Below are 144,179 nucleotides of genomic sequence, written 5' to 3'. Positions count from 1 at the left end.
TAGACACTGCTGATGGCTGCATCTGAATGGAATGGAGCTGAGCGATGACACCATGTGAATTCTTCTTAAGATGTTTTTCCATACGGTGTGAACTGATGATGCTGAGAGACCCTGGTTGTAAGCCTTTCAAAGTGTGTTGGTGCCCCTCGGCTAAAAACTGCATCCAAAGTTCAGCAAAATCCCAGAGAATGGGGCCAAGAGTGCGTAACTATTGGGCACCCAAAACCACATCACAGCCACCTAAGGGTAAGGCAAACATGTCAGAGCGCATGTTATAATCTCCAATAGAGGGACGCACATTGCGACATTTCCCTTTACAAGGTAAAGTGCCCCCATTGGCAATCATGACTTCAAAACTAGAGCAGGGATGGATAAAGCAATCAGCCTGTTTGGCTATTCGTGGATCAAGGAAGTTATGAGTGCTACCAGAATCAATGAGTATAGTAAGAGGGATCTTCTTGAAGAAACCCTGGACCCGCATGGTTTGTGGAGTAGTGACTCCTGCCAAAGCATGGACAGATATCTCTGGTGGAGCTTCTGGTGAAGGAGGTTCAGGCTGGTGAGGCTCATGGCTGACTGCTGAAAGTTAAGACCCAGAATTTTGTCATCCAGATCTTGAAGTTTGGTTTTGAGGGATGCAATTTCCTCTTCCATGATTTTTGCTCCTGTACGCGTAACAACCATAAAACAAGGTTCTTTTTTTTTTTTTTTTTTTTTTTGGAATGGGTAGAAGATGAGAAACAAAAACTTTTTTAGTTACGGCAAACTTGGATTTGGGTAAAACTCATATAGGAAATGGGTGTTCGACGGGTGGTGGGAGACTATCTGGGGACAAGGGAAAAAGAAAAATGAGGGTTTCAAGGGTAGGGAGGCGAAATGAGGCGAACAGTCCAAGAGGGATAAGGGAGCAAAATGAGGAATTGAATCTTGTGGCTCAGTTTGGTGGCGATTGGATGAGAGGTGAAAAAGATAGGGCAAACCCTAAAATTAGATAAATGAGGGATTGAGGGCTTTGATATGTAAAATTTGGGGTTGGGTCGCCAAGGAAGGAAGTATGCGAAATGATATTGCAGACGTTCTGCGGAAGTATGAGCAGAAACAGAAAGCAAACAAGAGATATTAGAAGTGAGAGGAACCTGAAGGCCACGACAAAAAAAAAAATTTGATGTAATTTCCACCCAGCGAGCCCAAGAGAGTGCTCTGATACCAGATGTGAAGAACCTCCTTATAGCAATATCGTGAGAATGCTCAAAATAACAGAATACAAAGTGATAGCAGAACTCAGAATGAATCTACTGATCGCAGGCCACTTCGAGGGGGTAACCTCCTTTGAGCAAGCTCAATACAATAAATTCGTCCGTGCCCATCAAGGGCCTCAACCTATTCTTATATACTGGGTACGATCTAGAAAAGTAATACTACCTATGCATGTGGGATAATAAAATATACTCACGGGACGACTTACAAAGCATATGCGTCCAACAACACTACTCTAACAAAATAAACAGAAGGAACACACAGGTTCCTAACATATCAGCAACCCTCCTCACAATGATACTCCCTATTAGTCCTAAATCATCAGGCTGTAATGGAGTAGTCATGGATCCTCTTCTTAGTGACCACATAACAAGGGCAGCTTGATCATTACTGAATGTTGTTCCCAAGAATTCCTTTTTATCTGGATCCTATAATCCTAAATTATTTGACACAGAATTAAAAATTAAGGCATTAGCAATATCCCAATTGGGCAATAATAAAATATTTTCATTTTTCACCATCTGTCTACCCTCGTCAGGGGTTATATTCTGGAATTCTTGTATCATTTGTTCCTTTATTTGATTCTGAATGGAGGCTTCATCCATTTTTGGATGCTCTGCTTTCATATTCCTACACCTTTGTTCAAAAATATGCATGTTTTCCCTCCATGCAAACTGATGGAAAGCCCTAGATTTTACAAAACTGTTATCAGACAAAAATTGCTAACTAGCTTGTTCCAAAATAGGGTCTAATTCCCTTCCTTTGAAATCTGCTACAGTTAATTCAAAACTTGGCACAGGAGGCTCCTGGGGGTTCCCTTCATCAATTTCTGCTTGAGTAACAAAAACTCCTCCTTGCGACCCCATTTGTTCAATTTGCTCATTGGTGAGCTGCTCTTCCTCAATTCTCATTGGAGTTTGGGAAGGTGAGTAACCTTCATCATGGGATTCCTCTTCCCTTATTATTTTTCTTCTTTTGGGAGAAGGTTCAGGGGGTCTTTCTTCAAGGACAGTATTAGTAGATTCAATTACCTATTTTTCTTTGTTTACAATGGGTATCTAATCCCGAATAATAATATATCTTGTCCTCTTTCGCACAACCAGTGGACCTACTCCTATGTTAGGGGTGAAACCCAATTTCCTCATAACTTCTCTGGCTTTATCTAGAAAAGAATCAATAAAATGTTGTTTCTTTTCATTCATTACCTCCATTATTTCTGAGAATGTACTCATGAGTTTATTTATCCTATCTGCATTAGTTGCAACATTACTAAGAGGACTGTAATCTTTGTCAAAACAATTAATAAACTCCAAAACTTTTGAATAGACTCTCCATTTTTCTTTCTTTGTTTCTTGTTCCTGGAGAGAATATTCATTCCTTATTATATCTTCAGGGAAATAGAATTCATGCTAATTAGGACGAAGCTTGATCCTATGTCTAAGAGCTGGATTAAAGAAATCTTCTGTGTCAAGAAAACGAGCATGAGATACTACCATCTTATACCGATCCAAAAATTTGTAGAGGAAGATCCACCCTTGTTTAGTTATTAAAAACTGGTGAGCTACAGTGCAAGTAGGAAAAATTGATCCTGTTCCCCTTTTGTGCAAAAAGGTGTCCTCCACTCCTCCCAACTGCCATAAAAATTCAGCTACCCCTACCTTTAAAGGTACCTGATAGGGTAGTACATGGGGTGTCCCTTTGAACCCATAGACCCTAATGACAGTTGAGACTGGATAGGGGATGATATCTCCCCAATTATGTGAAACTTTTAAACTATGGGGTCTGTCCATAGGCCTAACAAGATGCATTAGTGCCTTAGGAATTCTGGGATTGTCACTCAACATGAGGCATCTTAGTTTAGAAGCAAAATGCCTATCAAATCTAACAAAACTAGCATTTTCTGCTTCCCCAGTCATGTCTGCACTCCATAATTGAACCGGTAGTGCCTCCCCCTCTTGTTCCCTATTTAAAACCATTTCTTTACCAAAATATGTAACCCCTTTAAAAAGAAACATATGCATCAATAGGGAGTACTGACCCCAAACCTTTTCCACCTTTCCCTTTGCAATCCCCACCAATCCATTGTGAATCTCATTAGCTAGGTAAGATGCAAAATCAAAAATTATTTCTACACCAAAAGAAGAGATTTGGGTGATCATATACATGAAGCTCACTAGAATAAAGTCTTCTTCACCCTCTCCGAAGACTCTACACAGGGTCCTGTATATCTCTACTGCCCTGGCATTAAAGCATGATTTCTTGAAAGGTTCTTTAGAAGATGATGTTATTGCTGGTAGGTTTCCAATTCTACCTATGTGGGCTTTCAGTGCACCTTGTCTAACTACATCCCTTTTGGACATATATTCTTTTTCTAACTCTATCAAATTAATGGGCACATGATACATAGTGAGAGGTCCTAGACTGAAAACCTTCCTAATTTCTTCTGGACTAATGGTAATTAAAACCTCACCATCCATTCTTCTCACTACCTTAGTGGTTGGATCATAGCTTTTCGCTACAGTTTCAAGCAGGTCATAATCCATAAACACACTGGGAACAACAAGCTTTCCAAGATCAAAATTCCATATATTGGCATGAGGGGCATATAATTTCCTTTCTGCAAACCATTTTTTGAACAAACTCAAACCAGTTTGAGAACTCTGAGCATCCTGAACCCAATTACCCTTATCATACAATCCATCAGCTATCCTTAGCCTAGGGTTCAATGAGGTTAACCTTTTAACTTGTATTGTCTCTACAGTAGACTCAGGAAGCAACTCAAGCAAATCATCATGCACATTCCTATCCAAATAATTTACTGCACTTGACAATCCCTTCTTCGGAGGCATCTTGAACTTATTTTTTACAGAATTGAAAAACCTTACGAGGATTATGGTAGTACTACTTACTTGAATTATGTCTTAGTTTTCCTCTGTATTTCCGCAAACTTTCTGCAAACAGATAACTTTACAATTTCTACCAGGCTTCGGCACAATTTCCTTCAGTAATTGCTTCTGCACAAGAATGGCTCCAAATCTTTGCTCGCATAAGATGAAACTGATGAAATCTCTCTGTATTATACTCTATTTTTTCTCACGGATGATGCTTTCATGTCTAATTAATACAGAGAGTGGCACTAAATTTTGCGTTTAAAACTGCACCGTTGATTTTCAAAGATCCTACAATCATGTGATACGGAGAGAACAACTAGGAGTTGCATTTGACATGTCAGTCAATTTACCCAATGAGAACTTACCACATATATAATTCTTTCCTTGATGGCGCTTGTATCTAGACCCATTGACAACTGAGGACACGTGTCAGCATGTCGCTACTTCGTTATGCATAAAGAACAAGCATCTTGCCATAGCGAAGCAACGACAATCGTCGATCTGATCCGAAATCAATCAAATGATATGTTACTGGGTTTGCTCAGAAAGAAAACGGTGGGCCCTATTCGCTATGTCGCTATAATTATCTCCCTCGCAACTCTTCATAGCGAGAAGACGACAGCCATTGATCATATACTCAATCAAGGGTGAGGAAACTGCATGGGGTCTTCTAATTCATATTCGCTATGTCGCATGGCTTAAAAGGCATGCAATTTTTCAAAGCGAGGTAGCGAGGACTATTGATTCCGTTCCAATTTGACATTCAGGATCGCTTTGTACATTCGATTAGAAAGGCAATAATGAAATATAGATTTCTGCATAGTTGGCGCCTGTCAAGATTTTATTCTAGTCCTAGTTATCATTCCACGTCACCAAAGGTCCTGCCGACATTCAGATTTCACGGGGCATCGCTACTTTGCTAACGGCGAAGTATCTAATTTTTTTGATAGCGAAGTAATGAGCTCCGAAACTTTAATGAATTTTGTACCAAAAAATGCAAGGGGCAGCAGATAATTATTTCTGTTATTTAAACTGCTTCTGACAACGGCATTTATGACTTGTCACGCCACTTGGTGTAGTCACGGTACCGGCAAAATGCAATGTCACCACCCCTTCAAATTTTACGGGCCTCGCTACTTCACTAACGGCGAAGTGTCTAATTTTTCCGATAGCGAAGTGGCAAAGCATCAGAATAATCCTCATTCTGGCTCTGATTTCAGATATTCTACTATGTCCTCTTTCCTGTTTTGATGGTAGTTGCAACGTGTACCTACACAATAAACCATTCAGAAAACAAAGCTCTGACCGCCGTATCTTCACTTTGCGGTCCTGCCTCGTAAAATACTCAGCATTTGCTACCTCGCCATACTTAAAAAGCATGCAATTTTGCATAGAGAGGTAACAACAGCGGTAGATCTACTTGGATCTGACGGCTGGGAAAAATGAGAAAAAGGTGTCTCGAGGGAACAGAAGATAAAAAGTGACAGAATATTCGTCTCATTTGAAAATTTAAAATTTCGTGCTCGAAAATTTATGAATAGATAGAACATAGGGTTTTCATGAGTTTTTTAATGGATGGATTATCCAGAAACCCTATGTTTCACTTAGGAATAGAAAATCCAACTTTTCTACAATTGAACAAAAAACTTCTGTTACACAAAAAGTCAGACCAACATACAGCTTCTATTCTCAAAGATATAAAATAAGGAAATATTAAATCCAAATGCGAAGGCATTCCTTGGGAATGCCATAATGTTGTTTTCGATGGAGTAGTTTGTGAAGTGTTAGACAAGAGTCCAAGCCCTCAAGGCATAAATTTCATTTTGTGGCTTCTCCAAGGAATGAGCTAAAATACAAAGAAAAGCTTTGTGCGAAAAAAAAAGAGTGATAGGATATCCGAAGGAGTATTGCTCATGTTGTGATCCTGAATCAAAAGAAAAGGAAAGCTTACAGAAAGTTAGGTTTATGCTTCCTTCCTTGCACATAAAGAATTATAGCATAAACCTTGTTCTGGATCCTGAAATAAAGAGGGTAGTTTCCATTAAGCCAAAATCAATTGATTCAACGAGTGACTAATCTCACTACTATAGGAGATTTAAGTGAATGATATTTTCATCAAATTTATGAATCATAAGGTAGGTGGAAACAAAATGTTTAAAGAGCCACTAACCTATCTAATTTATTACAAATCCAATTGTTGTGGTCAGTAGTTGTAAGTTATTTCATTCATGTGGTACCAACATTCAAATTTCTAAGTCCATATGATTAGATTTTCCCCAAACGGAGTTCTTCATATTGTAAAGGTTATTTTATCAAAGTGATTTGTCTCCTCTATGAAAGTATAAGCTAATGGCAATTAGAGAAGCCAGGGATGATTGTCTGATCATATTGGAGAGTGAGTTAAAAAACTATTCTAACACTTCCGTCAAATTTTATGACCTTGGTAACCTACATAGAAGATCAATACCCAGCCTCTCCATCCAATTACCCATAAATTGAAAGAGAGCGGATTGGTTGAGGCTATTAGGTTCCCCATGGTCGTGCAAGTACCATAATTGGTAAAGGAATGTATTAAAAGATACAACTTGAAGACAAAGCAGATATTGCTACCCGATCAGTCCATTTTGCTTTCTATAAACAAAGAAGTGATGCAATCTACATTTGGCATCCCAATAAAATAAGAGTATTGCAACATCATCTTTTCTTCCTCTGTATTGATGTTCAATGAGAAAAAGACACTGAGGAGAGAGGACATGCAAAGAACTTGGTTTCAAACACCTTGCTCCAAAAGTAGTAAGATGCCAAGGACTTTTTTTGGAACCAATTTAAAGAGAGAAATCATCGACATCTTCGCATTATTGCTAAGATTAAAAGGAAGGGAGGAGATCTTAGATTTTATAGAGCATCACTTCTACATAGTCCATGTCATTTATGTTGAGGGACTACAAATTCACTGGGTGTATATTATATGTGAAGAGCTTGCCTCTTGGCTAAATTTGGCTAAGGCATTCAGGCAGTTCTATATGTTGTCATATTTGATATATGCCTTAGCTACACATCATCTCTGGACTGGTATTCCCAGTATTCAAGACTATGATGAGAACACTAAGGTGTATGAATTCTACCTTCACCTACAACTATAGAGGACCTTTGAGGAATATGTAAAGGTTAATGGTGCCTTTACAATGAGGCTATGTCGAGAATTGCAGGAGTGCCCTAAGTGAAGATTTTCACCAGAGGCTATATTAGCAGTAGGCCAGTTCAAATGTTGCTTCATCCAATTCCCATCTTTGTCCTACTTGAGGATTGGTGCATTTGATGGTTTCCCAAAGAGGCTCCCCAGGTATCGTGAAGACAGGGTTTTTCTTGTTGAGTTATGTAGGAAAATACTAGAGGTGAACACCTTGTGTTCCAATGTGAAGAAGATAGTTGGGTTTTCTTTTCCAATAGTAGTAGGACCTTACTCTTGTGCCTCTAAATTTGATGCTTGAAATCTAGTCAAGGCCTTTGAGAGCATAATTAAATTTATTGATTACGAGGTAATAAGACCCAAATATGACCCATTGAACTTTGTAAAAGATCACCTAAAGCTAGGGTACACTCATAGGCATGTTCTTGACATTAAAGACTATTGGTTTGGGTGTTATGATGAATTCAAAACTAGAGAGAGGTGCTAGTCTAGGTTAATAATAGATAAAATTAAATTTTATAGTGACAATTGATGTTACTAATCTTGTAGATTATGGCTCCTACATACATCCCTCAACCTATGAATCAACTCTGCCTAAAAGTCCTATTGTCGACATAATGGAAGTCTTGATGTGTGGAATCATTAAAAGGAGGGACAAGCGGGTGGAATGGAATAGAGCAAGAAAGAAAAGAACTGGAACTACAAGTTCTACTAGTGGATTAGCTTCTAGGGTAGCCCAATCAACTCTTGCTACGTCCACAACTACTCGTACATCAATATCAACTAGACCAACACAATCTATTAGTGGAGGAGGAGACCAACCTGTGGAGGTGGATCTTTGTCAAACACAAGAAAGGTAGGGGACAAAGAGAAAGACACGGAAAAATGAAAGGAGAAGGAAAAATTAATAGCTAAGCCCTCTTCCACTGTGCTAGTGATCAATCTCGATGGTGACAATAATCCTCTAGATGGTCAATAGTAGGAGGCATCTCAATAAGGTGATACTCTAGCCCTCTTTGTTACTAAGGCTACTTCTTTCCCTATTGCCAACCAAAGCAAGATAAACCCTCCAGTTGTGAGGATTCTATTTGATCCTATAACTCTGTAATCGACACTCAATATCCTTTCAACAGAGTCTTGGTTAGAAGTGACTATTGATTGCAAAAAGAGAAGATGTAAGGAGGCTTCTCCATCTAAGGACCTCATCGTGCAAGCAACTTCAACTCAACCAATATCAAAGAAGGAAAAGAAGCAAAAGACTATAGCAACATTGGCCACATATTCCTCTATTGGTCTCATGCTAGTGGAAATTGTAGAACCTCAGAAGGAGGGGAAGTTTGATGAGCTAACTACTAATAGTTTTCATATCAAAATGGTTAAAATAGGCATTCCAGTGCCCGATTCTATGGTCAACATTTGGAAATCAACTAATGAGAAGATTGAGGACAAACTCAAGGAATTGAGATTAGAAAAAGAGGTACTCAAAACCTTAAATAAGGAATTGATGAACTATGTTAGAGTTGCACTTGGAAGCACTTCTACAAGCACATTCGACCCAAGTACATAGGAGAATAAGAATTTTCTACTTAAGCTACAAAAGGAGAGGCAGTTTGGTCAAATTAACCACGTCTAGATTGATGACTTGAAAGCCCAAGGTCCCCCTTCATTGAGAACCTTGGAAATATGTTGCTAGACACTAAAAAATTGAGAGTAGTAGTGACAAGAAATCAAACTTTGATGCACAAAGCATCAAAGAGCCTAACCAAGCAACTGGCCTTATTGCAAGAGGTGATTGATATGAAAACTAATGTTGTTATCACCCATGGGATACTTAAAACAGGCCAAGAACCATTGCTTTATTGGAAGCAAACATTGGAGTTCAAAGTTGAGAGCTTAGGAAAGTTTGAGAATGAGCTAAAGGATATATATGATTCAGTGAAGAAGGTAATGGAGAAGACATTTGAAAAATTAATGATTTTGCACACTGAATCATATGTCACTAGTAATGGTCAACTGGTAGACATCGAATGGATGAAGACTAAATTTCTAGTATTTGTTGACGAGGCTACTGGTCCATGAAACTTCTAGTTGGCAAAGATTCAACAACTATCAACAATAGTTTCCATTTTGAAGCGTGTAGTGGAGAAGCTCAAATCAAATATCTCCAGAGTTGAAGAATTGACTGAAATGCATGATTACTAAATGATTAGAGTTGACAACATTCTCATCTTAAGTGTCCATGAGCTAAAGAGTGTAATTGATGTAATGAAAACATACATAGCCAAGCTTGTAACCCCAAAGAAAAACTAATGCTCTGAGAAAATATTACATTCTTCCTACAAAAATATGACAAGTGTCACCTCTTCTCTCTTTATCACTTTCTAATGTTGTAGCCATATTTGGCATTCTCCTCATGGATAAAGTTTTTTAATGGATGACTAATGATTCAATCCTATTATTAGGATCATTCAATGATGATTTGTTAAGTAATCATGAGATGTAACTGGCCAATTCTAAAGGGGCCTATAAATGTATCTTTTTGAGAAGTAAATAAAATTGGAAAAATTGGGATTTGGGAAAATTCTTGTAGCTAGGAAAAATTGGGATTTGGGCAAATTTTTGTAGCTAGAATTAGTGTAAATTCTCCACAGGTTTGGCAGCCTCTGAAGAACAACAAAGCAATGAGCAAAAATCAAGTTCTGGAATGAGCCCAAAATGTCTCCAAATCCCTTAAAAGAGGGCATAACCCTAACTCACGTCCAAGAGGGGTTAATAAAACATATTTTAATAATAATTTTCATTTATTAGTCCATTGGTTTCCAAAGATTAGCCCCTTTTTTTGAAACTTCACCTTTTTGGGTCTGCCTGCCTTAGCAGAGATTATTATTTTTAATTATTTGAAAAGGGGACATGATATAATTTGTCTCTAAAGGGCTTTAAAACCCTTAAGTGTAACACATGTGACTCTTCCACCACACTCTTTTCATTGAGGTATTTTTATACTCCTGTGGAAACCCTAGTGTAAACTACCTCACAATTGGCGATATGTCTACACACTTAGCCTAAACGATGGTCCTAGTGCAATTGCCTCATAGTCAGCAATCTGTTTACCCACTTAGGAACTCTGATACCACTTGATCAAGGGTGCTCCTTTTAATACCACAAAGACATAACTAAGACAAAGAAATAACAACAATTTATGAGAACAAAATATGGGGTTCTAATTATCTCCACAAAAGAAAAATTACAAAAAATAGAAATATAATATGCAAACCCACATGAGTGCCTTACAATAATTTGCAACGCAGAGATGCAAAATATCACCCAGAGCTATCCTAGATAATGTATGAGCATTCATTAAATAGACATTTTTACACCACCTGCGAAGTTTCTAGGCATCAAACCCTAACCCTTGAGACCAACTAACTCAAAGTTTCCATATAGAGTCGGCCTGATACACCTTTGACACTTATTTTGCAAAGTTTGGTTGGCCCATCTTTGGAAGGGCACAACTTTCAAACTATTTCTTTGGTTGGCTATTATAACCACTTTTTAGAACCCTCTGCTTTAATCTACAAGTCTTGATTAGCGAAGGTGACCCCATTTCAAAGCATATTCGGGGCCTCTAAGGTCTTTAACGGTGAGCCTGAAGTTTTTATACTAAATTGTACACCAAAGTTTATGCTATAAATCCATGAATACTCATGATATGGAACTCGGCCTCAACTGGTAGGCTAATATATCCAAGATAAACATCCACCTCTAAAATTAGGACATTTTGAGCTCGTATGACTTACTTACTAAGTAGCAAGCCTCAAGAAACAATAACTCTACACTAAGAAAACCATTATTCAAGAAACAAAAAGGACAATTTTTGGGTGATGCAAGATTACTCTTACACCTAGGATGCTCATGCATTAGACACGTGCGGTAATTTGAGAAGTGACCCCTTCACGTCTTAGGTGTTCAGAGAAAAACCAAGATGATTAACCTCCTCCCTTGCTAGTCATGACGAATCTTCTACTAGCATACCTTTCCACTTGGCCATGTACTCTTCATAAGTTTTGTTCCTTGTACTCTTGCCAATACAATTGTCTAATATCTCTTTGATCTCCTTTCTAGTTGAACTAGTTGCTGGAATACTCCACTGCGCTTCTGCAACTTCATCTCCATCACCTCCTTCACAATACTCTATCAAATCTAAAATGTTAAATACTAGTGGAATATTCAATTCAACAGGAAACTCTACTTCATAGTCATTTCTAGAATCATGTCACTTTACTATCTTGCATAGTCCAAACTTCTTCATTTTCAGTTTATTATATGTACCTACTAAAAATGCTTCTTTCTCAAATGAACAATGACTTCATCTCCAATATGAAATTCCTTATACCTCCTTTTCATATCTACCTTAGATTTACACTGTGTACTCATCTTGATAATGTGCTTCCTCACCTGCTCATGGATATTCTTCAAATGTTCAACAAATTCTTTTGCTTTAGCACTGCTTATTTAGCCTTTATTCAATTGTTGCAATTCATAAGCATTTCTAGGACTATTCCCGTATACAATTTGGAATGTTGATTTACAAGTACTCATGTTGATAAAATTAATGCATGCAAATTCTACCTCTGATAAAATTAGATCCCAACCCTTTGGTTTATCTCCAACGAAGCATCTCAACAAACTACCCAAACTCCAGTTCACAACTTTTGTTTGTGCATCATCCTGTGGATGATGTGATGAATTGAACTTCAAATCTATCTTCAATTTCTTTTACAATTTTTGCTAGAAATACCTAACAAACTTGGTATCTCAATCTAAAACTTTACTCTTTGGAAAACCATGTAGTATTACCACTTCTTTGAAAAATAACTCTGCTACACGAACAACATCACTAGTCTTCTTGTAGGGAATGAAATGTGTCATCTTTGAAAATCTTTCAACCACCACAAATATTGCATCATGCCCTCGCTGGGTCCTTGGTAAACTAAGAACAAAATCCATGCTGACATCCTCTCGGGACTTCTTTGGTACAGGTAACGGCTGATACAACTCAGTATTTTCTTCATACCTTTTGCCATCTAACATAATCTGCAATTCTTTACAAACTTCATCACATCTTGCTGTAAGTATGGCTAGTAATAATTCTTTGCAACCAAAGCAATGGTCTTATCTCTCCCAAAATGTCCATTTAATCCTCCACTATGCTTCTCCTTGGTGAGATTCTCTCTTATAGAACTTCTAGAAATTAACGATTGACATCCTTTGAACAACATACCATCTTGGATAATGAAATCCAACTACTTGGTCCTTTCAAGTGTAAGAAAGTTTTGTACAAGCCTCCCAAGCTTCGCAAAAATCAAGATATGTTGGATATAAAGTCTTGAGTTCTTTGAACCCAACCACCTCAATCTGCTTCTCTATCAGCAAACATTGTCTTCTACTTTGAGCATCTTTAAATTTGTTAGACTTCCCACTATAGTAATTCAAAACAAATGTATAACTCTACAAAAACTCAACCCACTTCGAATGCCTTTGGTTCAATTTTCCTCGACTATTCAAATATTGCAAAGATTGATAATTAGGATACAAAAAAAACTCCTTAGGAAGAAGATGGTGTCTCCAGTTCTTCAATGCCTGAACTATAACATTAAATTCCTGATCATAAACATAATATTTTCTTTTGACGCTATTCAACTTCTCATTGAGATAAGAAACATGTCTACCTTATTAGCTCAAAACAACTCATATTGCAGTACCATTAGCATCACAATCTACTTGAAACACCTTGTTAAAATCTAGAAGTGCTAAAATAGGATGCTTTATAACTTTCTATTTCAACATATTACAAATTTTATATGCTCCTACAATCCACTTAAAGTCTTTCCTATTTTGTCTCATTATTTCAGAAAAAGGCCCACAAATATTGCTAAAACCTCTAATAATTTTTTTTGTAAAAACTAGCCAGTCCATGAAAAGATCCTACCTCACTTGCACTCCTCGAAGTAGGTCATTCAAGGATTGCTTTGACTTTCTCATGGTCCATTTTCAAACCTTTTGTTGATATGACAAATCCCAAGTACACCAACTCCTCCTTCACAAAACTACACTTCTGTAGAGTTATTAGCATATTTTCTTCCCTCAACTTATCAAACGCCTCATGAATATGTGTCAAATGCTCTTCTAATCTCTTGCTAAAGATCAAAATATCATCTAGGCAAATAATGACAAACTCCTTCAATACCTCTTTCATGAGCCTCATGAAAGTACTCAATGCATTGGTTAGCCCAAAAGGCATGACTAACGACTCATACAATCCTTCCCTTGTCTTGAAGGCAATCTTCCACTCATCTCCTTCTCTGATGCTACCCACTCTTTAGATCCATTTTTGTGAAATACATAGCTCCACTCAAACAGTCCATAATATCATCCATTCTTGGAAATGAAAATCTATACTTTATTGTGATCTTGTTAATAGCATGTGAATCTGTGCACATCCTCCATTATCCATTCTTCTTTGGTGCTAATATTACCAGTACAACAAATGGACTTAGACTCTCTTAGACTCAATCCCTTCTTCTACAACTCATGAACTTGTCTATTTAATTTTTCACTTTTTGTTGTTGTCATTTTGTGCGATGCCTTGTTTGACAACCTAGCTCCTAGAATCAAATCCATTCGGTGACTGATTTTCCTCACTAGGGTTAATCCACTAGGTACATTATCTGACTCAATATTAGGAAACTCTCCCAATAAATTTTCAACTTCTGCAGGTATCTCCTCTACTTCTTCTTTACCATCTTTCGAGATTACAAAAAAATACATCTGCTTATGCGTTATGCCTTTGAGAAAATCCATTCTATCAACAAAACATGTTCTAGTAGCACTACCTACCTTTTCTTCTTTCTCCTTCAACAACTTTGACCTATGGTTCACTCCATCCTTTGTTAGAGTGTAGGTATTTGCTTGCCCATCATGTACAACATGTCTGTCAAACTGCCATGACATGTCCAACAACATATGATATATGTCCATATGTATGATATCACACAACAACTTATCCTGGTAGCTTCCAATCTTGAACTTCACTAAGCACTGCTCATTGACGATGACCTTGTGGTCATCCTGCACCTAGGCAATATGATATGAACACAAATTTTTATGCCTCTTGAGATTTAACTTCATGATCATCATCTTGTCTAATACTAGATTTTCAATAATTTTACCATCAATGGTCACATCACAACACTTATCTTCACATTTGCACCTTGTGCGAAACAAATTTCTCCTTTGATTTAGGTTAATTCTCATGACTCAATAAGACTCGTTGATTAACTAGGACTTCTCCTCTTTCAACATCTTCATAATGCAATGATTTGGCATCTTCATCAACATGCGCAACTTTGGCCTAGCCTTTAGTTGTTCTATCTATTCTTCCTTGGCACTGGGAACATTCAAATGTTCTATGCCCTTCTTCTCCATGTGAAAACATTTGCCGCGAAAACCTCCTCTTCTAGCTCCTTGCCCTCTTCCTCTTCCTCTCTGATCTTTGTTGTTCTAGTCATGGAAGTGATTGTAATTATTTCCCCTCTAGTTCTGACTACTACTACTCGCCTCGTCCTTGTTCTTTTGATCATCATTTCGGCCTCCATAAGACCATCTACCAAATCTTCCATTGCAACCTCTTCTACTATTCTTGTTATCAAAATTTTTGTTTATCTTTTCCTCAACTCTTAGGGAAAAGTAGTATGCCTCTTGAATATTATTTATTCAAACTAGACTCAACTCCTCCTGAATGCTTGGCCTTAACCCATTAAGATAACAAAAAAATTCTCCTTGTCAATTTTTGGATGGTTGGTTCTAATGAGAACTCAATAGAACTCTTTAGTATAGTCTTGAACAAATCTTTCCGCTTGCTTCAACCCTTGCATTTTCTTTAGCAGATCAAGCTCATAAGCCATGGGAGTGAATTGTCACTTCAATTTAACTACCATTTGGTGATTTTTTCCTCTCCTTTTCCATTTCTCTCCAACTAAATATCTTGCCACCAGATCTTTGCATGTCCCTTCAATTTCACCTTCAAAAACTTGACCCTATTAGGATCCTCAATATCTTCATACTCAAATTATTCCTCCAATTCATTGATCTAATTGATCAACTCATCTGGGTTAAGGTTTCTCAAAAATGCGAGAACCTCAAACTTGGGTCTTTTACTAATATTGGAGATGGCTTTAGAAAATCTTTCTTCCTGAGGGTTCATAACTGGTTCTTCTTCAACATTTTCTTCTTCTTCGCCTTCATCATTGATTTTATCTCTTACAATAAGATTTATGCCTCTATGCATATGTTTTGTCAATGCTTGCATTTGTATCTAAAGGATTCTAAAACCCTTAGGTGTAACACATGTGACTCTTCCACCACGCTCTCTTCATGGAGGCATTTTTGCACTTTCACAGAAATCCTAGTGCAAATTGCCTCACAATTGGCGATCTATCTACATGCTCAGCTCAAACCATGGTCTTGGTGCAATCGCCTCACAGTCGGTGATCTATTTACACACTTAGGAACTCCTGCTATGATACCACTTGATGAAGGGTGCTCCTCTTAATACCATAAACATATAATAGAAACAAAAAAAAACAAAAATTCGTGAGAACAAAACATGGGCTTTGTTGTCATTGAGGTTTGCACTCAAAAGGGGCGTGGGTCCAGGTAACTGCTGACATCAACGAACTGCCCAACTGGCGATGAATCAAAGCCTTGTTCCAAGCACAGTCATCCTTCCACGTTGCCTGAGGTCCCACCGTGTGCACTAAATTTCATCACTAATATCCAACAGGGCATGCTTGGGACCCACCTTGCTTCTGATATCGCTGTAGTATCATTTTTCGTTCGGGCGCTATGTCGCTAACGGCGAGGAACACAAATTTTTTGATAGTGCCATAGCGCCCACCGTGGATCTATCAAAACTCAGAGCTGGAGAAACAACAAGGAAAGGGAGGACCCACCCGACACACAGCCAAAAAGCGCTATGTTACTATGGAAAAACAACGTGCAACTTCCCATAGCGAGATAGCGCCAACCGTTGATCTTCCTTAGATCTAACGATGGGGACTTGCGGGCCCGCAAAAATATTAAAATGCGCAAGGAAGAAATATCATAAGGTTAGCCTAAAGTATATTGCGCCCTTTTGAATATTTGAATATTTAAAACTTGTGAACGTTACTACGTTGAATTCAAATGTGGTGATTCTGGCGGGAAGGCAAAAATGACCAACATGCTTCTTATTGTCACCGCAAATGCATAGTTACAAAATTTTGAAATACAATATGCAAACCCACATGGGCACTTTCCTTTCAGTAATTTGCAACATAGAGCTATGAACTATCACCCGGAGTTGTCCTAGACAATGTACGAACATTCTTTAAATAGACATATTTACACCAACCGAGAAGTTTCTAGACCAATCTTATTAGATTTCCACAATCCATTAAACATATAATTTTTGCTTCCGGATTTGGTTGTGTTTGCTTTTTTTAGCATCAACATTTCATATCACACTCTGTGATCCATCATCAGTATGAGAGGATGCAAGAATGGAATAGTTCTGGATTTGATTGTGTTTGTTTTGTTTAGCATCAATGTTTTGGATCACACTCTGTGACCCATCATCAGGATGAGAGAATGCAAGAATGGAATAGTAATCATACTATTCCATTCTTGCATTCTCTCATCCTGATGATGGGTCACAGAGTGTGATCCGAAACGTTTTACTATTTCATTCTTACATTCTCTCATCTTGATGATGGGTCACAGAGTGTGATCCGAAACGTTGGTGCTAAACAAAACAAACACAATCAAATCCATAAGCAAACATTATAAGTTTCTAGACATCAAACCCTAACCCTTGAGACTAACTAACTTTAAAATTCCATATAGAGTAGGCCTGATACACTTTTGACACTTATTTTTGAAATTTTGGTCAACCCTTCTTCAGAAGGCCATAATTTCGAACCGTTTCTCTACTTGGCTATTATAACCACTTTTCATAATCCTTGGCTTAAGATTTGCAAGGCTTTACACACAGAAGGTCCAATTGACCCCATTTCGAAGCTCATCTACAGTCTCCAAGGGCTTCAACGGTGAGCTTGAAGTTTTTATACCAAAATTACACACCAAAAATACCTAATAAATCCACAAATACTTATCATATGGGACTAAGCCTTAATTGATAGGCTGATATATCCAAGATGAACATCCACCTCTGAAATTAGGACATTTCGAGCTTGTATGACTAATTTACTAAGTAGAAAATCTCTAGAAACAACAACTCTACAGTAAGACAACCCTTATTCAATAAACAGAAAGAAAATATTTTTGGGTGATGCAAGATTGGTCTTACACCCACGATGGTCCTCTGTCACAACCTTGTGTAATGGACCCAAGAAGTTTAAAATAATAGGATCTAGTGCCATTCACTTCTAACCTTTTGAATTTATCTTTATCAACATAGAATCTATCCAATTTGCAAAAGGTTGTTTTATCCCCTAGTTAAAGATTGGACTCAGTATACAATATAGCTTTTTTTTTAGTCTTATTGCTATCCAAATTGCCAAAGAGCTTGTGTTTATTGATCTTTTTATACCAAAAGTATCTGTTTGCACCATTCTAGTCAAAATGACACCCTTTAACCTCATTTTAAGGGGGTTCAATCATATTAATGTCATTTCCAAAAATCCATGAATTGTTTCTTAGTTGGAACATCCATTTCCACAACTCAGTTCTTTCTATGTGGTCATTTTCTGCATATACATTATAGGTACCAATCTTTTCATGACTATATCTAAAAATGATCCAAATTATTTAGATTAATCTGTGACAAGGAGGACATTCCCAATTGGTAATATGTTTGCTCCACTTAGGGCCAACTAAAATGACAACCCCACTTTTCCTTTATGGCGAGATGTGATGAAGTATTTGAGATCTTTTGAGATGCATTTTAGGGATACATCTTGATAAAAATCAACAACTTGAATTTCTTGGAGAAGGATAACATCTTTTCCTCTATTCATCATAAGAAATATTTTAATAATATATTTCCTATTAGGGGAATCAAGGCCGATGACATTCCATGAAGTACATTTCAAGTCCATAGGCAACCTTAAAAATCAATATCCATGAGTGTTATAAAAGCTCTTATAGAAGCTTGGGAGTTGTTTCCTTGGTATTTATTCCCTTTATTGTTATTAAAGGAGTCCTTCAATCCCCCTCTCTTCTTCTTAATCACAACCTCTTAGGGGTCCAAGTATTGAGTAGGGGTTTCCAAAGTGTTTCTTAACCTTTTGATCCTTTCCCTCCCCTTCTTTTTTAGAGCATTAAAAATAAAAATGCTAGGTTCATATTGAGTGGCATTGACGAGAACAATAATGATCTCATTAATATCTTCTTTACCTAATTTTAGTGCATGAAACATCTCTTAAGGAGCATCACTTGGCTCTACCTCTTAAATCTTAATGGTACCAGGGTTGGAAGAGACATAAAGGGGAAATGCAAAAATGAAATGCTTGCAAAGGGGAGGTGGGGGAGGAAGATTCAAGATGATCACAAGGGAGAAATTAGAGAGCTTCTTCTCTTTAGCATACATATTTTGAAGGGCTTCCAAGCCATCACAAGAAACTACAATATTAGTATCACTGTTTAAATTCTTAACCCTACCCAAATTCCTAGATTCGTTCTTAGTCACCTTGTGGACACTTCCAACCTTGCTACCATTCTTATCTAGGACTAAGGGTGAAATGACATGTTTTTCCAAAGATGCCTAATCCACGGAGGTAGGATTGTGGGGTGAGGAACCTTCACCTTTGGAGGATCTGTTACTAATAAACATAGGATCAAGGACCCTTGTGATTTTTTCAATAGAAAGTTTTTGAGCATTCTTAGTCCCGTGTTTAGGGTGAGGATCATAGGGCTTCAAACCAAATGTTCGACCACCAACGATTTTTGGAGACATTGAACACTTTGATTATGGTTGGCCATTGGGAAATAAAGACCCTATAGAAAAAAAGGTTGGATAAGGAAATAAATGATATTAATATAAAATGACCTTCTACACACAAGGAAGGCCTACTTGAAGATCATACTCAACTTGTAGTACAATCAATAGATTTCTTATTTATATGTGAAACTATTTTTAAAACTAGTTATCAAAAATTAAATGAAAACAACTTCAAATTAATATGAAAACTATTGTAATATGTCTACCAATATTTATATAGTTATGTAAATTTGTAAAATTTATATAGTTATGTAGATTTGTAAAAGTATATGTTAAATAATTTTTTTTAAAAAAAAATTCCTTTCATCCAATTTAATTCTTTTCGGTCGCATAGGCAAGATTCAGTCCTCCAAAACCTAAAATTTATTTTCAGAGGTTTAAGCCGATGAAAAAATGCAGTGGCAGCCAGAGAGTTTCTGAAGGAAGGCGTCGCCATTGTTAAAGCTGAAAGGATCAAGATTTTTGAAAATGTTTAATATGAAGAAAAACCAGCAGCGCCATAAGAGCAATGTATCCAAAGGAGGAGGAAGAGGAGGACAAGGAGGAGGAAGTAACAGTAAAAGAAAAACTCCTGCAATTGGCAATGACCCATTTTTCAACGATAAAACCTTTAAACGACAAAGAGGGAAGGGGGAGGAGATTCACAGCAACGAAGAAGACGACGACGATTTTGTTGACAGAAATGGGGAGGAAGAAGATGAAGACGTCGCCTTGGAAGATACAGAGACTGCTGATGATAAGCGACTTAAGTTGGCCAAAGCTTATATGGACGAAATTAGGGAAATAAAAAAAGATCAGGATGAGGAAAATGAAGAAGATGAAGATGAAGAAGGGCGGAGGGGTAAACGGGATTCGCTTGTTGCCGAGATTCTTCAGCAGGAGCAGCTCGAAGAGAGCGGCCGTGTGCAGCGTCTTCTTGCTTCGAGGTATTTCCCTTCTTCATTTAAATTTATTTATTGGATTGATAAAATTATCTTTTTGGCTAAGGTAATAATTGGGAGGATGAATTTGAAGGTATCACGTGCGAGAAAACTTTTTCTTGACAAGAACGTTGAGCAATGGAGTTCATGAAATCATTAAACTGGACATCTCGTCTGTTAGCATTAAACCATGAACATAAATAACAATTTCATGCAAATATAACTAATAACAGAAAAATAATAGATTACACAGAAAAAAGAACACAAGACACCAAGATTTAATGTGGTTCACCCAATCCATGGGCTATGTCCACCAAACAACAAGTCTTATATTTTTATGATCCAGTGATTACTACCTGATTACAATCCGTAATCCCTTACAGCTCAATACCACCACAAGAACCAATTTCACATCACAACTATAAAAAAACCCTAACCCTAAGCCCTTTCATACAAGTATTAAATTGCTTTAGGGTTACTACATGTCAACCATAAATTGGCAAATATTAGCAATTACTTTAGTGGTGAATCTACGAATAGTACCAAATAATTTATGAAGTATGTACAATACTTTCTTGATTAGTCACCACAAACTAACACTATTGAAATAGGACCTCTCTAGAATCAGGATCAAACAACCTGTAGACCTTAACATCCTCATAGTAGCCAACAAAAATGAGGTGTCAGCTCTTCTGCTCCATTGCTCTCCTCTGAGCATCTGGTATAAATGCCCATGCTTCACTACCAAAAACTCAAAATGAAGATACATCATTCTCGACATGAGACCAAGCCTCCTCAGGAGTCATTAGTTGAACTGCCTTGTGAGGCATCCAATTCTGAATATAGTTGGCACAATTGACTACCTCTACCTAAAAACATGAACCTATGGACCTAGACTGAATCATACAATTAGCCATCTCCCGTAGGGTTCTGTTCTTTCTCTCGGCCACACCATTCTGTTGAGGGGTGTAGGGCATTGAAAACTAATGTTGAAGACCATGTTCAGAGCAAACATCCTTGAAAGCTTGGTTCACATACTCCCCCCATTATTTGTGCATATCTGCCAAATAGAAAGACTAGACTACTTCTTAATAAATGTCTTAAATACTTGAAATGAATCAAAGACATCAGAGTTGTACTTCAAAAAGTACACCCATGTACATCTGGAGAAGTCATCAATGAAAATAAGCACATATCTAGCACCTGAAAAGGAGTTGGAAATGACATGAGGTCATTATAAATCAACTCCAATGGTGCCAAAGCACGAGTGGCTTGTCCATGAGGAAAAGGATCCCTATGTTGTTTTCCAAGAGCACAACCCTAACAAACACCATTTGTGTAGGAAATCTAGGGAAGCCCAAGAACAAGTGCATGTGTGCTCATCTGCTGAAGATATCTGTAATTGACATGGCCAAAATGCTCATGCCAAAGTCTACTTACTGGATCTGCATGTGCTATAAGAAAAGAACTTGTGTCATGAGAAGACTCAAATCCATCAAATCTGTAGAGGTGAGATGCATAGTCAACACTCCCAGTGGCCACAATCAACTCAGAATTAAGTAAGTCCCGAATAACCACATCATGTGGTGAGAACTCAACTGTCTTACCAAAGCCAGAGTGGCAAATCTAATAAATAGACAATACGTTTGTCAATATGTCAAGGACAAAAAGAACATCCTAAAGAGAACCCCCAGCTAATGCAACATAACTAGAACCTACGACTGAAAGATGTGATGAGTTTCCAACAACAATCTATGAAGTAGCACAAGGAGCACATGAGGTAACCAACTGTTGAATGTTTCCCCTGAGAATTCTAAGCAACCAATGCTTGGATGGAAGAGCCAGAGGCATCCATCTATTGGATCTTTGCCTGTTCCCATGTCAATCGATGACAAAATGTCTCAAAAGAAGGCATCTGATGTCTGTTACCCAAGGCATCCATAGTGGAGTAGAAAGTGGAAGAAAAGAACTGACACTGTCCTCGCAACTTTGAGAGTATAAAAAAAATACACTCATCATCTATTTTGTTTTTCCCACATCCCTGCAAAACTGTATGTAGAGTTTTAAACTTCATCAAGAAGTCCTCAATGGTGGGCAAGCTAGTAGGTGTCAAAGAAGTCAACTCTGCATCAAGTTGTAGTACCCGAAACTCATTCACTATGCCAAGCAAGTTGTGAAACTTGGTCTAAATAGCCTAAGGAGTGGTTAAACCATCCAGGTGAAACAATAGACTATTAGAGATGTTCACTGCAATCAATCCCATGGCCTCATCCATTTTGTTCCTATGCTGAAGAACCTCAAAAGGGTGCTACAGGATAGGTTCATTTTCATCCAGACATGACCATAAGCCACGTGACATAAGAAGTTGAGTCATGTGTGCTTTCCAATTGTGATAGTTGTGTGGCGTTAGCCAGGCCACAGAGGGGTTCGACATTGAGAGAAAAAGACGAAAGTAGAAGGGTCGATTTTGAAGTAAATTATAGAAAAGAAAATGGTTACCCCCACAATGGATAAATATATCCCTCAAAAACCAAAGCAACAACTATTGAAAGCACAAAAATTGAGAAAAGAACCTGGATTCCGGATGCAGAGTGAGAGGAAATTGAAGCCTCTTCTTCAACACAAAAAGTGGGAGCTCAAATAGACTCAAAATGGAATGAAACTAGCATCATTATCTTTGTCTTGGAACTAGCATTTTGATGCTTCTTTCGAATTGAAAAAAGACCTCCATTTTCTCAAATTATGGCCAAAAAAGCAACTGTTGCTACAATAGACAAGCTCATTGGAAAATTACAGACATGACCATCGTTGAAAAAAATTTCAGCCATTAGAATGATGACATCAACTGTCAGATTGATGATGTTAGCAAGGTAAAAAAATTGGTGCCAAAAAATGATGTGGCTCATCGAAAAGATGACATAATCAGTCGTGATGTTGATGTATTCTAGTCTGAAAATGATTTCATGCCTACACCATGCCTGCGCAGGGGTTATCAACGGTGTCACTGGCAGAGGTTGTAGTGGCGGTGGCGGATCTTGGTGGTGCCACTAGTGTTGATAGCGATGGGGTTGAGTGGATGTGGCTGGAGGGCGATCGTCGGAGGTGGCCTGGAGTGGCTAGCACTGCGGCTACGCATTCGGTGTCGACTGAGCATGAGCTGAGCGCAGGCTGTGCTCCAATAGTGGCGGGGTGGCCAATGGGTGGAGTAGCCTGTACGACCATTTTTTAAACCATTTAAAAAATTTTTTGCAATAAATGCATTTGTACGACCTTCGAGGAGGCAAAAAAAATTTGCCTAATGCTATAGCAGTCAAAAAACAAAAATTTTATATGGATTCTGACTGTAATGGCAACATCTATTTGGGCCCAAAGTGAGCCAAAAAAATGTCCTCTTGATTGAAGGAAAAAACCTCGAAAAAGCTAGGATTTTTTACTCCTAATCATGGCTTCAAACTCTGTAAACCAGGAAGCAGTAAGGACGCTCTGATACCATGTAAAAGTTGTCAAAACCAACTTCATAAATCGCCAAGAACACATGCATGCAAATAACCTGTACTGAAGAGAAATCAAAAAAGGAAAAAGCAGAGCTTGGAAAATCTCAATGGTGTGAGAGAAAAATTGTATTCCATGTTATGAAAATAAAAGGTACAAAAGTTCAACCTTAAAGGTGAACAAAACCCTAAAGGCAAAGAAAATTAGGTTTGTGCATTATAATTAATATAAAATATTAATTATATGCATCTAAGAGAAAGCTTAAGTAACTAGAGTAATAAAGAACTTGATTAATTAAATCAATACGATCTAATTAATAAGAAAAATAAATAATTACTCTAACAACACATTTAAGTAATAGGATAAAGAGTGTGAATGAAATTGTTGAATGGTGCAAAGATCATTTTGCTACTCGAGATATTGAACACAATAAGTGCTATTTTTGGGAAGTGAAAGGAAAATATTATATATACATTATTTATTTGATATAATATTTACATATGTATATTTTTATAATTCAAGTTTTAAATTAAATTATCTGTATTTGTATGTTTAGATATAGATCAATCTAATCATTACAATTGCCAAATGATTTCTAGTATTAGAAGTTTACATCAAGTGGTGACTATAGGACACCACAAGCCTCCAGTGATTAAAGTATGAGAGAAATCATGTTTTTGTGATGACTACATGAAGGACAATCCAATGAGTTTATTTGAAAATATTACGAATGGATATGTTTCACATTGGGATTTGAAGCACATAGTCAGAAAGCCTCCTTTTGAAGATGCTGACATTGACATTGACATTCATGATCCTGTATATTTAGTTGATTATGAGTGTGTTTCTAATTCAGTTATGGCAGGTTTGTGGCATGTATTACACACACACACACACACACACACACACACATGTATGCTCATTAAAAAAAACTTATATATATATATATATATATATATATATATATATATATATATATATATATATATATATATATATATATATATATATATATATATATATATTAAAGTTTTCACTTTATAAACATGTCTATTTTTATGTAAATGTAGGAGATATTTTTGCTGTCCAAGCCTTAGCAGATAATGTAGAAAATGTAGACTATTATCTTCTAAGATGCACAAAAGCAAAACACAAGTTACTAGAAGGAACTATAGATGTTGATGGACAGTCATATCCAATTGGATCAATTGTTGTTGAAGGAACATATTATCAACAAAATAGGATAACCAATAGTGGTATTGAATTTATTGAATACATGCTTGGACAATTTTTTTTACAATACAGTAACCAAGTTATAGCGACAAAGTTGCAATTTGACACAATACCAAGAAGAGGACATCATGGAAATCAAAAGTGGAAACTGTCTATTGAAGAACATGATAATATTCTAGAGATAATTAAAAATAGAGAGGATCCTAACAATAAAATGTTTGTGGAGCTCTAGTTTAGCTATTTGTACTTATTTTCTATATACAACTCTCATACTTACATATTTACTACATACACATCATTTTGGATATATGTTTTATAAATTTATATACATTTGATCATGGATCTTGGATATATGGTACAAATTATAAGTTACATGTATTGTTATTTATATCTTGTGTATGGTTTGATGTATATATATGTATACATCCCATTAGGACTTCCTCTTTGGACCTCCCCTTAAGACTTCCCCTTAAGACAACCCCTTATGACATCTCATTAGGACTTCCCCTTAGGACCTCCTCTTAAGACTTCCCCTTAAGACAACCCCTTAAGATATTCCATTAGGACTTCCCCTTAGGACCTCTCCTTAAGACATTCCATTACGACTTCCCCTTAGGATCTCCCCTTAAGACTTCCCCTTAAGACAACCCCTTAAGACATCCCATTAGGACTTCCCCTTATGACCTCCCCATAAGACTTCCCCTTAAGACCCTCCCATAAGACTTCCCCTTAAGACAACGACTTAAGACATCCCATTCTAAGAACTTTCCCCTTAAGACATCCAATTAGGAAAACCCCTTTACTAATTAAACACACTCTTATTAGATTCTATAGCTCATGTATTACATTCTTTATGTTTGTATGTATTATTTGTGTTCTTATATGTATACAATTTAGTGATTAAATGTTGTAACACATGTTTTCTTTACTAGTACTCTTTATGTTCTTAAATATATATTAAATTTATTGATTAAATGTTGTAACACATGTATTCTTTACTAGTGAGCTTTATGTTCTTAAATATGTATATAATTTATTGATTAAATGTTGTAACACATGTAATCTTTACTAGTACTCTTTATGTTCTTAAATATGTGTACAATTTATTGATTAAATGTTGTAACACATGTATTCTTTACTAATACTCTTTATGTTCTTAAATATGTATTAAATTTATTGGTTAAATCTTGTAACACATGTATTCTTTACTAGTGAGCTTTATGTTCTTAAATATGTATACAATTTATTGATTAAATGTTGTAACACATGTACAAAATAACACATGATCTATGAAATAAAAATATCAATATTGAAAACATAAATACATTCAACATGAACATAACATGTACATCTACAAAATAGCACATCTATGAAATAATGGACCCATGTAAAATGTATCCAAAATACCACATCAATTGTCTCTAAAATGGCACATCAAATGTATCCAAATAACATATAAACAACATCAAGGTCTCCAAATCAAAGTATCTGAAATAACATGTATATATATAATGTCCCAACAAATCAATGAAATAGACATCTAGAATGAGATTAACCACATTCCCCTCTGATCCATGATCCTAAGACGCACTATGATTTAGGTCTGAACCCTGTGTCGAATGAACAAAATTTTTTATATTATATAAAATTATGTACGTGCATATATATATATATATATATGAATCAAATATATATTAAAAAATGCAACATACCTGTGACTCATGTTGTGCAGGATCTATTGGGGTCTGAAGATCTCAAAAATCCAACGCACTATCACTAAGACCCTATAGAACAAATGTATGTACACAAGTCAGATTGAATCACTTGAATATATGTATGTCTTTAAGTACATGTATAAAAGCTCAAGTACACGTTAAACTTATAAGTGTAAATTATAGTAACAAGTAAATTTAAACATATATAAATTTATATTTACCATAGCATCATGTAATGCTTTGCCAATCTGATTGATATCTGAATCATAAAGTGATAAAGTAGCTTGGTCCAGGTTGACTACCTCATCTGAAAGCATAGTGGTAAATAAACTTCGTTGTACTGTGGGGGCCTGATTATGGGGGGGTGCTTTAGGAGGTGGTACAAGATCCTGAGCAGTAGGTGGGGGGTGGGTGCTGTAGGGCCCCGTATAGGAGTAGGTGTTGTAGAAGGTGCAAGGATATCCTCCTGTCTCTGTGAACCCAGTGATCTTGCTATGCGTGAGAGAATATGGCTGATGTGTCCACCAATGTCACTAAGAGTGATATAAACCAAGAAGATCAGATGCTAAATAGGATGCCATACAACACAATTCATCCACATCTAATATAGCAGAAACCTTCAGTGGAGATGTTATATCTGCTATCACATACACATCATCAACTCCTGTGCTAGAGGGTGTAGCTCTCAGAATGGTACCACGAGATCATAACATATATCTACCACATCGATCTGAAGACATCTCCTGTAACTGTGTAGTAACTGTGGCAATGCTAGAATAGATTTGAGTTGGATTGTATCATCTAGAATAGTCATACCTACAACAACCATCTGTGGAGCTCTTAGCATGACCAAAAGGTTTGGACCCATCATTGCTCGTTTACTAACGGGTGTAGGGGTGTCTGCAAGTCTAAATCTCTCTGATAATCTATTGAGGCCCTGTCCAACATGACTTGAAAAATTTGTATAATCTACATCATGATGTAAATAAAATTTTGCAAACAATTGTTTGCATAAATAAAGAGGAAACTCATCCATCTATAGCCACCTGTGATGAGTAACTAACCAACGAGGATATATAAATGGTGCAACAAGCTAATCCATACACTTCAAAGCCAAATAACCTCCAAGCCTAGACCTATTTGTATAAAAGGGAAACATACTCTTCACCATAGCGATGGAGACCTCTCTAACAATCTGTGTATACTTCATAGTGCCAGTGACACTATGAGAAAGAGAAGAGTAAAAAGTCTCAATACTGATTTCATCATATGGGTTGTATGCCTCTATCGTCTAAATCATATGGCATAACTCATCTCTCATAGAAACAATTTTCTCCCTGTTAGGGAGAGTGGTAGAAGCCAAAAGTGTAGAATCAAGAAACTCTACAGCATGAGATAATCTAGCAACTGTGTCTCTAAATAAATGTTGTCTCTCCTTAGAGGATGATGTAGGTCTACATGTTGTACCTGACTCAACACTATGACCCCCTCCCTGAACACTAGCCTCCTCTGAGGATGTAGGTGCACCACTAGTACCAGATGTCATAATGATATGCAAAGAAGATCTATGCCGATAAATGCAGAGTTAAGATATATGTAAGTAAATATAAAATTGAAAATTTAATTTAATTCAAAACATGTATAAAGTTGAATGTAACTAAAAAATATAGATCATCGTTTTATTTAACACACTTTTATAAATATATATCAACTTGATGTGTCTAGCTCATATATGTGAACAAAAAATATGCACATGTGCATGTGTGATAAAAAACTAATTTGAAATTAAGTCAACTTTCTTCTACCTAATTTTTGACTACATGTTAAAGTACATAGGTTTACTATGTTAATGCTTTCTAAAATGTAACTAATTTTTAGCTATCTTGAGGTCTGAACAAGTTTTTTAAGTTTCATGTACATGTATGTTGAATTATAGTTTCCAAGTTTTCTAAATTTGAAATTGGTTAAATTTTAAGTTTTCAAGTTTGAACAACTATCTAAGTTATTATAGTTTAGTTCTACCTAATGTTTCACTGCATGTTAACTTTATCTATATAGGTTTCTACTATGTTAATTTTTTCTCAAATGTAATTAATTTAGTTATCTAGGTCTCAACTTGAGTTTTCTATGTTTGATGTAAAATCTACATTTATGAAATTAAGTAAATACTTAATTAAAAAATACTATATAGCTCTTTATCTAACATATGATCTAACTATATTAAAAAAATTAACTAATCTAAATAATCAACTACTAAAACACTTAAAATAATATTAATTTGATTACTAAAACACTTTAAAATAATTAATTTGATTACTAAAACACTTAAAAAATAATTAATTTAATTACTAAAATACTTAAAATACAATTAATTTAAGTAATACTCATGGTTGTGCAAAGATTTGGGATGGAAGATTGTCACAAAGTGTTAAGTGAATGCCGCCTTTGTCAAGGCTCTTTAAGCAATGATGTTGGGGTGATATTAGAGTGGATGCAAAACTCCATTAATGGGTCTTAAATATATCTTTATATATGTATTACTGATACTCTAAGATGTATGTGGGCATGTTTTGGAAGAGGGCAGCCAACTCATCTCACATGTTAATTTTGTAGTAGAATTTATAGGTAGTCTAAGGCCATCACTCTATTATCAAATTTATATTATGTTCTGCTTTTTTTCTTAATGTTGGGTATATTTTGTTGTTACAATACTTGGAGGATTCCACTCCAGTATTGTGTTTGGTCTATCATTTTGTACATTTTTTAGATATATCATATCTGTTTATCATTGAATATTTTGCCTAAATATAAACTGTAAGATCGTAATTCCAATGCAGCATTCACCTAAGTTTTTGGTTCTGCAGCTTTTTGTCTCCATTCCTCTCAATTTGCCTGCACCAAACCCTGCATGGAATTATCCGAACTCTGTACAATTGAAGCTTTGGCATTATCGGTGGTCACAAGCATAACTATGACTGATTTTTATGATTTATCTATGCTCATCATACCTACTTAAATGCTTACCTTGTTATAAAAGACGGCATGCTAGGTTAGCTTCCTCCTGAGCTTTACTTAAGGTAGGGTGTTAGAGTAATTATTTGTTTTTCTTATTAATTTATAGATCATGTTGATTTAATTAATCAAGTTCTTTATTACTCTAGTTACTTAAGCTTTCTCTTAGGTGCATATAATTAATATTTTATATTAATTATAATGTGCAAACCTAGTTTTCTTTCCCTTTAGGGTTTCGTTCACCATTAAGGTTGAACTTTTGTACTTTTTGTTTTCATAACTTGGAATACAATTTTGCTCTCACACCATTGAGATTTTCCAAACTCTATTTTTTCCTTTTCTGGCTTCTCTTCAGTACAGGTTATTTGCATGGAGGTTTTTTTCGTGATCTATGAAGTTGGTTTTCATAACTTCTACATGTGTAACATGCATGTATATATAATTTAAAAAAAATTAAATCTGTGTGTGTGGGTGTGTGTGTGTGCGCGCGCACGTGTGTCTCTCTAGACATAATTTATACATGTATATATTCTATAAGTAGATCAAGAACACACTAAATGTATGTACATATGTACCTACAAATTCATGTTGTTTAAGTGCACACTTTATACATGCTCTTGCTCCATCGTGCTCCCCTTTTCCATGTCCACTTTCAAAGCAGTTCCACAAAAAACTAACATTTCTTCTAGCAAGTTGCATGGCTAACCAATTAAATCCTTTTGCAGATTTAAGTTGTCTTGTGAGTTCATGAAATGAGATTATTAAAAATAAAAATATATAGAAATCAAATTGAAATATGTGTACAAATCAATTTAAGTTTCGAATTTAAAGTTAAATAAAAATGTACACATACATACACTAACCTACACAACCACCAGACCAGATCCATTGCTCTGAAAAATTTATTCGACAATTTTTAAGATCTTGAGAGATCATTGCAAAAAATGAGCAACATAGCTCCTATCATGAACTCTATCATCACTAATATAGAAATGAACCTCCTTGATGATAATGTGTTCATTTTTCTCCGAACTTTCTATCTCATCCACCTCAAATTTTGCATGTCTATAAACCACTTGCACAAATATTGCAACTTGTTCAAAATGAAAATATTTTCCTTGAAGCTCTGTTTGAGGTGAAAATGTATAGTTCTCAGAGAAATCTACAACTAGAATACAACCAAGTGGAAAACAATTTTTTGAATCACAAAATTGTCTAGCTTGCCATCGTGCACCATGACAATGTTGGATATGTAGATATATCAATGGACGAAAGTTGTTCGCAAACTCATCATACCGCATTCCACTCTCCTTCAATACATTTTTTTTGGATTCAACTCCTGTCTTATTTTGGTATGTCTCATATTCATATCTCATGCATGAAACTGTTGTTGATTCATCAATATTCTCAATTTGCGATGGAAATTTAGATAAATCTCCATAATCTGGACATTGATTTATGATGCACTGTACTTTTAACTCATCTAAATCTTCTAGTATATCACGAAACATAGACTTCACAAATTGTGATGTACTGCTAAGGATGACCAAATTTGGATCAAGTACTGCCATAACCTTTTTTTATGATTACAAGTGTAGACCAAATTCAATATGGTTTTGACAACACCAAGTTTTACGTTTCTTATTTATGCATACAAAGGAAGGATGTAGGCTCTCAAACATTCTCTAACATATTTTCACATTTGAAAATTTTTGCTTGAATATTTGAAATAATTCACTTTGTGTTATATCTATAAAATGTTTTGGATGTTCAATTTTTACCCCTGTCTCTTGATCTTTAATTTGTAGAGTATCATGTCTATTGGAAGAAACACGAGACGATGTGGTCCCAAATTCAATAATCTATATTTTTTTATATCTTCAAAAATTCTGTCTTTTCGAGGAGCTCTGCAAATATTCACCCAAATATTCTCAATGTTTTCATCTAACATATTTCTCCTCCTAATGTATCTTTGAATAGTTCTAGATATATGTAGTAAATCAAAAATTGCACATACTTGTTTTCTATGTGTTAACTTTCTACTAGATATAATAGTCATCAACGCTCTATATGTAGCACTCAAATCACCTCCTTGAGTTGTGTTGTCAATTTTGTTATAAGCAGTTTGCAAATTTTTAACTATTATTTTATTAACATTATGTGCATGGTTTTTCCTGTTATCAACACCCAACAACTCCAAAACAGGCCTTATATATTTTCTCCTAAATAACTTGACAAATAATTGTGTCTTTCCAAATATACTTTTGTTTTTGAAATATTCATCCCACATGTTTTGACAATGCTTTTTAATAGTGTTCTCTTTTGCCATTTTTGTAGATGGAATTCGACTATAAAATAGGTCCTCATCCATATCCATCAAATTTCCTACACCTAATAATATGTTTCTATCATTAAAACTATCAATTTGTTCATCTTCATGAATCTTGTCCTCTTCATGAATCTCATCTTCTTCATTAACTTCGATAGGTTGGTTTTGATTACGTTTTGTATGACCCTTCATTTTGTCATCTCTTATTCTGTCGTATTTCCTTGATCTAGCCTTTTTATTACCTATTCAATACTTTGACGATCCTTTAATTTAGATTCCACTAGAAATATATTTCAATACTTCAATATAGAGTACATAAAAATAACTAGGTGAAAAAAAATACCTTATTGACGATCCTTTGTAATTGTCATTAAACTCCACGAAACAATTGATAAACACGGCTTCAAAAAAATATTTATTTTTGAAAATGCTCCTTTAAATTTTGCAATTTATTGTGCAGTTATTATAAATTGAAATTAAAAGAAAATTATTTTATATGAAACCACCAATGTAACCAGTAGCGATTTTTTGGGGCCGATAAGGGTTACGGCCGAAACTGTTACAGCCAAAAGAGTTGCGGTCGAAAGGGGTTTGGTCATAACTGTCTATGTGTCATCCTAAGTGGCAGCCACACAAACAAAAGATGCAATTTCTCGAAACTTTTCACTTTCAATACTAATTTCTCCATACAAAATGAAGTTTTTCTAAAAACTAAAAATACCCTTTTGACGAGCTTGGGGTCAAGATTATGTTCATATAAATTTTGTGGTATTTTGATTATTTTAAGTATGTTATATTTATAAAATATTACGAGTAGGTCTTTTAAAATTCAACAAAATGTTTGTTCAAAAAAAGAAAAAAAATAGTAAATCATGTTCAAAAAATAAAAACTTTATGTGTACCTCTCCAGGAGAGAGTCATCTTCAAGAATATGTAATTTTTTTTTTAAAAATGTGTATATTTGATAGAAAAAGTTTGGTGGGAAAAAAAACTGTCAATTTCTGACAAGTTCGACTTTGAACACTTATAACTTGAAACATATAAGTTTAAAATCTTTTTTTGTCCTCTAGGTATACAAGTCCACTATAACATAGTTTAAATTAGACCAACATATGATCATTTGCATATATTTGTTTGGTGCGAACGAAACTGTATATTTTCAACATTTTAAAATAATTTAAAAATAGACTTAAAAAATTTTTAAAATGATAAAAATTTCACTCAATTAAAAAATAAAAAATTATAGGCATAAACTTCATCCAATTTTACACATTTCATTAGTTTACATCATCTTCAAATTTTAAACACAAATGTCCCTTTTCTGTCATTAAATTTGAACAGTTTAAATTTTGATATCATTTTCCTTTATAAAAGGGTGACACATGTTTGTGCTTTTACCCTTAAGTATAAGTAAACCCACAAAGGATCAAGAACAAGAAGGAACCAAGACTGGTAGGAAGTAATGATGATGTTATGAAGATGTTTTCATTGATGTCAAGGCATAAGAAGGAACCAAGATTGGTAGGAAGTAATGATGATGTTATGAAGATGTTTTCATTGATGTCAAGGCACAAGAAGGAACCAAGACTAGTAGGAAGTAATGGCCAAAAAGGCACATTAATCTTATAGGTGTGACTCTAGTTCACAGGGGTGATCAGAGAAAGATGAAGTACAAGCCTAGTAGAGGCAATGACAAAAGAGATCCACTTAGATGGAATTATGCTAAGTGAAGAGAGAATCTGTTGAAGGATGTCAAGCAGAAAGAATGTCAAATCAACTAGTGACTATGAAAGATGGCTTGGCCAAGTTAGCAAGAAAAACATGAAGCAAGATACTAATGACTGCGATGTCACCAAGTGGGTAGAACTGCACTCATCATTGCACTTAATGGTGATGGGGTTGACATATCAAGGAACGGTCGAAAGAATTCAAATTTGAATTCTTTCCAACAAAAGAAAGTCATCGAAGACACAAGACACCCATGACTCCTATACAAACATACTACATCTAACAAGAGTGACGCACTACTGCAACGAGATTGTTGATTGATTAGCCAAAGAGTCAAGATAAGTGTAATCTAAAAGTGTGAAGAAAGTGACAAAGTGAGGGAAGATCTTACACCTAAGAATGTGTTGAGGATAATGTAGTGAGCCAAAACAACACAAGTGTGATCATGTGCGAGAGTGAGCAGAGCCAAGTCCACAAGTGATCGTGTATGAAGTTGTTTAGCCAAGAGAAGATGGAGCATAGTTCCAAATGTGTCAGAATGGCTGAAGAGGGATCTATTTCCAAGCTAAGTGTAGTAGCTATTTTATTAGATCAATCCCTATTGTTTACTAATCTCTATAACAGAAAATCTCATTGAGAGTGGACCCTAACAGGGTTCTTGCGTCAAATTCCCTAACAGGGTGACACATTAACTTGTGTTCCAAAGTCCTTTGACAGGGTTGCTCCTAATAGGGCAAGATTTTTATAGGCCTCATCAAAATCCCTTAACAATGTCTTTGTAATCTTTTAACACAGATAAGATTGACCAGGCGCACTTTAGGAGAGTGCAAGCTTTGTGAGGATCGACTTACACACTGTAGTTTTTACCCTAGCCGGATTTCCATGAGATAAATATTGTGTTATGTGTTGCTACATTCATGTTAATTGTTTTTACTTAATTCTAACTAGTTAAGTTGTACCAAGCACAAACCTGTAGACTGGTGTGAAGTGTGATATAAGCAAAAAAGTTGAAACTAGTATAGTATATTAATTCACCCCCCTCCCCCTCTCAGTATACTAATTTGTGTTTGGGCCAATTGTATTATCAATTGATAAACTGATGTGGGCAAGAATAAAAATACAATTTTTAAAATACTTGGTAAAGTAGTTAAGTATGGTATCTTAGTTCCTATTAAAGTGTAATCAATTGTCTAATAAAGAGGATAAAAGAAAGTTAGATAAATGAGTTATTGATCAATTGATAAATTTTAGTAGAACCTTGGTTGAAATTGAAGATCAATTACTCGAGCATTGATATGGTATATTGGAGGAGAGATCGATTGCTTTAGACAAAAATTGGAAGATTAGTGAAGCATCACTACCTATAATACTCCATTTAATCACTATCGATGAGATATGTAACATGTTGGAGCAAGCTAAAAGAAGAATAAGTATTTTCACAATCGAGAAGCAAAGGAAGTTACCGCAAAATTGATGATGTTATACATAGAATGATTGGGGAAGTTAGACCAGATGTTCCAAGGAAGAAAGAGCCAAGAACTAAGAGGAACAAAGACAAGAAATTTGTTGATGATCAATTCTTTCACAGTTAGAGAATCAAATTTGTTTATAGCTAGAATCCTTGTTACAATTCATTCACATGAGGATATCAATTTTGAGATGAATGAGCTCAAAGATGTAGAAATTAATAAAGGCCAATCTTTAATTGACCCTATAAATATTGATTCTAGACCATAAAGTAATGTGCCTAATGTATTAGACAATTTGAGATCCATTTTAGTCATTTTAAATTGTCATTTTCAACTCAATGAAGTAGTATCTAATTCACCTTCTGCTAAAACCTTTTCAATCAAATATGAGCTTGAACCAAGTGGGTCCACTTTCCTTGGTGTAATCAAAGGATATAGCTCTATTTCCTAGTTCGCATAAATAAAGTTAGGAACACATTATCCAACATTATAACTACTATCAACAATCATAATTAATCTTACATATAAACAAGATTTATTGGAAGAATAACACAACACATGAGCATAACACATTGCCTGAGAAATTGTATGTCATCTCTAAGTCCTATAAGTTTGAGCATACAATAAGAATCACCAACCAACAAATGACAAAATCACAATGAAGATAAGTGCAAGCATCCATGTTAGATCTCTTAAGATCATTACTCACTTTCAACTGAGAAATGTTGTCCTTGCTCAAACTTAGATGCAATGTGTGTAACCTCAATTGGATAGTCAACTGTGTAGTGGTTTGGGGCAACCTCTTAACACCGAGTTGCAACAAACTTTTCATTGGATTTGGGATTAGGGAAATCAATGACCACATGCCTAATGGTGTAACATCACCAACAACAAACGTGTAGTTCTTTGCTAGTACATGAGAAACCTAATTTGGTCATCCACGCTGGGCTTTAATTTTGTGGTAGATCCTTTTATATGTTTAAATCTACCAAAATATGTGTAAATGTTGTGGATGAAATATGGAGTAATTGTCAATATCCAAATGTAACCTAATGCATCACCAATCACCTCAAAACAAGAATCACTACAATAATGTAGTGGGAGATGTTGAACCCAAACCAAATTGAATATAGAATGATTCTACAGAAAGATCAAAAAAATGGTCACAGTTTGACCAAAAGATATTGTTCCCATGCCTTTAGATTGTGGAGAATTGCATTACATTCCTCAATATGATCACAATACACAATTGAGAAGCCACTAACACAAGGATAAATTTCTAAGATTTCCTTCAAAATAAGCTTCTGGATATTAGTGATCCATTGATATATAGCAAAAAGAGAATGTCAAAAAATTAAGTGAACAAGAAACTCATACAAGCCTTGGTCGATTAGCATCACCATTGTTGAGTCCCTTGCGTTATCTTTAAATATCAAGTATTCCCCAAGCTTTTCAAAAGAAATGATCACATAAGACTTTAGATACTATATCAACACAAATCCAGATCATATAGTAAATTTAAGATATTGTTAGATTACTTGAATAATTATATTGATGTGCTCTATAAAAACTTTAAAATAAAAACATCCTAAGAAAACAATCTTTTTACATATTGTTTTTAATACTTACATTATAGAAATTATTCAAATTTGATACTAATTATACTTGATAAAACAAATAAGAATTTATATCTATAAATGCAAGATAACTTTCCATTCTCCAACCATAGTAAAGAGATCCACTAAAGGACTAAAGGCGGTGGGATGTCAACATCGGTCTTAATATGTACCTTTCTAAGATTAGGCAATCCAATCTTCCTTCGAATGGAAGAATTATTCAAAACTAAATATCTCGAGAAGGATAGATAAGTTCAAATAATGGAAGACATTATGACGTAGATAGAGATGAGGAAAATAATAATCCAATGAATACAAATTATTTAGGTGGATGACTTTATTAATTGAAAGGCGTATAAAAGAGAAATATTAGTTTGCCCATATTCAACGTGATTTTAGAGAAATTACTAAGAGTACAAATCTTAAATAAAAGAGTAAGGCACAAAACATAAAGCAGGTATATATGTACATCAATATATTTAAAAATATTGATGGTTATGTTACAATCCTTATTTTACTTTATTGATTTATGTGCGTCTGGTGTTTTATTATTAAATGATAATAATAAATTATTTAATTTAGGTTTGATTCTATTTGTACTTTTTTAAAATTTATATGTAAAATATCAATTATGTTAATATATATATATATATATATTAATTAACTTATTTGGTAGTCACAAATTGATTGGCTTGTGAGAATATTTAAATTGTGTGCTATATTTATGGAGGAAAAAATTTATTTTATTTTAAACATTGAAATGAGAGAGCATAGGTCATTTATAATCCATTGCACAAGCCTACCTCATACTTCAATATGTAGGAGACATCTGATTGCACTTCCAATATTAGTTGTACAAACCCTATCTCTCATACATTTGAATTCGTGACTTCTCTTACAAGAACACAAGTTTCTCACCATCTAGAGTTGGGGTATTTAAATTGTATGCTATGTTTATGAAGGATGAACTTTATTTTATTTTGAACATTGAAATGGCATAGCACATAGGTCATTTATAATCCATTATACAAGACTACCTCATACTTAAATATCTAGGAGACGTGTTATTGCACCTCTAATATAAGATGTGCAAACCCTATCTCCTATACATTTTAACTCGTGACCTCTCTTACAAGAACACAAGTTTCCCACCATCTAAAGTTGAGTATTGAATCATTGTTTTAGCTTTTTTTAACATTCAAAGAATATGATATTAACATTATTTCATCACTTATTCTTCTTCCAATGTGTATAGCACCACTTATGCTCGGATCCTAGTTGAGGTCAACATCTCCAAAGGTCTCAGCGCGAAGATTTGTTTGGCCTCTCTAATTGGATCTTGGATCCAGTGTCTTGATTACGAAGGTATCCCTTTTCGATGCAGGAAGTGCCACAAGACCGGTCACCTTGCTGCTCCTCTGAAAAACCTAGACAGAAGAAGTCTCCTTGGTGGAAGAATGTGTCGAATGATCATTACACTATCCTCAAAGCCCCCTCTGTTGGGGATGGTGACTCTCCTTAGGACTCTTTGGTGGTTGCCACGACTGTTGTCTCAAATGGCTCTCTTGTGGCCCCTTCTTTGGAGACCTCCTCTGTTCTACCCTTGTCTACGAATGTCTCCCTTGCAGATGATTCTTCGGTGGAGGAGTTTGTTGTTCCTCGTGGTCCTATTGGGGGCCAAGACCCTGTTCCCTCTCTTGGCCTCGCCCTTGTTCCGGACTTTTCTCCTGTTTCAGTGGGGGGCCAATTGGCTTTGGGTTCTTCTAGGGAGATTGTTGTTTTCTCGAATTCTCTTGGGTTCCATTGTTCTGTTTCTTCTGGAGATCGGATTGCTGAAGCAACTAAGGTGGAGGATAGTTGGAATGCAGTAAAAAGAAAGAAAACTAGGCCATCTGCTCCTTAAAAATGAATCTTCGATCATGCAAGGGAGGCTCTAAATCAAAGGGCAAATCGTGATGTATCTGGCCCTGCCTCCTAGCTGGATCTTTTCTTTTGGCTGGTGACTGGCTTTTTGTCACCATGGTTACCCTTAGATTGGGGGGTGACTAGTTCTGCATTTATTTATTGTACCTTTTGTTTATGCACTCATTGAAAACTTTAGGCTTGTACAAGGTTTCAAGTACCCTTCAAACCCTATTTTAGTTAATCAAAAACATTATTTCATCACCCTAGGATAGTACTCTTTGGTCGATTGCTATTCTTATTGTGCTTATATTAATGCTTTTAATATAAGGTGTACAACCCCTCCCCACTACAGATTTGAACTTTTGACCTCTTACAAGAGCACAAGTTCTCTACCATCCACAATTGGCAAAGTATCAATTCATTTTTCACTTTCTGTATCATTCAAAGAATATGATATTAACATTATTTCATCATCCTAGGGCAAAAAATTTGGATTATTGTCATCCTTCATCTTTGCTCCAAGCCTTTAAATCTATTCATCTCAAGGTTTGATGAATGGAGAAACTAACCTTGCCTAGTTTTTGTGTGTGCGTGTCATCATTTACAATTTGATGAAGCAAATTATGTCATGCCCTTACAAATCAACAACAATGATTTTAAGTGATTGTCACTGTTTTTGCACCAATAGACTCAACAAGACTTTGCATAAAAGCATGCAAATCAAAAGCCAACTAATGTTGTCAATCTTCAAATGTATAGCTATGGAAATAGCATGCAAATAAGCTCAAAATGTAAAATCATAAAGTTCACCCCACATGCAATATTCTGATATGTGCAGTTCTCTACCACTGAGTGGAACTTCGCTTCTTTGTGTAATGTGGAATACTATTGGTTATTGTCGTGACCGGCACTCATTGTATTCTCTAATAGCCACGGTGAATTGTAACTCCTTGCATGTGTGCCATACAGTGCCCATTGCTTATTTTACTGCACTTGAACTCCAAATTTAACATTAATCTAAATTGCAAAAAGTATAAAACATATAGTTACAATGAAAATTGACACCAATTGATTTAAACTTGAAAAGGATGCCATCCGTGCAGTCCAATGTGGTCTTCAGCTGACAAAGAACTACATATTTAACTTTGATCTACATTACACATTATATAACACCATAACGTTAAAATGCCAAAAATAATACAACGATTGATTTCAGCATAAAAGGTGCCACACATGCAGTAACATACAACCATTCAATTTATCACCAGCTCCTGATTATGGTTTCGTGAGTTATATGTTACAGCACATTGCATTTTTATGTTGTGAAATCCATTCTTTAATTTTTTGCGACTTTAATGTAATTTTGTACTACCAACCTCATGTGTCAGTCACCTTGTTTGACAATTTGATGACATAATTCTTTATGATACAAGTAAAGATCGAGCACATTTTCTGTATTACAGAAAAGTTAAATATGAGAAATGCCAAAATACATAATGTTCAGTAGAATCCAACTCCACTAAATAATGAGACATGCACTGATAGGCCATACAATTCACCTTCTATGTAAAATTATTTTGTGAGGCCCATTTAGATATAGCCTAAAATTTGATAAAATCTGGCGAATTTGCATGGCACCTGATGTAGATTCAGGTTTCTCAAAATTGACCTCAAGAAGGCAACTTCTAGAGGTGTATTAAAAAGATTAAATCATTAAGCAATTTTTTTCATATCTACTACAAAATTACATTGGCTTTACAACAAATAAAAGAATGCATAGATTGAGAGGACAAAATTAGAAAATTCTCTCTGCACTACGTCTCATGCCAAGCCAACTTCCTAAAAATACATTTGATATATTCCTGAATAAAATATTCTGGTCGGCCACAGTTAGGGGTCAGAACGATGTTGGTGCTTGAAACTTAAAATGCGGCAGACGACCTTAGACATAAAGCAAACATTGACAAATCAGGAGAATGTGTTGCTATAAAGGATTTCCCAAAACATGCACCAAGTTCTCCTATACACTAATGTACATACCAGGCATATCACTGAGAGAAGCAACAAAGATATGATACGATAATTCCAATTTTCTCCTCATGCTCATCATGAAATATCTATAGGGTACAAAGCAACACCGTTGCGAGCAGCTTGAATGCGACCCCATCTACCTAACCGAGGCTCCTGTTTAAGAAATTTCCAATTAGATAATTAGTGCTTGCTCTAACTGTTGATTTTAATGATTGATAAAACAACTTGAATTGTAATATATGAAGGAATCCGTACAGAATTCAAAATTAAAAGATATGCAGATGAATGTGAAAAATTGTGCATTTAGCATTGGTTTGTAGCTATAAATCAACAAGCATGGAAGCAAAAGTATAGGAGAAAATAGGATTTATTGAAACCAGAGCCCTCCCTTTCCCAAAGACATGTAACACCATATCCAGTACATTTAGTTTGGATATGTATTAACTTGTTAAATGTATTGGATATAGTATCACCAAAAAAATCAAGCCATGAACTAATTAACAATAGTGCAATGCAGTCTTTTATAACAAGGTAAGCATTTAAGTAGGTACGATGAGCATAGATAAATCAAAAAAATCAGTCATAATTATGCTTGTGACCACCGATAATGCCAAAGCTTGAAATGTACAGAGTTCGGATAATTCCATGCAGGGTCTGGTGCAGGCAATTTTAGAGGAATGGAGACAAAAAGCTGCAGAACCAAAAACTCAGGTGAATGCTGCATTGGAATTACGATCTTACAGTTTCTATTTAAGCAAAATATTCAATGATAAACAGATATGATATATCTAAAAAATGTACAAAATGATAGACCAAACGCAATACTGGAGTGGAATCCTCCAAGTATTGTAACAACAAAATATACTCAACATTAAGAAAAAAAGGAGAACAAAATATAAATTTGATAATAGAGTGATGGCCTTAGACTACCTATAAATTCTACTACAAAATTAACATGTGAGATGAGCTGGCTACCCTCTTCCAAAACATGCCCACATACATCTTAGAGTATCAGTAATACATATATAAAGATATATTTAAGACCCATTAATGGAGTTTTGCATCCACTCTAATATCACCCCAACATCATTGCTTAAAGAGCCTTGACAAAGGCGGCATTCACTTAACACTTTGTGACAATCTTCCATCCCAAAACTTTGCACAGCCATGAGTACTACTCCCTTGCACTAATTACAAAAAACAAGTTGCAATGAAAGATGTCCCAATAGAAATGCGGTTAAATTAGCATATAAAGGTAGAATCATATAAAGCGATTGGGAAGCATTAAACTATTGGAAGTAACCTAGAACCCTAATAAAAACACTTATATATTGTATGCAGAACTTCGCAGAGAATTATGTATCCTCTTTGTCATAAGTCACAACATGAATGAATGCATGTCTCAAGGTTCGCCTTTTTGAGCTTATTATTTGAGTCTGTAAGACATGATTAAACTCTCCTTTCGAAACAGTGCAACAACTTAAGGACAATGAATTAGTGAACAGTAACCAGCCAGGAAGAATGGCACACATTAAAGCAATTTAAGCATAAGAAGAAGTTTCGTGCAGTAAAACTGAAACACAAAATAGTAATGCGTAACAGAGGAGTATATGTCCGTCAATGGAAGGGTGGTTTTTAGGCCTTATTTCTAGATCTGAAATCCTTTGACCTCTTTGCCGTTTCAAATTTCTTGTAGTGTTACTTTTAATATTTTATTGATCTGTGTTAGTATTTCTTTATTTAGTTATTAAATTTTATTTTTATTTCTATTGAATTGACCCACAAATCAGTCAGCAACCTTGGTTAAAAGCCAGCAACAATTCTTTCCAGCATATAATCTGATAGAAACTTATCTTCAAAATCAGACACGGTAGCTGAATGCAGAACATTAATTGAACCTTTGTGCAGATGCACAAGGCAATTGCAAGCATTTCTATCATTGGTTAAAATGAAGCTTCTGTACAGTAATACTTACAAATGTTTAACAGGATAAACTCAACCTTAATGTGTATTGATTTCAGCATCTGTGTAATTAGTAGACACGTATTAAAAAGCTTAGGAAATATTGAACTCAACCGCAGTGTTTTCAGAATTACAAATTTTATGGTAAAATTGTCAGTGTAGCATAAAACTTCCAAAAGATTCTACAAAAAAAAATGGTTTGACGGTGAAATGTTTGCAAATTAATGATAGACTACTTAATTTGGTACAAGCAGTTCTATGTCTTGTCTTAGATGCATGAGTTGATTTCTAGCACCACAATGCACAACATGGAAAAAAATTATCCTGTTTTTTGAGATAATTTGGTATGTATTGCCATCTCACATCAGAGTTAGGCAGTGAAAATGTCTTAAGGTTGTTCGATCCCAGTGATCTCTGCCCTTTTTTTTTTCTGGCATTGGTACTAACCAGTAATTGCTATTGGTGTGTGATGGGTACGCCAAAGAGGAGTGGAAGGTGAAATGGGGAAAATTTTGGTCTATTTTTGACATACATTTTTGATGTCCATGAGAGAGAGAGAGAGATACAGAGGTTGAGGAAGAGGAAGCTAGAGAGGGAGAGAAAGAGATGAGAGGAGAGATGAATGGGCAAAGAGACTAAGACATGTCTAGAAGTAGATGCAGATAGAGCGAGAGAGGAAAAGAGAGACAAATAGATAGATGTAGAGAGAGAGATAGAAAGAGAGAAGGGGAAAAGGGAGATAGAGAGGGAGAGGGAGAGCATAATGTTCCCTATTAGAACTTCACTTAATTTTCACTAGGACCCCTAAACGAGGTCTGGATTAATACCTTGGTTTAAAGCCCGCACCAAGTTAGTTATCAATAGCTAAACAAACACATACTTCAACAATGTTCCAAAGAAAATTCTAATCATTATTATATAATCCTAATGTACACGAGATTTCCTCAAGGCTTTTTCAAAGAACCCATCCTCATTATGAAGCACCATGGGAGATCGTACAGGGCACATGGAACCTATCCATCAAGCCCAAGAGCGAGAAAGTGACAGCCACCATTCAACCTCCCTGCCCCACTCAGGGTTACCACTCTCAAATGGATCTTATACTACTTACAATCCCTATATGTACACTCCCCTCCATGATGGAATGGTAGATTAAGCTTATTGGAATCTTCATTATTAATTATACATTAGAAGCAATAGAATATCGGCACACATTCCCACTTCCCATCAAATGAACGTCCAATAACAAAAATTAGCCAATTGATATTGTAATCCATTCTTGCTTACTTTGAGTGGATACTCATACATTCCCATAGATGATCAGAAATCGTGACCTCTTGTATGGTTATAACTGTTATACAGGCGTGATTGGGCTATTTACATTGTTTTGAATATTGGATTCATAATACATCTTTGATCCATTGTTGGCAGAATTCATGATCAAGTTACCGATTCACAAAATGGGCAGCGTGATGGGCATTATATTTACCCCATGCTTGATTTGTTTCAAGGTCACTATTTTAGCAAAATTATTCTAGAATCACAACTAAAAATGAGATCCATAAATATGATGCAACGGACAAATTTTATGGCATTTAATTGACAAATGTTGGAGTCCATTATGAATAGCCCTATGATCAACTATGCAAAGAACATTGGGAAGTAGGAGAAACACTTCTTTCTTATAATCCTTGGTTAATTTATGATGTAGATATTATTGGGTGGCTAGAGAGTTTCAAAGAAAAGCCCGACAAGAACGCCCAAAGTTATATTTTCTCCTGGTAGTTTATAAAGGCTTTGGAATAGCTGAGATAAGCAGAGGATCGGGCTCTTTCTTAAGTTCAAAAAAAATGCATGCAACTCCAATGCCGAGCTCCAGCTCTTACGGTCAATCTCCGAAGTTGCAAAAACAGAGGATTATGAGGCAAAATAGTGGTTGAATTGTCTATGCATGTGACTGTATCATGGTTACTCTAGAGAGAGCTCAAGAAATGGTGGTTGCTGCAATTGGAATGTCTGAAGCACATCATCAAACCATTCTGTTGTGACTTCTCTATTGGAACATTTCCCAGTTGGCTATACTGTACCGGTGGATTGGACTTCGTGACACAGTGACAGATATTCACTGTGTCTTCAGTACCTTTGAAGAGAATGTCACATGTCATAAAAGAATGCTTATTGATTTTGAAGCCCAGGGAGATGCTATTTTTCAGAGACTGTGGTCTTTATGACATGGCAATGCTATGATTTCCTTCTGCTCAAAACATTGCAGATCGTCATTATGTACAAGGTGACAGTGTAAGGCCTATGGATACTCTACATGTTTTATTTGCTGACATTTATCAAGCAATTCATGAAATTGTGACGCTGAATGGAAAGACTGGGGCAGATCATACAAATTGCCAATGTCTGGTTGAACGATTGAAGCTTTTGAAGCCTCTGCTGGATGATGTTAAGGACTCAAAGACAGCTTTGACGGGATCAGTTGTCAGGGTATTTGAAGAACTATATTCTTCTTTGAAGAAGGCTCAGGAACTTATAGAAAGATGTAGTACAAAAGGGAGTCAAGTTTATAGGGTACTTTGCAGCCAGCAGAATATCACTAAATTTCAAGAAAAATCTTTGGATATCTATCATGTCCTGAATTCCTTGCCTCTTCTCTACATACTCCAGACCAGTTACAACTTCAAGTTGAAATTTGTGCTGAGGAATTGCGCAGGTTAAGATACACTATCTCAAACATAATGCCATTATAGGAATCGACACAGTTGGTAAAGGAGAAGCTCCATGAATGGTTATTCAAGGTTAGGGTGCAACTTCTGCGGGAGATGCAGGATACAAGTTTTGAGTTTGTTCTTCAAGATATAAATAAGGCAAAGAAGGCAATGGATAAGGCTCCTTCTGGGAGTATTATCAAAGTTATTGAAAACATGCTAAATACTGGAAATCTCAATACTCAATCTGGTCTTGATCTTCAATAGAGTTCTGTAATGACTGTCATTGCAGAGAAGCTCAACTTTTTCCATTTTCTTTCACATTTCCGATCTTTTCATAGGGGAGCATAGTTTGCACAAATGCAACCAGTACAGTGTGCAAGCTGCTTCCAGAGTCATGGGGCTTTATGTGTCTTGTGCACACACACCAGATGATCACACTCCAAACCAAAGTGTTAATAATGTTAACCTGATCACCTACAGGTCTGATAGTACATACCATAAATGTTCTTCTCAATATAATATATCTCTAAATTAGCATTTTATATAGGACTCTAAGGGCCAGAGACTTCTTAGGAAACAAGATTATAATGTTTAACCAAACTAACAATTAGTTTGTTAAGTGCTATTAATTATATCTTCATGAATCGCCGACTAGGAAGGAGTTTGATTAGTGCTCATTTAGGAAAGGTTATGTCCCTCTAAGGGACATATCCTTTAGAAAGGATATATAGTAGGTTGTAAATGCAGTTTATATGACACACAGTTACAGCAGTCTGCTCCTCCAAGCATTTTACATCCAGCGTATTCTAAATCAGAGATATTCTAATTCAATCAAGATCGATTGTAGAGTACTGGATCTGCATTTAGGATAAGTGTTAAATTCCTCAACAATCTGAATATTCATAATATTTAGAAGACCATTCTCAGCAATTCAAGACTAAACTAATAGTCTGATCCAAAGAACAAAGAATTAGCAGAAACTTTACATGGTATCAGAGCCAAGTTATCGGTTCTAGGGCTCTGCAAAACTCAGTTATCAAACTTCATATATATTTAGTAGCTTTCTCCTATCTTCAGTGGCATACACAATCAGACTTGAGGACAAGTTTGATGGAAAAGAACACTTTGAAGCCTGGAAATTCAGAATCTTGATGATTCTTGAAGAGAACAATGTTAAACAATTCGTTGACGGAGCATCCAAACAACCCCCAGTTGAACCTCACAAATCTATATGGTGAAAAGAAAATAGAAAAGCTATTCAAATCATCTTGGATGGAGTTAAAAATGATATTGTACCTATGCTTACAAAACATCAAACTGCCTTTGATATGATGAACGTATTACAAAATGCATATGAAATAAAAAATGCAACCAGGGTTCTTGCACTAAAAAGGCAACTAAATCACATTCAAATAAAGAAAGGAGAATCGATAAATTCTTATTTCCTAAGAGTTTCCGGCATTAGAGATGAACTATCAAGCATAGGAACCATCATTAGTGACACAAAATTAATACTTATGGCTATACATGGATTGCCAGATTCATGGGAGACATTCGCACAAAGAATAAGTGGGAGAGATCAGCTTCTGGACTTTAACAAACTCAAGAATAGTTGTCTTCAAGAGGAATCTAGAAAACTAAAGAAAAGAGGGAAACCAAAAGTAGAAGATGAAGAACTTTACGTTCTTAATACAAACTCTTATAAGGGCAAGAAAAAGCATTTCAAGAAGAAAAAGGGAAATCAAAAAAATGTGAAGCCCAAGAAAAATCTATCTAAAATAAAGAGTTTCAAATGCGAAAAATTTGGACACTATAGATCTAATTGTCTTAAAAATTCCAAACAACAGGCAAATTGTACATATGTCACTAAAGAAGAAGATACTAATGATCCTGAGAACCATGTTTTGTATTCCTCTCTATCAAATGAAATTTCAAATAAAGCATGGGTAATTGATAGTGGATCTTCTAGACATATAACGAGATACAAAGAAACTCTAGATTTTTTATCAGAGAAGGTTAATAGTGAAGCTAACATTGGTGATAACTCAGCACACCCCGTTGAAGGAATTGGAAATTGTACTTTGAAACTAAAATCAAGAAATACTCTTCTTCTTAAAGGTGTACTCTATGTACCAGGGATTAAAAGAAACCTAATCTCAATTATAGCACTTGAAGATGATGGACATAATGTTGCATTCATAGATGGCAAAGTATTAACTTGGGCTAATAACTCTTCTATCAAAAAAGAAAAGTTAATTGGTCAAAGAAAAGAATATTTGTATGAATTAAATATAGAATCTAGTCAATCCACTCAAGCCCTAGTCCATGAAGCTATAGATACAAATGAAATATGGCACAGAAGATTAGGGCATCTAAATTTTAAAACCTTATCAACTATGGAGAAGATGGTTACTCGATTACCCAAATTAAATAAAGACCATCCTAGTATTTGCAAAGGGCGTGCTCTGGATAAAAGCACCAGAAGTCCCTTTCATGATAGTACTAGAAAAACAAATAATGTACTAGAATTAATTCATTCCAATTTATATGGACCTATGTCTATTCCTTCTCTTGGAGAATTTTGGTATTATATCTTGTTCATATATGACTTCTCTAGGAAAACATGGATTTACTTTTTAAAATGCAAGGAATTAGAAAAAATCCTACAAAGATTTAAAGAATTCAAAGCATTAACTAAAAAAATTTCAGGACATAAAATTAAAACCCTTAGAACTGATAACGGAGGATAATATACCTCGGACTTGTTTAAAAGTTTTGTAACGAATCAGGAATTAAGAGGGAGTACATTGTTCCTTATAACCCAGAGCAAAACAAGGTAGCAGAAAGAAAGAATAGGACAATTATAGAAGCTGCTAGGGCTATGATTTTTGACCAAAATCTAGAATACTATCTTTGGGCAGAAGCCTCTTGTACTGCAAAACAGAAGCCCTCACTCCTATCTTTAAGATAAAATCCTTGAAAAAGTATTTACTAAAGTAAAACCCAATATAAGTCCTCTTAGAATTTTTGGACGTCCTGTATATATCCATATTCCAAAAGAAAATAGAACCAAGTTAGAACCCTCTGGGAGGAAAGGTATTTTTGTAGGGTATAGTGAAACTTCTAAAGCATATAGGATTTTCATACCTGGACAAAAAACTATTGAACTTAGCAGAGATGTAATCTTTGACGAAGATCTTGCATTCAAAAGAGTCATCAGTTCTGATGAACCTTCTTCTTTATCTATTTTTGAAAGAAATAGTGAATTTGGGTCCCAGAGGGAGAACTTAGAAGAAATCAAAGATGAAATTCAAAATATGAACCTTAAAGAAAATTCAAAGAAAAGACCACTTTGGGCCATTAAAACAATTGAAGCAGCCCAAGACTTTGTTGCACCTTCCGAAACAGTCAGAGAAAGCAAAAGACCTAAAAGATTCTCTGGTTATACAACTAACATGAGTGACTTATCCAAAACAAAGCCAACCAATCCCTCTGATGCTATTAAACAGATAACTTGGAAAGAAGCTATGACAGAAGAATACCAATCTATCATAAAAAATGATGTTTGTGAAATTGTTCCAAGACCTAAAGGAAAACCTGTTGTTTCTTCTAAGTGGATATTTAGAATAAAGCATGTTGTTAACAGTAGTATTGAGAAGTATAAAGTCATATTTGTAGCCAGAGGATTTTCTCAGAAAGAAGGGATTGATTATGAAGAAACCTTTGCTCCTATTGCCAAATATACCTCCGTAAGAGCAGTCTTAGCAATTGCCGCATCAAAGGGATGGAAGGTACATCAGATGGATGTAAAAACAACATTCCTAAATGGAAAGATTTAAGAAGAAGTCTATCTAGAGAAACCAGAAGGATTTGAAACTCATGATCCTAACACTTTTGTTTGCAAGCTCAAGAAAGCTCTTTATGGGCTTAAACAAGCTCCTAGGGCCTGGTATGAAATAATTGATAAATATCTCACCGGCTTAGGATTCTCCAAGAATGAAGCTGATTCAAACTTGTATTATAAAAGAGATAAAAATGATATGGTAATTCTGATATTGTATGTTGATGATTTATTAATCAAGGTGATGATCATCTTATAGATCAATGCAAGAAAGATCTAACTAGAGAATTCGAGATGAAAGACTTGGGGCTTCTCCATTACTTCCTAGGATTAGAAGTACGACAGTATTCTGACAGTATCATACTTAATCAAGGGAAGTACACATCAGACATTTTGAACAGATTTAGAATGTGGAATTGCAAGTCTATGTCTTCTGCAATGGAGACTAATTTACATAAACTTAAAGAAGCAGCAACAGAATCACCTTCCATAGATTCTACTCTCTACATACAGATGATTGGATCACTTATGTACTTCGTAAATACAAGACCAGATATTTGCTATGCAGTTAATGCCTTAAATCAGTTTATGTGTGAACCAAAGGAGATTCACCTAGTTGCGATTAAACACACTATGAGATACTTACAAGGCACCCTTAATTTTGGACTCAAATATGAGAAAGTTGCTTTAGATTTGCATGGATTCACCGATTCAGATTGGGGTGGAAGTGTTAAAGACGGGAAAAGCACTTCAAGATGCTGTTTCAATTTAGGATCAACTCTAATATCTTGGATATGCAAAAAGTAGTCTTTAGTTGCTCAGAGCTCCATAGAAGCAGAATACATTGCAACAGCAATGGCCTCTCATGAAGCAGTCTGGCTGAGGAAGTTACTTGTAGGATTATTAATTTACTTGGGCAAGCCATGAATCCTACGATTATTCATTGTGATAATCAGAGTTCCATCAAACTCTTAGTGAATCCAGTTTTCCATGACAGGTTTAACATATTGAAATTTCTTACCATTATGTAAGAGATATGATAGACAGGAATTCTGTAAAATTGGAATACATTTGTACTGCAAATCAGACAGCAAACATACTCACCAAACCTCTATCTAGAGTAAAGATAGAACATTTCGAGAGGAGACTTGGTATGGTTGAGTTGTAATCCATTTGTACTCTTTTGATTATTAATAAAATAATTTTATTTTTGTCAAGCTATCGACTGTTATGGCTCCACCATTTGTATTCATTATTTTAAGAGGTGATGATCTCTGAAAAATAATGGACACTTGTACAAAACATTATGAGAGATGACTATCTCTTAGATAATGTGTTAAACATAAGAGTTCTACTGTAAGATCTAGATGAGTTCAAGATCATATTGTGATGTAGACATTGCTATGTTTATGAGTCACAAATTGGATAAAGGGAGAATTTTATTCTTCTCTGAGGTTATCCTGTTTTTTGATAGATCTTAAACTCTGGATATTGTTGTGATACTAGTTTCTATGAAATCACAATTTGGATAAACGAAGAGATTACTCTTCAAATTTATCCTGTATAATATCACTAGTAGTAGTGATTTGTCATACCACAAGTTTAGTAATATGACTTTGTATCATGTGTTCTATGATACCATATACTAAGAAGAATCAAATAGATAGAGAGTATTAATTCTTCTGTATTGGTATTGCTAGATATAATATCTCTCTATAGGATTATCAGTTTAAGAGGGAGTGTTAATAATGTTAACCTGATCACCTACAGGTTTGATAGTACAGACCATAAATGTTCTTCTCAGTATAATATATCTCTAAATTAGCATTTTATATATGACTCTAAGGGCCAGCGACTTCTTAGGAAACAAGATTATAATGTTTAACCAAACTAACAATTAGTTTGTTAAGTGCTATTAATTATATCTTCATGAATCGCAGACTAGGAAGGAGTTTGATTAGTGCTCATTTAGGAAGGGTTATGTCCCTCTAAGGGACATACCCTTTAGAAAGGATATATAGTAGGTTGTAAATGCAATTTATAGGACACACAATTACAGCAGTCTACTCCTCTAAGCATTTTACATCCAACGAATTCTAAATCAGAGATATTCTAATTCAATCAAGATCGATTGTAGAGTATTGGATCTACATTTAAGATAAGTGTTAAATTCCTCAACAATTTGAATATTCATAATATTTAGAAGACCATTCTCAGCAATTCAAGACTAAACTAATAGTTTGATTGAAAGAACAAAGAATTAGCAGAAACTTTACACAAAGTGGGTTCAACTTTCCTAAATTTACCCTTGAATGGCAAAGGTACATCAAAAAATTAAAAATTATATCCATTTCCAGAAGTAAAGGGGATTAAAGGCAACATTTTGCATGAAGTATGGTATTGAGAATTAAAAAATTATAGTTCTCTCTAGGCCCAACAATATGCCAAGTGAGTATTGCTACTCAATTGAAAATATTTACACAAAGTTCTGAAAGGTGAAATTCACTGGACAGGAAACCTGGATATATATTTGCGATCTCAAGTGAAACCATATTCACCCAGATTAGCAATTTTTAATATCTATTAAGAGATTAAATCTTTTCATTAAAGGTGAAAATTATGTTCACGGGAGAGTTAACGTAAGTGTTAGCCATTTTTGCCTCCCATTCAACCCACCATCAATAACCGATCAGGGATATCTTCAATGGACTATTTTCTTTTTGTGGGTTAACACATAATTAGGTTGGGGTTAACATTTTGTGTTAACTCGGTCTCTTCATGAACCAAATTGACTCGGTTCCTTCATCAATCGAGCTAGTTCAGTGTGTTCTTTGACCTAGTGAACTAGGTCGTCTCATTTGTCAAGTTGCGGGTTAACACACGTTTTCTGTCAGGGTTAACCATTTTCGCCATTTTAGAGAATGACTTTGCTCCTCTTTCCAAAATAACGAAATTTGCTATTTCGGAAGGCTTACCCTTTTGCTTTCATGAAATCGCATGCTGCCTCCTCCACCGTGCAATTGGGAATGTGTTGACCAACTGATTCATGCCACATGGCAAATTCTTCTTATGTTGGGTTGCTTTTGATCCAATGGTTTTTGTATTTTTGCATAGCTGCCTTAGATCTGGACGCATCTTTTAAAATTTATGTATGCATCTCAGCCATCCATTTGTTATGAAGATCTTGATCTACAGTTGGGTTTTATTCACTTGTTGAGGAGATTTCTTGCAGCATTTGGGCCGTCTATTTCAGAATGAAGATCTACATCGAGGATTCATCTTTTTTGGGGCAAATCATATTTATTCCACGCGGGTTAACTCTACAATTTTGTTGCAGGTTAACAGTGCATGTTATCCCATCACGCATTTTCTAACAGTGGTGTGAATTCATTTGTTGCGGCCATGACACATTACAAGGATTGTTCTTTAATGCTGAACTACATTCTTAGGCCTTGTTTGCACAACACCTTTGCATCTCCATGCCTCTTTATTGAATGTAATGATCAAATCTCATGGGATTTGATTTCTTACAGCTGGGTGCATTTGTTTTGCCCTTCTTGTCACTTCACTACAGCAAGCTGATTTTAAGATCAGATTTTACTCTGATATTCATTTATTGCTCTATGCAATTCAACTCCACTTAGGTTGGGGTTTGAACTCCATAGTTTAGATCCGAGTTATGCCTGCTCTATAAAGACAAGTTGTAAATACTTTTTCTGAGTTCTTCTCTGTTCTTCTCTGGTTCATGACAGGAGCCTTGTGCACTGTTATTGTAACTGCAACTTTGCCTTCCATTAATAAAACTTGTCATTTTCTTACCTATTCTTACCATTCTGCTCTCTAGTGCATGTATTTGCCTTGTAGTGAATAGTTCCTTTCTGTTTTCTTGATTCATATGTTGTGTTAAGTCTATTAGTAATTGTTGCATAGTGAAATATCTTTCCTTTCAGCACTTCAATCAGTTCCAAACCTGCATGTGGTTCCTTTGACATAGAATAGAGTCAAGACTAGAGTATTCCGGATTTTCATTGTTGTGTAGTGCAGTCATAGGCAGAGCTGTGACCACACTTCTATCTCGGAGCATCACCCCCTTTCCCTTTCTACATTCTCTTTCAGTTCTCCCTTTTCCTTCCCAGTTTTAGTTTAGGTGCATAATAGTAAGGAAGCCAGCCTTCTCCGAAGATTCAGCCTCAGAGCGCAAGTCGCACATTTGAAGGTTGTTTCCATGTTACACAAGGTCGCTTGAGGGTCATACCTCAAGCAAGGGTGCAGACTTTTTTGTCAATAGTAAAGAAATTGGTAAAAATAAAATGATATTTCCTTACAGCAAAGGTAAACATAAGGGTCAGATATTTTAAAATAGGGAAAAGTGAGAAACCAATGAAGAGGGACCTTTTCAAGATTCAGTTGCAAAACTGAATAATGTTTTCCAGGGGAATCTGTTTATTGAAAAAGATGGGCCAGAAAAGGCTGCTTCTTTCTCGAAAGTCTGTAGGCTACAGGGAAGAGAAGATGGTTTTCGAAGTTCTGATTGTAACAGAGAGAAAGGGGAATTATATTTGTGTTTTCTGCAGCTAGATTTTAATGGCAGGGTTAAAAGTGATCCAAGGATCATTTTTGTTGTGTATTGAAAATTAAAGAGAAGTTTGTATCCTAGATGTTTTGGTCCAGATATTTACTTCTCTGATTGAAATAAATCAGTTGGTTGTTTCTTTCATGTTTTTTAATATTATCCTGTATCATCTTGTCAAGTAGATGTTTGCAATGTGAATCTGTTGGTTTATGTATACATGTTTTGCAGATAGAGATATTAAATTCCCTTTTGATTTCTCTGTAATAGGGAAGATTGAATATGTGATCTGTTGATCATTTGTTTATTTTTCTCTGAATCTTTCATGTAATCACATTCATTTCGTATTGATGAATGAATGTCAGTTGCCTTCGTGTCTTCTAGTTAAAGAAATAATCAGTAACTAATTCATTGAATATCTTTTAGGAGGGAGCTGTAGCTCTCGATTCAGAGGAAAGCTAGCAATTCCATGATAGTCTTTCCAACTGTTGGTTGAGTTTGTTCTTCTGTTAGGGCATTCTGAGTCTTTCTGTATCATTCATTTTGAAGGATAAATCTGTCAACCAACATATGGTATACCTTCTCCCGAATGTACTGTGACTGTTTCCAACTAATTGTTGGCCTTGATCGCTTGTCTTAATTAGGTGGTTGCTCTTAACTATGACTATCTCTAACATCTATTCACAACACAACTAGTAATATTCTTAATACATAATCGATTGCGTACTGCTGCTTGACAAAAATGTATCATCAATATCCATGGTCTGCTGTAGACGATGAACTACCATCACCACCTTCACTGGAGGAGAGTAACAGTTTTTTGGGTGGAATACATATATCTTCATTATCAATTTAAATATTTGTTTTTACTTTAGGTTATTGCGGGGCCATGACAGTCTGCCCTTCCCAATATTGCTTATCCTCAAGCAATCTCAAATTCAGACAATTGATGCTCTTCTCTTTCCCATGTAGCATCTTCTATAGGCAGGCCTTTCTCCACTGAACCAATAATTTGGGAGTCTTATTCTTTTATCTTTTCTTCCCCATAGCTCGGAAGTCTTATTCTATAATCTTTTCTCCCGCATAGCAAGGAAGATTTCAAGTTTCAAAAATAAATTTGCCTTCGATGGAAACATGAAATATATTGTGGATTCTAATATTTCCAGACAATTCCAATTCCAAAGCTATCACATCTCTCTAATAATCTTGTATTATCCGAAAAATCGAGCTTCCACTCCACTAGCCTTGATTGAAAATTATTTGTGGTTGTAACCTAGGATACCAATGTAGGCATTGTAGGCTTCCGTCCACATTTGGATGCCTGTGGGTGGCATCCGGGAAATTCCAGTCACATCCACGTGCGTCAGCCCAGAAAAACAAAAAAACAATGACTTTTCACTTTTACAAGAAAATTAAAACATGTACGTTTTAGCACTTTAATAACATTTTATTTGCCAAACCCTAAAACGGCCCTAATAGAGGCCTTTCAACCATTCAACTATCATTTTTTTGCAGCTGGGTTTGCTCTTCTCATTTGGCTTCCATTTTGGCCTTTTGAAGGCAACTTAATTATATTTTCAAAGAGGAATCATCGTAGGGCGAGAGTTGACTTCCACAAGTTCATTAAAACACAAAGAGGTAAGCATTTTATCCTATTCTTGAGTGTCTCAATGAAATTTTTTGAGATTTTGATGAATCTTTGGAAGTTTGTGAAGAAATCTTCCATGTTTGTTTCAATTTATTTTTTCTAAAGAAATTTAGAAACAAGTTTAGGTATCTATTCGAATGGTTTTGTATCATTGTTTTTTACTTGTATGCTTGATAATTGATATTCATAGTTTTTTTATTTATTTAAATTTATTTAATTTCTTATTATAGAAAGAAACTACATTGTATTGTGCAAGAATGGTTGCCACCAGAAGTTAGGACCACTAGTAGTCAAAGTTCAGTGGGAGGGAGGGCAAGGTCAGAGTTCAATGGCAGGGGAAGGAGGGGATAATTTCAAAATTAATTTAGGGTCTCCTCTATGAAGACATGCAACAAGAATATCACAGGTTTCAAGTGGTGGCTCCTATAGTTGGAGTTGTAGTTATTATCAAAGTAACAAAAGAAAGCCTTTTAATAGCTCTTATTCCCGAGTAAAACTTCATTTTATGGGCCCAGTTCGTAGAGCCTTTGGAATATGCAAAGGTGCAGAGGGGAAGGGGTTGTTTGATGCACAGATAGCTTCGTTCATAAAAGAACAAGAAGTTGTCGATCGTTTGGTTAAAAGATCAAAAAAAAGTTATTATCAACCTCCTTCCTCAAAAATGAACAAAATGCAATCACCCATTGAACCGGAACCAATTGTATCCTCCAAACGTTCATTCATGCAAGTACTTGTACTGGGAGAGGAGGAAGAAGTAGAAAATAGTGCATCGGCCCAAAAAAGAGGCCCATTGCACTCTACATTTAAAATGAAGGCAAGAGACCACGCTAATGAAGCCATTGCACGTTGCCTCTATGCTAATGGCCTTGCGTTCAACCTGGTAAGATCACCACATTGGAAGGAAATGGAAAGAGTCATCAAAGAAGCACCAAATGATTACACAAGTCCTGGGTATGAAAAGGTGTGTACCATACTCTTGCAAAAGGAGAGTTTCTATAGAGAAAGAACTTCAACCCATTAGAAGTGCTTGGAAAATTTTGGGTGTGACAATTATGTTTGATGGTTGGGAAGATACAAGAAACAGGTCATTAATTAATGTGATTGCAGTGTCCCCAAAACGGGAAATGTTTCTAAAGGAAATTGATTGTTAGATGGAGGTGAAGGATTCAAAATTCATCTCTAATATTTTCATTAAGGCCATAGATATGGTGGGTAGTGAGAATATGGTCCAAGTTGTTACAAACAGTGCCAAAAATTGTAGGGGAGTTGGTGCTTTGGTTGAGGGTCGGTATAACCATATTTTTTGGACACCATGCACTATACACTCCCTCAACTTGATCATGCAAGAGATTGGCACTCAAATAGATTAGGTGAATCAAATATACAAAAAGGGAGAGGACACACAAATGTTTGGAAAAAAATCACAATCCATTTTTAGAACGTACTCAAAATTGGAGTTGCTGAAGGTAAATTAATTTTTTGTAATTATTAAATTTCATGGATTTGCAATTTAGTTAATATTTACACTTTTATTGTCAATTGACATATTGTTCACTTGCTTAGGTTGTTAAGACCCGTTTTGCATCTCCTACTATTGTTATGAGACGACTTCTTAAGGTGCAAGACGCTTTGAGCCAAATAGTAATTTGTCCTCAATGGGGTATGTGGAAGGCTTCAAATACAGAAAGAGCCCTAAAGATTAGGGGTATGATCTTGGATGATTGTTGGTGGACTCGTGTGCAATACGTACTAGATATCACCGAGCCCATCATGACTATGCTTCACTTTGCCGATACAGATACACCTTGCTTGGAAGATGTGTACAATGGCATGGACACCATGATTGAGATGGTAAAACATTCTATACAAGCACATGAGAGTGACCCTACAGAATGTCAAGCCTTATGCATTAAAGCAGAAGCAGTAATTCTTCATCATTGGGAGAAGATGACTACCCCATTGCACCCCCTTGCATATGCTTTATCTCTCAGGTATTATAGTGAGGCAATACTTTCAATGCCAGATAGAATTGCACCATATGGTGATGAAGAGTTTGCTAATGGGTGCTCCAAAGCTTTTGCAAGAATCTTCGAAGATGATGAGATGCATGAAAAGGTGAGGCTAGAGTTTAACTATTTGCTTTCGGAGCAACACTTACTCCATTTCCAATTAAGGACCAAAATGAAATGGGAGCAATCACATGGTGGTACATGTATGATCAGCCATACCAACATCTACAACATCTTGCAATCAAAATCATCTCACAAGTAAGTTTTGATTTTTGTTTTTAGAATACAACTTGTATTCTACAATCTAGTGTTTAACATCTATCATATTGTCATTTGCTTTTCGTTTGTATGTTTAAAAATTAATTTTGTGAACACAATGTGAGTTGTGAATTCTTATGCTGCTGAAAGGAATTGGGCTACATACTCTTATATCCATTCAGTGAAGCGCAACCAATTGGGGTCAAAGAAAGCTGAGGACTTGGTCTACATTCATACCAGCTTGCATCTTTTGTCACATAAGGATGATGAATACTTGGATGGGGCAGCCAAAATTTGGGATGTACTCCCTCAGTGTGCAAACTTGGATGCAACACTTCATGATCTTACTAAGATGGTGGATGATTGTGATGATAGGTCTATGACACAGGGTGCATCTAGTGCAAGTGGAACCATTCTTGGTTCAAATGATATGGAGCTTGCAAATGTTGGAGATGAGGAGGATACAGAATTTTTTGAGAATCCTTATGATTCTGATTAGTGAACATTGAATCGTGAACTATGTTTTTGATTTTGTAGTTTGGACATGGAGTCTAGAACATGAATAATTGTGGCTATGAAGTTAAATTTGAAGTTTGAACTATTTAATTGACATATAAATAATCTTGAATCTTGATCAATGGTAAAGCATCATACGATACTATCAAATGATGTATGTTTGTCTATTTCTATGTTTCTAACTCTAAGTTCTTGTATTTATAAATTTCTTAAATTCTTTGCATATTTATTAATATGCAAAGAATTTAAACACATCCGTACCCAAAAAAATCCTACATCCTATATCCGCATCTGAATCGATAACTTAGGTTGTAACCATAAGAAAGCCAAACCTCCAACTTCAAGCGTTCTCTCAATGCAATTCCAATTGGTATAGATCTTTTGTTAGTTCCAGGTACGATGCTAGATGCCCTTGAGAGTCTTCGCGATATCCATATTTTGTTGTGCAAAGTCCTTGGCCCTTGGTACTCAACTTTCTTGGATGAACAATGACATGTGGTTGGAGGTATTATAACAATGATCACCAAGGTGCAACCATCTTGTCCATTCATTTTCTTGTCTAGAGACATAGTTCCTCAAGTATCCTTGTATCACTTGTTTACAATCTTTGTTTGTACATCTATTTGGGGATGGTAGCTTGTATTGGGTGTAAGTTTAGTACCTATTAAATGGAAGAGAACTTACCAAGATAGGCTCAGGAACTATCTTTACCACTGATAACTTGCAAGGTCATGCGGTTAGAAGTTTCAACTATTTGCAGAGCTTGACAATCCACCACTACATACATACAATCCTTTCCTTCAACCTTGAGTAACCAGATTATGAATTCCATAAAGATAATTCCCATTTTTCATTTGGATTGGATGAAGGTTGTAGGAACATGACTGGATGACTTTCTTCAGTTTTGTTTCTTTGATAGTCATACATTTTTGTACACATCAAAGGACATCTTTTTTTAAGTCCCTTCCAAAAGTATTTTCCCCTTTTTTGTAAGTTTTGTCAAATCCATGGTGACCGGCTAACGAGTTGCCACAATATTCCTTAATAATCGTGTCCTTCATTTTAGAATTGGGTACCAAGAAAGCCTATTCTTGTACAAGAAAAGTTTTCCTACTACTTTGTATTCTTCATTGAGCATATTTCCTTCTAGAATATTATCATCTTGTGTGTCTTTAACATATTTCGCAATGATGTCATTCCTCTAATTGGCTCCAATGTTTTTCATGGAGTTAAGGTGGGATCCTTATGATAGGGCATCTGGGGACAAACATAATCAAGATCAAAACTTATAGGCTTGTATATTGTTTTTCATTTAGGTGCTTTGATTAATAAAGAATCTCAAGCTATTATGATCTATTTTGACATGGAACTTCCCACAAACCAAATAGTCTTGACTAGGTTATAGGGTATGCATGATGGCTAACTTCTTCTTGTCATAGATGGAGTACCAATTTGAAAGAACGTAAAATCAAGGATGGCTATGAAAGAACGTAAAATTAAGCATGGCTAAGATAGGGCATAAGCTCCTATACCTCTTTTAATTTCTTAGAAGCCTATTGAGTCGCTTATTCCATACAAAAGCGCCCTTTTTAGTTAAGCCTGTGAGTGGAGTGGCCAGTTCAAAAAATCCATTTACAAACCATCAATAATAATTGCATATTCCCACAAATCCCCATAAATGTGTTAGGGTTCTTAGTTGACCATTTATTGATGGCTTTAATTTTATCCTCATCGACACTCACTCCACGTGCATTGATTTGATGACTACGGTACAAAATCTCCTCTAGCCCATATTCAAATCTGCAAGTCTTGGTGTATAGTGGTTCTTGTCACAAAATGCTTAGAACTCGCTTAATATAATTCCTATGTTCCCCGAGGATGCATACCCGGCCTAAAACCCGACATTTTGAGGACAGGAACGTCCTAGGGACGAGGGGGACAAGTAGGGGACGTCCCCTAGCCGTCCCCAAAAAGTGAAAAAATGCAGGGGACATCTCGAAAACTTGGGGACGCTAGAGGGAAAAAATGGGGGACGGCTAGCTGTACCCAGTACGAAAAGGGAACGTCCAAACGTTCCCTTTCCGAACATTCCCTTTCCGTACTAGGTATGGCTGGCCGTCCCCCTTTTTTGTTTACATAAAATTAAAAAAGTTTTAACATAAAAAAATATTTTAAAGCCTCCAACTTGGTCGGCTAGGTTGGCCCCACCCGTCCAAATGCCCTAAAAGGCAATAGAGGCAAAATAGGAGCACCAAGCTGCTTCATTTTTCTATGTTTTGTTTTTTAAGTTAAAAAAAAACATGATTATGATACATTGATACTTATTACTTTATGGCAGCCCTCTATCCTTTGGGCCTATAGCTTTGGGCATATTTTGATTTTGATTTTCAGATTTATCATGTTTATCATTATGACATTTTGATATTGACAATTGTTAATGTTTATTGTTCAGCGTTCACTGATATTGTTATGCATTTTGACAATTGGGTACTAAAATCGGATATTATTTCCTAGATGGCATTCAAATGTTGTATGTTATGGTTCTATAATGTTTAAATGACATGCTCATATGAATGATGTGTATATTTGCAAATTTGAACATATATTTTTAATTTTTCTATATATATATATATATAGCCGTCCCCGTTTGCCATCCCCCCCATCCCCAAAATCACCATAAAAATTTGCCATCCTAAAAACCCATCCTGCCATCGAACACCATCCCTGTACAGGAAACTTGGGGGAACATAGTATAAATCATATGTTCTTTGCATGTCCTATTGTAATGAAGGATATTATCGGAGATCAATAGAAACCTCCTTAGTTGTTTCCTCAATATATTATTCGTGCACAATTCAAATGTTGCAGGGGCATTGGTCAAGCCAAAGGGTAGGACCAAAAATTCAAGTGTCCAACCTAAAAGTCGTCTTGGGAATATCTTCTTTTCTCATTTTTATTTGATGGTACCTAGACCTTAAATCGATCTTGGAAAAATATTTTGATTTGTGTAATTCATTAATTAATCTGTTAATTCTTGGGATAAAGTAGGGGAGTTTTTCTTGTCTTTTTGTTTTAACACCCTTTTATTTATGCACATCTTCATAGTGCCATTGACTTTCTCAACTAGCACCAGGATGGATGCAAAAGGTTCAAATCCTCTCTTTGGGGGTAGTCCTAGAGGAATATCACCAAATACCTTCCTATGTTCTTTTTACATGGGTTGGATATCAATGTGAACTATCTTCCCTTGGGAAAAAGTCTTGTTAATAGTCATACATTGCACAAACCATGTTAATAGTCCCTCACTGGATTTGCGACATGGTTTAACAACCTCATGTGTCTTCAATAAGTCTAGTAGTTTGTATCAGGCATTGAAAAGTCGATCACTTGGTGCAACGGCACCCCTAGCAGTTAACAAGTGATATCAGAACTTGGTCACAAGTTTGAATCCTTGCAGGTCGCAATGAGCAATGTTGGGAGGGGGATTACTAGCAATTGCATACATGTGCTTGCAACGATAATTTGATAGGTGCTCAATAATAAAATTATTTTTTAAAACACAATCTTACGTGAACAAATTAGATTATTAATAATTTTTAATTTAAATAACATAGCATTTTACTAAAATCTTTTAAATAGATAAATAATTATTATTTATTTAAATTCAATTTATCAAATATGAAGGCAAGAGCCTACAACATAATGGTAAATTGTGAGCCTCTTAATTGGGAGGTTTTGGGTTCAAATCTACTCAAGCTTAACTAATAATAAAAAATCTTTAACCACAAATAATAATAATTAACCGATAAATTTTTTGTAATCAAATATGAAAAAAAATTAAAATTAAAAAAAATCAAAAAATCTATTATGAAAAATTAATAAGAGAAATAAAAAAATAATAATATGAAAAACTAACATCTCTAACAAATATTCTATTGACTAAATAAAATATAGAAACTAAAAAAACTACACTAATATAAATATAATTTAAAAACTAAAATCAAAATCAATTTTAAAAATCAAAAGCTAAATAAATAGAGATCACAACATGAGCTAATGTGGAGATCACAAGTAATTATTTTTAAAATAAATAGGAAAAGAAAAACAATAGTTAAAAATGGAGATTTAAAATATAATCTTCTGTGAACAAATTAGATTATTAATAATTTTCAATTTAAATAACATAATATTTATTAAAAATCTTTTAAATAGATTAATAAATATTATTTATTTAAATTCAATTTATCAAATATGAAAAAAAATCATTTAAAAAAACCCCTTCAAAAAATCTATTATGAAAAATTAATAAAAGGAATACAAAAAAATAATATGAAAAAATAGCAACATCTCTAACAAATATTTTATTGACTAAATAAATTATAGAAACTTAAAAATAATATTTAAAGAAAAAAATAAACTAATATAAAAAACAAAATAAAATAATTTAAAAGCTAAAACCGAAATCAATTTTGAAAATCAAAAGTTAAATACATAGAGATCACAACATGAGCTAATGTGAGATCACAAGTAATTTTTTTTTTTAAATATATAGAAAAAGAAAAATGATATTTAAAAGTGGATACAACAACTAATAGATATCTAAACAAGAGTAAAAAGTGGAGTGAGATAAAAACTGGTCGGTAAATAATTAACGGGAAATATCTACAATTTTTCGGCTAAACTGACAACTTTTTAGTCAAAAATTTAATTTCTGGGAACAAAGTTCCCACAAATAGCCTATCAGCTAAATTAGCAATAGGCCAACATCCCTCACTGGATTCGCGACATGGTTTGACTGACTTATGTGTCTTTTATAAGTCTAGTGGTTGTATCAGGTATACATAGGTCGATCTTTTGGTACAACCCTAGTGGTTAACAAACCACTCTTCTTCCTTTGAGATGAGACTACTTTTGGTAACTACTACTCCATTATGTTGGAAACAAATCTCCAAATTTGGAAGGTCAAAAATGAAACATCCCAAGGAGTGTATCCGAGTACCTAATCTGTCATTGGCATCTAATGTTACACGGAAATCCTCTTTGATGGGGTGTTTTCCTGGGGTAATTTCTAGTCAGGGAATTATCTTGGTAAGTTGACCCATTGTAAAATCATTGAAGTCCTTATCTCCAATTTCAATTTTGCAACTAAATCTTTATTGATCAGGTTGTAGAATGCCCCACTATCCAAGATCTGGAGGCTTGTGAGATGGTGGCTAAGTTCCCATGATCTTCCCTTCTTCACCCCATCTTCATTTGCTAGGGTCTTCTTTCCCTCCTTTCTATGTTACTTTGCCAAATAATGCTTCCATATAGTATGCTTGACTTTCCTTTCCACACAATTGCCTAGTATCGATTCTTATTGGTAGCTAAACACAAATTTTGATCTTCTCATTGTCTTTTACAAATGTATCCTACTTCCCTTTCTTCCTTGCACTTAAAACACAATTTGTTTTTCATAGACTCTTTCCTTTCTTTGTAAGGCATCAATGTTTTTTCCATTTGTCTTTATAAAAACTAAAAGGTTTAGGAGATTTTGAGTCTTTGTATGGTTCTTGTCCTTTGTAAGCATGATGACTACATTAAGTTCTTTTTGAATAGCATAGTTAACAGGTGTAGGCTTAAGTGCACTTACCAAGCTCCGAATACAATCTTTTAACTTTGGACAAATAGCTAGGTCAGTCTTCTATGAGATACTTTTGGTACTATTATCAAAAGGCACAAAGAAGGGTTGTGACCCAATTCTTATGAAAGGAGGTGACTCTTTCACCAATGAAGTATAAATGAGAAATTGTTTCAAGCATTCAATGTTCGATCATTAGAACAAAATAAAATAATTTAAAAGCTAAAACCAAAATCAATTTTGAGAATCAAAAATTAAATAAATAGAGATCACAACATGAACTAATATGAGATCACAAGTAATAGTTTTTTTTTTTAAATATATAGAAAAAGAAAAACAATATTTAAAAGTGGATATAACAACTAATAAATATCAAAACAAGAGTTAAAAGTGGAGTGAGATAAAAACTGGTCGATAATAATTAATGGGAAAGATTTACAATTTTTCGGCCAAACTGACAACTTTTTCGTCAAAAATTTAATTTCTGGGAACAAAGTTCCTACAAATAGCCTATCGGCTAAATTAGCAATAGGCCAACATCCCTCATTGGATTCGCAACATGGTTTAACTGACTCATGTGTCTTCTATAAGTCTAGTGGTTGTATCGAGTATTCGTAGGTCGACCTTTTGGTACAACCCTAGTGGTTAAAAAACCACTCTTCTTCATTTGAGATGAGACTACTTTTGGTGATCTATCAAGTAACCCTCTCAAAGTGACTACTACTCCATTATGTTGGAAAAATATCTCCAAATTTGGAAGGTCAAAAATGAAGCATCCCAAGGAGCGTATCCGAGTACCCAATCTCTCACTGGCATCTAATGTTACACGGAAATCCTCTTCGCTAGGGTGTTTCCCTGGAGTAATTTCTACTCAGGGAATTATCTTGGTAAATTGACCCATTGTAAAACCATTGAAGTCCTTAATCTCCAATTTCAATTTTGCAACTAAGTCTTTGTTGATCAAGTTGTAGAATGCCCCACTACCCAAGATCTGGAGGCTTGTGAGATGGTGGCTAAGTTCCCATGATCTTCCCTTCTTCACCCCATCTTCATTTGCTAGGGTTTTCTTTCCCTCCTTTCTATACTACTTTGCCAAATAATGCTTCCATACAGCATGCTCGACTTTCCTTTCCACACGTGCCTAGTATCAATTGTTATTGGTAGCTAAAATACAAATTTTGGTCTTCGCATTGTCTTTTACAAATATATCCTATTCCCTTTCTTCCTTGCACTTAAAACACAATTTTTTTTTCATAGACTCTTTCCTTTCTTTGTAAGGCATCAATGGTTTTTTCATTTGTCTTTATAAAAACTAAAAGGCTTAGGAGATTTTGAGTCTTTGTACAGTTCTTGTCCTTCGTAAGCATGATGACTACATTAAGTTCTTTTTGAATTGCATCGTTAACAGGTGTAGGGTTGAGTGAACTTACCAAGCCCCAAATACAATCTTCTAACCTTGGATAAATAGCTAGGTCAGTTTTCTATTAGATACTTTTGGTACTATTATCAAAAGGCACAAAGAAGGGTTGTGACCCAATTCTTATGAAAGGAGGTGACTCTTTCACCAATGAAGTATAAATGAGAAATCGTTTCAAGCATTCAATGTTCAATCATCACTCCAAAATCCAACAAAACAAATCCTCCATTCATCCATCAATCAACAATCCATAAAGAAATCAAGCAAACAAACAATCAGTTAGGTCAATCAAATCATCATCAATCATCACTTCATCTTGTGAATAAGATAAAAACAATCCAGCAATCAACCATCACTTTACTAAATCAACAATCTTAGATCATCATCCACCAATACCTCAAATCAACAAATCAAAGGAATTCATTCAATCAATCATCATAGACATCAATTTGGAAATACAAATAGAGAGCAGCAACTTGTGTGTGTGCGTGCGTGCATAGGGGTGTGTGAGTGTGTGTGTGTGTACTTGTTACATCTGTTTGAGAATAAATCTATTAATTCATCAAGAGATATTTTGCTGGCAATGATAAAGAAATTTCCTTTAGGAACATATTTTGAAGTTCATGAGACCCAAGCATGCCCACCAAGATGACTGTTATGCTTGTAGGCCAGAGGCATTAAGTGCCCCTAAGTTTGAGGCCCCATCAAGTATGCCACTCTAAGATGGTTGGAGCCATTCTCATGGGTTGAGGCGAGTTGCATGCCCCCAAGTCAGAACAAGGACAGCAACCTCCAGGGTGGACTGAGGGATGGAGGAGACCTTACGCTTGTCATACATATGGACCAAGGGCATTGAGTGCCCTTGGGCTTGAGAGTCTTATCAAGTAGGCCACCTGGGATGGATGGATGTGAGCTCCGCGCATGCTCTCAGAATACAAAAACAATTATCCTTGGGATTGCAGTATGCAAGCTATTCCTAATACATTCCTAATATGATTAAATATTGGAATATAATTGCTCAAAATGAAATTGATGTGGAATTAGATATTAATATGGATTTATGTAATTAAAAAGCTATTATGGATTATTAATATTTATTGTAGTAATATAAGTTTCTAGTGACTATTGACAAGTGTAGATCCTAAACCAAAAATAATTCCAATTAGGATCTTTAGAGTGGGCAACTTTATTACAAGTTTATGTCACTGAGCATTATGCATTCTCATCTTGAAGTTGATTTTTTATTTTTGGGCTTAATCCAAGTAAATCCCAAAAGGGACAGACATCACATGTTCACCTAAACGTGTAGGTCGACTTGCATTTACCTTGGATATCTGCATGTCCATAAGATATCTAGTGTTGCTGTTGCTCAAGAAAGGTATAAAAATGGTCCAACATTGCATTCAAAATTTTAATCAATTGAGAAAGGTTCATAAAAATACCAAATAACAAGTTGTGCAAACAATTATGAATTTGTGTTCACAAAAAAGGTTATTTATCATTCACGGTCGTCCAATACTTGAGCTTAATGAAATGGTAAATCAAGATACAAGGTATATGGGTACGTGAATCTTTATCAGAAAAGAAACCTTGAGCTAGGGAGATAGAGGCATGATGCACATTTAATCTAGCAATTAAACAAATAGACTACCCCTTATAAATCAATGTTTCAGCAGTAGGAGAATAGGAAGTATTAGGTGCAACCACATAAATGCAAGACCACGTTTATCATTAAAGAAGAATGCTCCTACCAAAAAAATGCAATGTCAATGCATGTATGTTAGAAATTTTGGCATTCTTCTAGATTGTTGAATATTAGAAGTTAGAACAAAAACAGACAAGAATTCAACCTTGAGCTGTTGTTGCCCACCATAGAAACAACAAATAAAAACCTTCAATATAAGCTGAAAATAAAAAATACAATGGTTTTGAATCATACTGAACTCAGATTGCGTATAAAAATAAAAAGCGTACCTGCCCAACTCCAGCAATAAGAAATCGTCCAGACTGTGCAAACGTAAGTGAATTAACAAATCCGGTCTGTTTTCCACATAGCACAACAAGGCATCTATTTAGATAACTGACATAACATGAACATAGGCTTAATATTTGAAACAAAATAAAGTATAGCCTCAGAGCATATGAAATGCACAAAACAAGAAATATAGCATAAAACATAATACTAATGGAATCGTGATTGTGTACCAGCCTGAAGACCCAAAAATTTAAAATAAGAATATAATTAAATATCAATCTGAGAGAGAGAGAGAGAGAGAGAGAGAGAGAGAGAGAGAGAGAGAGAGAGCGGAAAAATGCAGAGAAATGACAAAAAGATTGGGAGCACAAAAAAATGGAGCAATAAAGCAGAATAATATATCAATTGAAGGAAAGTCTCAGGAGGCAAGAAGAGGAAGGGCAAGAGGTGAAAGTCCAAAATCTGCAAAAGGCTTCTTCCAAGTTGAGTGTGAATCAAAGATTCAAAAAAAATCAATAAGGGACACCTTGGCTAATGGATCGAGCTGGATTCTACATCAAGGATTAGGAGCCAAACTTTGACCCTTCTAACCACAATGTTTTGAATACACAATTGTGGATTAGAATGTATAACCGAACTCTAAAACTGGAGCTCTTTGCTCCTGGTAGGACTAGACAATTACCTATACACTTTCATAATGGCTGATAAAATAAAATCATAAAATGATTTTGGTTATATGTGCACATTTGTGCCTTCCTAAACCTACCACACAATGCCATATTCAATTGGAATCCGGACCTAAGAAAGGAGCTGAATACAAAAGGATGAAGTCAAGGGTTGTCAGAGTTCTACCCTAACTGCTCAAAATGTGGTCAAATCAAAGAGAATTGCTAAAGAATTCAAAACAACTGCTAGCCTTGGAAGAACCGAGTCTCTCGAGAAATAAGAAACAAAATCAAACCCCAAAACCTGGCAATAATTAGGTAGAAATGGAGATTTGCAAATAATATTGCATACAAATCATACTTTGTTAGGGGGATATTTGGATATATAAGGACAATCTACCTTTGATATCACCTTGAATCTTTTTGGAGGTGCAAAAAAAGTAGGGGAATATTCACCCCTAGGGAGAAATGAGAAAAGGACAAGGAATCGATCAGCAAACAGCCAACCCAATTCCAAATGAAAGATAAGCGGATGCAATACAAGGAGAAGAATAGGAACAAGTGCAACAAGAGATCCTCAATTATCAAACATGAAATCACTTGAAAAGAACGACACTAGTGATGAGTAAAATTAGTAGTATTACCTATATCTTTGCTCAAATTGAATATTTTTCTTGATCAAATGTATATGGCCCAACTATATGCACTAATAAAAAGAGTTCGGGAACAAATTATCATCTTTATTGATACCATTCATGTAATGTCCCCTTTCAGAACTAATATTATATCAAATCGAATATTTTTCCACAATTAAAAAAGGATTCAAGAAAATAATTATCATATTTATTGATACTATTCACGTGATGTCCTTTTTCAGAACAACTTATAGTTTGCTCTGAATTCACAAATCCAAAATGAAGCAAGAGCAAAAATGCAGTTAGAGTTGTAATTCTTAGCAGTTAGAGTCGCAATTCTTACTTAAATAAGATGAAATAAGTTGTATGAATACCGAAAGTCCAATTTTTCATATCAGCTTGATCTCTTAAATCAATCTCCTTTATCAAATGTTATTCTTCTACTCAGTCTACTCTCAAAATCTGCATAACACTCTTTTACTGTTATTCCTCCATTTTGGCTTGGAATGATAACTCTTGTATACTTTATTGGTAAAAGGGTCACCACATTTCATTAGAATTGAGTCAACACTTATCAATGCTGCCTTTGAGAATAATATAATATTCCCCAAATTGCTCTCCCTAAATGTCCTCAAATGAAACACTTGCCCCTTCATATCTTGCAATGTGAGCTTGAACCACACCTCTTCATCGTGGCTCCCTTTGCAAAGGTTTACCCCTCTTTGGATGAGACAACCCTTAATAATTATGCCTTTGGAAAGAGTCACAACCCTTGAAAATTGGCCCTCTTTCAAAGAGTAACAAACCTCCAAAATCACCACGTTTTCAAAGAGTCACAACCCTTCAAGACTTTTGACCTTTGAAGGAATCACTTCCTTATTTTCTTCTTATTTCTATTTATCCTCTTCAATTAATCTTCCTTGCTTCACACCTTCCATTTTATACTCTCTCCCCCTTTCAAATGAAGTTCTCCTCCCACTATATATCACATGTTTGATCGAGTTGCACCTTTTCATTTCATGCCTTTTGACCCTTCACCAACTTAACTAAAATTAATTATATTATATATTAATATTTATTTTATTACTTTATATTTTATTTTTATCCTTTTATATTTTGATTTAATTATGTTAAATCCTATTTCAAAAAGGGGACGTTACATGCCCTTCCCAAATTTGCTCATCCTCAAGCAATGATTAAATGATCATGGAATCTCATCCATATCCACCTTCCACTGCACAATTATTATCATATGTGTTCTCTCCCTTATTTTGAAAGTGAATTATGATCAATAGTAGAAACTTGACAAAGCTTGAGAGAATTTTTTCTCTCTTCTTCTAGAAAAAAGATCAAGCCCATCTCATAATGGTGTCAATTGAATTTGCAAATACCAATGTTCGCATGATAGCATACCACAAATTCATATCTTTTTGTTCACTCTTAGTTATTCTCTTCTTCTAGATCAACTAAAAACATAAAGCAAAGCATGGATCGTACACTTGAAAACATGATGCATACACATGAATGCGTGAAAACATGGAGCATTCACAAAGAAAACAAGTGAATATATCGAAACACAAAGCATAACATTAAAACACAAAACATACACATAAAAAAAATGGAGGGAACACATGAATATAATGTAGCCAAAGTTAACTTGGTCCACAAAATAGGTAGGAAAGTCCAACCAAGACCAGAACCATCTCTTAGGGTAATCAATTCACCACTTAGGCCACATGAGGCAATAACATAAAATCGGGACCAAAACCATCCCTTGGGGTAATCAATTCATCATTTGGCCCACAGGAGGCAAGGACGCCCAACCAGAACCAAATCCATCCCTTAGGGTAATTAATTTATCATTTAAGTTTTTAACCCACAAGAGGCAAGAATATTCAATCAAGACTAGACGCATCTTGTAATGTCCCTATCATAGATCACCACAAGTTGCAGAGAACATTAGCCTATCAATTAATATAACAACCCTTCATCATTTATGCCCTTTAAAAGAGTCACAACCCTTCATAATTGGCCTCTTTGAAAGAGTCACAAGCCTTCGTAATTAGTACCTTTTCAAAGAGTCCCAACCCTTCAAAACTTTTGCCCTTTGAAGGAGTCACATCCTTATCTTTTAATTTCCTTTTTTTTCTTCTATTAATTCTTCCTTTCTTCATACCTTTCCCTTTTTACTCCTTTCTCTCCCCTTTCTAATGAAGTTCTCTTCTCTATTTATATATGTCATGTTTGAAGGAGTCACAACTTTTCATTTAATGCCTTTTGAACCTTTATTGACTTAATTTTGTATTGTTATATTTTAATATTATTAAATTTTTATATATAAATTATTTTTTGTTCTCTTATAATTTTATTTTATTATTACTTATTATTAGGTCCTATTTCAAAAAGGGGACATTAGAATTCAACAAAAATATATTATTAATGAGATAATTTAGCGGTTGTTAAGAAGGTGAAGCAATCATAACTGGACTTTATATTATTTGTAAATGGAGCAAGTTTACCAAACACTAAACTAAAAGACGCACCCTTAACTTGGATAAATCGTCATTTGAGTTTTTTTAATATAACTAAAGATACTAGATCAGTAGCAACTGGAAATCTTTCCCACTTGTGCATAAAGTATGCTTGTTATTCTTGGATCTGACCACTTCTCAATTTAGCTACTACACAAAGAAGATCAAAACCTAGATCAATGCCCGTTTGAATTAGAAAATATGTGGCTCAAAGATCCAAATTTCAATTCCAGTATGGAATAACAACGAGCTGACGCTAAGTCACAAGGTTCTAATTTGGGTTTGTAATAATAAAATTAAGATTATGCAAGGGTACAAATTTGAAAAAACAAAATCAACATTACAATCGCCTTATATAAATTTAATTATTTTGAAGTAATATATCCACAAAATTATCGAAATAATTTAACATTACCTATAAGAGTTTCTGGATTAAATTGTGTCGAATAATTTTGCATCAATGTTCCAAATCACACTCAATTATCCATCATCAAGATGAAAATAAGAAAGCATAAGAAAAATAGGATAAAGTTACAAACCTAAACAAGTGAAATAGAGTGGGAGAGGTGGAAAAATACAATTGTAGAGAACTTGTGATGCAGGAGCATCCTGGGTTTCTTTATAATCCTGCACATTAGTTCATTCTGCCTAGTTCCAATTGGGCCGACTTCGCTCACATTTAATTTTGGTATAGTCAAATTATATTTGATGAGGGCCGACTTGTGGTTTCTCCATGTTCTAGAATTATCCGTAAGCCATTTTGGCAAGTATAAGTAGGGTGTTTAGGTTTAGGGTTAAGGTAGACTTTTGGGGAGAGTTCAATAGAAAAGAGATATGTGGATTTAAAAAGCTGATTTGAAGATCTGGAAGTTGTACATTTGTAATTGGTCGTAACCCAAAAGGCCTTACAGCTGGGCATGTATGCTGAATATTTGATGAATCAATAAATATATCCTTGTTCTCCCTCTCCTTGGTGTTGTTCCTCGTGTTTGCTTCCGTTGTGTTAACTCTTGTAGGGTGGTTTTGATAGCTGGGTGTGCCTTTGGCCCTAGTTATTCATCCCTTGCCTGCATCAGTTGGTATCAGAGCCCGAAGTTCATCCTTGTGGAGATTGGATCGTGTAGAACCCTGATTTGGATCTGGTTGTAGGGTGGCAGATCTGTGGATTTGACCTATAACTTGCAGAGGGTTACGATCTTGCAGGAACCTAATTTGTAAAGATGGTTCGTGGTAGAGGAAATAATGTTGATAACGCTATATTGAATCAGTTAAGACAAATTGCACCCAGATTAGATGATGTGGAGACAGCCCAGAGGAGAGGAGCGCATCTTGAAGATGTAAGTGATGATGAAGCAGCAACACTAGACCATAATCCAGAATCTGAAGAAGATCGAGATGAGGAAAGATTGTTGCAATTATTGTCTAGGGCAAATTCAAAGCCTACTATAGAAGTTGTCCCTTATGATGGGAAATTGGATACAAATACTGTGCTAGATTGGATCTCTGATATGGAGAAGTTCTTTTGGTATGAAAACACTCCTGATAACAGAAAGGTGAAGATTGCAGTCACTAGGCTGAAAGGTCATGCATCATTATGGTGGGAGCACTTGCAAACTAATAGACAAAGGAGAGGAAAGGAGAAGATAAGAACTTGGCCAAAGATGGTGAACAAGGTAAAGAACAAATCCCTTTCTGCTGATTACCAAGTTAGCTTATTGAGAAAGATGCAAAATTTGAAACAAAGGGACATGACTGTGAAAGAATATACCGAGGAATTCTATAGATTGGACATCAGATCTGGACATGTGGATGATGATGTTGAGAAAATTGCAAGGTACATTAATGGATTGAGACTCTGTATCACATGAAAAGTTCTAGTAACACTATGAGGTGTTCAAGTCATTTCAGATTGACAGGTCTAGAAAATGTGTAACTGCTATTGAAAACATCCCCAAATCCATCATAAGCCTCCATGCATGATACAAGTATTATGGTGAATGGTCATATCCCCCCCATAATATTGATGTAGCCCCTCTATCATATGGTGCGATAGTGAACATTGTTCCAAATATGCAGATTTTTCCAAATTTGACTTTATGTTAGATATATTCTAGAAGTGTTTAATGATATTTGTCTCTTCTGAAGATGAACATGATTGTTACCATCCCTATTAACAAAACATTGTTCAACTGGATCACGTATTTCCTATCTCAGCTACCGCTGTGATGACCCCTTCCTTTTGGTAAGTTTTCTCTCAATTTGTTTAGGGTGATAATATAATTATCTTATTTTGACAATAGACGTTACACTCTTACACTCTTACTCATTGAATCAACATTCCCATTTCATACTTCCTTATCACTAAAATTATGCTATCAATTTCTTATACAACTGGAGACCATATTTTTGTTATGATGACATTTCCAAACCATTTTCTTCACAATAATCAATGTCCTCAAATATGATTGCTGTCTAGTTCGATCTTGGTTATTGACTTATCATAGATTGGGATGATACAATTGCAGTCTTTAATAGTGCCTTGTGTTAATTTGGATCAGTTTGGATTTTTCATTAAACTCCTCAACTAAGTAAGAAATGGACCGACTTCCTATGAGACCCCCATCATTGTTTGTTTATATGTGGCAAAAATACTGACCGTATGTTCTAAGTGATGAATCGATTCCCTTTTCTCCAATTCGGTGATTATATCAATAATAAGCATCACAAAATTCTTCTGTGTCTTCACCTTTCAGCAAATACCCAAAATAGTTGATTTAATATTATTCCTTGGGTCGATACTTATGCTTTGTTAGCATGTTATTTGTATATAATGATCATCAGTAGTTTCTGACATATGCTGAATAGACACAAAGTCTGAATCTTCATTCGTACCATTGACTATGTATTCTTCCATGTGTATTCCATGGTTGGATATTCATTGTCTGATTATATTCCAATCATATGGGATATTATTCGATTTATAAATTGTAATCCCTCTTTTTCCATCATAGTCATCTGCGACTAATGAATTTACCCTAGAGTTGAATTTCTGTCTGATAGCTGAAAGAGAAACTGAGATTTTTTATGATATATAATTGTGAGGTTCTATACTGGTCCCTGATTCTGACTGGACCTGACTTATGTGATTCCTTCCTTCTTGATTATTTCTATCAATCATTTTTATTAATTGATTGAGGTGTCATCCTAAGCTATAGAAAACTGGATAATATATATTGATGTCTGAATTGAGTCTAATCATTGATGCTTATAGTACCAACGCTGCCAATAGAGAATATTGCTGGAGCATTCGAATGAATCTCTGAGATAACTTCTATTAATATTCATCTTCCTTTACAATTCAGCAATGGTAGGTTTTTGTGTGAAGAGAATTTTGTTCAATTCTAGTTTCTGCACTGTGTATTTAAAATATGGTCTGTAGAACAAGTCTTCAAATGATAGTAGACCTGATTCTCTTCCATAGTGTGGATGCTCAATAATAGGTATCAATGTAAGTCTTGTTTGATGAGTCAATCCTTATATTCCATTGACTCGAGTATACGTGGTAGTAGGTTAATTGTGATACCTTATCTTCTTTCACTCCCATAGCTGAGATGAAGTTTGTTTTGCCGGCAGATACCTTCCATTTTTGTTGTTTGATAATCCTCTATGCACTATACATATATAATCTTTATTATATCAACATTGTATCTTATGATTAAATCAATCCGACTGTAGCTATAATCTTAACAATATGCACTCAAATGCAAGGAAAGTTTTACATCAGAAGTTAAAAAGGCAGAAAAGCAAGCCCTTAATGTAACATATATTTGCAATATGCAATAGTGCAAGACAATCATCTTTTAATGAGTCGAATTAGATAACCTTAGCATTTAACTTCAGCAATATGAACTTCCCACTAAAAATATGCTCACTGGTGCTATTTAAATTTTAATTAGGCCTTTTCTCATCTGACATTGACTTCAGAACAGAAAAAGGTGATCTCATTTCTTACCAAAGGTATATCATGCACAACTTTAAGGCTTTTACTGCTGTTCTCAATAGCCCACAATCACACAATTCCATCACCAACCCCTGATGCAGCAAGATCACTCCCTCTACACACTGCAAGAGCCCCAACCCAGGACTCTACAGAAGAGCTACTTCCCATTTTATGTGTTACGTTACCATTTCCTGCATCCAAGCAAAAAATTCAACACATTGTTTTAAACACATAAACTAGAGAAGAAAAGAAAGAGAAACAAATGAACCAAAACAAAAGCGTGTTAAAAACATAGACATCCAAAAAGCAGTAACAAGGTCCAAACTTGTAGGTCGTGTAATGTCTCCATTTTGGATTTTTTTTACAATGCAATTGGTGTTGGCTTTGCAGGTTAGTGTCAGCCTGATCAGAGGAATAATTTACCAATGAGCTTAGATGGTTTAAAGGAGTCATTAGTACTTTCACATGTTATTTACGACTTCTGGTTGTTAATGTTTTCGAACCAGAATACAGGAATGTGATAACAAATGACACAATAACTTATCCTGAGAAAACCCTCCTACTCAGGGGTGGAAAATCCAGCCCCACAAAATATAGACCCTTTTATAGAAAGCTAAAACAAATACACAGGGCTCTTAAACTTCTGATTATCAATACCAAACAATCGATCAGTCAGTAGTATACGAAGTTCAATCACTTCAACTATGCAGATACAGAATATAAAAGTTCTTCAAATGAGATTAACTAACTCACTCAAATCTGGTTTATCACAGATCACATACATACAAATACAATATCATAAGATGCGCTTGATACAGAAGATTTACTCATATTTCAGACCAGTAAATATCTATGCAGCAAAATGATCAAACACCCAATACTCTCTCTCAACCCAATTTCTCTCCAACTGAACAGTATAATAAAGGCACCAATGATTTATCAATTAATTATATCTCTTTGAATAAATGACATTATTTCTCTTGCAACAAATTTGGCTAGTTACAGGGGTTGTCTTTACAGTCCACTCATCCTTGATTTTTAAAAAAATATCTACCATAGAGATTCCGGAATAGTATAGAGAGAGAGAGAGAGACTTCAAGTTTGAAGAGCTGCAGTTGTGACACTTATTTTGCCTAGCATAATTGCTAATTGCACCTTCCTATGCAAATTAATTCATTTTGTTCAATGTTGTCTTTTTTAACCTTTCTCAATAGATCAATTATTTTTGTTCAATGTTGGCATTTTAATCAAACAGTGGCATGACATTAAACCCAAATTTCCAATTATCATTTACAAATTGCTTACCAATATCATTGCCATCATTAACTTGTGATGATGTCATTTCTTCTGGCTTTTCCTCAGCGCCATGATTCTCTAAGAGATGTTGAATACCCGCATGCCCATGTGCACCTTTTGCAATAAAAACCGGTTTTTTCCGCATCATGCTCCAAAGTTCTATGCTTCCATCATCAGAACCTGATATAAACTCTTCATTGTTGACAAAACAACAACATTCTAAAGATGCTGCAGGTCCTCTAAACACTAACTGTGTCTCCTCAGGAATCTGCACACCAAAGTTAGTCATTGGGGAGAATCTATTAAATAATCAGTAAACCATAACCATCACACAAGCACTCTAAAGAAAAAAGGCCATAAATAGATTTCATCATAAAAGTTGAAGCCACTGAATGGATGGTGATGGGAATTTCTAGTTTATCTGCCTTGAACATCATTAGTAATAAATGATCCATCATTTTATATAATGTCAACAAATAAAATACTAAAACTATACAGGGAAGCTAGAAAAAAGGGGTAAAATATTGTGAAAGATAAAACGAACTTTTCACAACCACGGGAATGCTCCATAATATAGATACTAGATTGGGAGAATGATATGATGAGCTAAGCACCTACACCATAAGATCATTCAGATTTTCTAGACAAGAAGTTTCAAAGCAAATTACAGCAGATCTTGGTATTTGTTTCATGACACACAACACATACTGATAGCAAAAATTTCAGAATACTATCATCAAACACCTCAAAAGAAGTGACATTATTTTTTAATGTAAAATTGAGCTGCTATATAAAAAATTATATATGAAACAGGATATCTCTAAGTGCCTAAATCCTTCCACCAATACATTAAAAGATACCTTCCATAAACACAATGTGTGATCACGTCCAACAGAAAGAACTCGTTCTTTTCGCAAGCAATCTACCATTAGGATTTCACTTTGATGACCGTAGAGAGTATCCATGTACAATCTGTCTTCTGCACTCCACAATTTGATTGTGCGATCAAATGATCCAGATATGAGTTGCTGTGTACCTTGCCGAAAAGCTAAACAAGACACAGCTCCCCTGTGACCTGGAAAGGCCTGCAGTAAATAGAGAAGATTAAAAATTGAATGATTGCTCTGCCCAGATTAATAATGGATAAGCACTAGAGGTTATGAAATTTGTACTTGAATATGTTCCCGTGTGCGGGTATCCCATAGATGAACAAAACGATCTAATCCTCCAGTAGCCATGTACCGGCCATCAGAACTGATAGCCATTGATAGAATATGTTTGCTGCGCTGCTTCCTATTTAAACTTTTTGTAGAGGCTTCCTTGCTAGGCCAGTCATATTTCTCACTTGCACCTGTTTCAACATCCCAATGAAAAATAGTACCATCTTTTGACGCTGAGAAACCCTTTGAATCATCTTCTCTTAGAGCTACAGCTGTTACAGACTGCTTGTGTCTTTTAACAACTCGCCACTCTACCTGATTGGAAGGCTTCACAACCCTGTTGAGAATTGACCTTTAGCATTCATTTATTATACGGAACCAAACTAACATACCACAACATATTGTCTTGAATTTCCATTTACTAAATGAATTCTTTTCAAAATTTTGAAGGGCTAATCAATAATTTCCCGTGGCACTTATTAGAGAAATTTGGAATTTGGAATAATTGTCCACTCAATTACTTACTACTTCAAACCATCATACGAGGCTATGCATTGAACTCTTTTACAAAACTCAGCACCAACCACACTATCAACATTTCTTTAGCAAAAAAAAAATATTACCAATAGGCTGGATAGCTATTCAAAATTCATGATATAAACATCAAAAAAAGAAACTAAAACAGCTATAAACATTCATGCGCATAGACTTGTTCCTTGAATGAAGTATGCACACATGTAACAGAATCAAACGACTAGGCAGTTCAGTTGAATACAATGCCTTTTCTGGAAGTAGAGAAAAGATAAATGCACCAGCAAGCTATCATAACATCTACGAAAAAATTATCTTTAAATTGTATTTTGTTAATATTTCATTGACAATCAAGTAAACAAGCAAGTATTTTTAGATTAACAATCTTCTGTTAATATTTCAGATTATCATAACTACTAATTTTAAGTGTTTGAACCATTCTCTGGTGAATGAAACTCAAAAACTTTAAAATAAAAGCCCTGGTCTAAATAAACACAAAGAATCACCTCAAGAAAAAAAGTTCTTATAATAAAAAATTTAAACACAAGAGGTTTGAATCTCCAGGCCATCAAGTTGCTCTTATTTGTCGCATCAACAATAATACACAACTAAACCAATATACAGTTGAGAACTCCAGACACCAATAAAAATAACTAAAAGATCATTGTAATTTGACGGCATACAGTCAACTGTACTTATTTCTGGTGCAAAAGCTTAAGCTGTATATCCATGGCATCATTTAGAGTTGGATCCACACCCAAAAGAAAAACGTGCAGAACTTGTCCCAAAAAGATAATTTCTGCAATGTCCCTAAATTTAAGTTCCACTAAGGCCATAGCTAAAATAAAAAATGTATAGTACTGCAAAAATGCGAAGTACTATAACAAAAATTTAGGTACTATAAAATCATAACTTCAACTTGCAATGTATAAACTTACTGATAACCAAAGCAGAGTATCTCATGGTTTAGAGCCCCATAAAAGCATAAATCATTTGGGGAGTAAATCCACAAACCAGAGGAGTGGGATTTTTAAATCCGCAAACCAGAGGAGTGGAATTTTGGAAAAAATCGACAAAAATCAGATATAGACAAAAAAATGTGAAAAACTCAAGAAAAGCAGTCAAGAACTGCGCTTCTTTTTTAATTAAAGGACATTTCCATAGAATGGATGAAAAGGGACATACATAATGATTCAAAGCACTTGCACAACCTCCTGATATATTTTAAACTTGGAGTACTCAAAGTTTTAACCGTGATATTGTTTGTTTAGAATTCAATCAAGCTATGATTTGAACAACAAAATATGATGTGGCCTTTCTTATTTTTCAAAATCAGAATGAAGCTACGAAAATCTTCATATTCATTTAAGTAGAATTCATTTGTGATATTGCTATCAAGATTCGTCTGTGTAGTTTTTGAGTCAAACTCATTGACCCAAGTTTCATGAGTAGTAGTTTACAATATTCCATCTCACATAAGAATGAATGGAACACTATGCACTCATTACATCCAAGTGGTGCTCACAAACGTGAACCACTAGGACTTCCCAAAAGGTCACCCATCCCAGTACTACTCCAAGCATAAGTGCAATTAACCATGATTGTACCTTAAGAATCATTCTTTAGAAAGCCTCTTAAACTCATCAATTGATAAGTGGGAGATGTTTTCCACAGAAAATCTAATCGTTATATTTACTATCAGGATTCATCTATGTAGTTTTTTAGTCAAACTCATTGACCTAAGTTTCATTAGTGGTTCACAAGAACCCATCTCTTATGAGATTGAATGGAACAATTAGCATTCATTGCATCTAAGTGATAAAGAGTGAAGCACCAAGACTTCCCAAGTCGTCACCCATCCTAATAGCGGTCTAGCTCAAGTGTGTTTAACAACGAAGTTTCCTCCAAAGTTAATCCCACTTGGCTTGCAACCCCATTTACATAACCTTCAATATGTGTTGTGCCTTATGAACCATTTATTGGAAAGCCCCTTATACAAATCAAATAATAAGTAGGCCATATTTTCCACAAGTAGTCAAACTATGATATCTCTATCAAAATTCATCAGTGTAATTTTTGAGTCAAACTCATTGATCCAAGTTTCTTGAGTAATGGTTCTCAAGAATCCATCTCTCATGAGAATGAATGGAACACTTAACACTCATTGAATCTAGGTGATGAGCAGAGGTGAAGCATCGGGACTTTCCAAAACATCACCCATCCTAGTACTATTCCAACTCAAAGTGCACTTAACCACAAAGTTGCCTCCAAGGTTAGGCCCACTTTGTTTGCAACCCCATTCACAAAACCTTCAGCAAGTGTTCTGCCCTATGAAACATTCCTTATAAAGCCCCTTAAGCTCATCAAATGATAAGTTGGAGATATTTTCCATAAGTTAAATTTTGATATTGCTAATAATTTTTGAGTTAAACTCGTTGACCCATGTTTTGTGAGTAGTGGTTCACAAGAGCCCATCCCTCATGAAAATGAATGGAGCACTAACCACTCGTTGCATCTAGGTGAAGCTCGTAGAGGTGAAGCATTAGGACTTCTCGAGAGGTCATTCATCCTAGTATTATAGCTTAGACATGCTTAACCATGGAGTTTCGTCCAAGGTTAAGGCTACTTTGCTTGAAACCCTGTTTGCAAAACCTTTAACAAGTATTGTGCCTTATGAAGCATTCATTAGGAAGCCCCTTAATCTCATCAATTGATAAGAAGGAAAATTCATTATTTAGAACTCTCTCAAGTTCCTTTCATTATATACACTCAACAAACAATTGTATACAAAGTTGGCATGACATACACATATGTGAAGTGATACATACACGTGTATATAACAAAACAATTCTATATATGTTGAACATAAAGACTGAGCTGCGTGAATTATAAATTTAATTTAAGTTATAAATATTGAGCAATTTCATAAATCATAAGAACTTATATGTCATAATTGACAAGCCTAAAGTGATTTATATAATTATTGACGGGTTCTTTGTTTTCTCTAAAATAGATAGTGAAAAACAATGTTACCCTGCTCTTTTAGATATATTGCAACAAATAAGGAAGCTTTGTTATGATCTTCTTTTGCTTCATATTGCAACAATTTAAATATTTGAAATTCACATAAACAAAATCAATGTTAGAAAAGAAATATTATCAATCAAGTTATACAATATATTCAATGCAGAGAGGAAAAATTTCTTTGTAATTGCCTATCTCTCATGCCACTTCCCGAATCTACAATACTTCGCGACTACGCAAAACTTTCAACCCCACTTTCCCAATTGCATCTTGAACGCCACGCATCAATTTCGTAGAGAAACACGTCATATTTTTGCAAGTTTTTCCCATCACAATTGCTATTAGAGTTTTTGCTAGTTTCCCGTAATTATTTTGCTTATCAAATTGTCACTTTTTGCCAATTAATCATCTAATAAATTGCAAAAAAAGTTGAAAGTCGTTGACCAAAAATCCTTGATTTTTGGGAGAATGAATCACTGCACATGCCAACTAATGATTAATCACACATAATCGTGATTTTTTGTCATTTTTTGCTTCTATGCTATTAATATTTATTAATAGACAATAACAATTAATATTTTGAAACTACTTTGTAATATTAATTATAAACTATAAGAGTTTGTTGCTTCTTGTAAACGGGCAATCTATAATAGTCATAGTTACACCGCCTTCGGGGACGGGGGGACGGCAGAATTGGGGGGCAAGTTCCTAGGACGGGCTTACAGAGGGGCCTCAATTTGGGGACAACGGGGAGACGGTGGCAGGGGACGGGGCGTTGTATATACTATACATACGATACTTAAAATGCTAGTTATGAAAAGATGTATTGCAATAGAAGATATAAAGATGTAAAAGTGTCAATACTTGAACATTGCATTGAGTTGGAACATCGAACATTGAACATAAATAGTCAAATCAGCACATAGTAAACATTGGACATCCCCCCATCCTCAGTGAAGGTGGCAGAAATTGACGGTGTCGCTTGGGATAGGGGGACAAAGTCCCCAAGTACCTGGTGCATCCCCTTCTTCGAGATGTGGGGCAAAAGGGGAGGGACGTGTCTCCATGTTACTATGATAATAGTGCATAATAATTATAGTTTCATAGCCCAAGTCCCCGGTGCATCCCCGTCTCTTCATAGCCTTTGCTCATTATAAATTAGAGGTTGCTGGCATTTGGAACACAAATACCAATCTGGCAGCGCTTAGTACATTTGCAGCGATCCTTCACGAAAACCAACAAATAATGCTCCTCAACCAAAAGCCAACTACTCTACAATTATTGGTGTTGTCTATTATGATAATGGTCAAGATAAAGATGTAATCAACACATGCACCATCTTCATCTCCCCCTTAAAATCCACTATTATTAGATGCATTTTCCTTTTACAAGTCACTTCAATGACTTTGATTGATCAACAACTAAAGGTTTCCATTATTCCATCCATGATATGGATACCTCTACCTCATCCCACAAATTACTTATGGGCTTCAATGGATCCCTTACGAGGTTCGTCTTTTGCAATTAGTTGTCACATACCTCAAAACCTAGGCACTTGTACCCTTTTCAATCTTCATTAATTTATCTGAGCATTTTTTGCCAACATGGTGAGAAGAAAATGTTGAAAGTCAATCCCTTTGCATAGATACATCTATGAATGTGATAATTGGCAATCTCTTGAAACTCTTGTAAAATATCATTTCCAGCTATTTGATTTGGTCTCGTGTAAGAACCATGGATTGTTCTTTAAGTGTGGCCAAAAGTGGGCAATTCCTCTACCAAAAGTTCAAGATCAGATGGAGCAAGGGGGCTCATTTCTTGAGGCCCTCTCCACAACCCAAAACACATGTTACATCACCAAATGTAAAGAACTAGCCTATAGAGATTACTATAACAGTGTGTCGTGGTCCCCAAGAAATTGAAGATGAGGATATTCCTTCCAAATGTCCATTTAGCTCTTCTAGAACCCATATGACTACCATTTCCCCACGTATATAAATCACCAAAAAGTGTTATACAGCACAGCTGAGATATTCCCCACATGCTAAAAGCTCACCGCTAGTATTAACGAGAGCCTCAACATGTTTTGGATGTGAAACATTGACATCTACAGCATGGCCAAGTCTACCTCCACAAGCAATGCTCCTATACATCAAGCAATACAGCTGACTTCTATCACAGACTTCTGTAACTATTTATCTACCCCCTTTTACCTCATTTCACAGTTCTTGTATGATTTCTGCATGTTTTCCTCTATAGAATCATATGCGACTATATTTGAGGATTGTTTTAGGTTTGAAAGTTGCCTTTTAATGAATACAGTTTTGATTTGAACTATGAAAACTCTTCATGCCTATGACTATATAATTGCATGCTTGTATGTATTACTCATCTTGACAGATTCAAAGGAACAAAAAGTTTCCATATTTCTGAAGGAATTTAGACAACTACTACAACCAACCATATGATACAACTTTACGTTTGCAATATATCATGCCCATGCTAGAGATCATGTTCTTAATAAATAAACCTAGGATATACAATAAAATATAATGGCAATTCATTATAATAGGCCACCGCCAACCATATCTACAAGAATTAAACAGAAGAAATTTATTTTAAAAGGGAAAGTAGAGTTAGAAGAAATTATAAAGCAATTTAATTTTTAATAGGGTTGACTGGAATATTTTTTATCATTAAATAGCGGCTAGGGGCAGCGCCCTTGTAGTAATATCTAAAAAATCACATCATTGGGCAAGAGACTGTATTCAAAATGTCCTGATTATTACTTCTATTTGTAATTCATCTACCCCTCAACCGAACATCTTCTATAAATCCTACTAAACAACAACCCATCCAGGCATTTCCTTGGCAGCACAAACCTTGACTAGGCATCCAGGGCCACACTTAGAATGAATGGCCAAATCCTCTTTCACAAGTAGCTCCAAACTAGAGGAGGCAACACTGATATCTTTGACCTGAACACTCTCCTCATCCCTAGCAAGACCTTCCAAAATGAATTACTTCTGCAACCAACCAGGCCACACTCCTTTAGTAGGTCCATCAATTTCTTCAGAAAAGTATTGCATCTTGCCACCATCCACCGCTACACAATTCTAGAACCATCCACCCAGCAAAGGGGATATCTCTTCACTTCCTTCCCTCATTGACATATCACATAGTAGACTTTTAGCAAAGCGATCATCTTCTTTTCATCAATGTTCTCCTGCATATGGTCTAATTCATCAAGGAAATTTTCTTGAAAAGCTTCGTACACAATGCAACCATATCCTTCGCTTCACCAACATTGTTCAAGACTGCAACAAACATTGTCGTAATATCCATATTCACACAACAACAATGCTCAGATGAGAGAAAATCCCCACCCAAAAGCCTATGTACTGCACAGACAACCAGCCCATGGCTGTAGATCAGAAGCTTTTCTGCCATTTCTCTAATTAAAAAGCAGTGCCCCATTATGGAAAGGTGTGAGTCCCCCAACTCTGGAAGCTACAAGGGTGAGCAAAATGCATTTGTAGATGGGAGCATTCAAGAAATTTTTGGAATGGAAATCGAATAAGCAGATCAGCAATTTGGATTATATATGAGGACCTATTAAGGAGTGAAAGACAAGTCAATATTAAGGAAGAGAACTGCAATCAGCAATGACACAGCAGAAAACTCAGATGAGTTTTCTTTTCAGAATTATTGAGTTGAATGATAATTAAATTTCATCATTTTTTAATATTTAAGATACAATACAGTTTTCAACCTAAATAGGAACTATTGTTCTAGGGCAAAAATAGGAAATGTCCCTAAAGAGAAAACTACACAATATTGCCCATGTAAACTGACACTAGTTCTGTTGCTCCTTGCAATGTCTATCTTGCTTCTTTAAAACGCTGTCGTGCTCAATTTCTACCTTTAGGACTGTCTCTTAACCAAAACAAAAATCAAGTGATTTCATGAACTCCATTGCTCGATGTTCTTATAAAGAAAAAGTTTTCTCGCACGTGATACCTTCAAAATCATCCTCCCAATTATTACCTTAGCCAAAAAGAGAATTTTATCAATCCGATAAATAAATTTAAATGAAGAAGGGAAATACCTCGAAGCAAGAAGACGCTGCACACGGCCGCTCTCTTCGAGCTGCTCCTGCTGAAGAATCTCGGCAACAAGCGAATCCCGTTTACCCCTCCGCCCTTCTTCATCTTCATCTTCTTCGTTTTCCTCATCTTGATCTTTTGTTATTTCCCTAATTTTGTCCAGATAAGCTTTGGCCAACTTAAGTCGCTTATCATCAGCAGTCTCTGTATCTTCCAAGGCGACGTCTTCATCTTCTTCCTCCCCATTTCTGTCAACAAAATCGTCGTCGTCTTCTTCGCTGCTGTGAATCTCCTCCCCTTTCCCTCTTTGTCGTTTAAAGGTTTTATCGTTGAAAAATGGGTCATTGCCAATTGCAGGAGTTTTTCTTTTTCTGTTACTTCCTCCTCCTTGTCCTCCTCTTCCTCCTCCTCTGGATACATTGCTCTTATGGCGCTGCTGGTTTTTCTTCATATTAAACATTGTCGGAAATCTTGATCCTTTCAGCTCTAACAATGGCGGCACCTTCCTTCAGAAACTCTGTGACTGCCACTGCATTTTTTCATTGGCTTAAACCTCTGAAAATAAATTTTAGGTTTTGGGGGACTGAATCTTGCCTATGCGACCGAAAAGAATTAAATTGGATGGAAGGAATATTTTTTTTTTAAAATTATTTAACATATACTTTTACAAATCTACATAACTATATAAATTTTACAAATTTACATAACTATATAAATATTGGTAGACATATTACAATACTTTTCAGATTAATTTGAAGTTGTTTTCATTTAATTTTTGATAACTAGTTTTAAAAATAGTTTCACATATAAATAAGAAATCTATTGGTTGTAAGTTGAGTATGATCTTCAAGTAGGCCTTCCTTGTGTGTAGAAGGTCATTTTCTATTAATAGCATTTATTTCCTTATCCAACTTTTTTTTCTATAGGGTCTTTATTTCCCAATGGCCAGCCATAATCAAAGTGTTCAATGTCTCCAAAAATCGTTGGTGGTCGAACATGCATCTTTCAAGGAAGCATTACAAGAAACCCTCTCAATCCTAGATGGAGCACGCTTCTACAAGTAGTGATCAACCACATCCACCTCTACCAAGGACTTCAATGGGTGTAAGGAACTACCTACCAACGCTTAAACCTAACCAACAAATGGTCATGGCTATTGATGTAGAAAAATCTAAATTAAAGAGCTCTATTGTATTTCTAGCAACCCAGGAACTAACTAATCTGCCTTCTCAAACTTTTTAAAATGAGTGGCTTCATAAAGTGTGGGGAAAAATATTAGTTTTTCACTTTTCATGCTTTCGTATGTTACAGCAAGGATTGTTTTGGGGTTTTCAATAAACAATAATAGCGAAAAGAAAAGTATTAAGACAGTTTTGGAGGATAGGTGCCTATAACTTTTGGGTCATCTCATGGTCTCCATAACCTATACAAGAGGAGATTTTTGCCCTATCCTGCCCTTGGTGGCTCTCTAATGAAAACATTCCTCCATTTTTGTTCAATATTATACCTCGTGCTCTTTAACTCATTATAAATGTTATAAGGGTTGATAAAAACTAATTATCTTCTCCTCCATACTAATGCAAGGGTCCTTATATCTCTCAACCCTAGTCTAGACATCGCCAAGGGGGGGGGAAATGATTTGGATGATCAATTGGTTTCTTGTTTTGTTACATTCCTTGGAGGAATCAATGTGTGCTTCTTGTGTAGGACAAGACGTATGTGAAGCTCTTGTCCACTAATCAAAAGAAACTTATTGCTAACCCTAAATCATTAGAGACTTGCAATGGTAATTCTTACCTTAATAATCTTGCCAAGAATACTCCAAATACATAGCCCTTTAAATTTTCTTCTCATACCCCCTCTAAGACATCTTCCATCAAACTTTATGGTCATTTCTAAAAAACTTGACCACCTCAAAGTTGCTTTCTCGAAAAAGGTGAACCTGTCACTTTATACACCAGCTAGACTCTCCCTAGGGGTCAAAACCTACTTAAGGCCAACTCTTGAAAAATTGGTTTGAAGCCCTATGATCCTCATCCTAAACACAGGACTAAGAATGCTCAAAAACTTTCTATTGAAAAAATCACAAGGGTCCTTGATCCTATGTTTATTAGTAACAGATCCTCCAAAGGTGAAGGTTCCTCACCCCACAATCCTACCTCCATGGACTAGGCATCTTTGGAAAAACATGTCATTTCACCCTTAGTCCTAGATAAGAATGGTAGCAAGGTTGGAAGTGTCCACAAGGTGACTAAGAACGAATCTAGGATTTTGGGTAGGGTTAAGAATTTAAACAACGATACTAATATTGTAGTTTCTTGTGATGGCTTGGAAGCCCTTCAAAATATGCATGCTAAAGAGAAAAAGCTCTCTAATTTCTCCCTTGTGATCATCTTGAATCTTCCTCCCCCACCTCCCCTTTGCAAGCATTTCATTTTTGCATTTCCCCTTTATGTCTTTTCTAACCCTGGTACCATTAAGATTCAAGAGGTAGAGCCAAGTGATGCTCCTTAAGAGATGTTTCATGCACTAAAATTAGGTAAAGAAGATATTAATGAGATCATTATTGTTCTCGTCAATGCCACTCAAGATGAACCTAGCATTTTTATTTTTAATGCTCTAAAAAAGAAGGGGAGGGAAAGGATCAAAAGGTTAAGAAACACTTTGGAAACCCCTATTCAATACTTGGACCCCTAAGAGGTTGTGATTAAGAAGAAGAGAGGGGGATTGAAGGACTCCTTTAATAACAATAAAGGGAATAAATACCAAGGAAACAACTCCCAAGCTTCTATAAGAGCTTTTATAACACTCATGGATATTGATTTTTAAGGTTGCCTATGGACTTGAAATGTATGTCATGGAATGTCATGGCCCTTGATTCCCCTAATAGGAAATATATTATTAAAAGATTTCTTATGATGAATAGAGGAAAAGATGTTATCCTTCTCCAAGAAATTAAAGTTGTTGATTTTTATCAAGATGTATCCCTAAAATGCATCTCAAAAGATCTCAAATACTTCACCACATCTCGCCATAAAGGAAAAGTGGGGTTGTCATTTTAGTTGGCCCTAAGTGGAGCAAACATATTACCAATTGGGAATGTCCTCCTTGTCACGGATTAATCTAAATAATTTGGATCATTTTTAGATATAGTCATGAAAAGATTGGCACCTATAATGTATATGCAGAAAATGACCACATAGAAAGAACTGAGTTGTGGAAATGGATGTTCCAACTAAGAAACAATTCATGGATTTTTGGAAATGACATTAATATGATTGAACCCCCTTAAAATGAGGTTAAAGGGTGTCATTTTGACTAGAATGGTGCAGACAGATACTTTTGGTATAAAAAGATCAATAAACACAAGCTCTTTGGCAGTTTGGATAGCAATAAGACTAACAACAAAGCTATATTGTATACTGAGTCCAATCTTTAACTAGGGGATAAAACAATCTTTTGCAAATTTGATAGATTCTATTTTGATAAAGATAAATTCAAAAGGTTAGAAGTGAATGGCACTAGATCCTATTATTTTAAACTTCTTGGGTCCATTACACAAGGTTGTGACAGAGGACCATCGTGGGTGTAAGACCAATCTTGCATCACCCAAAAATATTTCCTTTCTATTTATTGAATAAGGGTTGTCTTACTGCAGAGTTGTTGTTTCTAGAGATTTTCTACTTAGTAAATTAGTCATACAAGCTCGAAATGTCCTAATTTCAGAGGTGGATGTTCATCTTGGATATATCAGCCTATCAATTAAGGCTTAGTGCCATATGATAAGTATTTGTGGATTTATTAGGTATTTTTGGTGTGTAATTTTGGTATAAAAACTTCAAGCTCACCATTGAAGCCCTTGGAGACAATAGATGAGCTTTGAAATGGGGTCAATTTGACCTTCTGTGTGTAAAGCCTTGCAAATCTTAAGCCAAGGATTATGAAAAGTGGTTATAATAGCCAATTAGAGCAACGGTTCAAAAATTATGGCCTTCTGAAGTAGGGTTGACCAAAATTTCCAAAATAAGTGTCAAAAGTGTATCGGGCCTATTCTATATGGAATTTTAAAGTTAATTAGTCTCAAGGGTAGGGGTTTGATGTCTAGAAACTTATAATTTTTGCTTATGGATTTGATTGTGTTTGTTTTGTTTAGCATCAACGTTTCGGATCACACTCCATGACCCATCATCAGGATGAGAGAATGCAAGAATATACGATTCCATTCTTGCATTCTCTCATCCTGATGATGGGTCACGGAGTGTGATCCAAAACGTTGATGCTAAACAAAACAAACACAATCAAATCTAGAACTATTCCATTCTTGCATTCTCTCATCCTGATGATGGATCACAGAGTGTGATATGATATGTTGATGCTAAAAAAAGCCAACACAACCAAATCTAGAAGCAAAAATTATATGTTTAATGGATTGTGGAAATCTAATAAGATTGGTCTAGAAACTTCTCGGTTGGTGTAAATATGTCTATTTAAAGAATGTTTGTACATTGTCTAGGACAACTCTGGGTGATAGTTCATAGCTCTATGTTGCAAATTACTGAAAGGAAAGTGCCCATGTGGGTTTGCATATTGTATTTCAAAATTTTGTAATTATGCATTTGCGGTGACAATAAGAAGCATGTTGGTCATTTTTGCCTTCCCGCCAGAATCACCACATTTGAATTCAACGTAGTAACGTTCACAAGTTTTAAATATTCAAATATTCAAAAGGGCGCAAAATACTTTAGGCTAACCTTATGATATTTCTTCCTTGCGCATTTTAATATTTCTACGGGCCCGCAAGTCCCCATCGTCAAATCTAAGGAAGATCAACGATTGGTGCTATCTCGCTATGGGAAGTTGCATGTTGTTTTTCCATAGGAACATAGCACCTTTTGGCCATGTGTCGGGTGGGTCCTCCCTTTCCTTGTTGTTTCTCCAGCGCTGAGTTTTGATAGATCCATGGTGGGCGCTATAGCACTATCAAAAAATTTGTGTTCCTCGCCGTTAACGACATAGCGCCCGGACGAAAAATGATACTACAGCGACATCAGAAGCAAGGTGAGTCCCAAGCATGCCCCGTTGGATATCAGTGATGAAATTTAGCGCACACGGTGGGACCTCTGGCAACGTGGAAGGATGACTGTTCTTGGAACAAGGCTTTGATTCATCGCCAGCTGGGCAGTTCGTTGATGTCAACAGTTACCTGGACCCACGCCCCTTTTGAATGCATGAAGATTTCCTCACCCTCAGATCAGTTTGGATCAATGGTGGGTGCTATCTCGCTATGGAAAACTGCGAGGAAATTATCCATAGCGATATAGCGCCTCGACAACGCGTGGCACAGACGACATCATGGGCATGCCCTTCTCCAAAGTAATATTATGGCTCATCCTTGATGGCAATTGTCAGGTGGGTCATAGTACAGTGGTGATATTTCATTGGTCCACTCAGCCAACTCGGTGTGCAGTCGTGCATTTTTGTTGATCACCATAGATCTAGGGAAAATCAACGGTGGATGCTATCTCGCTATGGAAAACTATGAGGATATTACCCATAGCACCATTGTGCCACATGGATCGGTAGGGCCAGGTTACGCCAAGATGAAGATAACAGGTGGTTGCCAAGTGGTTCGTGGGCCTAAGTTTTCAAGTTTCTTTTAAGGAGATAGCGCAATAATATGGCGAGTCTTCATGATCGTCAGATCAGTCTAAATCCACAGTGGGCGCTATCTCACTATGGAAAATTGCTTGGAGGATATGCATAGCGACATAGCACCTCAGTGACATGTGTCCTAGTGGGTTTGGTGGAGGCAATAACGGTTAGATGCGTTGGCAGTTAATGTGACCATCGTAGTTGGAGTTTGAGGAATTGGCGCAATTAGTAAAGAAAGATTAGTGAACCTCGGGAAGACCTTGTGGGGTGGCAAAGTGAAAAGAGATTGTTGGTCCATGTGGCTCATTTCAGTGCCAAGGTTATGTTGACCTGCTGACCACGCTGGTTCGTGAACTAGGAACAGGGGATACCGAAGTTTTTTGCATAATCTGATCTTATGATCGATTCCAACCACCCTGGAGTAAATATGAAACAAAGAGGAACACTCTACCCCCCAATCCAACTTATCTACCTGGTCAAAGCACAATTATGGTGTCATTTCTATCTTTTTGAGGCCCTATTTTAGTTAAAAATCAGATTTCATGGTACCAAAAAGCTATATTCAGATCGGATTTTCTTCTGGATCCCCATGATTGTTCTATGTAGGACTTTAATGTAGTGGTTGGGGAGTAACTTCAGTTGGAGGACATCTCAGTTATGCCCGAGCTATAAAGGCAACTTCTAAAAAATTTGAAGGGGTCAACCTTTCTCTATTTTCTCTGTTATTGCTCTGCAGATTCTTAGTGTAAATTCCCCTGTGCCTCTGAACTGCATGATTTTCTGCCTTATATCTTTCAGCCATTGTTATGAAAGTGCAAGAACTCTTTGCCTCTTACTGATGTTTTGTAGAGATCTATGATCTGCATAACTGTATCTCCTTGGCCCATGAATGATAATATAAGTGAATCTCTCTTTCCTTGTGACATTCATCTTGGTCTTTTGATCTGTATGTGATTATTATACTAAAGCAAGTCTGAATGTGTATGTCCTTAGTTTCATTATGGTTCAATAGTGCATATATCGATAGAGATTGGTCTGAACACTCTATTTTGGTGCATCACCTCTTTAGATTAGATTAGGTAGATTCACTTTCATGTTCTCCTTCTCCCTTTTCCTCTCCAAGAGTAGTTAGGTGCACCCTGATAGTAAGAGGAAGCTGACCTTCTCCAGAGACTCAACCTCATAGTTCAAGTCCCACAGCTTGGAGGTTGTTTTCATGTTTCACTAGGTTGTCCTCATGCATAGGCTTTGGACAAGGGTTCAAACCTCAGTGACAACAAAGCCCATGTTTTTTTCTCATGAATTGTTGTTTTTTTTGTTTCTATTATATGTTTATGGTATTAAGAGGAGCACCCTTCATCAAGTGGTATCGGAGCAGGAGTTCCTAAGTGTGTAAATAGATCACTAACTGTGAGGCGATTGCACCAAGACCATGGTTTGGGCTGAGCATGTAGATAGATCGCCAATTGTGAGGCAATTTGCACTAGGATTTCTGTGAAAGTGCAAAAATGCCTCCATAAGAGAGTGTGGTGGAAGAGTCACATGTGTTACACCTAAGGGTTTTAGAATCCTTTAGAGACAAATGCAAGCATTGACAAAACATATGCATAGAGGCATAAATCTTATTGTAAGAGATAAAATCAATGATGAAGGCAAAGAAGAAGAGCCAGTTATGAACCCTCTGGAAGAAAGATTTTCTAAAGCCATCTCCAATATTAGTAAAAGACCTAAGTTTGAGATTCTCTCATTTTTGAGAAACCTTAACCCAAATGAGTTGATCAATTAGATCAATGAATTGGAGGAATAATTTGAGTCTGAATTGAGGATCCTAATAGGGTCAAGTTTTTGAAGGTGAAATTGAAGGGACATGCAAAGATCTGGTGGCAGGATATTCAGTAGGAGAGAAATAGAAAAGGAGAGGAAAAAATCACCAAATGGTAGTTAAATTGAAGTGACAATTCATTCCCATGGCTTATGAGCTTGATCTACTAAAGAAAATGCAAGGGTTGAAGCAAGCAGAAAGATTTGTTCAAGACTATACTAAAGAGTTCTATTGAGCCATCCAAAAGTTGACAAGGAGAATTTTTTTGTTATCTTAATGGGTTAAGGCCAAGCATTCAGGAGGAGTTGAGTCTAGTTTGAATAAATAATATTCAAGAGGCATACTACTTTTCCCTAAGAGTTTAGGAAAAGATAAACAAAAATTTTGATAACAAGAATAGTAGAAGAGGTTGCAATGGAAGATTTGGTAGATGGTCTTATGGAGGCCGAAATGATGATCAAAAGAACAAGGACGAGGCGAGTAGTAGTAGTCAGAACTAGAGGGGAAATAATTACAATCACTTCCATGACTAGAACAACAAAGATAAGAGAGGAAGAGGAAGAGGGCAAGGAGCTGGAAGAGGAGGTTTTCGCGGCAAATGTTTTCACATGGAGAAGAAGGGCATAGAACATTTGAATGTTCCCAGTGCCAAGGAAGAATAGATAGAACAACTAAAGGCTAGGCCAGAGTTGCGCATGTTGATGAAGATGCCAAATCATTGCATTATGAAGATGTTGAAAGAGGAGAAGTCCTAGTTAATCAAAGAATCTTATTGAGTGGTGAGAATTAACCTAAATCAAAGGAGAAATTTGTTTCGCACAAGGTGCAAATGTGAAGATAAGTGTTGTGATGTGACCATTGATGGTGGAAGTACTGACAATCTAGTATTAGACAAGATGATGATCATGAAGTTAAATCTCAAGAGGCATAAAAATTTGTGTCTGTATCATATTGCCTAGGTGCAGGATGACCACAAGGTCATGGTCAATGAGTAGTGCTTAGTGAAGTTCAAGATTGGAAGCTACCAGGATAAGTTGTTGTGTGATATCATACATATGGACATATATCATATGTTGTTGGACATGTCATGGCAGTTTGACAGACATGTTGTACATGATGGGCAAGCAAATACCTACACTCTAACAAAGGATGGAGTGAACCATAGGTCAAAGTTGTTGAAGGAGAAAGAAGAAAAGGTAGGTAGTGCTACTAGAACATGTTTTGTTGATAGAATGGATTTTCTCAAAGTCATAAAGCATAAGCAGATGTATTTTGTTGTAATCCTGAAAGATGGTAAAGAAGAAGTAGAGGAGATACCTGCAGAAGTTGAAAATTTATTGGGAGAGTTTCCTAATATTGAGTCAGATAATGTACCTAGTGGATTAACCCTAGTGAGGAAAATCAGTCACCGAATGGATTTGATTCTAGGAGCTAGGTTGTCAAACAAGGCAACACACAAAATGACAACAACAAAAAGTGAAAAATTAAATAGACAAGTTCATGAGTTGTAGAAGAAGGGATTGAGTCTAAGAGAGTCTAAGTCCATGTGTTGTACTAGTAATATTAGCACCAAAGAAGAATGGATAATGGAGGATGTGCACAGATTCACATGCTATTAACAAGATCACAATAAAGTATAGATTTTCATTTCCAAGAATGGATGATATTATGGACTGTTTGAGTGGAGCTATGTATTTCACAAACATGGATCTGAAGAGTGGGTAGCATCAGAGAAGGAGATGAGTGGAAGATTTCCTTCAAGACAAGGGAAGGATTGTATGAGTGGTTAGTCATGCCTTTTGGGCTAACCAATGTATTGAGTACTTTCATGAGGCTCATGAAAGAGGTATTGAAGGAGTTTGTCATTATTTGTCTAGATGATATTTTGATCTTTAGCAAGACATTAGAAGAGCATTTGACACATATTCATGAGGTGTTTGATAAGTTGAGGGAAGAAAATATGCTAATAACTATACAGAAGTGTAGTTTTGTGAAGGAGGAGTTGGTGTACTTGGGATTTGTCATATCAACAAAAGGTTTGAAAATGGACCATGAGAAAGTGAAGGCAATCCTTGAATGACCTACTTCGAGGAGTGCAAGTGAGGTAAGATCTTTTCATGGACTGGCTAGTTTTTACAAAAAAACTTATTAGAGGTTTTAATAGCATTTGTGAGCCTTTTTCTGAAATAATGAGACAAAATAGGAAAGACTTTAACTGGATTGTAGGAGCATATAAAATTTGTAATATGTTGAAATAGAAAGTTACAAAGCATCCTATTTTAGCGCTTCCAGATTTTAACAAGGTGTTTGAAGTAGATTGTGATGCTAATGGTACTGCAATATGAGTTGTTTTGAGCCAATAAGGTAGACATGTTTCTTATTTCAATGAGAAGTTGAATGGCGTCAAAAGAAAATATTATGTTTATGATCAGAAATTTAATGTTATAGTTCAGGCATTGAAGAACTAGAGACACCGTCTTCTTCCTAAGGAGTTTGTTTTGTATCTTAATTATCAATCTTTGCAATATTTGAATAGTCGAGGGAAATTGAACCAAAGGCATTTGAAGTGGGTTGAGTGTTTGTAGAGTTATACATTTGTTTTGAATTACTATAGTGGGACGTCTAACAAATTTAAAGACGCTCAAAGTAGAAGACAATGTTTGCTGATAGAGAAGGAAATTGAGGTGGTTGGGTTCAAGGAACTCAAGACTTTATATCCAACATATCTTGATTTTTCCGAAGCTTGGGAGGCTTGTACAAAACTTGTTACACTTGAAAGGACAAAGTGGTTGGATTTCATTATCCAAGATGGTATGTTGTTCAAAGGATGTCAATCGTGCATTTCTAGAAGTTCTACAAGAGAGAATCTCACCAAGGAGAAGCATAGTGGAGGATTAAATGGACATTTTGGGAGAGATAAGACCATTGCTTTGGTTGCTAAGAATTATTACTAGCCATACTTGCAGCAAGATGTGATGAAGTTTGTAAAGAATTGCAGATTATGTTAGATGGCAAAAGGCATGAAGAAAATACTGAGTTGTATCAGCCGTTACCTGTACCAAAGAAGTCCCGAGAGGATGTGAGCATGGATTTTTTTCTTAGTTTACCAAGGACCCAGCGAGGGCATGATTCAATATTTGTGGTGGTTGAAAGATTTTCAAAGATGACACATTTCATTCCCTACAAGAAGACTAGTGATGTTGTTCGTGTAGCAGAGTTATTTTTCAAAGAAGTGGTAATACTACATGGTTTTCCAAAGAGTAAAGTTTTAGATTGAGATACCAAGTTTGTTAGGTATTTCTAGAAAAAATTGTGAAAGAAATTGAAGATAGATTTGAAGTTCAGTTCATCACATCATCCACAAGATGATGCACAAACAAAAGTTGTGAATTGGAGTTTGGGTAGTTTGTTGAGATGCTTCGTTGGAGATAAACCAAAGGGTTGGGATCTAATTTTATCAAAGGTAGAATTTGCATGCATTAATTTTATCAACATGAGTACTTGTAAATCACCATTCCAAATTGTATATGGGAATAGTCCTAGAAATGCTTATGAATTGCAACAATTGAATAAAGGTTAAATAAGCAGTGCTAAAGCAAAAGAATTTGTTGAACATTTGAAGAATATCCATGAGCAGGTGAGGAAGCACATTATCAAGATGAGTACACATTGTAAAGCTAAGGTAGATATGAAAAGGAGGTATAAGGAATTTCATATTGGAGATGAAGTCATTGTTCATTTGAGAAAGAAGCATTTTTTAGTAGGTACATATAATAAACTAAAAATGAAGAAGTTTGGACTATGCAAGATAGTAAAGTGACATGATTCTAGAAATGCCTATGAAGCAGAGTTTCCTGTTGAATTGAATATTCCACTAGTATTTAACATTTTAGATTTGATAGAGTATTATGAAGGAGGTGATGGAGATGAAGTTGTAGAAGCGCAGTGGAGTATTCTAGCAACTAGTTCAACTAGAAAAGAGATTGAAGAGATATTAGACAACTGTATTGGAAAGAGTACAAGGAACAAAACTTATGAAGAGTACATGGTCAAGTGGAAAGGTATGCTAGTAGAAGATTCATCATGACTAGCAAGGGAGGAGGTTAGTCGTCTTGGCTTTTCTCTGAACACCTGAGACGTGAAGGGGTCACTTCTAGAATTACCGCAGGTGTCTAATGCATGAGCATCCTAGGTGTAAGAGTAATCTTGCATCACCCAAAAATTGTCCTTTTTGTTTCTTGAATAATGGTTGTCTTAGCATAGAGTTATTTTTTCTTGAGGCTTGCTACATAGTAAGTAAGTCATACGAGCTCAAAATGTCCTAATTTTAGAGGTGGATGTTTATCTTGGATATATTAGCCTACCAGTTGAGGCTGAGTGCCATATTATGAGTATTCATGGATTTATAACATAAGCTTTGGTGTACAATTTAGTATAAAAACTTCAGGCTCACCGTTAAAGACCTTAGAGGCCCCGAATATGCTTTGAAATGGGGTCAGCTTCGCTAATCAAGACTTGTAGATTAAAACAGAGGGTTCTAAAAAGTGGTTATAATAGCCAACCAAAGAAATAGTTTGAAAGTTGTGCCCTTCCAAAGTTGGGCCAACCAAACTTATCAAAATAAGTGTCAAAGGTGTATTAGGTCGACTCTATATGGAAATTTTGAGTTAGTTGGTCTCAAGGGTTAGGGTTTGATGTCTAGAAACTTCGCAGGTGGTATAAAAATGTCTATTGAATGAATGCTCATACATTATCTAGGATAGCTCTGGGTGATATTTTGCAGCTCTGTGTTGCAAATTATTGTAAGGCACTCATGTGGGTTTGCATATTATATTTCAAATTTTTGTAATTTTTCTTTTGTGGAGATAATTAGAAGCCCATATTTTATTCTCAAAAATTGTTGTTATTTCTTTGTCTTAGTTATGTCTTTGTGGTATTAAAAGGAGCACCCTTGATCAAGCTGTATCAAAGTTCCTAAGTGGGTAAACAGATTGCTGACTATGAGGCAATTGCACTAGGACCATCGTTTAGGCTAAGTGTGTAGACATATCGCCAATTGTGAGGTAGTTTACACTAGGGTTTCCACAGGAGTGTAAAAATACCTCAATGAAAAGAGTGTGGTGGAAGAGTCGCATGTGTTACACTTGAGGGTTTTAAAGCCCTTTAGAGACAAATTCTATCATGTGCCCTTTTCAAATAATTAAAAATAATAATCTCTGCTAAGGCAGGCAGGCCCAAAAAGGTGAAGTTTCAGCAAAAGGGGCTAATCTTTGGAAACAAATGGACTAATAAATGAAAATTATTATTAAAATATGTTTTATTAAACCCTCTTGGACGTGAGTTAGGGTTATTCCCTCTTTTAAGGGATTTGGAGACATTTTGGGCTCATTCCAGAACTTGATTTTTGTTCATTGCTTTGTTGTTCTTCAGAGGCTGCCAAACCTGTGGAGAAGGAGACCCAAGGACGGGAGTTTTCAGGTTTGAAGGAAGGCTAAGGATGGGATTTTAAATCCATTCCATGTGCAAGCTCATGCAGAGTTTTCCCTTGTGTTGAACAGTGCAAATTTGTGGGTTTTCGGGTGTGTTTTTGTAAGAGTTTGGTGTTTTTGGTTGAGTATTTATTATCAGTTTGGGTTGCTGCTATATTTCAGACATTTATATGTTAAAAAAGAGATGAATATATGTATTTGGTCATGGTTATACTTCTGTGATAGATTATTAGTGTTTTTGTGGTGTTTTCAAGCTATTTTGTGTTATTTTTGGGAGCCCGATGAGCATTGTTTTTGTCCTCCGTTTGGAAGTTGTTGTGTAAATGCTATATAGATCGAGAAATGTCATTTTGTAGGTCGTTATGCTGGTGAAATTTTTGTAAAAATGTACACTTTCAAATTTATTAATAATATGTGAAGCTGTGAAGTTTTTGGCACTATTTCGGGCATACTCGATTTGGGTTTTATTGAGAAATTGGTGGATCTTTGAAATATTGGTTGTTTGATTTTAAAAACCTTATTAGAGGTTTTAAATATCAAATAAAATTAGTAAGGGGACATTTCAAATTCAAGCATTGGAAAATCAAATGCGTAAAGGGATAAATCTTTTTGTAAGAGATGAAAGTGATGATGAAGGCGAAGAAGAAGAAAATGTTGAAGAAGAGGTGGTTCTGAACCTCAAAGAAGAGCAGAATTTTTAAGGCCATCTCCAAGATTGGAAAAAGACCTAAGTCTGAGGTTCCCACATTTTTGAAAAATCTTAACCCAAAGGAGTTGATCGATTAGATCAATGAATTGGATGAATACTTTGAGTATGAAGATATTGAGGATCCTAATAGGGTGAATTTTGCGAAGGCGAAATCGAAAGGACATGCAAAAATCTGGTGCCGGGATATTTAGTTGGAGAGAAATAGAAAAGGAAAGGACAAAATCACTAGATGGGATTAGATGGTAGTTAAATTGAAGCAAAAATTCATTCTCATGGATTATGAGCTTCATCTACTAAAGAAAGTACAAGGGTTGAAGTAAGCAAAAATATATGTTCAAGAGTATATTGAAGAGTTCTACCGAGTTCTCATTAGAACTGGCCATGTGAAAGCCAACAAGGAGAAAGTTTTCCATTATCTCAATGGGTTAAGGCCAATAATTTAGGAGGAGATGAGTTTAGTTCAAATGAAAAGTATCGAAGAGGCATACCAATTTTCCATAAGAGTTGAGGAAAAGCTAAACAAGAAGTTTGATAACAAGAATAGTGGAAGAGGTCGTAGTGGAAGATCTAGTGGATGATGTTATGGAGGCTAAAATGATGATAAAAAAGAATAAGGACGAGATGAAAAGTAGTAGTCACAACTAGAGGCGAAATAATTCCAATCATTTCCATGACCAAAACTGTTAGACTAACCGATAGTCTTCTCCTTTAGGATTCATGACATGACTCGACTGCCTCCTGTGTTCTATAAGTCCAGTGGTTGTATCGAACATTAATAAGTTGATCTATTGGTACAATGACAACCTTGGCTTCTAAAAAGTGGTATTAGAGCTCAATCACAAGTTCAAATCCCCTCAGGTAACACTAAGGGGGGAATTGTTGGACTAATCGACAACCTTCCCCTTCGAGATTGGCTACATGGCTTAACTACCTCTTGTGTTCTATAAGTCTAGTGGTCATATCAGACATTAATAGGTTGACCTTTTGATGCGATAACAACTCTAGCTTCGAACAATAGAGATCAGAGAGAAAGAGGAAGAGGAAGAGGAAGAGGGCAAGGAGTTGGAAGAGGAGGTTTTCGTGCAAAATGTTTTCTCTAAAAAGAAGAAGGGCATATATCATTTGAATGTTCCCAATGCCAAGGAAGAATATATAGAAGAAATGAAGGCCAGGATAAAATTGTGGATGTTGATGAAGATGCCAAATCATCATATTCTGAAGATGTTGAAAGAGGAGAAGTCCTAGTTAATCGAAGAGTCTTGTTGAGTGGTGAGAATGAACCTTATCAAAGGAGGAATTTTTTTTACACAAGGTACAAATGTAAAGATAAGTGTTGTGATGTGATCATTGATGGTAGAAGCACTTACAATCTAGTGTCAGAAAAGATGGTCACAGAGTTAAATCTCAAGAGGTAGAAACACCCATATCCAAACCGTATTGCCTAGGTGCAAGATGACCACAAGGTCATGCTCAATGAGCAATGCTTAGTGGAGTTCAAGATTGAAAGCTACTAGGATGAGGTGTTGTGTGATATCATACCTATGGACATATGTCATATTTGTTGGGTAGGTCGTGGCAGTTTGACACACATGGTGTACATGATAAGTGAGCAAATACCTACACTTGACAAAAGATGGAGTGAAACATAAGTTGAAGTCATTGAAGGAGAAAAAGAAAAGGTATGTAGTGCTTCCAAAATATGTTTTGTTGATAGAAAGGTGTTTCTCCAAGGTATGAAGCATGAGCATATGTGTTTTGTTGTAATTCCAAAAGATGGTAAATAAGAAGTAGAGGAGATAGTTGTAGAAGTTGCAAATTTATTGGGAGAGTTTTTTGACATTGTATTAGATAATGTACCTGATGGATTACCCCCAATGAGGAAGACCATTCACCGGACAGATTTGATTCTAGGAGCCCATTTTCCAAACAAGGTAGTGCACATAATGACACAAACAAAAATTGGAGAATTAAATAGACAAGTTCATAAGCTATTACAGAAGGTGTTGATCTGAGAGGGTCTAAGTCCATATGTTGTACCAACAATATCAACACCAAAGAAGAATGGAGAATGAAAGATGTGCACAAATTCATGGGCTATCAAGAAGATCACAATAAAGTACATATTTACATTGCCAAGGATGGATGATACTATAGACTATTTGAGTGGAGCTATGTATTTCACAAAGATAGATCTAAAGAGTGGGTACCATCATATTTCCATCATGGAAGGAGATGAGTGGAATTATCCCTCCAGGACAAGGGACAGATTGTACATATGGTTAGTCATACCTTTTGGGCTAACTAATGCACCAAGTACTTTCATGAGGCTCATGAATAAGGTGTTGAAGGAGTTTTTGGGTAAGTTTATCATTTCTTACCTAAATGATATTTTGATCTTTAGAAAGATGTTAGAGGAGAATTTGACACATATTCAGAAGGTGTTTGATAAGTTGAGGGAAGAAAAGCTACTAATAAATCTAAATAAGTGTAGTTTTGTGAAGAAGGAGTTGGTATACTTGGAATCTGTAGTATCAATAGAAGGTTTAAAAATGGACCATGAGAAAGTGAAGGCTATCCTTGAATGACCTACTCCAAGGAGTGTGACTGAGATAAGATCTTTTCATGGACTGCCTAGTTTTTACAAAAAGTTTATCAGAGGTTTTAGTAGTATTTATGAGCCTTTGACTGAAACAATGAGACAAAATAGGAAAGATTTTAAGTGGATTGTAGGAGTAGATAAAAGTTCTAATGTGTTGAAATAAAAAATAAAAGCAACCTATTTTAGCACTTCCAAATTTTAACAAGGTGTTTCAAGTACACTGTGATGCTAGTGTTACTGAAATAGGAATTGTTTTGAGCCAAGAAAGTAGACCTGCTGCTTATTTTAGTGAGAAGTTAAATGATGCAAAAAGAAAATATTATTTTTATGATCAGGAAGTTTATGCTATAGTTCAGGCATTGAAGAAGTGGAGAAACTATCTTCTTCCTAAGGATTTTTTATTTTATTTTATTTTAATATTGATCATTTTTGGTTAACAACTTGTCTTCCTTGATTTGGTTTATGCCCTGACTCTTGATATGCCCAATATGGTGAAAGAAAAATTTGTTAGTAACATAATGGATCTATATAGCTATTCTATCAAGGACCCCTAAATTGAAAGGTACAACTCCCTTGTATGAAAATATTTGCAATGAATGTTTTTTTTAGTAGATCAACATAATTTAAGGGCATGCTCGTAACCAGAGAGCAGAAGAGGTATGACTAGATTCTCTGAAGCTCTCAAACAATATAGGTGAATCTCAGATGATGGCTCACAAAGCTCCACAACTATGAATGCACTTGAGTCACCTTAAGTTCCTTTGATACCCAAACGTAGCTTATTTAATTTATTGAATGAAAGATGCAACAATGCAAGACTAACTAATAATGCATACTACATAAGAAGAAAAAAGAAAATCAACTTAGCAATGTTGTGATTACCTAAGTTACTGAGGTTTCACAATAACAATTTGCTTCTTACTTAGTAGCCTACATTATTAAATATCGAACTTCCCACACAACCATGAAGATGCACATAAACTAACTTATATAGAGCATAAGGAATTAGATAACATTGCAAATAATGGAAATAAAGCTTACATCCACTGATAAGGAGGAAAAAAAAACCCAGTTCATTTACAATCCTACAATTTTATTAATAGCACATCTCATTAGTGGTAAATTTTTATGTCTCGTGTTCTCTTCTATGTGTTTTATTATTTTTTGATATTGTTATATTTGAATGTAATTATTATTTTAGTTTGTGGTTAATCCTAACATTACACAATTGGATTTATGGAATAGTCAAAGCATGTTGAAGACGAGGATTGATGAGCTAACATATTTAATACATGATTAAGCTTGATGAATAATCTAAGATGAGGATTCAATGAGATATTTCAAGGAAAGAAGAAGAAAGAGAAATGATGAACAGATTTAGTGAATCTAATCAAACCCTAAGTTCTACGATAATGTTTAAGTGGCAAAGATTAAACCTATCTATTTAAAGAGACATAAGAGATGATAGGTTGGCTGGCGAACTTGAGAGAATTTGTGAAAGAACAAGATTTGCAGATAAAAATGAGAAGTTGGTTAGAGTGAGATTGCTTGAGGTGTTGCCGAGCAGATCAGAGATGGAGAATATGATGAAGACTAATCAATGAACTAGGAATGGGCTTAATGGAGATCTGAACATGTAAAGTGAGTTGTAATTTTTCAGATCAACCTAGCTTTTTTTTTTTTGATAGGTAATATTATGATTTTGTATTAATATTAAAAAGAGGAATTACAATATTTTCATATGCAAAGTTTGGCTGAAGACCTTAATAACTACCCATCCCTAGGGCCATACATATTTGTTTGTACAAAAAATAGAGCATTAACACCCTGCCACAAGTACTAACCACCCAAACCCACTTAGCCACCCAAAAAGAAAACATATAGGTGCCCAAAGGGCTAACACCTACCACCTCCACTAGCTTCCTATGTCTAGTCCTTGAACCAACGAGCCATCTCCTCCCATGTGAAGGTTGGAGTTGATTGATTGTCTAGTAGAGATATCGACCTTGGCTTCCCATATGGAATTTGGTGATGCTTCCTATTGCTTTCTCCTGCCTCTTCTGTCAATGAAACATCCACCCACATGCCCTTTACCCTGGATTATCCCCCTTCTTTTTTATTCTTCCTCACAAGTTGATGTCGTAGGGGCTACCCTAGAGCTAACACACTCTTTTGCAATGTTGCCTTCTTGAATCCATGCTTATCCTCAACCGCCACCCAAATCCTCCCCTATAGGAAGTCCACTATCTTCCTCCATCCTCGCTCTACCTTGGGGATGTGTGAACCTTTTGGACTTGTTGAAGACCAAACTACCGTGGGTTGTATAGAAGATTCCCCACCTCCAATCAATCTCCATGACTCTTCTCCAATCTCTAAGTCCACACCCAAAACAACGTGTTCCACTGTCTCTTCCAACCCCAATAGCTGGTATGAGTTGACACAAGCTGCCACGACCCAATATACTTCCTCATTCAATTCGCCCACCATCAATGCCAGTGCCACAAAAGTGAGGCAATGTCCAATTTTGATTGCTACTTCCAGTAATCATCCAGGTACTCCACATGGAACATCTATTGTATGTCCTCCAAGAAATCTAGATCATCGAACATGAAAATGTTCTTCAAACATCGGACTGTAATATTTCCTTCATAAGTTTGCATTTTGTTCTCTGACCTTAATGCAAAATTTGCCTCCATTTTTGTCTTCCTTGTTTAAAACTCTACGTATTACCCTGCCTTTCCTCCTTATATTAATTTGCTTCAAATACTCTGGAAGCAAGCATATGTCTAGGTGCCAAATAATGATATCACAAGTTGACATGCACTAGAGATTATGATCTCTATATACCATAAATTGATGAATGCCATCAAGGGATGGAGTCATGATGAAAGTTACATTCCCTAAATAATCAACAAGGATGCTTTATTTTTTTATTTTGGCTTGTTAATAATTCCTCTCTTCAATCTAAAATGAGAAGCTGAAGGTCTTCAAATATTTCATCCTAAATCCCCAAAGATGCATTCGCGCCCATATTGGCCAACTTGTCCACCACGCTCCTAAAACTAGAGCCTCTTTTGTCACACAAAATTTTGCCACATTATTTGTGCCATAGCTCAATCGTTTGGCCATTAATTCAAGAGTGTTGTCCTTATGATCTCTTTTAATTAAATAAAAGACCCCATTCTTCTAACCCACTTAAAGTGCACATATAAAGTCCTTTTTCTATTTTACAATTAAAAGAAAAGGCTTGTGAGACTTTTTGTCTTATGTGACAAGTCAACTTATATTCTATTGGTTGACTTGTGTGTACACATGGATCACTCCTATTTTTGAATTCCACCGTTGATCATCCACCATCTTCATCTTGATCTCTATCGTCCATATATCTTTAAAAGGGAGAGATCTTTCCCCCTCAAAGGATCCATCTTTTGAATATTGTCATGCTGCAGGTTTTCTAACAGGTTTCTTTGGAGCTTTGTGGAGAACTTCTCATTTCTTGTCTCATTCTCTCATTCCATCATATTAGCATAAGATCGTATGGCATTCTTAGCATAGTTGCATTTTAGTTTAGCTTTGATTTCTTGCAATAATCTCACATAGTATAAATATTTGGTTTTGAAATACTCTCATTCATGTTTAGCATAGTTGCATCTTGCATTTCCATTCAAGCTTAGTCTTCCATCTTGCATTGCATCTTTGAGGAACTCATTGTAGACACGTGCATTCTTGCTCTTGTCTCAAAGAACCTCCCATTGCATGGTTTACTAGCAAGAAGCACATTTCTAAGGCTTGGTTGAGAGCCTTCATGCTTGAATACTAGCTTCTTGCACTCCATGGATAGGGAGCTCTAAGCCGACATCTAAGCATTCCAACTCATGGAATTGTTTGGATAGAAGGGTTTAGAGTGTGACACAAATCAAGTGTACATTTTTGGCACCCACCGTGGGGATGGACTGTACGTTTCGCCCTACCTTTTCTTATTTTCGCTTGCATTTCCCTTACTGCTCTGCTTTTTTTTCTTTTTTACAGTCGCAGGGTTGGGCGACATTTTTCCAGTATCGCACAATAGTTCACAGTACTGTCATGCGACACTTTTTTTGGAAATAGTGTCGCTCTTGCAGCCTGCATACTGTCACCCTCTATGCAAAAATCTGTCGCACGACTTAAGAAAAACTGTCGTCCAAACAAAAAATGTCGCTTGCGTGTACTGTGAAGTATCGCACGACATTTGTTCAGCAAAAAGTATCGCTTGACATTTTTTTTGCTCGTTCCTTGAGGGATTTGATGAAATTTCTTCTTAGCTGGCTAACTGTCATTTTTAAGAAGATTTCTAGGTTGTTTTGCAGAGGTTTAATTCACGATTTTTGTGATTATTTTGTGCTAACTTGTGGGCTAACGAGTTGTGATTGCAGGTTGCCCTCTTTGTGAAGAAAAAAATTGAAACCTTGCATACAAAAGAACGCATGTCAAAGCTTCAAATGTGCAAGGGCTACTAACATTGTTTGCAAGGCTGCCCAAAGCATAAAAACCCAAACTAGCTTGACTTTTTGTTTCCATGTGCGGCATTTGAATAGTTGTTCATTTTTTTAGGCACATAAAACTTGTGATTGGAGTCTTTTGGTAATAGGAGAGTATGCTCTTCACCCTTGTGGTGAATCAGAAATCTTGACTTGCCATTTGGTTTCAAAAGCAAGGGGTAATTGAATCTTCTTGGCATGTTTGGGAGAAAACGATTGGAATAGGAGAGTATGCTCTTCACCCTTGCGGTGAATCAGAAATCTTGACTTCCGAAAGTTGATCCACTTTGTGTAGTTAGAATCCTTTAGAGGGCTTGCTCTCGGATGACCTGAGAGGAACGACCCAAGTGGGGACAAGCCAATTACCTGGCTCTTCCAACCCACTATAAACTCAAGGCTACCAAGGACACAAAACTTTGGTAGACGTAGTGTTTGTCTTCGCCTAGTGTGATCGCTTATGGGATTTGGACCATAGGGAGATCACTAGGCAAGAATGCTTAAGGTACTCTTGTGATCGCGAGATCGGTTACTCATTGTAAGGTGAGGTGTCCCATAATTGGGAGCAAGAGGAACACTATGAACGGAAGCTCGATCTAAAAACTCTAAGTTAGTAACTACCCTTTTTAGCCGCTCAACTTCTTGGTGCAAGGATCGATCCTAGTGGACTACCCGGATCACCCCTAGATTTGCACTCACCATATGTGTTCCCTTGGTTGTGCTTATGGAACTTCCATGACAAAGCCAATATCTCTTGTGAGAAACCACTTGGTGTGAGGCAAAGGAGCATCAAGCGTGGGCCAAGTTGTTGAGTAATGAACCGTGACTCTAAGGTAGATTGCTTGGCTATTGTTTTCGATGTTTTGACCAGTTTTATGTTTTTGCAACATAAACATTCTAATAAAAAGTTGTTAGGAAGGTCGTTCTGATATCCCAAATGCATATTGACAAGGTTGTTTTTGCCCTTGATCAATTGTTTTGAGACATGTTACAACACTTACTATTTGCAAACCTTGTTGTTTACTGATACAAACTGAAACGAAACGTTGTCTAATTAAAACGACTGTCTGATTGACAAATTGAAATGAACTTCAAATTGAAAAATTGACTTTTTTGCACAAAACTGACACTCTGTCGCACACTTTCAGAAGAAATATCGCACGACATTTTTTTCAAAAAAATTTGTCGCATATCTTGGTAAATTATATCGCGTTGTTCGCAAGATTCTATCGCAATTGGGCCTAATATCTGTCGCTTGAAAAAAACGTGTTGCACTGTTCCTGAAATTCTGTTGCATGACACTGTTTTCGAACTTATGTCGCCCTCCTTTTGAGAAAGTATCGCCTAGAGTCATTTTGGGTCAAAAATAGAGTTTGCCGTTGGATTTGTTTGGTCTAAGGAGTGTCACGCTGGTCACCCTTGATCCTGGCTATGTATCAGTGTGTGAAGAATTCATCGTAGGTCGAAAAGATGAGTTTAGTCCGTCGAATGTAAGTCTTGAAACGTCTTGATGAATCACTTATCAAAATTCAGCTATTATTTTATTCTAACTATCCGCTATTGATCTTCTCGCTTGTTCGCCCGGCTCGAGTCACCCGTGCTATAAGATCTTGAGCACTGTTTGACAAGCCATCTATCACATTTTGATAAGTGACTAGTCCTGATCGTAAAAGCTTCAAATTCGGTTCTCTTTTCTTGTCCTACTAAACAAAGACAACTCTTTACATGTCGGTCACAACTAGATATCAAGTTGGTAACGGTAGCCACACGCCTTTTATTTTCAAGCAATTGGAAACACCACCCAAATGTCTTTGCAAACAACCTTGTGATAAGAATCTCGAATTTGCTCAAACACAAACAGCTAACGTTCGGCACAACCCGCTTTATAGTTTTGAAAATCCATTTGGTACACCTTTTGAGACACTCGAGGATACGAGTGGTATAGTCTATGGTGCACCCTGATGAAATTAAACGTCGCTTAGAAGAAAAAGCATGTGAAACCCAAAAGACTTTGGAGGCTATATACGCTATGGAGAGAGAAAATCAACAAGCTAAAACTGACAATCAGGCATGGTATGAAATATATAAAGGAACTTGTCCTCGAAATCCCTTTGAAAACAATGATGGTAATCACACGCCTCCAAGGACTCCTAGAGCTGCCGCTGGTGCATGTCCTTCACCTAAACCATCTCATCATGATAGCGATGAAGAAGTAACTAGCGAAGACGTGATCAAATTTCAACAGGATGGCTTCACCCAAAAACTAATGCTCAGAGCTTTAGAGGAAAATAGAGACCAATACTTCAGATACATGACAGCTAGGGGATGGAAACTCCCTCAAGGTTTTAATGTTGAACATATTATTCCAAAATGAGAGCCCACTGAGGCTGAAATCTTAAGGGAAGAAATACAGGAACTAAGGAAACAATTTGCACAACTACAAACTTCAAAAGAGCCTCCTAGGACATCATTTGTTGAATCAATTTGCGCTCTTCCATTCGATAGGAGTCTATACATGCTGCCATTTCCTAAGGATATAGAGGTTCCTAAGTATGAAAAATACAATGGAAATGGTGACCCTCACAACCATGTGAGACATTTCTATGCTATTAGCATGGACTTTATGCATGAAGACACCTTTCTTATGCGTTTGTTTCCTAGAAGTCTAAGAGGACAAGCTATGGAATGGTTCACAAAATTGAGTCCTCCTCTTAAACCATTTGACGAACTTGCGCAACGCTTCATCCAGCAATATTCATACAACATTCAACATCCTGTGACTGTGCTAGACTTATGCAACATCAAACAAAAACTAGGAGAATCTTTTGCAATATACCTCCAACGATGGAGATCTTTATACTCTCGGTATCCTTGGCAAGTGCTCGAGGCTGAAAAAATTGACATTTTTGTCAATACGCTTGTACTCGAATTATACTTTGATCTAAGAAAACAGTTATTCACATTCTTCAACACCATGGTAGAAAGTGCATATCGCATTGAGGATGTTGCTATCAAAAGAGGTGATATTTCCATAAACAAGGATAGAATTAACAATGGAAACGGTAAAGACAAAGGAAAACCTTGGAACAAAAACAAGTATGTTGTCAATGACGGAGTAGTGGACACTCCTAAGACTAAGGAACCTGCATTTAATCTTTCCAATGCCATCTATGCAACAAAGCAACAAGAAGGTTCAAAACCACAAACCTTTGACAAAGGCTCTAAATTTGCAAAGAAGCGACGTGTTTACACACCTATGGTCGAACCTTATGAAGTGGTTTTAAAAACCTTAATTGCAAACAAATTGGTTACCTTGCCAGACAACTCACATCCTTACGATCCACCCGTTAGACCTCCATGGTGGAGAGAAGATCATACTTGTAGCTATCACCGAAGTAAGGGACATAACACAGAGAATTGCTTCAAACTCAAAGATGTAATTCAAGACCTCATTGAAGCTAGAAAAGTTGTTACAGATGGCCTTGTTAAGAATACTGATCATAAGGCTTTCCAAAAACCATTACCTAAATACGAAAAGGGTGAGACCTCAAGGGTAGCTGCCAAAAAGAATCATGACGCCAAAATTAGTTATGCTTACGCTAACACTGATAATGTTATAAGCATGCTTGAGCCCGTTGAATACATATGTATGACAAGCTCCAACAATGAAAACTGGCCAAATTATGATGCTGAAGATGAATGACCAAGAGTGGTCTTAAGGACACGATCCACTCCTCAAGATCATACTGATACTAGACCCAAGGTGGTACTCCGAGTGGCTGAGTCTTCATCTTCTTAAGGTGAACCACTCAACGCTGTCACTAGGGTGCAATCTAAGGTTGTCCTAAAAGTTGCTAATGATCCTAAAAATGCTTCATCGTCTAAGCAACCAATTACTTCCAAGATCTCCAACTACGATCTTGTTAGCCAACTGCAACGCACACAAGCACAAATATCCATTTTCGAATTGCTAGAGTTATCTCCTTTGCACAGGGATATCCTTGAGAAGGCTTTACGTTCTGCCAATGTTTCCATAGATATTGATGCGGAACAATTCCAAGCTATGGTAAACCACATCTCCTCGCCTCACTATCTCACCTTTTGTGAAGAAGATGACCAAGCTCTCAGTCATCCCCATAACCTTTCTCTTCATATCGAAGTTCAAATCTTTTGTACTCGCGTCCGTCAAGTCCTGATAGACAATGGTGCAGGGTTAAATATCATTTCGTTCAATGTAATCCAGCAATTGGGCATGTCTGAATTTGCCATCGATCCTAAGCGCAAGATCACTGTAAAGGCCTATGATGAGGTTGAAAGGCCTTCTAAAGGTCTAATTGTACTTCCAATCAGAGTTGGTCCAGTTGAGAAGAATGCTATTTTTCAAGTCTTAGACATACCACTTGCATACAACTTGTTGTTGGGACGACCATGGATTCACGATATGCAAGCAGTACCCTCTACATACCATCAGTGCATTAAGTTCCCTTTTAATGGTACTGAAGTAGTTGTCCCCGGCGACAACTCCATGTCTATCAACACATTATCTGCTGCTGAAATGCTAGTCCCACACAATTGCTCTTCTCATGAGCTAGCACCATCTTTCACAGAATGTGAACAAAAACTGAAAATGATGAGCCTTGGTATGGGCGAGTACACTTTGGACTCTATTGATGCCTTACCAATTTCCCCTCAGCCTTATGGGAAACCAACTATTGCAAAGAAGTCTTCTGCTTCTGCTATGACACTTTTTGGCACTTTTGTGCAATCTTCCATACGATTGGAAGCGGAGAAGGAAGGACAAGCCATTAGGGATCGGATCTACAGAGAAGAGGAAGACGAGGAGGTTACAATGACTACCCCTATTTCTCCCAAAAAATATGGAAAAGGCTATAAATTTTTGACAAAAAAGGGCTACCAGGGTCACGGGTCCTTAACTGGTTGTAAGAACGCTCTAGTTGAACCTTTAAGTCACACTCAAGGTCGTGATGCTCGAGACACCGCTGGTCTAGGCTTTGGGCTAGACAATAATACACCAAACTGTGATCGAAGATTGCTCATGTCTAGTGAATTAGAGGATGATGACTCTCTCGTAATTGCTACTACTCCACAAGACGAAGACTTTGTTCCTCTCACTTCCCTCCTTTGGGGAGAAGAAATAGTGACTGCTAATAATGAAGAAGCTTCTAGCTCCCAACAACAGGAACAAGAAGGGTCTACTTCTGAGGACATAAATAGAGGACAAATTAGGCAGAATATTGCTCATCTCATAGATAGGGGTCAAAGTACAAATTCTCATGAGTATGAGTGGGAAAGCGTCTCTGATACATCCTGCGAGCTAGGGGTGGATGTCATTCATGCCTATGCAACCTAACCCGATGTAGTCGAACGGTCTAGTATTGGGTCGGATGAGTTTGACTCACAACATGTCTCAATGGATCACGCTAGTTCTTCCAGGACTATTCCTGAGTTGGACTCTTTTGCGACATTTTCTATAGGCTCAACTTCATAGGTCACCAAAGATGACTCCTTCCATATCAATCACATTGAAATTTCTCCCTCACTCTCGCTAATTTACCCAAATCTCATAGATTGGTCTATCCAAAATCAAAGACCTGAAATATGGTCTTTCCAAAATGACTATGAGATCGCTTGTTATCTAAACGCAATTGAACCTGTCATTTCTTCCACCAGCGAACCCACGGTTAACATGACGGAATTGGATATCAAGTACCTCAGTCAAAAAATTAAAAGGAAAAATAAGCGATCAGATGGCGAAAACCACATTGTGGGTGTGTCTGACCCTCAAAAAAGTAAAAATAAAGGCGTATCTAACGGTGAAAACCTCTCCGAGGCACCTGCGGATGAGGTACTTGGTAGTCTGCCAAGCTATTTCCAGGATAGATCTTCGGTTCTAGTCAAACCTACAAAGCCTATCAACTTGGGAACACAAGAGTGTCCTCAGATTATCCATGTAGCTCAATCTTTCTCAAATGAAGAAAAGACACAGTTTGCTCAATTCTTTCAAGACAAGAAGGTCAACTTTGCATGGACATACTCTGACATGCCAGGGCTTGATACAGATCTCATCACGCATCACTTATCAATCTCATCAGATGTCAAGCCTGTCAAACAAAAGTTGAGAAAAATGCATCCACATGTGGCCCTACTGGTCAAGACAGAGTTAGAAAAACTATTGAATACAAACTTCATTAGGGCCATTGATTATGCCGAGTGGATTTCCAACATTGTACCTGTCTCCAAGCATGACAAATCCATACGAGTTTGTACTAATTTTAGAGATCTCAATAAAGCGTGCCCCAAGGATGACTTTCCACTACCAAACACCGATATGATAGTGGACATGACTGCGGGTTATGAGATGTACTCGCTCATGGATGGATTTTTTGGGTACAACCAAATAAAGATAGCTCTAGAAAACCAAGAAAAGATAGCCTTGACATGTGCATGGGGTACCTTTTGTTGGAATGTCATGCCTTTTGGGCTCAAAAATGCTGGCGCTACATATCAAAGAGCAATGACAACCATCTTTCATGATATGATGCATAAAAACATGGAAGACTATGTTGATGACACATTGGCAAAATCAAAGAAACGAGACACACATCTCAAAGACCTTAGTTTGATATTGGACCATATGGAACAATTCCAACTTAGGCTGAATCCAAAAAAATGTGCCTTTGGTGTCACTTCTAGAAAATTGCTAGGTTATATCATTTCAGCAAAAGGCATTGAGGTTGACCCTAAAAAGGTCCAAGCTATCATAGATATGCCTCCACCAAAGACTATCAGTCAGCTTAGAGGTCTGCAAGGACGACTACAATCCATAAGAAGATTTATCTCTCAATTAGCTGATAAGGCTCGACCTTTCAATAAAAATCTGCATAAAGGATCTACCCATATTTGGAACAGTGACTGTCAACAAAGCTTAGACCAGATCAAAGGCTACTTGGCAAAACTGCCAGTTTTGATGCCACCCATTCTGGGAAAACCTTTGATTTTGTACATTTCAGCTACGGATTCTTCTCTAGGAGCACTCTTAGCCCAAAGTGATGAGACGGGTAAAGAAAGAGCCATATACTATATCAGTCAAACTTTGGTGGCTTATGAACTAAATTATACAAGTATAGAGAAGGCATGCCTTGCTGTAGTTTTTGCCTCCCAAAAACTTCAGCATTATATGTTGGCCCATATAGTTCACTTGATTGCCAAGATAGACCGTTTGAAATATTTATTAACTAAAGCTGCACTTACTGGTCGCCTTGCTAAATGGATGATGATTCTTTCCGAATTTGACATTCAGTATGTTGAACGTAAGGCAATCAAAGGACAGGCCATAGCTGACCAATTGGCTGACTTCCCACTTGAAGATGTAGCACCTATGCAAATTGAGTTTCCAGATGCCTCGATCATGAACATTACTGACAGAACATGGAAGATGTTTTTTGATGGATCCCATACACAGAATGGAGCAGGAGCGGGGGTGTTGTTTGTTTCCCCTCATGGTTATACGATCCCAAAGTCTTACAAATTATTGTTCTCATGTACAAACAATATTGCAGAGTATGAAGCATTAACAAATGGGATCAAAATGGCCCTTGAATGGTGAATAACTGAGCTACACATCTATGGGGATTCTCAATTGGTTGTGAACCAAGTGAATAATGAATATCAAACAAAGGATGACAAGTTGATCCCTTATAAAAAGTTGATAGATGCTCTAAGGAATTATTTTACCTTTGTAACATTCCAACAAATTCCTAGAGCAGAAAACAAGGCTGCTGATGCTATGGCCACCTTCGCATCTATCCTCCAAATACAAGAACATGAATCGTGATTTGAGTTCCTGGTGGAAGAATTGCGCCATCCAGCCTATGATTCCTCAGATAACCAGGTGATCTACACTGTTGTGGGTCATAATTCCTCCCGCTATGTGGATATTTTCTCCTACCTACGTGATCAAGTTATTCTTGAAACCCTCACGCACAACCAAAAATGCCAACTCCTTCGTAATGCTTCACACTACACTTTGGTCTCTGGTGACCTATATAGGAAGGGTCTAGACGAAACGTTGCTTAGGTGTTTAGAGCTAGAAGAGTCTGAGAAGGCACTTGCCAAAGTCCACGATGGCATTTGTGGGGCACATTCTAATGGCCTTGCACTTGCCTGAAAACTGCTTAGGATGAGTTATTACTGGCCCACCATGCAAGCTGATGCTGTGCTCTATGCAAAGTCCTGTCAGAAATGTCAGCTCCATGGCAACTTGATACATGCTCCTAGGCGAGAGTTAATCCCTTCTGTGAGATATTGGCCATTTCAGCAATGGGCCTTTGACTTGGTAGGAAAGATTCATCCAAGCTCATCCAGCGGTCATAAATTCATCATCACAACAATGGAGTATTTCACTAAATGGGTTGAAGCTGTACCATTATCTGCTGCTACAGACAAACATGTTGCCCTATTTATATTGAATCACATCATTTGCCGATATGGTATGACATCCTCTATTGTTACGAATAATGCAGGGCAGTTCAAGAATAAGGACTTAAAACAGTTGTGCAAAAAATTTTGAATTAAACAACACTGGTCCTCCATTTACTATCCCCAAGGGAATGGCCAAGCTGAGGCCTCTAATAAAACACTACTGAAAATCCTACACCGCACAGTTGACAAGTCTGGGAAAGATTGGCACTTGCAAATAAATTCGACACTTTGGGCCTATAGAACCTCTAGTCGTACTCCTATAGGGGCTACACCCTTTTCTCTAGTCTATGGCTTTGAGGCTGTTCTCCCATTAGAAGTCGAGATACCTTCTTTGTGCATCTCCTTACATGGGTTAATAACCGATGAAGATCATAGAGCTATGCAAGTACAAGAATTAAAGACTCTGGATGAACGTCGCAAGGCTGCTTTTGATCACATGAGAGCTTATCAGAAGCACATGTCTACACAATATAACAAGAAGGTTCACCCCCGTGAGTTCCAAGTTGGTGAACTCGTTCTTAGAGAGAATCCCAAAAATCAGCAAAATCGGGAACAGAAAGGAAAATTTGAACCTAACTGGTTTGGTCCTTACATTGTCACAGCAGCATTTGGGTCTGGTGCTTACTAGTTGTCTACTTCAGAGGTTGAAGAGCTTGCAGAGCCTATCAACATCCTACACTTGAAGAAGTTCTATACTTAGAGGCTTGTTGCTCAGCTATCTTGTATATATCTATGATCATGAAAAAATCCTAAAAATCAAAAAAGTCCTCAAAAAATGATCATCTTAGTGAAAACCTAGCAATAGGCACTTTGGTGTATCAAAAAACAAAAAAAAAAGTCCTGAAAAAATCTGTCAAGTGGTGAAAACTTGGAAACCGGCGCTACTTGAAACCCTTACATCTATGTCTATCAAACTCAATCATCCACTTCGCTACACATTTCCTAGCTTGGAATTGTTTCTTGTCCTCATCTCGAGGGCATAGCTACTTAGCCTATTGAGTTATTCTTGTGCATTAGGGTTTCTTTGACAAATCACAAAACAGTGTTTCTCAACACTTCCCCCACTTTGACATCAAGTGTTTTTTTTTAACACTTTACAGATAGTTTACCTCCGTTCTCTGATGTTGCGATATTTCTCACTATTAGAATCAAGTCTTGAAGAAATGGCCAAGTGACTTGCACACATGCACTTTAACACTTAAATGACTGAGCTATGCTGATCTTTATCTACTTTGTGTGTTGTCTATGATGATTTCTTTTCCATGTGTTCCCTCCCTAATAGTCTTTCAAGGATGTCATTGACTAGAAGACTGGGGGCATGGGACATATTTTCTTGATTTCTACTTGTGGGTATGCTTTTATTTTTCTATAGTGTTGTAAGCATTCGTGCTTGTCCTATTCAACACTTTGACTTATAAATCTATCATCCTTGACTGTTTTGCAAGACCGCACTCAGGGTTTATCCTGGCGCTTATGCCTTGATACAGGTGTAATCTTGCTAAATTAAACTTAGGGAATCTAATCGTGTAGTTATCTTGACTTACATGTCTCTGATGCTTAGATTGGATTTCCACATACCTATCTAATATCGATCATATTCATATCCTCATAGTTATACTAGTGATGGTTGTATGATCTCATGATGTCCCTAATAAATGCTCAATGATGAAATTAAGAGTCTAAATGTTATGCACTTCTTGCTGGTAAACCAATTTGCATCATAGTTTGCATTTTAGGTTCATGTCATTTTTTTCTACTTGCACATTCCTACATGTGGGAAGAGCTCTCTCTCTTCATCTTTTTCATGGGCATATCAGTTAGCTGCTTTTATCTTTCGCTTCTACTTGTCTTTTCACCTTCTTAATCTTTTGCTACATTTCTTTGCTAACCTGTCATCACAAGGGGTTAATCCAAAAAATCATCACATACGATCTATCCAAGTGTCACATTTTCACAAAAATATTTAAATCTATACCACCCATATGAGAGACCAAAAACAATACACATAAGCATATACACATACATGAGCTAAAAACAAAAACTAAAACATCACATGAAAGCTGAAACATACATTTTGAGACAAGTACAAAAGAATATCGATAAACCCAGTATCTCATATATATATCAAATGTATCATGGTACATATACAAATGTGAGATCCAAAATCTGGATATATGTCTCAAAAATACATAAGGTACAAATCAAAACACAATGTCATGTCTGACTGCCACCCTCTACAGCTGGTGCTAGCCTTGGTGGAGGAGCCTGTCTCCTATCTAGCACCTGCACTGCACCCTCTAATCTGCCCGCTCGCTCTGAATAATCAGGAAGACCCTGTCCTAGTGGTACCACACTCTTATAGGCGGCATAATAGTATGCAGCTCAAGCACCATGATGCGCTGCCTCTCACCTCGCAACATCCCGCTCTCGGCGCAGCTCATCTACTCGTGCTCGCTCGTCCATCAGTTGTTGATCCCGTACTGCAATGGTCACCCGAACTACCTGCAGCTTTGCCTCCAAGGCATAGATCCTCGCACTCTGCTCCTCTCCTCCTGCTGGCTGCTCTGTAGGTGCCTCTACCCTCACCGCTCACCATCTCCTCAAGGGCACCTCCTCCTCTCCTCCTGCTGGCTTCTCTATAGGTGCCTCTACCCTCACCGCTCACTGTCTCCTCAAGGGCACCTCCTCCTCTCCACCATCATCACCATCAGACTCTAAGGACTCCTCTGCCGCCTGCCTCACCTGCGCTCGCATCCTCCTCTGCCCTGCTCGAGAACTCTCCCCCTCCATCTGCCTACCCCCTCTCCCTCCTCCTCCGCCTCCTCCTCTACCACCACCTCCACCTCCCACTCCTGCAGGTGTTGCATCTGGATGTGTGAATTGCTCTGCAAACTACCGCCATATGCGACTGATCACAAACCGCTCCACAATGTTTGTGCTCCAACCCACCAACGGTCTGCTATACCGCATGTAATCTAACTCCCATGAATCTGACCATCGCTGACACTCCTGGTATGGTCGCCATGTGATTGTTGTTAGCTCATCAAACATGCGTCAGTAATAGGTCACATCTCCACTATGCCTCTGTGGGATGAAACCTCTATAGCAAAAAATGTACGGCTGGCTGCATTCTCGTGGCTACACTTGTGGTCGGATCACAATGATGTGCTCCCAAGCCCAGATCTGCGCCAACACTGCTCTGCATGCCCATGATCCACCCTCATGATATACTATCTCATGAAGCTCGTGGTACATCTCTGCCAATATCACAGGCCCCCATGCCATCCTACGTGGTCGGAAGATCAGATCATATACCAGCCGACCCCATCCTAGTAGAAAGCCCTTTTGGCCTCGGTCTGTCACCAGGGCCTGGGCTACCAAAGAACATAACAAGCTGGGCAAAGGATAATCATATCCATACTCAGTCATCAATCTCTCTCAACTCAGGTGATGATCCAGAATGGTCACATCCTGGAAAAGCTCCTGCACTTGTGCTTGCCCCTCTGTTGGGGTCATATCATAGTACACCTGTGCCATCATGAAAACTTAACATCAGTACACCTGGCATCCAACATTGAAATGGCTAAATCAACAAACTACTAACCAAGTAACTTACCAACTCGCCGTGGCATGGCACTCGGAGAATACGATATACGTCCTCCAAGGTAATCAATGCCTCGCCGATCGGTAAGTGAAAGGTGTTATGCTCGCTATGCCACCTCTCTGCCAGCGCAGATAGCAAATCGTGGTTTGCCTGAATATGGGGCACCGTACAACCCAACACAAGCCCATAGCCACTAGCGCAGTCTGCTCCTCATCGCTCAAATGCTACACAACGCACAAACCAACCACCTTGGGAGCTCTAATCTTCAATGTCGGGAATACCTCCTGTCCAAGTAAAACAAGCAATCATCAGTAATAGTCACATGACGAAAAAAGCATTAAGATAAACAACAAAACTAGTTCTACGACACTTTTTACAAATAGAGTGCGACACATTTTTTGAAATAATGTCGCACGACACCTTTTTAAATACGAGTGCAACATTTTTATGTCGTGCGACATTTCACACCATGTCGTGTGACATTTGGGTGTCGCCCATGCGACACATTTTCCTGAACAGTGCGACACTTTTTTCGAAAAAATGTGTCGCACGATAATATTTCTGAGATCGTGCGATACTTTAAAAGTATCGTGCGACTTTTTTTCAAAAAACTTTAAAATGTGTGAAAAACTCACAAAAAGCTCGAAAAAGCAATAAAAAGATAGTCACTTACCGGCGCCCCATATCGCTCTGGCCGGTTGTGCAACCAGCTGCGCTCGAAATGGTGTCGATGAAGAGGAATGTTCGCCTGAGCCATGATGCTATGTGGACCACACAAAATATCTCAAATCACAAAAAGACAAATGAATAGTGAAAATGACACTTGGACCCCTTTTACAGCCTCCAACCTCATTTTGACCTAATTTTTAAAACTCCTCGAAATTGCGCAAAAATTGCACCCCTAGCTAATTTCGACGTCCTGGATCCATTTTCAGGATGGAAATCAAAATTTGAGTTCATCTTAATGGTCAAAATCACATTTTTAAATTTTTCCTTCTTCTGAGCAGTTAGCTGACCGTTTGAAGTCTAATCTTTGAATCATCGTTGGGGCATCTTCATTTCTTCATGTCTTCATCATTTCTATACTTCATATCTCCTTCTATTCACCTTTTCACATCTAAATCATCTCTCTACTAGATTTGACCTAATTTTTATGCTATATCCTTCAAGGTCAACTCTAGTCAAACTAGGACATTTTATCAATTTCTTATAGTCATTCTTGGGTTCTAATCATCTATCTGTCATCTTGGACATTTCTCTATTCTAATTTTCTCATGTCTAGCCAGTTTTTGCATCCCCTTACCTCATTTCAATTTCGATCTCGAGGGGGCAGAAATACTCTATTGCTGATTGTTATAGCTATCTATTTCTTAGGAGCATTTGTTTGACCTTATCACTTGCCCTCGGTCTATTCACTTTTCTAGGTGTTAAAATTCTTTTTGGATCCTAACATAATCTTCCTAATGTTTAGTACTACCACTATCAGCCTGTGCATTTAGGACTTGCTATCTATTTCTGCATTCCATTTTTTGGAATCAGACATCTATATCTATCACCGCCTACTTGGCTTTCTATTTTATTTGACATAATGTGTTCCCAGATCGATCACGCATTAGTCAAAGAGGGGCAAATCTAATCACCTAAAAATGGTCATCTAGACTATTAGCCCCCTTTTCAGCATTTTGGCTAAATTAATTTAATCATTTATCTAGACCAAATTGCTAATAATCAATTTATTTGATTATAACCTATAGTTTGACTATGCTATCCTAAGTTCATTATTTGATTAAAAGAACATGTCCCCTTTTAATTAAATAAAAGACCCCATTCTTCTAACCCACTTAAAGTGCACACATAAAGTCCTTTTTCTATTTTACAATTAAAAGAAAAGGCTTGTGAGACTTTTTGTCTTATGTGACAAGTCAACTTATATTCTATTGGTTGACTTGTGTGTGCACATGGATCACTCCTATTTTCGAATTCCACCATTGATCATCCACCATCTTCATCTTGATCTCTACCGTCCATATATCTTTAAAAGGCAGAGAGCTTTCCCCCTTAAAGGATCCATCTTTTGAATATTGTCATGCTGTAGGTTTTCTAACAGGTTTCTTTGGAGCTTTGTGGAGAACTTCTCATTTCTTATCTCATTCTCTCATTCCATCATATTAGCACAAGATCATATGGCATTCTTAGCATAGTTGCATTTTAGTTTAGCTTTGATTTCTTGCAATAATCTCACATAGTTTAAATATTTGATTTTGTAATACTCTCATCCATGTTTAGCATAGTTGCATCTTGCATTTCCATTCAAGTTTAGTCTTCCATCTTGCACTGCATCTTTGAGGAACACATTATAGACACTTACATTCTTGCTCTTGTCTCAAAGAACCTCCCATTGCATGGTTTACTAGCAAGAAGCACATTTCTAAAGCTTGGCTGAGAGCCTTCATGCTTGAATACTAGCTTCTTGCACTTCGTGGATAGGGAGCTCTAAGCCGACATCTAAGCATTCCAACTCATGGAATTGTTTGGATAGAAGGGTTTAGAGTGTGACACAAATCAAGTGTACAATTAAATCCTTTAACAAGTTCACACCTAATAGTGTGTTTTGTAACCTATAACAAGATTAACTCTTCATCGAGCTCACTTCAGAAGAGTGAAAAAGTGGTAACATATTACTTGGTCATTTTTCAAAAATTGGGTTTCCACATTAAATCCTAGTGTCATACTTGTGTGAATGTTGTTTTCATGTGTTATGTTGTTTACTGCTATATTTTTCTGCAATTTAGCTAACACTAAAATAGAGAGTTGGGTGTTGATATGAATAAGTTGAATTATTGATAATTTGCTAAATTGAATCAGTGGATGTATGAGCTTGATTAAGTTGTTAAAAGTTGTATTGGCACATCTGGACCTGAGGATAACTAATTCACCCCTCCCCCCTCTTAGTTATTCTAATCACTTTAATAATCCTTTCAACTAGTATTCTAGGCTTCAAACAATGTAGAAATTTCTTTTAGTCTATACTTATTATTGAAATATTTTTGGTCACTTGGAAGTTATGCAATGAAGACATTTTTAGTGGTAAATGTGGATTGCTTACCAAGCCTAAAAAAATACTCATCTATCACAATATTGCTTTATAGGTCACCCTTATCATGAAGGTGGATTAGAAGAAATTTGTAGATTTTCTCATTGATGGTATTGTTCAAGTTTTAACAAAAGAGGTTGCTCATGGGTAGACATATATTCAGAAACAAGAAGAACATGCATAAACCTTTCAACAATCCCTTTATCATCTTATGAGATAGTTAAATGATGTGTTAGATATAGAAAGAGACAAAGTCATACCAGTTTGTGCTAATCCACTAGTTTCCATTCTGCCTCACTCCAAAACAACAACAAAAATAAATGTCAACACACCCATATGGTATTCATATATAGAATGATAGGATCCTAATATGTATGGAATTCCCCAGGATGTGGACAACATGGGTATACATGAGGAATAATGAGTTACGATCAAATATATACATGCTCTTTTGTACTTTGATATGTGATACTATTATTTTCATGGTAGATTGGTAAGGAATTGTGATTATGGTCTCCATCTCATGAGCATAAATTTATTTATGTTAAACCATATGTAGGATACTCTATATTTGTAGTGTGATTTCCATTGTATCTAAAGATCAACTTATCAATGCCCAATACAACCACTAGACCTATTAAATCCACAACAAGCAGTTAGTCCCTTGTTACAAATCTTGAGGAGACCATTGACCATTGTTCTAACAATCTCCCCCTCAACATTACCTGAGGGGATTCAAAACTATGACCAAGCTCTGATGCCATTTGTTACAAGTGTGGTTTCCATTGCACCAAATGATCAACCTGGTAATACTTGATACAAGCACTAAACATATAGAATCCATAAGAGGTAGTTAACCCACTGTCATGAATCCTAAAGAGAGCCTTGACCATTTTGCCAACAAGTATATATTGTTGACTTCATTATACTAAATAGGAAAAAAATCAAATGATTGAAAAAATATATGATAAATTAAATTAAATATTTTAAAAAAATAATTAAGTCGTGATTGAATTATACTATTAATGTTAAAAAAATGAATCATATTCTTCTAAATATAATAATGGCAATAGATGTCAAGCATCCATGAAATAAAGTTTATTATTGATGAGAGAAGAGTATATGATTTACTTAATTCAATCTTGGAATGGCAAATTCAACCACGTTATATACCTCTAAACACCCATGTCAAAGTGTGTCACAAAGAATTGTAAGGTGTAGGTGATGAAGGATACTGCCCTTGACAACCCAAACACACAACAAAATAAAATAAATAAATAAGAAAATGCAACAAAGGAATAGTTTTTTCTGTTATCCCAAAGAAATAATTACATTGTTATGAAAATGACATGGTACAACTACATGGACATTCCTATTATAATAATTTGCAAGTTGGAGTCGAAACTTGTATTGGTAGAACTCTCTTTTGTGATCCTTGTTCAACTTAATTTCAATGCATAATTGTCTTAGATTGTTCTAGAAGGTGAAATCCCCCATTTTTGGGCATCAAAACCCCAATTGACAATTTATTTACTGAGAAATATATTTTACTAGATTTCCAGTAGATTAACTTTAGGATAGACAACTTTGAAACCAATTGTTGAATCATTAATCACCATATATTGGTCAACTTTTGATATGAACTCAAGCTTCTAAGGTCCTCAAAATTTCATTTAAGATTTTATTAGAGACATTTCGTAGAAAATTCTAATACCTCTTAAATGCCCCATAATATTAGGGGAATTCTTTCAATATTTTAGAAAAATATGTGTAAGATGTTCAAAATTAACCATGTACTAAACAAATAGTAACCATGCCAACATAGCCTTTGTTTAAATATTAACTAATATTTTTGGGTGATGCAAGATTGAACTTACAACCTAGATACTCCTACATCATGAATGATAACTATTTTCCAAAAAGTGGTTATAAGATCAAACTAGCTCTGAAAGTTATGCTACTTAAGATAAAAAATGAAATCCCTTCAAATACATTAGTGAGAGTCTTGAAACCCATTTGAGGGCATATTCTTTGAATATTCCAAGGTAGGAAAAAATAATATAAAGGTGGTCAACCATAAAAGCGGGTTTATGATTTTTAGAACCTTCTAAGGTTGCTAAAATTCTGAATATAAAGAAGACAAACAGGGGTTATCGAGGGTAGTTTTGATGACACATGTAAGCATGCTTTCAACATCTAAGTTTTTAAACTTTGCAAATTAGTCATGTGGGGAAATTGTTTTAGTTTCTTGTCAATTTTTGTTACTAAAAATGTCTTTTTAAGGTTTGATATTGTGTTGAACTCAAACTTGAACCATGGGTTTCAAGTTCAAGTTCAAGTTCAAGTTCTAAGGTTCAAAGTTTGAAGGCTCAACATCTACAATTCAAGGATGCAAATTTAGAAGTTCAATATTTGAGAAAGATGAAACAAGTTGAGGTTCAAAATCTGGATTCATTAGAGGTACACCATTAAAAGTTCAAGGTTCAAAGTATAAAGGCAAGTTCGGAGGTTTAGATGCATGGTTCAGAATTGCAAGTATTTCAACAACTCGAAGTTGCATAGGGCTGAAGTTTAACATACAAAGTTCCAAATCTAAGTTCAGTCCTAGAACTAAAAAGTTTATAAATCCATGACTTAGTCAAGATCAAAGATATAGTTCATATTCAAGGGATCAAATGGTTTTTACTCACAAAATTAGTAGGTGACATACTCATTATCGGGTAAGAAGGTATTATCATTGTTGTTTATGGGGAAGTGTCACATTCCTATCATATCCATAAACAAGAAGCTATGAAACATGATTAAATGGAGATATTCACATTCATGGGTTAATCTATATCAATTGATATTCACCTACATAATACACATAATCAATTGAGTAGAACTTGTGGGGAGTTGTAATGGAGATATTCACCTTCATGAAGTAATCTATCTCAATTGATATTCTCCTACATAATACGCACATGATCAATTGAGTAGAACTCATGGGGAGTTCTATGGAAATGGTCGAACGACTTAAATATCACACACTAAATGGTCAAACGGCTTCGACATCACACACTAAACTTCATTCCTACAATAAAAGTGTTAAATAATCAAAGTTGACTTATTTTTCCCAAGCTTATTTTTTTCTGAGTTTGTGATGTTTAAGAGTGGTTGGAAATGGTATCAAACCTTCACCCAATAGTATATAATGTAGCTAAGAAGTTGTGGCCAGAAACAAAGGATATAAACCATTCGAGATTCATCTAAACAAGGTAGAAATTGGAGATAATTACTTCTCTTAAAAGCTTGGGGTGGCCTCATAAAAGATGGTGCAGACCAATACATATGGCTCGAGTCAGATTGATGATCATCATCTACAAATATATATAAGTAAAACTATCTGTGCCCTGTCTTGTCAGCCGACAAGTCTATAGGAGGATCGACATTCAGTCTTAATTCCACAGACACATGAACGCCCATGCATTGAGGGTGCCAAAGTTGTCGATGCCCAAGTGTGCGATGTTGTAATTGCATATCCTCAATCTCAAACCGTACCCAATAACCTTCTTCATATTTATCAGGAAACAGGTTCAAACTACAATCAAATTTCAACTGCAAAGATGCTTGGCAACATTGATGATGGTGTTACATTGGCCATTTAATATATCAATATGAAGATGTGGGCTTTATAGCCGTGGATATATAAGCAATAGACTACCATCGTGGATGGGAATTTGGCAAAACATCGACAATACATGTGAACTATTTGACAAAATGTGAGCGGCATTGTACATCAAGTGTTCTTGTTTAACAAATGTCCAACCCAATATGTGGAAGCATAGATAATGGTGGATTTGTTCAACCTTATATTTTTTTTTGCTAGAGATTTCCAGTCCAAGCTTCGTGTTCCCATTTACAACTCGAAGATATGATAAAATGTGAAGATGGTACATATTGTTTCCTATCTAGTTCATTGATTAATGGAGGCAGGCATGGCTATAACATATATGAGTTCGCTCTCATGTAAAAAATCATCGAGCGCCATAAGAGATAATTCATGATTTCAATAGCAATTAGATAATATGCCCAATTTCCAAACTGGTGAGTGATTGAAAGAGTGGACAATAAACATAATTAGGTTACATGTTTGAAACTCCACTTTCCAAGCCGCGTGGTGATCGTTAATCAAATTATACTCCTAGAGATACAAGGAAAGCATGTAATCTATTTTTCAGAGTGTCTCCAGAAGAGAGCCCGAGTATAATTGATAAGGGTTGATGTATGCAATCGATGTGCTTGATGTTTGTTAGCACATTAGGTTAGTGATGCTAGGTGTTGGTAAATAGATTTTCCCAGCATAGATGGAATGATATATGTGTTTTTTCAAAGGAAATAATAAGTTAACTCACCAATTGTTAGAGTTCGTACAAAACAATATGGAACTCTCTGCTTATATGTAAGTATTTCAATATTATTAAGCGCAACTACCTTTTTGAAAGATATTCACTAGTTTCTCATTACAAGAGAATGCCTTTCATAAGTATTTTTACCATAAAATACTAAAAAAGTTATAACACTCAATTCATCAATATAAAAAGAATGTATAGTTTGAAAAACCGTTCAAATTTAATAACAATAATCATCTACATGATTATCTATTATTATGAAATCCAACTATAACTTTCACTTTCTTCCCTCAGTTTCTTCTTACTTCAAAATAAGCCTCTATTCATAATAAGCCAAGAGCAACTCTACATGTAATCTATTTCCACATGAAAATGAATCACACATTGAATGGACAATAGTTTCTATTTGAAAAGCTCCAATCATAAAACTAACAAAATTTTATATAATCCTTATGTCAAAGTTCTTACTTTGAATTCAAAAGCATAGATACTAATTAAAATGAGTTTCTCTTTGTATCTACTAAGAGAACATTTTCAAGTAGCCAGTTATTACATATATAATCTTCTCAGGGCTCAATAAACCATAATCCAAAATTACCCCACCAGGAGTTAATAGTTTTTAGTTACTTAACTACGCAAACTACTAAATCATAATAAAGTAAAGAAACTAAAACATGGCATTCATTGCCAACTAGATAGCTCCAAGTGTCATCATGTCCTAGGATATCTCTACGGAAGCAGCAACAAGTCTGGCTGATTTCTAGTTTAATAGTTTTTAGTTACTTAACTATGAAAGCTACTAAATCATAATAAAGTAAAGAAACAAAAAAACATGGCAATCATTACCAACTAGATAGCTCTAGGTGTCATCATGTCCTAGGATTTCTCCACAGAAGCAACATCAAGTTTGGCTGATTTCTAGTTCTTATATGTAGAAGTGAAGGTAGAGATAATTAACTGATGAGGTAGACCAAGATATGTGATCCTTTGCTTCCACACCTCATTTTCTTTACAAATTTTGCCAACCTTTGCTTCATGCATTTTTAGGTATTTATGATTAATTATTAGCATAGCTTCTATGTGGGATATTTTTGAGAAATCTTGTTTTGTTGGTATTTTCTTTTCTTTCACCTCCATGAACTTCTTTTGCAAGTCTCTTATAATCTCTTCACTAGGAGAGATTGAATCTTTGCCTTAGCCTATTTCTTGTGAAACCATTTAAGGTCACCTTGGATAATGTCATCTATGTCTTCAAGCCTATTGAGAAACTCTTTGATTTTAGAAATCCCTTGTGTGATAGCTTCATTCCTCCATTCAATGCAATCTTTGATCACATAAAAGGTTTTGTCATCCAATCCTGTCACCAGCTACTTTGCGAGGAATTTCTACAAACCGTACTCTTGCACCTCATTCATCCATGAAACCTCTTTAACCCAATTAGCCTTTTCTTTCTCATGAGCATCAACATTTGATTCTATTTTCCTGGTCATATTGGTGGTTTCCTTTCATGCTTCATTCTAAAGGTTTATCTGCTTAACTGTCCCGGCTTAGACAAACTAGATCCACTCTTTAAATATTTTGGCAACTACCTTGCTCCTTTGTAAATTATCCAAAAACTGTTGATTAACCAGAGACTTAACATCAATGATAGCATACATCTCATTAAGTGGCTTTGGTTCCGGGTGTAAGATAACATTGATATATTACGCCATACTTTTCATTGTTTCTTTCATATCTTGATTATCTTTAGCATCTTTCCAGACCCAGTCAGGAATTTTCTTATTAGAGACTTCAAAGATTTTCATATCCACTACCTTGCTTTGTTTTCTAAGGTCCACCTTTGATACTTGGTAATCATGAGAAGTCATTTCACCCTCATCCTTATCTTGAGATGGCTTGGCAATTTTTGCAAACCAACACCCTGTGTCTTTATCAAAATCAAGCTTGGATTCAGTTTTCACTTTCTTGGTTTTGAATGACTTGCACAGACATTTACTTGCCGAGTCATCAATGGGTAGAGACAATAGTACTAGACTTCATTTCTTGGCTACTGAAGTCTCTAGCCATTTAGGTGCTATGGGGTTCTTTTATGGTGTTGTGAAGGTGTTGGTCAGGGCAAGAGCATCCATGGGTATGCTACCATCTTTAATTGAGATTTGATGACTTTCTACCATGAATGGGATGTTGTTACTAAGGATTTTCTTTGTTTTGGGCTCAGCTTTAGGGCAATCCAAATCTATTAGCACTTCTCAACCTCCTTTAGGGCTGTGTCCTCTTTGCTTCTTCCTTGTGCTCGAACAAGTTACTCTTTTAATAGCTTTTGCTTTAGGTTAAACTTGAACCTTGGGTATGGTTGGTTCAACTTCAAGTTCCTACTTACCTGCAATAGAATCATTTACACCATGGTGAGAGGAGACAATTAATCTTTAGGAGACTTCTTTTCTTTAGATTTTGAATGTTTCTTTGATGACTTAATGATAATTTCTTAATCTTTCTTTTTCTTAAGACAATACTTTGTCCTTTGAAACACATCTATAGTTTGAGAATGTAGATCATCCTCCTCTCTCTTGCTTCAGTCTAATTTAGGGACCCGGAAACATTCAATTTGTTCAATGTACCAAGGATCTATCACTTCTTTTTCATCTTCTTCTACCCCACCGATGTCTAGGCTGAACTAGAAGGTTTTTACTTGATCTAAGGTCATCCTTGACTACAACCTTTTTTTGACTTCAAATTCATTAGAGCATTTGGCCCAATAATCTTCCAGATGAGGGATATGTCAAAAGGCGGATGTAACCTAAAGATTCTCTTTAGAAAACCCTTCATAGTCAAAACCTTTCCTGTAGGCATAAAGTTCAAGATAGAGGTTAAACATCTCTTCTTTTACCATTACAGCATGCTTCATTTGTAATGACCCAATTCTATCGGAAAACATATCACATCTATCTTCTTAGTGCTTTTATACAAGTTTTTGACAATGATCAGTTGTTTACACAGCTCCAATAGAGCAACATTGTGTAAGTAGTAACCGTGTAACTTAAGAGGTTTGCCATCAAAGGCACCAACTTTGAGATAGGTGAACCTAGGGAACTCGATGTACTAGCAACCATAGCTTTCAACCGCCTGCATGGCTTCTTCTGAAAGCCTGCAATTTTCCTTTCCCTTGAGTTCAAATACCTGCCTTCCCAAAACACATAATTGATTCTCCTCAATTCTTGGGAGGGCTTTCTAGCCTGAAAATGTTTATAATATTGATGTATTGTCATATCTTCCATCCATGGTTTGTGAGGAAGACCTTCCCACTCCTTTGAGACAACCAAAATATAGATAAGGAAAGATGACATGAAGAAAGGGGCAAATTAGCCAAACCTAAGAGCCCTTTATGTAATCCTTCTACTATCAAATCAATCCATTCAACAAATTTCTCACCTCCTACAATCTTGTGAATGAAGAAATAGATCCAGTCCTCCTAGTGGAAAGCATGCTTATTCCCTTTCACCTTATTCAAGAGGAAAACTATATCAACAATTTCCTCAATAAAATGTTCAATAGTTAGAGGTTTGGGTAACTTTGAACCTCCCATTGCTGGCTTCAAAAGCCAAATTTGCGCAATCATGAAGTTGTAATCTTTCTTGTTCTTTTCATATAGTCACACTACTTCTTCAAAAGTCTAGGGCTCATAAGGTTCTTTGTGAGGAATTTCCAAGGCTGATACAACAATCGCTCTTTCAATTCTTGCTAAGACTTCACTTGGAAATTTCTTTCTACACCAACTTTGAGGGTCATAGTGATTTGCACATTCTATTACTCGCTTAGGACATTCCATAGCAAGAGGAAAATTTGCAGCCTCTAACAATCTGCTACCGGTTAATTTTTGAGCTATGGTTCCATTCTAGGCACTTTTGGTTCTTTCTACTAACTCCATTAAATTTACATTTACTAAAAATGTATCTTGAATTTCAGAGAGAGAACTCAATAAACAAGTTTTTTTTTCCAGGTTTCAGGAGTTTTGGCCAAAATAGGGTCATGTTAATTTGAAAATGAAAATGATCCACTAAATATAGCTGCTTGAAATTCTTAAAGAGAAACCAAAAATGGAAAACCATAGGAAATATTTCTTTGTACTCACAAATTTCACGTGCCAAATCAGTCCTACAAATCTTTACTAGCTTTGTTGCTCCAAACTCCAGAATATCAAATTTAGGATAAATGGAAAAGAAATTAGTACTTAAGGTGCAAATTGTAAGAAATATCACAAACATATATGGGAATGTGAAATCATTAATACATCTATGTGAAGATTTATTTGACAAGACACTTTAGTCTTTTCAGTTAGATTCCCCTATCAAGTCGGCACACAATCTGACATTTGAATGACCTCAACTTGCAATCACACTCCATTCAATGATGACTTGTACTTTAACACATGTCTTTACAACTGTCACTGTCATCATGCTTTCAACATCAGAACATGACAATGTGTACATTTTTTCCAAAACTCTGCTCTTAAATTATTTTTGAATTAATACTTGCAGGAAAAATGAGGTAACAATCTTTTATAACTTTTTTTTTTGAAGTTTAAAATCTCAAGTTCAACTTCAACTTCAACTTGTCAGATTGATGGACTATGCGTCGAAGACTAGGAGCAAAGAAGTTTTTAACTTTTAAACACTCCTATACAACTTGACTTGAACTTGAACTTGAATTAAAAATGAAGTACTGGTTCAAGTTCAAGTTCAACTTTGGAGGAATGCACAACCAAAATGTGTGAAATAAGAAGGATTATTAAGAGTGTAAAACTAGGTAACTCCACATTTGGATCATGTTCATTGCCAAGTACCACACACCATCAATAGTGGATCTTATTGAATTGCCCCAAAAGGAGAAATACCATTTGGATCTGGTCATAATCTTGTTGGAAATGTAAGAGATTAACTAAGAGGGGAGGGGTGAATCAGTTACCACAAAAATAAATTTGTGTCCCTTAGATGTCAATACAAACTTTCACTGATCATGAAATATTGACTAACTTAGTTAACATTAGAATTTTACTGTCACTTGGTTAACAAAGCAATCTTAAGATTATTAATTAGTTTTAATCTCTAGTAACTTAGTTGAAAAAGCATAAAGCATAAGAAAATAACATGAACACAGATGACACCAAGATTTAATGTGGAAACCGAATTTGGGAAAAACCACCTTGCAACTAGTCACAATAATCTTCACTCTTCAGGAGTGAGCGTTGTTAGGAGCCAACCTGTTAAAGGTTACAAAACATACTGTTAAGTATGACCCCTTTAGATGATTTAGATTACCCTATTAGGAGTGGCCTGGTTAGAGGTCTTCAAAAACTTCAATCATGAAATGTCACCTTGTTAGAGGATTTACAAATGACTATTAAGTCAACTCTATTAAGATATTTCTTTACTGTTACAATGGTTAGAAAGAAACAATAATTTGACCTAATTTGTGAAGCGACTTCCTTTGCAGATTTAGATCTCTATTCTGGCTTGACCTCTAGATCCTTCATGATTAGATGTTTCTTTGCAACTTATCTTTCATACTATCTTGCTCTGCCTTTTTTCCTTTGCTCACATATTCATCATTTTCTTATTCTCCTTGTTACATTTTGTCCTCTCAACTTAACCTTTCTTAGATATCACAAGCTAGGAAAGGCCATCTTGAATACCCTTTCAAAACATCAATAAAAATCCACATAGTCAGCCTCCATTAATAAAATATTTGACAATTTCATTCAGATGCCACTTGGCCAACAGTAGGACTAAACACTTGGTTGACACTGTGACTTCTCATTGCCCAACCACTCGGTCAATACTGCAAGTAGGAATCCTTTTATTAACCAACTTCTTGGTTAATGCTGGAAACTCTTGATTACCCAACTGCTCAATTAATACTGAGATATACAAGGTTAACATTGCAAAATCTACATTTCTCGGTTAATACTGACATTTATGTAAACATCAATGACAATACACAATTGAATGATTATTTTCAACAAATCTGTGATTTGTAATGACATCTACAACATCTCTTACAGTTGCATGCTCAAAGTATTGGAGGTGACAGATGAATGTTTAACAAAATGTTGATGTATTCATAGCTCATATGCCAAGTCGACATAGTGGGCACTTGAGATGTGTTGATTACCGATCACAATATCCATAATTAGAGCATAGTGGAAATTATCAAAGTGAATTATAGTGAAGAACATGACGTAGAAGATATTGACACCAATGCATCTAGAGCCTTCCAATTTCAGGTTTCAAATCACGGTAGACATGAGAAAGACATGGTACTCAGAGTGTCTCATGAAGATGAATAAAGCGAATGTCTAATGAAGGGAATTGTTATAAAATGCCACTTATAATATTTATATTTAAGTAGAAACATTCTAAAGATCCATAAAAAAAATCAATAAGATTTTTAAAGACAAGAAGCTTTAGAAATTTTTAAAGCAATGTGTTCGGTTACCAAGAATCACTTTTGACAACTAAATAGTCATTGGGAGGCAGATGTGAGAAAAACTAGTTATTTACAATTTCTCATCACTGGAGGGGTTCTTCTTTTTCAATTTTGGGAGTTCTGTAGCTGCAGGAGGATGAGGGGAAGAATAGTATCTTGATTGTAACAAGGGAATATATGAGAGTTTATTTTATGTTTTCTACATTCTTGATTGCAAAGGGAAGACACATAATAGTCTTGTGGTTGTTTTGTTATATCTAGAAATAGGAATGAATTCATATCATAGGTCATGTGAGTTGTATATTTTTTTTTCTTGATTGGGAGTTATCATGAGGTTCTCTTCTTCACATTTCTAGATATATTCTTCCATTTTGTATCAAACATGTGCTGTACTTAATCTTGTGGTTCATGTAGTCACATTTTGCTGAATAATATGTTCAACTCCACTTATTTCCTCTATAAAGTAGAAGGTTGAGTAGGTAATCTTATGGTTATTTGTTCATCCTCTTGTTTTTAGTTTGTAAATTCAATAATAGCACTCATTCCATGGTTATGGGTGAGTGTTAACATGCCTTAGTGCCTTCACGTTAAAGGTATATCTAGATATTTAATTCATTTAATATCTTCTAAGAGGGAGCTGTATCTCTCAATTTAGAGGAAGCTTATCAATGCAATGATAATCTATCCAGCTGTTGGTAGAATTTGTGTCTTCATTTGGGCATTTTGATTCATTATTTGCATTTATTTTTTGAAAGACAAATTTGTTTACCAACAACACATATGGTGGATCTACCTTACAAATTATTTTAATGAAAATGCCCATGTAGATGTAGCATGTTATTTGATGAATAGTCTAATGCCATTTCATTGAAGATAATAGAAAGTGTTTTTGTTTTTGTAGTTGTTAGTGTCTTGAAAATTTGTACTAATTTCTCAATTGTGTTGTACGTGTTTGGGTTAGTAAGGGGAGTACTTTGCAACGAAAAAAGTCTTAAACATTGCTAAAATGGCTAGGATTTGAACTTATTATTTCATTCTTTAACTTAGATTTTCTTATTTTATCTAGCTTAGCAAATAGTCCCACCATGGTTTTCCAAACATCATGAGGAGGTGTGCTATATGTAACATGATATCTCAAATAAAGAGAGATAGACAATCAGAGAGTGCCAATAGCTTTATCCCTTCAATCATTTTTTAAAATACTTTATACATCACTTGTGGCTTTTGGATCCTATTTGAAAGTGATTTTAAGCAATCTTAAAAGTAACAAAAAATCCTAAATAGTATTTTTTCATTCATGATAATTAAATGGAGTTAGGGGTACAATTTTGACAAATCCATAATATTATCAGAGTACAACAGAATTGGAGGTGACCCCTTCAAATTGTTGATGCAAAATACAAAATTGATATCTAAGTATATTAGTGTCAGAATAGTCCCAGCAAGGATAAAATGTATTGAAAGTGTTATGTCCACTTACAATGACTAAAATCTAATAGCAAATCTAAAAACTAGACAAAAAATCGTGCACTTTAAAAAATAAGGCAGCTACAAAATGTTATTGTATGTGTCAAAATGAAGCCCTGAAAGTTATAGAAAACAATATTAGACAAGTACAATTAAGAAAAAACTATAATTTTTGATCATTCTAGTCACCAAAATTAGAAATAATGCCTGCGCTAGAATGTTTACAAAAATCTACCGTAAGTCCTCCCAATTTTTTTTTTGTCAAAACAAAGACTTAAAATGAGCAAGATATGAGCCTTCAAAGTTGGAATACAAAATCAAAAAGATAAATGATAAAGAGGGAGAATTTCCAAAATCTTTTGACATTAGAAAATCACTCAATTAAATTTTAAAGTTATATGACTGTCACATAAAAGATAATTAGTCATGTTTGAATGGATAGACAATCATTAATTTTAGCACCACGGAAATTTGCATATCACAGAAGATGATTTTGACTGGGTAAACAAACTACTTGTGTATCATTGATGTCTTTTTCTTTGGTAGTAACTATGTGATGATATGGTTCTAAACATGTGGTGTGTTCTAATTAGGTCTAGGTGTTATTTGCATGAAGTCTTTTCCACTTGTAAGGACTATGAATCTCACCACTTATCTATGTTCTGTGTATTGTATGTTCCCACATGGAACTCTATCTTGTGAGTCATGGGATCATTAGAAGATATCATGTATCCACTAGTATATGTTTGTGTGGCCAATTTTTAAATTTTTTTTTTTTATGAAGTAGCATCGATATGTGTCAATGTAGTTATATTTTCTGGAAGCAACATAATTATGGGGAAGAAAGTCATGTGTATTTTTCTAGAAACCAAGGGACTTAGTCTCACATTATTAGTGGGAGGATATATATAGCAGTTTATAATTAAATATGTACTTATTTCCTACCAAAGAATTCATCAGTGGCTTGATATTCCAACATGTCATTTCCAATGACCCTAAAATTGTATAGTTCTAAGAAATGTACAATCATTATATTCTTAGTCTCCTATACAAAACTAATAAATGATAGAGGCTAGGTATGGGTCTTGAACAAAATATATTTATTAAAAATAAATAAGAAGATAATTATGAAAAGGAATATACTATACTTGTAGAATAAAAACATATTTTCTATATTTTACCATTTTTTGCAAATTGGGTCGTGTGACCTAATTTGCTAAAAACAATGTAGATCACATTTGGCTTTTGCCAATATGCACAAATTTATTGTCAAAATTCATCAAAATAGCCTCTTATATGTAGTGGTGATGCTCAAGCAACTTTATTATGCACCACAATAAATTCAAGCCAAAAATTTTGAGTAAGAGTTTTCACACCTTGAGAGCTTTGATACCATGATAGAGTTTTAGGTGACTTTGCAACACCCCCATGATCAAATGAAAGACTAAAAATAACTTGCACAATAGAATGGGAGGACAATTAAAGCAAGATGTAAGGATGGAATTATTACCAATAGTCATAAATAAAATATACATAACGAGCCTACTTATATAAGCAAGACAAAAATATACAATGATAACAAGTGGATAAATCATCATTACAAAAGGTGGAATCACATGCCCAACAAAGGTGGATCATACTCCACTATATAATGAAGTATATGCAACATGTGGAGGATAATAATGTGATAAGAGCACAAAAGGTGGATTTCGTACATAAAGTGGAACATGATAACAAATATTACCATGTAAAGTTAAATTTGTCATACACCATGTGCTAATATAGGTGTAAACTACTAGATGTCTAACACACAAATAGTTATGTATGCATTATCCTAAGTAAGTTTAATTAGTGAATGCTTAAATACACAAACTAATCAATAGTGTTATGTATGAAACCTCATAAGTATCAAATCCTTTGGAAGATAAAACACATCATTATGAAAAATTCCATACAATTAAAAAATCCAAGATAATGGACTTGAAAATTTCATGGATATTTTCCTAAGAATATATTATTATCTTTTTATAGGATTTGAAGAATAAGAAAGGAGGCATTAATTTGACTAGGGATAGATAGTGTCATATGCACTATGTCACATTAATTTTTTTCCTTTTCCTTTAATTTCTTCTCTTAATTTACTTCTAGGAAAAATTGAAGAAGAGGAAAAAGTGTACAAGAGGATATATGTGTTTTCTCTCAACCCTATTCGTGGAAACCCACATCTATTTAATAAAGGGAGATGAGATAAAGGGGATCCAATATTTTTGGTAGGTATTCATAAATGGGATATCACTTTAATGGTTAAATTTACTATTTTAAGTGTATGTGTGTGTGTTCTAGGATTGAAATGATTATCTAGGTGTGTTTAAGCCAATAAGTCAAGTAGATCTTGTACATATAAAAACTCCACATTGACAAACAATCATCTGACTAGTCTTTGTTCCTTCGTTCTTTTTTCTAATCAAATTAACAAGGCATAAGTATTCTCAAAATGAATATATAATATGAATACCACATACTACATTTATCTAACTTAATGGGAACACATAATGTTAGATATAAAGATGACATCAATGACAATAGATTGTGCCAACAATATACCCCATTTTAATTGATAGCAATACCATGTGGGTGTGTGTGTACTTCTCCTCAAACCTGTACATGCTTATATTTATATCCAATATCTCTTCTAATACTTTATCTATATAAATTGTGCAATAATTACCCATTTTATATCAAGGAAAAAGGGTGTAGTATTGAAACTATAGATGATATGTTCCCCTTAATAAAGTGCATATATTAAAAAAAATACCTCTATCTTAGATGGAGACCCTCATCAAAACTGAAACCATATCTAAAATCTTGAAAATTTGTACAATCAAGACAAACCTTATCTATCCCTTTTGGAATGTATGATACCCTTCTAATTTTCATTAAGTTTGACCAAAGCAATATCCCATGTGTCCTTTTTTGAAAAGAGGATAGGATTTTGGCATTCAAATTACAAGAGTAAGTCATCAATAATAACAAAATTACCTAGAATATCCATGTTTTGCTCTATTTTCCAACCAAAGGGCTAATATTTTCTTCTCTACTATTTAGGGGGAAAATGACATCAATAAATTTAACAATGAAAACTATATGAGATGAATTCATTTGTTACACACATTTACACTAATTCATCTAATACAAGAGAAATAGAGAATTCCAAACATAACTCTCAATATTACTCAAGTTAGAGTATAAAAAACAAAATAGGATAAAGGGATGCTAGTACTAAACCCAAACTATATTAAGGAAGCACACAAGAAAGTCCTCTTTCATGCTAGGTTCATTAACCTTAGATGTGCAATGTGAATGTAAATTAAACCAACTGATTAAATGAAAAAGATGAAATAGATCTAGGATCGATATGTGTGCAATCAGTCTAATTAAATTACAAAATTAGATACATGGAATGGGATGAAAATGATAGAGAAAACTAAGCTCAAAATGTGTAAGGGAAAGTTATTTTCTACTCTTAAAATTGTGGATCAGTAAATGGTATTGAAAATTTGACTGTGGATTTGTGATCAGTATAGAAAACCCCCCAAACCCTAAAAATCCCAAATCTCTAGGTACATTTCAATTTGTGCATCCTATATTGATAGGTTTACAGATGACATACATGTTCCCAAGGCACATAAAGTAACCCAACCAAATAAATTCTTGAAGCCCTTAGTTGATAGTTTTTAAATCTAAATTCAAAAACTATGATAACTTGTTCTTGCACATTAGAGAAATTGATTTTGTTTTTTTAGGGAGGGCTTGCCTTGTTCAAGACCTAGATTGAGGAATCAACTATGAAATCAAAGTGGTAATACTAATAAAGGAAATGCTAGCATGTAGTATAGCTGAATCTAACAATGAGAGATACAATTGCCTTTGTAGATGTAATTGAATTTAGTATGCGATCAAGTACACAAATGTAATAGCCTTGACTTAACACAAAACCAAAAAGGAACTATGAAAGTAAAAACCTCATGAATGAGAATGTTTGTGATATGACTTGATGAGGACTAACATAACTTGAATGAAATAATGGAAGATATCCTCCTTAAAAGCCAAACTTCTCTACCACCTTGAAGGAAGAAACTTGATTCAAGAAGGAAATGCTAGATTTTTGATGAATGCTTGAAGAATGCTTGCTTGATGTCTTGTGTACATGTGAATTCTTTCTTTTTATTTCTTTTGAGTATCTTATAGATGAAAATTAAATGTTGAAGCCTCCTTATATACTAGTTTTCAAGATTGAAAAAAGTAGGTTGACCTAGGAACACAATAAAACAATTTAAACACCTACAACATCTCAGATGCTGGGATTAAAAGCCCTTTGGGTATAGGTCAACCTAGCCGATCTATACCCAAGGGTATCTTGAGGTCTCAAGGAAAGTACAATAAGATTTAGGAAATAATGATAATGCCCAAAGATATGGCAAAAATGTGATGAAATAGAACCTAAAGGTCCTTGCATAGAGGTGTGTGTGTGTGTGTGTGTGTGTGTGTGTGTGTGTGTGTGTGTGAGAGAGAGAGAGAGAGAGAGAGAGAGAGAGAGAGAGAGAGAGAGAGAGAGAGCATAACCACACTAAGGAGTGCTAAAACATCTAAAAAAGTGTTTCTATTTAACTACTTCTCTCTACATTTGATCTCTCCAGCCTATAGAAAATATAATTTCTTGCGGAGTTGTTGAATTTGGCCTTTAATAGAGCCATATTTACCCTTTCCTTTATCATTTGAAATGACTAGATACAAAACTCATGACTCAGCTAAGTCACATTTTGTGTTTGTGTAGATACCTAAAATCGTTCTTTGTCTTTTCAATGTTAATATAATATAATTATATTAATGTTCCTTAATAACATTGTAATTGTTATTTTCCTATATTTTTTTGATCAAACTTTATTTAATCAGATAAACCCACTTTCTAAAGTATTTAAATTTAATTTAAATACTTCGCTATTACTGGTTAATTTTAATTTTATATATGTTCCCACCATAGTCCTCTTTTTAAATATTTTCAATTTTTTAAATCTCTTATATGCCTAATTCTTCTAAACCACAATTAAATTAAATACTGTTTAATTTAATCCTAATCCAATCCTTGATCTCACCCTACTCCCATAACTTTCATCCTAATAAATCTACTCACTAATTAATTAAGGTTACTTAACCCAATTTTTTGATTCCAACAATCATTAGTCTTAATTATTTGCTCATGCATGTATAAGCAAATTTCTAAAAGATGTTTTATAAACTTCCCAAAATTACCAAACATAACTCTCTTACAACATTGATGATACTTTTGTTAGCATGAATGCTAATGATATTCATTTAGGGGAGTATCCTAAGTATTGGAGATATTGTGTACATGATTGATATGTTGCAATCATGTATGTGTTTGACATTGATGTCAAAATAGAATTGTTTCTGTGAATATTGGTAGAGTAAAAGATAGAGAACGAGGTCATACGTACTGTGTGTTGATAATCAGGTCAAGTACAATTAAGGATGTATTCTACACTATATCCAAATGATGTGGACAAGTGCACATAGAAAGAGTCAAAGACATGCAAAAGTTATTATTGAATTACAAAAGATAGTAAGCAGACAAAGTACCTGATAAGTGATTTCTGATGTTTGGATTATATCTCCTAACAGTGATAGAATCATGATGAATACAATTAGATAGTGATAGTAGACAACCTGATGATGGTGCCAATAAGTGTGTAAGGTCAGCGGTCATACGTGTGAAAAGTTTTAAAGATTGTGAGCTAACAATGTTGTATAATTGTTGTAATATCTTAATGAGGTCCTATTATAATTGATTGGGAAAGCCTGAAGGCCAAATCAAGGAATTATTTTGAGGATATGGTATAAAGTAAGGTTATTTTTGTTTTGATGAATCATGTAATTGATTAGAGCAAGAGTGAAGTGTGAATTGTGCAAGTGATATGCAAAGTTGGAAATTCCATGTAAGATATCCAAGGGATTATTTGGACGCAAAGTTGGTGATATGTTATTGAGATCAAAAGAGGAGAGATCCAGTCAAGAGGATAGAGGAGTTTGAGATCATTCATTTTCTATTATTTAGCAAGGAATAATACAAAGACCAATTGGACAGTGAGTTTGGTGGTCTTTCCCTTGAAGCTATTTGGACAATGGGTCCATCTACCTTCTACAACTCCTAAAGACTGATATGTGCTGAATGTATTTCATTGGATCCTAACATATTCCATCCTCTTACAAGGAACTTTTATATTAGTACATCATTTTGTGGGTACTATCCCCACCGGGGTTTTCCCTCTTATCAAAGGTTTCCCTAGTTAGCATAGTTGGTGTTACTGTGCATGTATATCTTCTTATGGTTGCTAATTATATTGTTCATATGGTTAAAGATTAATAAGGTTGATAATTTTTTTAATAATTGGATAATTTATTCAACACCCCCCCCCCCGCCCAAAGTGATCTTGGTGGAATTTACTTTCTAACAATTTGTATCAGAGCATCAAGTCCTGAAGAAAAAACTTAACAACTTAAGGAGATCAATGATGCATCAAAATAAAGTCCTAAATTTGATGGAGTTAACTATGATAGCTGGAAGGAAAAGAGGAAGACTCATTTTCTATATATGAATCCATGGTATTAGTTGATGACAAAGAGTTAAAAGGAGATTGCAGAAGAAACCAAACTTGAATAATGGAATGAAGCTGAAAGAGATATGTTTATGTGTAATTAGGTTTGCTAGAGAAGCATTATTGTCAGCTCAACTTGAGAATGAATATGGCCAGGTAAAATCCTTAGAGACATCTCATGAAATTTGAGTAGCCTTAGAATCCACTTTTGAAGGTGATAAGAATGCTAAAAAAATCAGACCACAAAATTGGATATGTTTGTTTCAAGATGCTAAAATGATGGAAGATGAATATGTGAGAAGCTATATTGGTAGAATATTACAAATTTTTGTAGGAATTAAGTCTTGTAGTGGATATAAAGATGAAGATGAGATTATATGGAATATTTTAAAAACTTTGACACCACCATTCAGATAGACAACATAGATGATTGAGCAAGTGATACCTTGCAATGATAATTTTACCAAAGAGACTTTACTTGGAAGATTAGAAGTAGTAGAAGTGAGCTTAAAGAAACCTGAAGAATTGCCCGAAGTGGAAACAACTTTTAGTGCATTAAGTGTTCATCCTTCTTTATCAAGAAGTGCAAGCACTAGTGGAGACTATGCTAGCAGCAACAAATCCAAATTTGAGGAGGATAGAAGAATTGAAGAAGGAATTTCCCTACTTGTAAGAAGAGAACTAGATGGTAAGAGAATTTTTAAATGTTAGACTTGCAATGAATTTGGTCATTATGCTTCTAAGTGTCCTAAAAGAGATAAAAATTATAAGAGGAATTTCAAGTCTAGAAGACCTAGAGATTGTTTGTATGCAAATGAAGATGATGAGTCTAAGGAAAGAGTTCAGAGTGAAAGTGATGATGAATTAGGATTTGTGGCTATAAAAGAAGAAAACCCTGAAAAAGTAATTAAAGAAGAAAAAAGCTTTAGTTTCAAGTTGTAACATACACATTTTCTAGACTAAAATTAAATATTAGATTTTGAAAAATAAAAGCAATTAGGAAAGTAATACACAACCATATTACCAAAGTAAACATCTTTTACACCTTACCATCCATTTCATGTGAAAATAACTGAAAAGCTGAAATAACTAACTAGCAATTTTTTACTAATTAAACTTACTTAGGATAATGCATACATAACTATTTGTGTGTCAAACATCTAGTAGTTTACACCTATATTAGCACATGGTGTATGACAAATTTAACTTTACATGGTAATATTTGTTATCATGTTCCACTTTATGTACGAAATCCACCTTTTGTGCTCTTATCACATTATTATCCTCCACATGTTGCATATACTTCATTATATAATGGAGTATGATCCACCTTTGTTGGGCATGTGATTCCACCTTTTGTAGGTGATGATTTATCCACTTGTTATCATTGTATATTTTTGTCTTGGTTATATAAGTAGGCTCATTATGTATATTTTATTTATGACTATTGGTAATAATTCCATCCTTACATCTTGCTTTAATTGTCCTCCCATTCTATTGTTCAAGTTATTTTTAGTCTTTCATTTGATCATGGGGGTGTTGCAAAGTCACCTAAAACTCTATCATGGTATCAAAGCTCTCAAGGTGTGAAAACTCTTACTCAAAAATTTTGGCTTGAATTTATTGTGGTGCATAATAAAGTTGCTTGAGCATCACCACTACATCTAAGATGCTATTTTGATGAATTTTGACAATAAATTTGTGCATATTGGCAAAAGTCAAATGTGACCTACATTGTTTTTAGCAAATTAGGTCACACGACCCAATTTGAAAAAAATGGTAAAATATAAAAAATATGTTTTTATTCTACAAGTATAGTATATTCCTTTTCATAATTATCTTCTTATTTATTTTTAATAAATATATTTTGTTCAAGACCCATACCTAGCCTCTATCATTTATTAGTTTTGTATAGGAGACTAAGAATATAATGATTGTACATTTCTTAGAACTATACAATTTTAGGGTCATTGGAAATGACATGTTGGAATATAAGGCCACTGATGAATTCTTTGGTAGGAAATAAGTACATATTTAATTATAAACTTCTATATATATCCTCCCACTAATAATGTGAGACTAAGTCCCTTGGTTTCTAGAAAAATCTACATGACTTTCTTCCCCATAATTATGTTGCTTCCAAAAAACATAACTACATCGACACATATCGATGCTACTTCAGAAAAAAAAAATTTAAAAAATTGGCCACACAAACACATACTAGTGGATACATGATATCTTCTAATGATCCCATGACTCACAAGATAGAGTTCCATGTGGGAACATACAATACATAGAACATAGATAAGTGGTGAGATTCATAGTCCTTACAAGTGGAAAAGACTTCATGCGGAATAACACCTAGACCTAATTAGAACACACCACATGTTTAGAACCATATCATCACATAGTTACTACCAAAGAAAAAGACATCAATGATACACAAGTAGTTTGTTTACCTAGTCAAAATCATCTTCTGTGATATGCAAATTTCCGTGGTGCTAAAATTAATGATTGTCTATCCATTCAAACATGACAAATTATCTTTTATGTGACAGTCGTATAACTTTAGAATTTAATTGAGTGATTTTCTAATGTCAAAAGATTTTGGAAATTCTCCCTCTTTATCATTTATCTTTTTTATTTTGTATTCCAACTTTGAAGGCTCATTTCTTGCTCATTTTAAGTCTTTGTTTTGACAAAAAAAAATTGGGAGGACTTGTGGTAGATTTTTGTAAACATTCTAGCGCTGGCATTATTTCTAATTTTGGTGACTAGAATGATCAAAAATTATAGTTTTTTCTTAATTGTACTTGTCTAATATTGTTTTCTATAACTTTCAGGGCTTCATTTTGACACATACAATAACATTTTTTAGCTGCCTTATTTTTTAAAGTGCACGATTTTTTGTCTAGTTTTTAGATTTGCTATTAGATTTTAGTCATTGTAAGTGGACATAACACTTTCAATACATTTTATCCTTACCGGGACTATTCTGACACTAATATACTTAGATATCAATTTTGTATTTTGCATCAACAATTTGAAGGGGTCACCTCCAATTCTGTTGTACTCTTTGATAATATTATGGATTTGTCAAAATTGTACCCCTAACTCCATTTAATTATCATGAATGAAAAACTACTATTTAGGATTTTTTGTTACTTTTAAGATTGCTTAAAATCACTTTCAAATAGGATCCAAAATCTACAAGAGATGTATAAATTATTTAAAAAAATGATTGAAGGGATAAAGCTATTGGCACTCTCTAATTGTCTATCTCTCTTGATTTGAGATATCATGTTACATATAGCACACCTCCTCATGATGTTTGGAAAACCATGGTGGGACTATTTGCTAAGCTAGATAAAATAAGAAAATCTAAGTTAAAGAATGAAATAATAAGTTCAAATCCTAGCCATTTTAACAATGTTTAAGACTTTTTTTGTTGCAAAGTACTCCCCTTACTAACCCAAACACGTACAACACAATTGAGAAATTAGTACAAATTTTCAAGACACTAACAACTACAAAAACAAAAACACTTTCTATTATCTTCAATGAAATGGCATTAGACTATCCATCAAATAACATGCTACATCTACATGGGCATTTTTATTAAAATAATTTGTAAGGTAGATCCACCATATGTGTTGTTGGTAAACAAATTTGTCTTTCAAAAAATAAATGCAAATAATGAATCAAAATGCCCAAATGAAGACACAAATTCTACCAACGACTGGATAGATTATCATTGCATTGATAAGCTTCCTCTGATTTGAGAGATACAACTCCCTCTTAGAAGATATTAAATGAATTAAATATCTAGATATACCTTTAACGTGAAGGCAC

The 144,179-nt window shown here is 35.6% G+C and overlaps 1 pseudogene; it reads right to left on the bottom strand.

The window, feature by feature from the left end:
• Window positions 1-40,749: 40,749 nt before the first annotated feature.
• Window positions 40,750-85,787, bottom strand: LOC149558778 (U3 snoRNP-associated protein-like EMB2271; annotated as a pseudogene).
• Window positions 85,788-144,179: the final 58,392 nt, after the last annotated feature.

Source organism: Cupressus sempervirens, chromosome 5, assembly GCF_028749045.1.
Source record: "Cupressus sempervirens isolate cs-2001-9-10 chromosome 5, ASM2874904v1, whole genome shotgun sequence".
Lineage (NCBI taxonomy): Eukaryota > Viridiplantae > Streptophyta > Pinopsida > Cupressales > Cupressaceae > Cupressus > Cupressus sempervirens.
The sequence above is the reverse complement of the archived record's forward strand: the minus strand, read 5'-3'. Positions and strand labels throughout refer to the sequence as shown.